The 130,774-nt window shown below is 40.2% G+C and overlaps 7 protein-coding genes across 19 annotated transcripts in view; 6 read left to right on the plus strand and 1 right to left on the minus strand.

Moving 5' to 3' along the window:
* slc35b4 (solute carrier family 35 member B4) overlaps window positions 1-9,984 on the plus strand; it is a 31,524-nt gene extending 21,540 nt beyond the window's left edge. Inside the window, exon 12 of the transcript XR_004102096.2 lies at window positions 9,969-9,984. The gene's annotated coding sequence lies outside the window, so the exon portion shown is untranslated. The remainder of the gene's footprint in view (window positions 1-9,968) is intronic.
* A 5,767-nt stretch (window positions 9,985-15,751) lies between these two features.
* On the plus strand, window positions 15,752-25,873 carry LOC116038471 (neuroepithelial cell-transforming gene 1 protein-like). The gene is made up of 12 exons (XM_031282915.2): window positions 15,752-16,067; window positions 18,185-18,251; window positions 18,499-18,558; window positions 19,190-19,297; window positions 19,400-19,570; window positions 19,676-19,738; window positions 21,181-21,277; window positions 21,371-21,447; window positions 21,543-21,800; window positions 21,946-22,116; window positions 22,219-22,405; window positions 24,624-25,873. Exons 1-12 carry the CDS (start codon window positions 15,928-15,930, stop codon window positions 24,953-24,955), a joined length of 1,731 nt encoding a protein of 576 aa, XP_031138775.1. The 5' UTR covers window positions 15,752-15,927; the 3' UTR covers window positions 24,956-25,873.
* An 11,788-nt stretch (window positions 25,874-37,661) lies between these two features.
* LOC116038472 (ankyrin repeat and SOCS box protein 13-like) lies at window positions 37,662-43,690 on the minus strand. Its single transcript, XM_031282916.2, has 6 exons — window positions 43,422-43,690; window positions 42,573-42,772; window positions 42,334-42,484; window positions 40,134-40,268; window positions 38,885-39,076; window positions 37,662-38,784 (listed from the first exon to the last, which is right to left on the minus strand). Exons 1-6 carry the CDS (start codon window positions 43,462-43,464, stop codon window positions 38,636-38,638), a joined length of 870 nt encoding a protein of 289 aa, XP_031138776.1. The 5' UTR covers window positions 43,465-43,690; the 3' UTR covers window positions 37,662-38,635.
* Window positions 43,691-49,319: 5,629 nt separating this feature from the next.
* Window positions 49,320-74,631, plus strand: tasor2 (transcription activation suppressor family member 2). 3 transcript variants are annotated; one of them, XM_031282524.2, is made up of 22 exons: window positions 49,320-49,956; window positions 50,249-50,397; window positions 50,485-50,580; window positions 50,675-50,747; window positions 53,143-53,234; window positions 53,332-53,469; window positions 55,218-55,351; window positions 55,457-55,473; window positions 55,562-55,658; window positions 55,770-55,864; window positions 55,983-56,089; window positions 56,562-56,634; window positions 56,765-56,836; window positions 56,969-59,113; window positions 59,526-60,279; window positions 60,490-60,952; window positions 63,436-68,247; window positions 72,052-72,174; window positions 72,261-72,414; window positions 72,517-72,622; window positions 72,901-73,082; window positions 73,952-74,631. In XM_031282524.2, the coding sequence occupies exons 1-22, from the start codon at window positions 49,920-49,922 to the stop codon at window positions 74,047-74,049; spliced, it is 10,017 nt and encodes a 3,338-aa protein (XP_031138384.1). In that variant the 5' UTR covers window positions 49,320-49,919; the 3' UTR covers window positions 74,050-74,631. The 3 variants fall into 3 exon arrangements, with proteins under 3 accessions (XP_031138384.1, XP_031138387.1, XP_031138385.1); XM_031282527.2 differs by having other exon boundaries at window positions 59,964-60,279; XM_031282525.2 differs by having other exon boundaries at window positions 49,320-49,953.
* A 3,083-nt stretch (window positions 74,632-77,714) lies between these two features.
* On the plus strand, window positions 77,715-85,925 carry taf3 (TAF3 RNA polymerase II, TATA box binding protein (TBP)-associated facto). Its single transcript, XM_031282930.2, has 7 exons — window positions 77,715-78,101; window positions 78,583-78,825; window positions 79,446-81,268; window positions 81,346-81,428; window positions 82,661-82,931; window positions 83,196-83,302; window positions 85,009-85,925. The coding sequence occupies exons 1-7, from the start codon at window positions 77,936-77,938 to the stop codon at window positions 85,121-85,123; spliced, it is 2,808 nt and encodes a 935-aa protein (XP_031138790.1). The 5' UTR covers window positions 77,715-77,935; the 3' UTR covers window positions 85,124-85,925.
* Window positions 85,926-89,927: 4,002 nt separating this feature from the next.
* LOC116038279 (CUGBP Elav-like family member 2) lies at window positions 89,928-121,481 on the plus strand. Of its 10 annotated transcripts, XM_031282520.2 has the most exons (15): window positions 92,465-92,782; window positions 93,123-93,127; window positions 103,188-103,385; window positions 106,446-106,528; window positions 108,812-108,860; window positions 109,359-109,493; window positions 110,348-110,427; window positions 111,580-111,741; window positions 114,344-114,407; window positions 115,617-115,754; window positions 116,446-116,571; window positions 117,243-117,419; window positions 117,537-117,683; window positions 119,206-119,386; window positions 120,427-121,481. In XM_031282520.2, the coding sequence occupies exons 1-14, from the start codon at window positions 92,712-92,714 to the stop codon at window positions 119,331-119,333; spliced, it is 1,563 nt and encodes a 520-aa protein (XP_031138380.1). In that variant the 5' UTR covers window positions 92,465-92,711; the 3' UTR covers window positions 119,334-119,386; window positions 120,427-121,481. The 10 variants fall into 10 exon arrangements, with proteins under 10 accessions (XP_031138376.1, XP_031138375.1, XP_031138373.1 ...); XM_031282516.2 differs by lacking the exons at window positions 92,465-92,782; window positions 93,123-93,127 and adding an exon at window positions 89,928-90,177 and having other exon boundaries at window positions 103,189-103,385; XM_031282515.2 differs by lacking the exons at window positions 92,465-92,782; window positions 93,123-93,127 and adding an exon at window positions 89,968-90,182 and having other exon boundaries at window positions 115,620-115,754.
* Window positions 121,482-126,718: 5,237 nt separating this feature from the next.
* dhtkd1 (dehydrogenase E1 and transketolase domain containing 1) overlaps window positions 126,719-130,774 on the plus strand; it is a 20,455-nt gene continuing 16,399 nt past the window's right edge. For both annotated transcript variants that reach the window (XM_036003018.1, XM_031282591.2), the window contains exons 1-5: window positions 126,719-126,985; window positions 127,293-127,445; window positions 128,495-128,706; window positions 128,838-129,032; window positions 129,231-129,500. In XM_036003018.1, the coding sequence (XP_035858911.1) occupies window positions 126,817-126,985; window positions 127,293-127,445; window positions 128,495-128,706; window positions 128,838-129,032; window positions 129,231-129,500 (999 nt within the window). In that variant the 5' untranslated portion in view covers window positions 126,719-126,816. The remainder of the gene's footprint in view (window positions 126,986-127,292; window positions 127,446-128,494; window positions 128,707-128,837; window positions 129,033-129,230; window positions 129,501-130,774) is intronic.

Below are 130,774 nucleotides of genomic sequence, written 5' to 3' on the forward strand. Positions count from 1 at the left end.
CATGTAGCAGGTACAGAGCGCTGTAGAATGAAGATGAAGATGCTGGATGACTGACAGCAGGATCAAAGAGGAGGGGTGTTTGGGGGTGTGACTCAGTCCTCATAGCCACTTCCTTTGGCATCTTCAGGATGGACAGATGAAAGGAGGAGAAGGAGTGACTCATCATGTGGTGGGCTTGCTCACCATATAGGAACGGATACTGGGAAAGGAAGCACGTGTGTCTGGGGGATGGGGGGCTGGGCTAATATGCATGTGTATGAGTGTTTGGTGTTTGACAGAGGCACAATTATTCCATTTCCCGTAACACCAGAGGAATGCAGGGTGAGATTCCTGCTCTGTGAGTCGTGCCCTCTCACCTGCCATCACCATACGGATACTATTTCATCCTTCCCTTTCCCCCCTCGACCGGGGAATTCCCCAGTGTGTTTGCTTTTACTCATGGAGGAAGTTACAGAGTTTTTATAAGCTGTGTTGTTCTGGTAATAATTGAATACAAGTTGCAGCTTAGTTTAACAAAAATATGTTCCTGTTTTCTCTATACACAATTTATTGAGCTCATTTAAATGAGGTCAGAAGTCTAATCTAGTCATCATAAATGAGGGGAAACAAGGAAAAATGCTACTAATTTTACAGCATTTTAGAGCTGGTTACTTACAAGCATGGAGGAAATAAATCTGGAGCATTATGTGGATGCAGCGTGTCAATGGAGTAAATTGCTTGCTTGCGTTGGTGAGAGAGAGGATGCTTTGTCATGCTGGGTGTGTAATGTTTGTGTGTGTCTTTGAGAGAGAAAGCTTAAGAAGCTACTGCACCTTTTATTTCCTGTATGGTTAATTATCTTATCATGTTTCTAAGGCTTACAAAACAATAAGATAGTCACTGTTTACATCATTATACCTTACTGAAAATATTAATACAGGGCAGTTTATCTACGTGCGTGTGTGTGTGTGTGTGTGTGTGTGTGTGTGTGTGTGTGTGTGTGTGTGTGTGTGTGTGTGTGTGTGTGTGTGTGTGTGTGTGTGTGTGTGAGCCCATGGTGACTCACAGTTACAATAATGACTCTGGCAGAGCAGTTGGATGAACAGCTCACGCTGACTGTAAAAGAGAGAGAGGAGAGGGGGCTGTGCTCTCCCTGGCATCTCCATATCTTAACTCTTCTGCCACTCAGTGTGTTCATACACACACATAGAAACACACACATTCATGCAGCCTGAAGACAACCCTGAGGATTACAGCACCAAGTTCAGTATAATACACTTTAGACCGAGCAGCCAGTGTAAAAACGCCTCCAGGGAGGAAATAAGGCTTTGTGTGGTAGGTGACGGATCTTTTGCAACAGGTTAGTGTTTGTGTTTCTCGCTGTGCTTATGTATGTGCTCATTCATTTGGGTTATTCTGTGTTATAAAGACAAAGATGATGTTGTTACTTACACTCCTACTGTTTCATAACTTGCATAATTTTATGGGGTGTTACGGAAAATGATGTAGCAGTTTCACTTTCAGTCTATTTCAGTCTACAGTCACCTGTAGCCATGTTACATGACTGATTTCTATCATGATTTGAAAAACTTGTTGGGCTTTAAAGGTATTTTTCTTGAGTAGCATTTATTAGAAAAAAAAAGATGAACATGTTTGTGTTGATGGTGGGAGGAAATGAATCAGTGATCTTTAAAGAAGATCCAGCATTGAGGTTTCTTCTAGATTACTATCTAGTATTAGATGTAGCCCTGCTGTCTCTTCTCAGAGAAACATTTTCTCTCTGTAATCTGCACTCAGAAAAATGTGATGCCATTTAGTAAATCTGTGAGATTGATTTTCAAGGCTTGACATCCTTCCTTTATACTAAATTATCTTGGGTATATGTGTGTCCGTACGGCACTTTCTGTCTATATTTTTGCTTTCTTGCTCTCATATCTTAATGTTGAATATGTGAGTGCCAGGTGACCACACCTGGATCCCGTCCTACTGGTGCAAGTGTTTGTGTATATATATACAGAGTATATGGCTTCAGTACAGTCATTTAAATCCTGCGTTTGATGAAGTCTTCCTTTGTCTGCACAATCACTGATCTCAGGTAAGAAAATAAAGGTCCAAATTAATTAACGGCAGTCTGGCAGGTCTCTAAAATCTCCTTGTTGCTCATCCGCCAACATCAAATATGTAAATAATTTATTACCATATTTTGACAAAAGTAATTCAGTTTCTGCTTCTCTTACGCACTCGTCTTCATACATAACCATCACCGTGCCGAGACAGATACATGATTTCATGATCAGGAGACTGGTGCCGCTGCCTCTTCAAAAAGAAAAGCCCAGAAAATATTTCCTATGACTCATACGTCACAAGGTTGATTGGTTTGCGTAAAGGAAGCAAAGTTGTTGTGTTGGCACATGACTCACATCTCAGTTTAAGTGATGACATCATAGCCTGTACATGGACAACAAGGTGGATTGACTAATCTTCTGTTTAGTGTTGTATAGTTAAAGACAGTTGGGGATGGGTTTCCTCCATGTGGCCAAATGTCCAGAGCCTAACAGCGTCCTGTAGATTCACACGTCTCTTAAAGCGATAGTTAGAGATTTTAAGAAAATTGCTTATTCGTTTTCTTATCGAGAGTTTGATGAGAAAATTGATACCACTGTTCATAAAATATGAAGCAGCAGCCAGTTAGCTTAGCTTAGCATAGACCGAAAAGCACCTCTTAGGTTCACTAAAACCACAACTTGTCGTTTTTATGTTTTACTACAATACTTTATAACTATTTTTTTTCTATAGATTAAATAAACACGATATAATGTGTTAATTTGAGAGCTTCAGACGGAGCCAGGCTAGCTGTTTCCAGTCTTTATGCTAAGCTAAGCTGCTGGCTGCAGCTTCATATTTAACGGATATAAGAGCGATATCAAACTTTCGGCAAAAAAGTGAATAAGGGTATTTCCCAAAATGTTAGCTAATGTGTCTGCGACATTTCACATAAGTATTGATAGTAGATCATCTCAGAATGATCCACCAGACTTGTGTTTCCCTCACGTGCTGAACTTTAAACTGTTCTAATGCATCAGGAACCTAAATGTCAATTCTGCTTTGCTTAGGTCAACAAGCATCCATGTTCAAGTCATGATGAATAGGGAACCTTTCTACTAGATTCACTCCTTCCTCCCCTCCCCTTCCTCATCTCGTTGCCTCACGAGCACATGATTACACATATTCATGAGGTTATACCTTCCGCCATGAAGGATAATTGCTCTGCTTGCCCTAGGCGTGAACTCACTTAAGCATGCTGAGGAGCATTCAGTCCAATAAGATCATGAAGCTGCAACGAGAGACACACCACCTTCAGGAAGAGCTCAAGGGAACGATACATTACAAACATCATATCTTCCACCTCCAAAAGCCTCCACTGACAACTGCTCCTCATATCCAACTGACTCACTCTGAATTATTGGACACTTGTGGACTCCAGACACAAATATTGGGAAGATACATTGATAACTCTGGATGCCTCCTGGGGTCTCTCTCATTTAGCTGTGGCTCAGTCATCGTCCCAGTTTGTTGATGCAGAGCATTTACCATCAAACCCAGAGGAGGGTAGAATTTCATTTCCTTTCACTTAACTCATCCAGGGTTGTTTTAGTTTAACGTGGCTAATACAGTATTGTACTGCAACAAATCTCTTTGAATCAAACCATGGTTCATCCTGTATCTTCTTGTCTCTGCATGTTGTTTTTATATTTATTTAGATTTGGCCCATGGACATAGTAGGAAGGAAGGGGAAGAGGAGGTGTGATGAACCCCTTCAGCTCCTGTTCAAATGAAGCCATCTGGGAACAAACATGAGTCATAGCATTATTTTTAGACCTGTTAGACTCGATACCTTTATGTTGCAAATTTAATGTCAACAATATTTCTATAGCTCAGACCTGATTATTCAACCATAAAGTATGTTTTTATCCACTTCTCGCTTTCTGCTGCTGTTTCTTTGCAATGCCTGTTGTTTTCTGTCACATTTCTATTTTTTTTCATATTAAGGCAGTAATGTATATATGCCAGAAATGTCACACCTTTTACGTCCTTTTGTATTTAACCTTATATGCTAACCTGACTGAATGGACGATTTGTCCTTGTAAGATGATGATATATGCCCTGACATGAGAGGGGAAGCATTTAGGTGTCCACCCTGCTTCTGCATCAATTCATACTCAGTTTGCCCTTTTCTCCAGCACCTTCTACTATCAGAGGACAAGCTTGAGTGTTTGGAAAACATGCTTGTTCACCTTTTTTCCAAGAGTTAACAGGGAAGATCGATACCACTTTTATTTCTGTCTGTTAAACATGAAGCTACAGCCAAAAGCAGCTTAGCTTAGCATAAAGACCGGATACAAGGACAGCTAGATTGTCTTCCAGCACCTCTAAAGCTAAATGACATGGCCCTTAATGTATGTAATGAAATGCATAGAAAAATACATTTGAAGTGATATTTTACCAAGACATCCGTATATCAATATATCAAAGACACATACGATGATGAAGTCATACAACTGCTGAATTAGGATACTGGCACCTTTTTTGGTCCAATTCAAGCACTGGAACACATCCCCCCATAAAACCACAATGTCAATTTCACACTTTGAATTTTGTATGAATTAAACTATGTGTTCATCAGTGAGCTTTGGTGCAGTGAAGGTGCTACCTCAGACAGAGCCAGACTAGCTGTTTCCAGTCTTAATGCTAAGCTAAGCTAACCAGCTGATGGCTGGCTGTGTTATATTTAACATACAATCATGAGAGTGGTATCAATCTTCTCATATTATTCAAAGCATGGTATTTTTTCCAAAATATCAAACTACTCCTTAATAACACCCTTATTAATGTTAAAATATCATCTCAGAAGTAGTGTCAGTCTGAAACTTGTTAGGGCGTTTTTACTGTAATGTATGTGTGTGTGTGTGTGTGTGTGTGTGTGTGTGTGTGTGTGTGTGTGTGTGTGTGTGTGTGTGTTAAGTTTAGTCACTTTAGGTGGAGTAACAGGAGACGTGCAGGGGTTTCCTCCAAGCTTGTCTCTACAAAAACATCCCTTTGAACTTCATGAGGTCCACTTGGTCACTGTTTTGGCTCTGTTTTTTTAATTTGGCTCTGGGTTTCAATGTAACCACACCCTCTGCTGTTCGTTTGTAGAATCAATGGGCCATCGTGCAGCGAGAGGCAGCCTCCCTCAACAACAGCTACATTTGATCTACACTGCATCCAACTAGCAGCACAAGGCTTACCAGTCCATACAGTATAACACAATATCAAAGGATGTCTTTTTCTGTATCCACCTTGTCTTCTATTGAATGTTTAAGCACAATGCACTGTCTATAAAATCAGAAGACTGCACTCAGAAACTGATTTCATTTGGTGACGTAGATGTTTGTACCCAGTCTCTAGCACCATATGAAATCAGTGTTCTGGGTGGTGGTATATCAGCATGTGAGCACAATTTCTCTCCACACACGTGTTTTATGGAACAATCAACATGTACACAGAAATAATACCCTATTTCTTTAGGACTGGTAAGACCAAGGTTGTGTTCATTTGTGAACTTCTAAATGAGAGGGGGGGACCTAGCTACCTATGAAGAGTTTATCCATCACAGAGGATTGGACATTTCTTGAACTCAACATTCCAGAATACTTAAAAGTATATGCTGACTCTCATTAAAGCGTAATTGTCATATGAACGTTTTGTTGGGATGATTCAAATTGGGGCTTGGTGGAAAGGTTCTCGAGGAACGTTCTTGTAACAATGCTCATATCAGAAGTGTTATTACTTCTATTGAGAGTCAGGGTCCTATTTCCTTTTATCATTGAAAAGTAATGTTTCCTGACATTAGCAGGAATGTTTGGATTGAATTCAATAGATTGTTTTGTCCCCAATAAGGTTAAAGAAACTCAATATTAAAATTGATGAAATTATTTCTTTAATTCAGCTTTTACAGCTTCATGTTGTAAAACGGAACTATTTAACTCCCAGTATGAAGTATGGACACGACAAGAGGAGGGGAACAGAGAGATATGACTATGAATAGCTTTGTGATCTGTAAAGTAGCCAAATTTGTGCTGTTGCATTCTCTGTAAGTTTTTTGGAAACCAGCCAATAATCAATTCTGGATTGAAAGGATCTTGTATTATTAGACAAAGTGTATACTCTATCATTGGGGTACAATTCTCTCCAAATATCCATCAAATCAAATCTTTGCATTAAAAGTTTTAAACAAGCGCTTACACTGTTATTTTGCCTTGCTGGCCATCTGTCAATTGCATTATCAAGAGCAATGTTAAAGTCACCTCCAATTAAAAGGAAGGCATCAGGGTACTTGCCTAACCATAATATTATTGTAGATAGTGTCAAGCAAGTTCAAGATTCAAGAGGTTTATTGTCATATGAACAGTAAAGACAACTACACCATGCAATGAAAAGCTTGCTTTGCTAGTCTTCCTTACACAACAAATAAAAAAGTAAAAAAAAAAAAAACAAACAATAAAAACAAATAATAAAAAAGTAATAAATAGTTTGAAAAAGAGATTAAAAAAAAAATGGAGATAAGAAAATGGATAAAGTGCACTGTGCCTAGACAGCTCTGTATGTCGTGTGAGTCCAGGAGTTTAGGAAGGGAAGAAAGAGTGTGTGGGGAGTGTGTGGGTCCTCCTGATGACCCTGGTGATGTACATGTCCTGTAGTGATGGGAAGGCTGCTCCACAGATGAGTTGGGCAGTTTTTATAACACGTTGGAGAGCCTTCCTGTCCCGAGCAGTGCCATCTCCATACCACACTGTGATGGAGCTGCTGATGACACTCTCCACTGTACATCTGTAGAAGTTGCTGAGGATTTTGGTTGACATGCCAAATTTCCTCAGCCTCCTTAGGAAGTACAGTCTCTGCTGGGCTTTCTTAAGGAGCTGGTGGCAGTTGTGAGATCCTCGCTGATGTTTGTTCCAAGGAATTTAAAGGTTTTCACTCTCTCTACCTCTGTACCGATGTATAGTGGTGTGTGCTGCACCTTCCTCCATCTCCTTGGATCGATCATCATTTCCTTGGTCTTTCTGTAGTATATCCATATTAGTGATAATTAAAACAACCTTATTGAATTTAATTACTTGACATATATAGTGACCTTGTACATCAATATGTGAATATTACCTGTAAAGTTGTTTTTCAATGTGCCCACATCTGCTGAATGTACCGACCCATGTGAGAGCCAAATATCATTTCCCCTCTGTGACCTCCAAAAATTAACCTCATTAGCTGTAAGAAAAAGACTAAATCTGTTATATAATGCTTTGCAAACAAGAATAAGGCTTTGCGCTTCCTATTTTTCCTTAAACCCCTGGCATTAAGAGAGAGGCGTTTGTATTGCTCTTTTGAAGTATTGACCAAAACCAAAGAAATCTAACACATCAAATGAAAGACTAAAGGCTTTATATGTCTATGAATGAATGAATCAAACTGATGATAGGTATTGTGAGATATTGTTTATGATGAATATTCCCATTAAAATTGTACCTAAAGATTCCTACACATTCCTAGTGTTCCGTGTGCTAACCAGATGTCGTCTCCCCAAGACCTCCAAAAATTACAGTCATTGGCTGTTGAGTGACATTCTTGAAAAAAATTAAATCTGTCTTATTTTTCTTTGCAAACAAAAACAAAGCCTTGCACTTTACAGTATTTTAATACTGTTGGCATTAATAGACATTAAAGACAAAGACATAGAACAATATCAGGTATAACCTGAAAACTGGAATAATACAGATTCTCTCTAAACACTTAGTCAGAAAGTTGTTGTAAACTCTGCAATAGAAAAAAAACCCTAACAAAAGACCACAGGCATGTAAATTCTGTATAAATACTTTGAGAAATCTACCCCAAAAATAAAGCTATGTCCTTTGAGGAAAACTTTTAAAGACATTTCTTCTCCAAGTAGGCTACACAACGGCCGTTGACCTGATTTTTAAAGTATAGCTACAAGAGCCATAAGTAACTTTGATTAGTTACCAAGCATACATATTTTTACACAAAAAGGAAATACATTTAATTCTGTCTTTTTAACTTGTGCTTTTTATCTGTACCCTTCCTTTTTCTGTTCTACCCATCTTTTCTGAAGGCTTAAACAGAAAATGATATTCAGCATTGAGAGCATTAAGTCTAAACTTGAAAACAAAAAGGCCTAAAGCCATCTACAGATGACCCATATGCATGTCATCCAATCAGTGGAGAGTTGCTATACAGTACATGAATAAACTGAGATATGAGATGTTTTTATAATGCCATAAAGTATGTCACATTTGTTTAAATTACTGTACTCTCCTGCTTCCTTCACTAACTGGTTACAGCTGCTCTCCTGCTTCTTGTTAAATCTTTTTTTCCCTCTCTGTGTCTCCCATTGACTCATACACTGTAAGAAATGATTCTGTGGTCATGTAGATTTGAATTAATGTATTAGGTAAAATATATTCAATATGATTGTGTTTTTGATTTTGAGGCAAATATATAATTAAATTTCAAATAAAAATGTTTGGAATAAAATCCAACCATTGTAGTTAAATAAAACATAAGCATTATATTTATCTAATCCCAAATAGAGAGAATATTGAGTTAATTCAAATCAATGTAATCAGTCTAATTTTAATTGAAAAGCACTTCCTGTCAACCTAGCTAGCTAGCAGCTATAATGTTACCCAGCATGCCGTTCGGCTGTGTAAATTTGTAGGCTAAATGTAAAATTATTAGTGTTGGAAATTGTTAAAGTCACAAATAGTTGCGTGCTATGGTGTTTTATCCTATTAAAGAGAGTTAGTTGTGGGTTATTAATTGTCGTAAATTTACAACCATGAGTGAGAAGGCTACGAAGTTAACACGGCTCCCTTCTGAAGTCACTCGTAGATCAATTCGGCGGTAGCGTTCTCTGCGGCATTGCGCCGGTATTACGGTATATGAAAAATTCATATCATATGGGAAATTAATACCCCTATACCGTTATGCTGCCCAGCACTACTACAATAAGTTCAAAGCACAAAAGTGAATTGTTAATAAAATTCTTATTTGAGTATTGTTAAGTTCTGTACTTTCTGGGCCATAGAGTAGTTATTCCTAAAAAAGAATATTTAGATTTTGCATTGATTAAATTCAAATCGATGTGCAGATTAATGTAGATGATTATTACTCAATTATATATCATTGATATGTAGAATTAAATTAATTTTTGTCAGTACTATTTACACATTAGGGAGTTTATCTTTTTCAAATCAACTCAATATTTTTGTTTAGGTTATAATTAATTCTGTACTGTCTTCTATTCGAATATACTCATATTAAATGGATAACTATTAAGGGTCTCATTTAATTCATATTTACTCAATACCAAACCATGTGAAATTTAATTAATAATATTGTTTGTAATCTGTTGCCTCATTTTTATTGAGTAGATATGGTGTATCTTTTCTTACAGTGTACTTTTATCACGAGTCCACTTTCATTGATAAATTCTGAACACTTTAGCATTGTGGTTGTAACAACAACAACAATGTAACATTTCCTGAACATTGGCCAAATAACCAGCAATTGAGAGATGATGGTGAATGCAAAAGTGTAGTGTAACAGTGGCAATAATACACAACATCTAGCTAAAGTTTGCTTACATACTGGTCATACCAGTCAAAGTTGGCTAAGCTACAGTGCGTTGATTACCTTTGAATTCAACTTTTCATTCAAGGAAGAACAAGGTTTTTCAAAAACTACATAGTCCACTGGCATGCTTTTCATCCCATTACAAAACAAATTAGTGATACAAAAAAAATGACATTACATGTTTATAAACAACTGAAATTAACTTTTTGTGGTAATAAAATTGTAAAATTACATTTAGGTGTTGTGTTCGTAATAAATCTCACAGAAATTGTCACAGATAAAATAACTCAATCACAATAAAGTTTTTCAGTGCAGCTACAAGTACATTTACATGTGTCCATGGTTACTTATCTGTACTCGGTCAAGATAACTGCTTTATTTCTTTATGAGCACTCAAAGTTTGCTAGCTTCAGGGAAATCAATTAAATGGCTAGATTTAATCCATCAGCCTAATTTGACCAGTTGTTGAAAGTATATTACATAAGAAATGTTTCAAAGCGTCTTTAATGGAGCAAATTAATGACTTGTAAAAACGCATCCAAGTTGAGTTCCTTCTCGACCTTGGACAGTCCTGTTTTTGAGCTTTTGATCACACAATCGGAGTTTGTCCAGTTGTCGTTGAATCGCCCATGTTCGCTTACAAGGTAAGATTAATTGTATACAACTAAAAGCTCCATAACAGCTACTGAATGGCCCCAGTGGAAAGATTGTTTCATGAAATACTGCTTTAAATTTCAAGGATGAACTTTCAGTCTCAACTTCAACAAGATGTGCTCAAATAAAATAAAATGTACATTTCCAGGACAACTGGGCGAACATCTGCTGAGGATGATTGTCAGATAAAAATATATGCATGTTTTTATGGGATTGTTTTAACCTCACTATACACGCACACTGCTACAGACGGTTTCTGTATACAGTATGTCTTCTCGTCCATAATAAACCATTTCAAAATGCCCTCTCCACAGTGGTGTAGTCTAATGCAGAGATCTTCAACAGGGGCTCTAGGACCCCTAGGGGGTCCTCAGAGTCAACGCAGGGGGGCTTCCAAATTATTGTTAATATTTGAAAGTTTAAAAAAAAATGTAAAATGTCTTTAATTAGTAATTATTTATATGATAAGATTTATATATTTGCATCCCTGTCTCTGAACAAACACACCTATTCAAATGAGAAATTTTACAAACTGGCATTTTGTTTTCTTAGTAATGTCATTCAAGTTTTCAGCCCCCAAGCTCAGGTCGCACACACTGACAGTCATGGCTAACCCACTAGGGCAAACATAAGATGTGGGTTCATATTAACCCCCTCTCTACCACTAATGGACCCCAGCAAGCCCAGTGTATGTACCATGTCACCTTTAGGGGTCCATCTACTACACAAAGTACTACACATGGCAGCTGAATTATCAGAATCACAATCTGAATCACAATCTAATTAATTGGCTAAGTGTGTCAATACATACAAGGAATGAGTAGCTCTAAATACACAAAGCAGTGAACAAACATGATGCAGAATAAGATATAACAAAGACAACAAAGCTAAACAATGGTAAGTAACATAACAATGTAGCTGCTATTCAAATGCAAGTATGAACATAGCTATATATACAGGTCAAATTGTTGTGTCTGTGTGTAGATGGTCATGGTCTGGTTGTTACTGTGCTGTAGGCCTCCAAGTAATGCAAGAGTGCTGGTAGAGTAGAGCCTACTGGAATAAATACTGTATGAGGATTGCAATAAACAGATGTAGTATGTGCATTAATTAATGGGTACGGTGTTCATTTTAGGACATCCTCAGATCTCAGACTCAGGTGTCAGACTCAAACGAAACGGCCTCAGCGTCACAAAAACCTCTCTCATCCTCAGACCAAACGGCATCAGCCTCAGACCAAACGGCATCAGAAAAACCTCTGTCAGCCTCAGACCAAACGGTGTCAGCCTCAGACCAAACGGTGTCAGCCTCAGACCAAACGGTGTCAGGCTCAGACCAAACGGCATCAGCCTCAGACCAAACGGTGTCAGGCTCAGACCAAACGGCATCAGCCTCAGACCAAACGGTGTCAGGCTCAGACCAAACGGCATCAGCCTCAGACAAAACGGCGTCAGAAAAACCTCTCTCAGCCTCAGACAAAAAGTTGTCGAATTAGCTGTTAGCTATACTAACGTTAGCTTGCCTGTGGAGGCTAACGGCAGACCGCTACAATCAGCTAGCGGTTAGCCGAATGAGCCGTTAGCTTGGCTGTCGACCGGAAGCGTGGAACAGATCGTGCAGTGTCGTAAATCCTCGTATAACAGCGCATGCACGAACATTTTGCGCATGTGCAGAACGGATCGTGCAGGCAGAACCATGGGCAGAACGGATCGTGTACCGACAACATCCATGCTTTCGACCATGCTTTGTAGTGAGTGCAAGTACATCTCGCTGCAGTCTGCTGTCTCAGTCATTTTTTTTTTTTTTTTTTTGTTGCTTACGTCATTCCCCATACGCTCTAACGGACCAAGACCGTTCTCTTAATACATCCATGACCAAGACAGCCTGGTAGAATTTTTTTACTATGAAGAAAATTATTTGGATAAATGACATGTTTTTTATTTTGAATCTTTTAATTTTATTTGAAAATTTTATATCTATAAATGTAAATGATCTGAAAGAAAACCGAATAGGCTAGTCACCAATTTAAAAATGACATGAAATTATATTTTAAAACCTTAAAAAAGGACTGACAAATAAGAAAGCCATCCGGACTCTGAACATTTACAATGCCTTACAACCTCTTTAATGTAAATTTAATGTGCCCCTTTTTCGTGTATGTATGTATGCATTTAATGTTTTCAATGTGTTTATGGATCTGTACTTGAATAATAAAGTTTTCAAAAAAAAAAAAAAAAGACAGCCTGGTAGCGAAGCTGATATAGCCTCTTGATTCACATTAGATAGAAACTGATGATGTAGGCTAAACAAACGATATTTCATGCAACAGTGAAGTTTTCATGTAGTTACTACTGATTTCTGATTTTGAAATGATATCCAAATTTGAAAAATAGGTCATTTTAAACCTTGTTAATATTGATGACAATGTGGTCAAACGGAAAACGAGCCATATTTCATTTAATTTAGCCCTCAAAAGTAGAATGGTGTGTTGTTTCGTTATGGACTTTCATATTAACAGCAAGAATTCAGTCACAACCAAATGTACAAAGGGGCGATTTTGCTTTAACAATTAACAGGTGAACCAGAAGCATACAGGTGAAACTCGAAAAATTAGAATATTGTGCAAAAGTTCATTTATTTCAGTAATTCAACTTAAAAGGTAAAACTAATTATATAGACTTATTACATGCAAAGCGAGATATTTCAAGCCTGTATTTGTTATCATTTTGATGACTATGGCTTACAGTTTATGAAAACCCTCAGAAAATTTGAATATTGTGAAAAGGTTCAATATTTTAGGCTCAAAGTGTCCCACTCTAATCAGCTAATTAATCCAAAACATCTGCAAAGGGTTCCTGAGCCTTTAAATGGTCTCTCAGTCTGGTTCAGTAGAATTCACAATCATGCCAGATGCTCATCGGATATTACCTGCACAGTAACACACCTAATCTAAGTATTTCAAAAGGTCGAACACACATACAGATGTCTAGATACAGTAAAATCGCTACGTGATTACCGTTATATCCGAGTTGCATTTTAACGGGGCAGTGCAAGTTGCTGCTGTGGTTTAGCTGAAGCTAACGCAGCCTGAGCTTTCACGTTACAATATAAAAGGTGTTGACCGTTGACTTAACTAGCACGCAAACAGTTCTTTTACATGTCTACGAGCATGTTAGCAAACTACACCAAAAGACAAATACTGAGGAATATTGATAGAAAGCAGGGGAAACTAGTAGGATACTTCCATACTTTTTAGCATTGGCTAATTAGCAACCTGCCTTCCATCAAATGTAGCTTCCGAGCTAGCTAGCAGCTAGCCCCAGAAGCTCATGAAAACAAGGCTTTCACCGGAGCAGTCTTACGTTATTTCCGAACCACTCTTTTCGTTTCAAAGTCGGAAATCAAATGAACGAAAAAGTACACGGACCCAATTACAGTTCACTGTTGTTGCATGAAATGTCGTTTGTGTTTAGCTTACATCAGTTTCTGTCATCTAATGTGAAACAAGAGGATATGAGGTTTGCTACCGTCTTGGTCCGTTCGAGCTATAGACTGTATGGTTCGAGCGTATGGGGAGACGACGTAGGTAAAAAAAAAAAAAAAAAAAAAGACTGATGTGGGCGGGGCTTGATGTCAAGCCCCGCTTCCCGCAGACTGCAGCGAGATGCTCCTCAGTGAGTGTGCGTCCTTCTGCTCCGGTGAGTTTGCAAGTCATCATTTATTTTTCTTGTTGTTGTCCCATTATATATGTGTTTGATTGGATTTCGAACACCTAAATACAATTTTAAGTTAGCAATTCGCTCTGCATTCATTTGTGGCTGTAAAGTTTCGTGCATAACATTAATGACTAATACATAGCACACAGAGTAAGCCAGAACCCAGCCGTTTGGTCTGAGGCTGATGCCGTTTGGTCTGAGGATGATGCCGTTTGGTCTGAGGATGATGCCGTTTGGTCTGAGGATGAGGCCGTTTGGTCTGAGGATGAGGCCGTTTGGTCTGAGGCTGACAGAGGTTTTTCTGACGCCGTTTTGTCTGAGGCTGATGCCGTTTGGTCTGAGGATGAGGCCGTTTGGTCTGAGCCTGACACCGTTTGGTCTGAGGCTGACACCGTTTGGTCTGAGCCTGACACCGTTTGGTCTGAGGCTGACACCGTTTGGTCTGAGGCTGACAGAGGTTTTTCTGATGCCGTTTTGTCTGAGGCTGACGCCGTTTGGTCTGAGGCTGACACCGTTTTGTCTGAGGCTGACGCCGTTTGGTCTGAGGCTGACGCCGTTTTGTCTGAGGCTGACGCCGTTTGGTCTGAGGCTGACGCCGTTTGGTCTGAGGATGAGAGAGGTTTTTGTGACGCTGAGGCCGTTTCGTTTGAGTCTGACACCTGAGTCTGAGATCTGAGGATGTCCTAAAATGAACACCGTAAATGGGATATATGTAATGATGATGATTATGAAACCACCCAGTGCTGCTCCTCAATCAGTACAAGTAAATGCTTATAAACTCCTTTAGTAGGTTACCATCTTCATTCTAGAAACTACAACTAATATGACGGTTATATTTAACTAACTCATTTTTAAATTAAGTTCTCTTTGCATATTAGGGCTCCAACAAACCACAATTGTTTCCTGCAATTATTTTCATTATCAGTTAATCCGGCTATTTTTTTTTTTTTTTTTTTTTTAAATAAATCGATCAACAAGTTGGTCTGTAAAATGTCAAGAAATAGTAAATAATGCCCATCACAAGTTCAAGGTGATGTCCTTCAAATTGCTTGTTTTCTCAAAAACCCAATATATTTGATTTGCAATTATATAAAACATTTATGGAACTGAAACCAGAGGAATGTTTGGCATTTTGCTCAATAAATGACTTTATTGATTATAATTTTTCTGTTGATCAACAAATTAATCAATTAGTTATTTCAGCACTACTGCATACTCTCTGTCTTGAGAAAATTTACACTTGTTTTGGAAGTTATTAAAACAGAAATTTTACTTTTACATGGCCAATATCACTTCCATTTTTGTTTGTTTGCGAAATTATTTGTGGCAAGAAAATAAAGAAAAGAAGAAAATATGACCTAGAGATTAAATTGGCTTCATTAATATCAAAAAAAAAATAATTTATATGATAAAACCACAAGTGTTTGTCAATTAGGTACAAGTAGGAAAAATGTATATATTTCTCCCCAGTTTACACACTGAATTGATAGTATATGTTTTATGCAATACACTGTAGTTTATTATTATTATTATTATTAGTAGTAGTAGTAGTAGTAGTATTAGGCTATTATTATTTATAAATTATAAATTTACGGTTGGCTTGTTTTCCATTATCCCCCGCTGGTAAGAAACATAATTAATGCTACATTCAATGTCCTTCTTCGTCTCCCTTGCCCCTCCCACCTCATGGCTCTGAGCTCTCTTCTGATTGGTCCATTTCCAAAGATCCGCCATATTCAAACTTCCGCCGTGGTGTGTGTTCTGTTGTCATCAATCGTTTGCTTTCTTTGCTACATCGGGCCAGTTTTCATACGCCTGGAATTTGTCTTTTATTCGCTTAGCCATATCTACGTCCCGGTATAACTGATCTCAAAACGAAGCCTCCTGCAAAATGGAAGAAAATGAAGAAGTTGGTGGAAGGACGGTGGTAAAGAAAAAGCAGAAACTTCGTAGGATGTCATCGAGGACGTCCAGTGTCATCAGCGCTGCAGAGCCTTCTCCACAAACACTCCGGAGAAAAGACTCAAAGAAGTAAGTATATCACGTCACATACATTTGATATCATAATATGTAATTGTTTATTTGGAAGCTTTGTTTGTAATGTTATACGACTTAAGCACATTCCGAGCTAACGTTATCGGGTTAGCCGACTGTGACGGGCTGTTGTTGTAGCCTAACTGGCAAAGGTTGCTTTCAAGTACACCTCGGATGCCATATTTTCGGAGATTGTCACTACTATTTGCCATGCTTTAAGCTGCGTGTGGTGTAACTAAAAAATACAGAAACTAAATGTATGTTATTATAACATAATACACGTCTGTTTTAGCTGTCTGACTTCTTAGAATCAAACAGAAAATCCACATCATAACCACCATAACCACTGGCTCAATTTATTAGTCAAAACATGTAATAACTAAGTTAACGTTAACGTTACATGTAAAACTAAGAATTAATATATGATCAATTGTGGCTGCAACAAATTATAATTTATTAACCTCGATTATTGATTAATCGATGGATTAATAAAGTCGATTTTGAGTAATTATTTACTAAAATTTTAATATTTAAAAATGCCCATCACAACTTGTGAAAGCCCAAAAAAGATGTCTTCATGTTTGACAAACAGTCTAAAACCTAAAGATATTCCATTTACAATGATGTGAAATAGAAAAAATAAACAAACAATTTAAAAGATAAAACCAGCATTGTAAATGTGGCACTATTACATAATAAATTACTAATAGATGAATTGACTAATCTCTAGAATCAGTGGTAGTTAGTTAGACGCACTGATAAGTTACATCAGCATACTAATAATATCGGCGGATATCATTATCAGTTTGATGCTGCGGGCCAACGCTGAAGTTGGTATTTTCATGATTTCTCTGTCTGTATTGAATGCATGTTATGGTTGACACACAGTGCGATTAGAAAGGCATGTCTGCATAGTTAAACCTAGGCATGGGCCGGTATGAGATTCTGACGGTATGATAACCTTCAGCAAAAATATCACGGTTTCACGGTATTACGGTATTGCAATTACAGCTATAAATGTATTATTTTTGAAATGTCTGGGTAAAAAACTACTTTTCTTTTCATTGAACACATTGTATTTTATTTTGAAACACACTGCACACTGGCAGGGAGAGGGATTTCTAAACTGCACTTTCTGTCCTAGACTCATAAAAAACAGCTCATACCTGAGGAATAGTATGACAGAATATTTTAGTGGTTTTGAAACCGTGACTTTTTCAAACTGCGGTATACCTTGAAACCGGTAACCGGCCCATGCCTAGTTAAACTTGTTAACTGCACCTGTGTTTGTTCTTCCAGACTGCAGATAGGGTTGAGAAACTACTCAATATTTGTGTTGGCTTCAAATATATTGCTACATTCCCAAAATGTAGTAACTTATAATTGCAAAGTGCCAAAAATAATAATAGAATATTTTAATCTACATGATTAGTAGATTGTAATTATTATTCTGTCTACAAGTTGACATGCTTTTTGCCCCCTACAAATCACATCTCAAGGACTTGGCTTGCAGATAAATGCAACTTTACCAGTTATTTTGTATTACTTTCTTTGATCTTTCACTCCCCACTTTATACTTCTGTTAATTCCAAAATCACTTGAATGATTACAAGGAGTAGGTTGTGTAGCTGTTTGTTCAGCTGACCTTGGCCTTGACAGCACCCTAAGGGTGTCATTCACTACGAAGAAGACATTGTGACTTTCTGTAGCTGTCTTGTTTTGTCACCATAACTGACTTTTATTCTGTCGCAGCAGAGAGCAGTCCAGCTCCTCCTTATATGGTTTTAAATATTAACAACGTTTGACATATTTGAAACATAACAGTGACTGGAGCAAAAATAGCACGTTATAGGCATCCATCATATTAACAGAGATGAAATGCAGCCCTATGAAAAGACTCATTCTCTTCAGTCGTGTTTGTGTGCCTCGACTTACTGTTTGTGGTGTGTTTCAGCCGCCAGTGTCTGCACGTATAATCAGAGTCTGTACATCTTTATCAATAGTAGACAAAGAAACGTCCTCAGCAGAGTAGTAGACAGTCACTCTGCAATAATGTAGATATAAACTTGTTGTCATTGTGCTTGACCGTTGCTAATTTGTCTAATTTCCTGTAGACCGCCACTGCAGAGAGGCAGCTCCTTCACTTTTCTCACTCCTGGGACTCCGTGGGACTTCAGTCTAGTGAGTTAATGTTGAAAACACAACACCATGATGTTAGATTGCAGTGGTCATGTCCTCGCACCTATGATCTGTTGAAGCCATACGTGACTGTTTATTCATATCTTCTACATGTATCAGTAATACGTGGAAGTATTTCAGGCTGCAGTCCTTTTACATGTAGTATCTTAGAGATGTTTCTGCAAATCTGTTGTTTGAATTTTCGTTGGACTTGTCAAAGTAACAAGTTTGTATTCTTATGTTGCCACAGAAGAGAAAGCGCAAAGAGAAGGAGGATGACACAGTCAGTCTGTCCAGCTTCGATCTCAAGGTGAGAGTCAGGGCAGCTTCCCGTCTGTTCGTTGGGTGCAAGTCTAGTGTTGCACCCTTGAACGTGTCTTCACAACAAACTTTAATCCTTCTGCATGATTCACGTACTCGCCACGACGGCTCTTGTGTGTGTTATGAGCTCAGGATAATCCCCCTATTAGACTGGTATGAGTGTCTGAGGAAATTATAATGATGACAGAAAATCTGAACCACATTGTTCCTCAGCATAATCACAGTCTCTTGACTCTGTGAAAGTGGTTTAATACACTTCCTATACAACCTCAACAACTTACATTTTAGTACCAGTACTTTAATATTTGAGAGTGGAGTAAAACAAGTGCTTTTAGAGTGGTTTCAGTATCAGTATAAATAGCACCAAACAAAAGCATTTCTTTATAATATATCAAAAAATTTATTCTAAGTAATAAAGGGAAAAAGTAGAAGTGACAGAAATAGGACATCAGCATTTTTTAATCAGGTGTTAAACAAAATGAGTTGGTAAAGGTTTTATTCACAATGTGTAATTGAGAGCCTTGTATGAAACAATAGCCTGTTGTTTAAGGTATTGTTACACCACTACAGTCTACACCTCAATACAGTCGAGTTAAACAGTTTATTTTCTGGATTCCCAGGAACCCAGTAACAAGCGTGTCCGACCTCTGGCCAAAGTTTCATCTCTAGTCAATTTGATATCTCCTTCAAAGAATGGAGCAGTGCGGCGCTTTGGCCAGACCATCCAGGTAAATGCCATACTCTTGTGACACTCTACACATTTACTGTGTATAACTTTAAATGAGTAGAGAGCTTTTGTTTGACTGTAAAAAAGTATATATTTTCCCCAGTCAATGTCATTACGTGGTGGTGACAGCAAGTCACCAGGGATGTCCCTCAAAGCTGGCAGCAAGACAGCAGGTCCCACTCCCACTAAACGCAGAAACAGCACGCTGTGGTCGGAGACACTGGACGTCCATCAGAAGAGCACGTTCTCCACCAAAGAGATCAAGAGACAAGAGGTTTTTGTAGTTTAGTCTTTTTAAAGCACAGCCCAGTCATCTTAAAAGTACAGAGAGCAGAACAAGTAACCTCTCCTGCTGTGATTTCTGTTGTTTCTTCTTCAGGCAATTCATGAGCTTTACAGGGGAGAGCAGGATCTCATAGAAGATCTTCAACTTGCACGAAAGGTCAGAAAATCTTTATTTAAAATAGGGATGCACCGAATCCAGATTTTTGGGCTTCTGCCGAATACCGAATCCTACTCCCATCCTCAGTCCATTAACACAGTAAACACATTAATGAAGTAAACAACGTTGCACAACTCGTATTCTTTCAGTTGTTTCATACGCAAATGTTTTAACAGTGGCGATGTTGTGTATCGTCAAAGCCCGTCTACGGAAAGCCGTTCCACTCCCTATTAAGCCCCATTGTACCTACTTTGGTTGCAGTTCCACCAGAGTTCCACTGGGGGTGATCACGGTCCAGTGCAAAATGAATGGGACTCTATGGAGCTAGACGGCTAAATTTGTCTCTTTCGCCTGATTGTCGTTGAGAAATCTCAGATTTGATTGTAGTTTTTGCAAGTTCAACATGGATTATAGGTCAAAAGTTGAATGAACGAGTACTTATGCCCTTTCGATTTGTTACAGGTTGAGTCGTTGTTGCCATAACACGCTAGCATTCTGCTAATGAATGCTGATTGGTCAGTGAAGGACTGATTACGATCGGAGATCCCGCTTGACGGTATCCGAAGCAGAACCAGAATGTCAGAGTGAATATTTCGGCGTGGTCTTTAAAACATTAGTAAACCTCTTTCTAGCACGTGTGTTGACAGGGAGAGTCTAACCTGTCAGCTGTGTTGTCGATGCCTCGAGAGAAAAAAGGAAGCGACTCAGAGCTTACCGTGAAGCAGAATCTCTGGCCGTATATGTGTATGACGTCATTGACATTTTAAAAGGCTTTTTAGAACAAAAAAGCCACTTTAAAAAAATCTAACACCCAGCAGTGTGTATTTTCTTAGCCTCCCCTTTCAAATGCAACATTCAAATTACTAGACAAAAAATTATATCCTGAGAAAAGTGGATTTTGAGGGGTATAGCTCCATAGAGTCCCATTCATTCTGCACTGGCCTGTGAACGCCCCCTATATGGAACTCTGGTGGAACTGCAACCAGTTCAGAAGCCGGAAGTAACAAGAGAGTGGAACTTCTTCCCATATTAGAAATTCTTTGGTATCGTTTAGGGTCCTTGCCACCACGAGACTAATCAGCATTGCAAATTGAACATGTAGCTCGACTTGAATCGCCTTCTTTTGACTGAAAGTACTGCCAAACAACACTTTTTCTGCTCCCGAGTTCCATTTTCACTTTCTCACAGCCTACTGCATTGGGTCCACCTACGTAAACACCTTCTCGTAATCAACAGCGGTGTCATTACGACGACCAGCGTAGCGCAAGCGTAAGGTTCGGTTCGGTGGAACAAAAATTCTACGGTTCGGCAGAAAGCGAACCCTGTCAAAAAGTCGGTGCATCCCTGATTTAAAATTCTACAAAGTAAAAAAATCTAAACATTTATGCTCCCTTTTCTGTAAACTTTTTTTGTGCTCACACTGCTGCTTTTCTCACATTTAGGCATACCATGATCCAATGCTAAAACTCTCCATCATGACAGAGGAGGAACTAGCTCACATATTTGGGGACCTGGATGCATACATCCCCTTACATGAGGGTAAATTACCACTAACCATTCTTGGGCTTTAACTGCTTTAATTGATGCCTTACTGACGTCTGACCTGTGTGTGCATTTTTATTTTATTTGCAGACTTACTGATGAAACTGATGGAGGGAACTGGCCCTGATGGAACAGTAGCTCAGATTGGACAGATAGTTATAGACTGGGTATGTGTTGATTTTTACCCTACACCCATTATCTTCAGATAATATGATCAATTTCGACATGTAAAAAGATTGTAACTGTTAGTGTATCTTCTCAGCTGCCTGGTCTTAACGCTTACAAAGGCTACTGCAGCAACCAGCTTGCAGCCAAAGCCCTGCTGGACCAGAAAAAGCTGGACAGGCGGGTCCAGGACTTCCTTCAGCGTTGCCTAGAGTCGCCCTTCAGCAGAAAGCTGGACCTCTGGAGCTTCCTCGACATCCCACGGTCACGCCTGGTGAAGTACCCGCTGCTGCTGCGAGAGATCCTCAGACACACTCCTCCTGATCACCCAGATGTTACCAGTCTGGAGAGAGCTGTATGTTATCCACATGACAGTGTTGATCCTTATATTTAGCTGTTGAATCTGATGAATAACATATTATGCTAATATTTTCACTGATTATTTAAGCTTGTGTGTTTTGCTAAATAGCCAACCGATTGGTCTTTCTTTAACTATCCAGATCACTATAATCCAGGAGATTCTGTCTGATATCAACGTGAGAAAAGGGGAGTCTGAATGCCAGTATTATATAGACAAACTGGAGTATTTGGATGATAAGCAGCGGGACCCTCTCATAGATAACTGTAAGACTCTACTTTGTCACGGCGAGCTGCGGAACAAGAGTGGCTCGGTGAGAATTAGGATTACTCTCCTTATTTTTTACCATCCACATACGTGTAGTTTGTCTTGTATTCACATATGTTTCATTCTCTATTAATGTGTTTCTTCACAGAGGCTGCATGTGTTCCTCTTCTCTGAGCTTCTGGTTCTGACCCGACCGGTGACCCGGAACGACAGGAGCTGCTTCCAGGTGTATCGACAGCCCATCCCAGTTCTGGACTTGGCTCTAGAGGACCTGCAGGATGGAGAGATCCGCATGGGGGGGTCCTTCAGAGGGGCTTTCACCAATGGAGAGAAAGGTGGGTTGAGTTCAACTCCACCTGCTGGCAGAGCTCGGCTGAGGCATTTTGTGTCAATCATTATTGACAGGGATTTTTAAGTGTTTGGTTATTTCATTTATCCAGCAAAAATGCTCATTTCAGATGTGAAGATTTGCAGCTTTTCTCTCATTAATATCATAAAGAATTTGATATTTTGGACTGTTGGTCAGACAAACCAATTTGAAGACATCACCTTAGGCTCTGGGAAAATGTTCTGACTTTTTAAAGACTAAAGGATGAATAGATAATTCACAGATGAATCTATAATATAAACAGTCATCAGGTGCTGCCTCAATGTGGAAGTAGGGTATCATTATCACTTTGTGTCCTACACACTCTTTGGATTTTCTGTGTTTTTCAAAGTAGCGCTTGATACCTCGTTACTCTCTGAACATGACCTGAGCCGTGAGTGGATTTAATCAATAATTTGTGCTCTGTATTTTGTGTCTGCTGTTTTTAACTTTTTAAAACAGTATAATATAAACTCTCCACTCTCAGCATGGCAACCACGCAAACACTTTTTTATTTATTTCTATTTATTATTTATAGTTTATAACATATAGCTTAATTTTTAGCTTTGCACACCTTTATTCAAGTCACAGTATCCCTATTTATTTGTCACATGCACATCACAGGACTTTCAGTAAAATGTAAAGTGACAAGCATCACAAGACAAAATTAGGGATAGACCGATTATCAGCCCTGGCCGATTGTCAGGCCGTTTTTTGGCAGTTTGCAAATTATTTGTATCAGCGTTTTATTTGCCTGATAACTGATGAAGTTAATTCATTAAAAAAGTGTGTTACTTTGGCTCTGCTACAGCTCTGTGTCTGTCTCTTCGTTTCAGTTTCACTCACCACTGAGTCTGACTTAAAGATTCTGGCGCAAAACGAACCTAGGGGTTATTAACAGATGTGTACCCACTCGATTTTTAAGTGTACAGACAGTTTATTAAAAAGATAGATTATAAAGACAGTCGCAGCTACTGTCTTTCTAAACTATCTTTTTTAATAAACTGCCTGTACACTTACAATGTTCTCAATGCTTCGGTTAACATTTAGGGACCCTCATTATGCTACCGTTGAAGTGTGGTGATATTTTGAGCCTTTTTAGTTGTATAAATAGCGATTTGTTTTTACTTTCCCTGTGCCCCGAATACTAGCGTTGTAAGCTAATCAGCGGTCCGTGCTAGCTTGTGTCCTTTAATGTCCCGCCCACAACACTGACTATCTTTTACTGTGTATTATGTTGAAAGTTTGTAATTTATTAAATAATTGCTCAAAGCACACAAAGTTTTTAGTTGGAGTTCTTAACATTCTAAAATCCTAATTTTGACTTAAAGATTTTCATTTTCACTGTAAATGCATATTGGTTCCAAATATCAGTTACCGGTTTTATTTAATACTAATAAACCTTATCGGTATCGATCAATCCCTAGACAAAATGCACATTGTAAAAGGGCTGTTTTTTGCTCATAAAGATGAGGCATGAACAAAAGGTATAAACAATGGGCCAAGGAAGATGGGCTACACTATGTTAACTTAAATTTACTGTTAAACCGCCATTAACTAATCTTTATGGCTACTTGTGGGCAGCAGAACCGAGCTGTCAACACAAAACTGACATATGGCAAACTAGTTAGCAAACAGTTGCTTATTTACACATCTAGCAGATACAGAGCAACATTATCATTCATTTAGAGTCGTGTTTCTGACCACCTGTCGAATGTTAGTCAAATATTTAATCTCTTTTAGCTTTGTTTTAGTCTCTGCTCCTGAATAAAATATCTGACTTTAGTAGCTAAATGTTCCACTTTGTTTCTCTAGCTAGTCGCTAACTCTGTTTGTGTGTCAGTCATTTGGTGCTTTATCAGAGTTTTTTTGTCGGGGGACAAAAACGCTTCATAAAATGATAAATCTCTGTTGGTTCATCACTACACATCATCACTACACACTACTCCTTTCACATTATACATACATTCATTTTATCCAGACACAAAGTATATGTACAGTAATTTGGGTGGAGTAGAGGAGTTAGAGTAGTGAGCGGGTTCTCTAGCTGCAGGATCAGAGTTTGTAGTTTTGAAGACATGAGGAAAGAAGGAGTAGAAGTACCATTACACTACCATGTTTGTATCCCAGACTTTGCTGCCTGCTGTCCAGTTAACTGTATTTCTTTCCTTTCTGTGTCGCTCTAGCTAAGAATGTTTTCCGTGTGAGCTCTCTGGATCCTTCCCATGGCCAGTCCCACACCCTGCATGTCAACGATGTCTACCACAAGCAGCAGTGGCTCAACTGTCTACGCACTGCAATGGCCCAACAACAGGGGGCTCCACCCAGAGTTCAGCAGGGAGAAGCTGTCAGAGCCAAGCGTCGCTCCTCCACTGTCTCAGCCACCATCTCAGATGAGGAGACAAACGAGAACTGTCCGCCTGTCTATGGCCCTAAACTCAGGCCTCAGACACTCTCCAAAACCAGACTGGACCAGAAGTCACAAGGCTCACTAAAGAGGAAGGAGTCTGGAGTGTAGACTTTTAACCCAGCACACGGGTTTCTCTGTCGAATAATTTTCATGCAACCACTCTTTTTATGCTTTTGCTTTGTCTTTGTAGCTGCACTGAAGGTCTTTCCAATCATTTCCGTCCAAATGTATTGTCAAATTTTAATCTTTAAAAAGTGTAATTAGTTTACAAAAAAAAGTGATATGTGTCAGTGACCGAATGTATGTTTACACCAGCTAAATGTGTGTGGAATTAGGGTTTTATGTGTCTACCTATGTGTAAACAACTTTTATTACATAAACATAAAACATAAAATTTGCTTCAACGTTCATTCCGGTGTCAACACTTGTAAACTTTCTTTGTTTTCTTGCTGCAATCAAAATGTCAGTGTATCTATATTATAGGCAGCATGTGTGTAATTGTCAGTTATCTGTGCCAAGATAAGGGATCAAGAAACTGAGAAACTGTGATGACCTCAGCTGTGTGCAGGAAGCCGTTGAGACGAGTCTAAAAATGTTTGAGATTAGATGTAAAATAATGAGCATAACATGAGTAAGAACACTGACCATGAATATGATAACATGTTTCCTGGGGAGGGATCTAATGAGTTTAGATGTATTCAGTGAAATGTTGTTAAACAAAAAAAGATAAAACATGTAGTTTGTTAGGAGTCCTAAGTATGATTGACTGTTAGAATATATGTTACAACATCCTCTCGGTTGTACTTGGTCACTTCCTTTTTACTGTTGACAGAGCTGTTCAACAGTGTGTTGCAACATTTGTCTGGCAAACAGAAGCTGAGGGACACTGAAGTGTGTTCCTTTCCACTTAGTGTGTTGAAATCCTACATATTGTATTGTAGTTTTGTTACTTTTCAGTTCAGAATTAAACCATTGTAAAGGCCATTTGATATGTCTTGAAATATTAAAAACCCAATGTAAAAAGAAGCACCATTTTTCTACCTTCTCACTGTATAGTTTTTATTATCAAATGCTGACTGCTTGATGAAACCTATATACAGTTAGGTTTGGAAATATTTGGACAGTGGCACAATTTTCCTAATTTTGACCCTGTGCGCTAACACAATGGATTTGAAAATAAATCATTGAGATGGAATTGTAGTGCAGACTTTCAGCTTTATTTTGAGGTTATTTACATCAAAATTGGAGGAAGGGTTTAGGAATTACATACCTTTTCATACATAGTCCCCTTATTTCAAGGGACCTAAAGTAATTGGACAAATTAATATAATCATAAATAAAATGTTCATTCTTAATGTTTTGTTGAGAATCCTTTGCAGGCGATGACTGCCTGAAGTCTGGAACCCATAGACGTCACCAAATGTTGGGTTTCCTCATTTGTGATGCTTTGCCAGGTCTTGACTGCAACTGTCTTCAGCTGTTGTTTGTTTGCAGGTTTTCTGCCTTAAGTTTTGTCTTAAGCAAGTGGAATGCATGCTCGATCAAATTGAGATCAGGTGATTGACTCGGCCATTGTAGAATATTCCACTTCTTTGCCTTGAAAAACTCCTGGGTTGCTTTTGCAGTATGTTTTGGGTCATTGTCCATCTGTACTGTGAAGCGCCGTCCAATCAACTTTGTTGAATTTGGCTGAATATGAACAGACAGAATGTTCCTATTCAGAATTCATGAGGCTGCTTCCATCTTCTGTCATTTCATCAATAAACACTAGTGACCCAGTGCCACTGGAAGCCATGCACGCCCGTGCCATTACACTGCCTCCACCATGTTTTATAGATGACGTGGTGTGCTTCGGATCAAGAGCCGTCCCAAGCCTTCTCCATACTCTTCTCTATGTATGAAAATGTTTGCAATTCCTAAACCCTTCCTCCAATTTTGATGTAAATACCCTCAAATTAAAGCTGAAAGTCTGCACTGCAATTTCATAACGATGATTTAATATCAAATCCATTGTGTTTTGCCAAAATTATGAAAATTGTGTCACTGTCCAAATATTTCCGAACCTAACTGTATGATCTGCCCTCAAATCAAGCTTGCTTTTGACTTTGAATACTTAAGAAGGGGCTACGAAATGATTTGCATTGAGTTTACGCATTTGCAAAGCTAGATTTACATGTAAGTAAACTGAATATCTGGCTGTTCCATTTACTACTCCCTTTCATCCCGATGCATGATGGTCCTGCCACAACCCCAGCTGCACGTCAAATCATACCCATGTGACTGTAGGGGCCTCTCTCACAGTGTCAGCTGCTAAACCTGTAGTATTTATAGCTCGTGGTGAGCCATCAACACTTAACATCTTCCTCAAAATGTATTTTTCTTTTTCTTTAAGTAAGACACTGTTGGATGTGCAGTTTACTGCTGCCAATGCAGTATTTCTGGTAGGGTTATAAAGGCAACCATTCATGTAAAAGCACCTGGCATTTGTTTATCCATTAATTCATCAATGCCCTCAGTTATTTTTGTTAAGCAGTATCTCAGTGGTTCCCCAAGAAAATAAATCTCCTGCTGTCCTTGATGCTTTTGTCGTACAAACCTAGAGGTGATTGATATTACTAGCTGGTTCAGGTTGTATCAAATGACAACAAGCTTAGTGAAGTGAAAATTATTTAGGATTTTCAACACCTTCAAAGAATGTGGCTGTCTTTCTTTTCACCAATCTTTATCAGCTACACATTTAACTTGTGAACTGTATAAGAAAACGGTTACCTCTCAAACCTAATTTAAGTAATCTTTTTTGGGCTTCTTTCCAGCATTTCCTACCACACTTATAAATACCTCTTTGTTTCTAGGCTTGTTTACTGACCTACTTACTACTATCTGGTTAATCTTATCTTTAGAGTTAGTTTGCACAAGTCCTGCCACAGTTTCTGCTGTTGGAAAATATGCTGTATGTCCTGTTCTTCCGGTCAGCTACGGGAGGTATGAAGAGTATTTTATGATTATTTGGTTTAATTGGAATTAATAATTTAAGTGCTTTATTTATAAAACCATTACATTAAGTTACTAAATCCATTCCCCAAAGGGGTGAAGTTATTGTGTTTGTAGGAACAGGTTGTTGTAATGTGTCTGGTTAAAGTGGCTATTTGTAACTTTCAGTTTGTGCTGATTCTAGCGGCCGCTTTGGACAAAAGCTCTAGTGTTTTTACCACTCCTGCTGTCGTGAAGGTCTTTTCTTTGCGGTGCTTTATTGCCCACTGTAGATTACTGAGTTAGCGTTACGGGGGTGTCATATAGTCACGATGAATATTTTTCTCAGACAGAAAATCATTAATTTACAAAAAGAAAGATAGATACAGATACTGCTAGCTTGTTTGTTTGTTTGACTCTGGGCTGCTGCACGTCAGCGGCGGTTCTAGGCGGCTGCACGTCAGCGGCGGTTCTGGGCGGCTGCACGTCAGCGAAGGTTCTGGGCGGCTGCACGTCAGCGAAGGTTCTGGGCGGCTGCACGTCAGCGAAGGTTCTGGGCGGCTGCACGTCAGCGAAGGTTCTGGGCGGCTGCACGTCAGCGAAGGTTCTGGGCGGCTGCACGTCAGCGAAGGTTCTGGCAGACTGCACATCAGCGAAGGTTCTGGGCGGCTGCACATAAGTGGCGATTCTGGTCGGCTGCACGTCAGCGGCGATTCTGGTCGGCTGCACGTCAGCGGCGGCTCTGGGCAGCTGCACATCAGCAGCGGTTCTGGAAAGCTGCTCGTCAGCGGAGGTTCTGGAAGGCTGCACGTCAGTGGAGGTTCCGGAAGGCTGCACGTCAGCGGAGATTCTGGAAGGCTGCACGTCAGCTGGAACTCAGGAAAACTGCACGTCAACAGAGGTTCAGAGTGGCTGCTAGCAGGCCGAGGATCAGGGAGGCCGCTAGCCAGCCGAGGTTCTGGAGGGCTGCTAACCAGCCAGGGATCTGTGAGGCTGCTAGCCAGCCGGGAATCAGGGATGCTGCTAGCCAGCCGGGGATCTAAGAGGCTGCTAGCCAGCCGGGGTTCAGAGAAGCTGCTAGCCAGCTGAAGCTCAGGGCGGCTGCTAGCCAGCCGGGATTCTGGAAGGCTGCTAGCCAGCTTGGGGAAGCTAGAAAGCTCGGGGACGCTAGAAAACTCGGGGAAACTAGAGAGCTCGGGGAAACTAGAGAGCTCGGGGAAACTAGAGAGCTCTGGGAAACTAGAGAGGCTGCTAGCTAGCCTGAATTCAGGGGGGCTGCTAGCTAGCCGGGACTCAGAGAGGTTGCTAGCTAGCCTGGATTCAGGGGGGATGCTAGCTAGCCGGGATTCTGGAAAGGGGCTGCTAGCCAGCCCAGGATCAGGAGAGCTGCACGTCGGCCCAGGGTCAGGAGAGCTGCACGTCGGCCCAGGGTCAGGAGAGCTGCACGTCGGCCCAGGGTCAGGAGAGCTGCACGTCGGCCCAGGGTCAGGAGAGCTGCACGTCGGCCCAGGGTCAGGAGAGCTGCACGCCAGCCCGGGAACAGAAGGGTTGCACGTCAGCTCGGGGACAGAAGGGTTGCACGTCAGCTCGGGAACACTGGTAACACAGGTCAGCTCAGGCACGACCAGAGGTTGATGCAGGGCATAGCGCTGGGAGCCATGTTTTCCCTTCCTCCGTCTTCGACCTCCACGAGTCCCAGGAAAACTGGTCCGCTCCAGAGCACTGGTCAGCTCTGGAACACTGGCAGACCATGTTGCAGGCTGGGTGCCAACTGGCAGCAGGGGTAGCTGACTGCTAGCAGGCTTGGAAGAAGATGGCCTGCTAGCATGTTGGTGTGATGGCTCACAGCTAGGAGTCTCCAAGAAGTCCTGAATCCACTCCGGCAGGGAGCTCCTGAGCCAGGGTCGAGTGGAAACTTGACAGCGAGCAGAACTCAGAACTGCCTCCTTAGCCTCCAAACCTTGAGCACATCTCTACTCCCCAACAGCGCAGATAAGCCCACATGTAAGGTCAAAAAGTTGGTCCTCAACTGACTCAGCTGGGTCCATTGTGGTCAGATCATTCTGTTACGTTTGCATAGATTAGGTGGACCCAAAATGCAGAGAGCAGGCAGGTAGGCAGGCAGCAGGTAGAGCTCGAGGATTTATTTCAACAAAAATATATACAACAAAAGGAGAACAAAAATGCAGCAGGCAAAACAAAAACTCGCGGACGAGAAGCCTGGAGTGAACCCGGTTGGAAAACTGACATGCTTGACAAAGTCCAGGAGCGAAGACACACAAACTGACCGGAACGAACACAACAAACAAACACAATGATCTGACACTGGACAGAGGAAAGACAAAGACTAAATACACAGGGTAACGAGGAAACACAAGACAGGTGACACAAGGCTGGGAAACAGGTGAAACACATTAGGGCAATCACAAGGGCGGGAAAACAGAGAGTAAAACTAGACAAGACAAGACAGAGAACAGACTATCAAAATAAAACAGGAAACAGAAAATAAAACAAGACGACAGAAAACCAGGCTACAAAAAATGACAGACACAACACCAAAACCATAACAGTAATTCAATGTAGGCTAATGACGCACAACCACATTGCGTATTGTAAAGTTATTTTATGAATGAAATAGGTATATTACTTACCTGCCAATCAGGGACATTTTTGAATTATTTACATTCCCGTAATTGCCTCCATCTGTTATAAGCCCGACTGAGATTGACTTGGATTTCGCCCATTGTCTTTCACTTTCCCTTTTAGTTTTTAGTTGTTCTTTGTTTATTTTCCTTCTTTTCTGTGATGGCAATGGCCCTGCCCCAGGATAAGACATAATTACAGCAGATAACTTCTAAAATAAAATTAAAATACAATTAGGCCTGTATAAAGAAATCTCCTGAGTCCTGCTACCTTTTACCTGGCTGGATACTCACTGTAATAAGTGACTGCAGGTCACCATAGTCGCGGTTGTGACGTCTTGGGTGCGCGCCTGTAATGCGCAGAAAAAACGAGAAAACAAATGAGTCTCGTTTGCTGTTAGAGGTCATTTATGATCATCAAACGGAACATTACATAGTTTCAGAAACATGTAAAAGTTACATATAGTAACTTTAAACAGGAAGTAGCACCCAGCAAAACTTTTAGTGGCACGCTAGCAGCTGTGGTTAATTAACATGATGGGTCCAAGTCTACCCATGTACCCCTCCCAGTTATTTTTGATGTATTCATATATTTATTGAGTTATGTAAATCTTGAATTCTGTCAAACTTTATTTCGAAAAATAATAGGGTTTGTAATAATAGGGTTGTCTTTGTTTTGTTTTTGTTTTTTTTAAATAGATTTTATTAATTTTTATCGAAATAGAACATACCCAACATACAAGTGCTCTCTGTGTTCACAAAAATATCAAAACAGGAAGGAAGATAAACCACCATCCAAACCAAAATGACTGCAGGTAGCTCACGACTGTCCTTACCCCAAAAAGTTAAAGAAAATATATATATATATATATATATATATACACACACACACACACACATACATACATACATACACATAAATTAAAAAACAAAATAAAAATAAAGAAAGAGTCTTACCGCCACCCCCAACTGTCACAACAGTCACCCTATACACATACTGTGCCTTCTCTCATCCATGTATAGTGGAATTAAAATATAAATTATACAAGTACACAAGACAATAACAGGGTGGATGACGTTAATAAAAATAAACAAGTAGATAATAAAGAAAAAAACAGATAAACAATTAAATTGAATTGAAAGTACCTAAATAAATCAAATAAAACCATCAGTACAACAAAAGTATATATTCAAGTAGGTAGTCAGATAAGATCAAAGCGAAAGCAGAGAAGGGGAGATCCAGAGGCTGGCAATAGCAGATATAATAACATAAATCATCCAGCGAAAGTGTTCCAGTCTAAAGCATATCTCCCCTTATTTACAGTATCCCGGAGGGGTGGGGGCAAGTACCTCAGAAAGGCTGACCATGTTCCCTCAAATAAATTATCATCCCCTTTCATTCGTGCAGTAAGTCTTTCTAAGGGTAACTTTATACGTTTCTTGGTACCACTGTGTGACAGTTGGAGGTTTGTCACTTATCCACTGTTTTAAAATACATCTCCTAGCCAGAAACAAAAGTTTGTCACAAAGTTTAAATTCCGTTCTGCTCAAAGATAGTGTTTTTGAAGGCAACCTTAATATGAATAGGCCAGAATCCTTTGTAACTTTAAGTGAGAAGATTTTACTCACTTCCAGGGCTACATTACTCCAAAACCTTGCAATCAAACGACACTCCCAGAAACAGTGAATGTATGTCCCAACAGACAGTTTACACTTGATGCAAAGGGGAGAGTTCCGGTTATCCATCTGGTTAAGAATGAATGGTGTTATGTGGGATCTATGGAGTATCTTATATTGGGTTTCTCTCATTCGGTTGCAAATAAATGTGGTTTTGGCGGAGACTATTGCTTCATGCCAGTCATCTTCGATAAATTGCCCACCAAGATCGCGTTCCCACTTCTGTATCACCTTCCTTATATCTGATGGGTCTAAGGAGTAGAGCAGCGAATAGGAATGAGAGAGAAAATGTCTTGTGTCTTTTCGATTCAGTATAAATAAATCTATATCACCGAGAGAGGGAGTGCCTGTGTGGAGATTTTTTGACAGAACAAAAGCTACGGAGTTGAAGATACCCGTAAAAGTGTTCAGATGCAATGTTGTATTTTTGTTGAAGTTGTTGAAAGGACATCAGTGTATTACCCTGGTATACATCCGAAATAAGCCTGATGCCTTTCTTATGCCAACTATCAAACATACTATTATTAATTCCTGGGGTGAACTCATCATTCCCAGTCACAGGCATTAGTGCAAGGGATGAAGCGTTTTCCCCAGAATGCTTTGAAATGTCTCGCCAGACTCTGATAGTGTTGTAAATAATAGGGTTACGCTTAATGTCTGGCGACCTCTTTTTTCCGTAATTTGTGAGTTTGCTCAAAAGGGAGTAGGGAGAGTAGAACCATTCATCAATACCTGCTTCAGATTTTAAATGAGACTGGAGCCAGTCCCAGACTATTCGGGTGTGGCAGGCCCAGTTATAATATCTCAGATTGGGTAGGGCTAAGCCTCCTCGTTCCAGTGGCAGTTGTAAAGTCTTAATTCTGATTCTGCGTCTTTTATTGTGCCAAATAAATCGTGAAAAGGCCCTTTCTAGATCCAAAATAACCGTCTTTGGTAACCATAATGGTAACATCTGCATAGGGTAAAGCAACCTGGGGAGTATGCTCATCTTTATGAGACTGATTCTGCCCATCCAGGAGAGGGGAAGGTCATGCCATCTCTCAAGTTCATTCTTAACTGTTCTGATTGTAGGCACAAAATTAAGTCTCCTCAGGTCCTTAACATTAGGTGACACTTTAATACCAAGATAAACAAAGCCTGAAGTGGCCCATCTGAACGGGAAATTCGTATCTGAGCATGTGCTATCGTAATTCCCCAGGGGCATGGCCTCAGATTTTGTATAATTTACTTCATAGCCAGATATGGAACCAAATGAGTTGATAATTGACATAGTAGCCGGGACCGATACCTCGGGCTTGGAAAGAAAAAGTAAAACGTCATCAGCATATAATGCTATCTTGTGAGTGGTCTTGCCTAAAGTAACGCCATGTATTTCCTTACTATTCCTAATGCATTCAGGTTGTCTTTGTTTAACTGTATGTTTTTGTGACATCTATAAATTTTTAAGAACAAGCTTTTATCACCACTGTTTGATACGTTTGTAGAAATCTTTAATTCCGGCAAACTTCCACCATCCTTGCGTAATGCACTTATAATTCTGATACTGAAACCTGAAAAATCAGCAACAAAATGTGATTCCTATCGACCAATTTCATTGATTAATTCTGATGCTAAAATAATTGCTAAAATATTGGCATGAAGGCTTGAAAGATACCTGCCTTCTCTTTCTGATCCAGACCAAAATGGATTTGTTAGGGGATGTCAAGCTTTCCACTGTGTCCGCAGGGTTCTCAATATTATTTATGCGAAGGCAGAACATCCTGATACAGCAGTGCTCTCGTTGGACGCAGAGAAAGCGTTTGATCGAGTTGAGCATCGATATCTCCACGAAGTACTTGCACGTTTTGGCTTTGGTAATTATTTTTCTAATTGGATTAAAGTTTTGTATAATAACTCGGTCGCATCAGTATTAACTAACGATATTATATCCAAACCTTTCGAGCTTTTGAGAGGCACACATCCCCTTTCACCTCTTCTGTTTGTGATGGCAATTGAGCCCTTGGCTATTGCCATTAGAAGTAATCAGAATATTACCGGCATTAAAATAAATGAGATTGACAACAAAATAGGCTTATTCGCGGATGACATTGTGATTTTTTTATCCCACTTAGAACAGTCACTACATCACTTGTTTAATACCATTATTTCTTTTAGGAAGCTTTCCGGTTACAAAATGAATGAAAACAAATCTGCTATTCTTTTCCTTAAGCATTCTGAAAGAGTAAATCCCCCAGTTCAAACACCATTCAAAATAGTTAGAGAGAGCTTCATTTATCTTGGTATTAGAATTACCCCTAAAATTGACGATTTAGTAGAGGCAAATTATAATCCAGTAATAAAGTCGGTTTCTGAATCTATTAATAGATGGTCCATGTTATCAATTTCCATGATAGGGCGTATCAATATACTTAAAATGAATGTTCTTCTGAAATTTCTTTACCTCTTTCATTCCATTCCTCTTGGTCCTCCAATTCACTTTTTTTCAAAGATGAAAAGCATGTTCTGTAATTTCATTTGGAACACAGATGGGCTAGACTTCGCTTATCTTTGCTTTATTTCCCCGATGATAGAGGAGGCTTGAAACTCCCAAACCTCCAATGGCATTATTGGGCTGCCCAACTTACTACTGCCTCTTGTTGGTTCTTACAAGAAACGCCACGTTCCTGGATGAGTTTGGAAAGAAACATGACATCCCCTTTACCACTCGATTCATATTTATATTCAGCTAAATTAAAAGGATTAAAGACATTAACACATAATCCCTTTGTTAAAAACTCGATTATGGTATGGTATGAGGTTCATAAACATACTGGTGAGATACCTGTGTTATCTCAATTTACACCAATCTGGGGTAACAGCGCTTTTACACCTGGCAAACAAGATATGGGCTTCAAAATTTGGGCAAACAAAGGCCTAAGTAAAATTGCAGATTTATTTAACAATAACATTCTTATGTCATTTGAAGATTTGAGGCAAAAGTATGACATCCAAAAACATTTTTTAAATACCTGCAGATAAGAAGCTATATATTTATGATACATAAATCTTTATCTCTACCTACTCTTAGCTGTATAGAAGAAATAGCAACAAATCAACACCCTAAGAGGGGATTGACGTCAAGTTTTTATGCAATAATCATGGATGGATCAAAGGTTTCCTCAGAGAGTAAGAGATTGGCATGGTGTGAGGATTTAAACTCTGCAATCTCAACTGAGGAATGGCAGAAGATTTGCTTAAAATCTCAAACACAAACAATAAATACCCATTTTAAATTACTTCAGTATAAGTGGATAATGAGAACATATGTAACACCAACTCAGCTAAATAAATTCAGTCCCAATAATCCCGACACGTGCTACAAATGTGGTAGAAAGGGCACATTATATCACTGCCTATGGGACTGCCCACAAATCCAGACTTTTTGGAGAGAAGTGATGGATATGATTTTACATGTCACAGGTATAAAGCTATTATTAGACGCCAAACTGTGTATCTTTGGCATTTTTTCTGTAAATCATAATCTCAGCAAGGCAAATAAATATATGATTACTTTCTGCATCTTACAAGCTAAATATACCATAGCCAAATCTTGGAAATCCACTATCAAACCAAGTGTTAATGTCTGGCTTGCAGGACTGTCAGACTGTCAACAAATGAGTATTGCTATGTATTTAGTATACGTCTGTTTGTCTTTGCTTAGTTTTATTTGAAGTGCTTCTCTCTTTGGGATAACTTCGGGATAAAACAGGTTAACATTTGGACCACCGGTGATTCTTAAGGATGACTTATGTTGACTTACTGTGCCAAATATCGCATGTTACAGCCCTGTCATGTTTATGTTTATTTTATTGAAGATTAGCCTTACTGTGACAGTTCTGATTTGCACCTGTATTATTTGTTGTAGTGTGATTATTTTCTGAAAATTAATAAACACACTTGTTGAGAACTGTATGTTTTTGTGTATCTTCCCTATTTTAAGTACTTTAAGTTTGTGGAAACTATAGACTAAATCCACTTGACCAAGCTAATTAAATCTAAATTCAGTTTTAAAGCCTTTTTCTGAACTGTCAGGAATAATTGTGGTGGAAAAACTACGTCCTTTATATGATAGCAGTTTGATATATTTTCTTATTCCCAAAGTAAGGTGTTGTAAAGGCACTGATATTGATACACAATTCTTGTCCTATGTCTATTTTTTATATTTAAAGATATTGAGTTTAAACATACTTGAATGAGCCAGTAAAATACCCACCTTAAGTTTTTAATTGTAGACTGTAAACTTGCGAAAACCTTAAAATACCATATATCTTTAAGATCGCATATTACTTGTTAAAACACTGTGATACCTGTCAGGCTCTGTAGCAGCTGTGCAGGTTCAGACATGTTTTTTGTGCAAGTCATACTGAATGAATGCAGTTATCTATGTGTGGGTGCATCTCATTTTCATTTCAGGGTGTGGAAAATTTTGTGCAGACTGTTCTCATCTAATCTTCAGTAGGTTCCTCTTTAACCAACTTCCCTGATATTTAGACTGGGTGTCGGTCTTGTGATTACCTTGACAAGGTCAATTCAATTCAGTTTTATTTATATTGTCAAATCATAACAGAAGTTATCTCAGGTCAACTTACAGATAGAGTAGGTTAGATCACACTCTATAATTTACAGGCCCAACAATTCCCCCAAGAGCATGCATTTGGTGTGACAGTGGCTTTATTTTTGTAAAGATAATTTTTTTGAGCATTTTAGGCTCAGGACAGCTGAAGACTGGAAAGGGGGAGAGAGAAGGGGAATGACATGCAGAAAAGGGCCATAGGTTGGAATCGAACCCGCAATCGCTGCAGCAAGGACTGAGCTTCTGTACATGGGGCACACGCTCAACCAGGTGAGCTACCCAGGCATCTCCAGCAGCTTTCTTTTTACAGGCAAAATCCTCAAACAGAACCTGGCTCTAGGTGGGTGGCTATCTGTCTTGATTAGTTAGAGAGAGAGAGAGAGAGAGAGAGTGGACATCAGCGCCACGGTCACACAGATTTACAAACCATCTTCCCACTATTTAAACTGTATTTTGAGTGACTGATTACTTGGCAATGTAACCTCACGTTTAAATTATTAATGTAATTGTAGTAGTATAATAGGTGGTAGTCTTGCTTTTCCAGACCTTCCTCCACTGCGGTGCTGCGGAGAAGGGTCTGGCTAGTCCACACAGCATTCTGGGATGGGAGAAAAACATGCTCTGGTTTATTGGCATTTCTTTTAAGGGGAATTTCCGTTGGCAACGGAGCAATCCCGGAAGTGGACTGTAATGCATCTTTGGTTTTCATGCAAATTGGTCTGAAAAGTCTGGGCTGAATTACCACATAATGTAGTTTTGACAAGCTCAGACCTTTTGAAGCAATATTTTCCTGAAAGTAACATTATTACAAATAAAACAATAACCACTTTTGATTTTGATGCTTGTAGTTCAGTTACAACAGAAGACACAACACTGAAGAATTCTTTTAAAAATAGTACGTCTATTAGGTCTATTTATTTACACAAATGTAATAGAGGTAGAACCATCTGTATTATTTACAAATTTACAATAAAAATAAATAATTACATACAAATACATACAGTGATAAAATCCTAGTAATCAAACTACTTCATGTTTTCTCTGGGTTTGATTAAATATTACAGGATTGATGATGAAATCTATCAATCCTAATCTAATGTTTTATTCACGTTACGTTTATTCATGGCATAGCTGCAGTGTTTCCCACATAATTACTTAGATTCTATTTGTGGTGGTAGTTTACTGTCAGCAAGCAAGCAAGCGAACATTAGCCGCTAAAACCACAATATCACAATATACTTCACGTCAGTGTCTCCCCTGGCTAACTTAGCATTAGATTAGTCAACTACCCATACAGCTAATGTTACATGGCTACTTTATTCATGGGTAAGCCTAGCACTGTTAACCACGGTAAAAACAATCATACTAAAAATAACTTTATGAGCGTGTTCAACGTTGCTGTAACCTTATAACGTTACGGTTTAGCCACCAAGCATTAGCATGAGCAACTTGTCAATGTAGCACGCTGTAGTAAGCTGGATCGATATTGAAATATATCAATAAATTAAGTCTTTATTGTATTACTGTGTTGCAAAACGGCATGTAGTCAATATAAAAAAAATGCTGCATTACTGTTACTGAGTACAATCCTTTGACATTGTATGATTTACGATTACTCTCGAACATATCATCTGGTGTTTCCCGTGTTTTGACAGAAGTTAGAGCAATTAGAGGGGTCAAAGGTTATTTATCACCATTGACAGGCGACCAAAAGACATGGTCCATGTCATTGATTAAAATTACAGATTCCTCTAGGTTTGAACATTGTTATAAACATTTTGGATAATTTAAGTACGCAACTTAAAATATACATATATAACATAGTCGTTTTTAGACATTTTAATGCAGAAATATTACATAGTATACTGTTAAGTTTCCCATTGGTGATTAAATTTCGACAACTGGAGGTGGCATGTAAGAAAGAAAACTTATGATGCGATTGGGCAAGCCCAGTTTGAAAACAACTTCAGACGCTCTTGTGCCGAGCGCCCCTCTCACAGCCACTCTGCTGATCTGCTGTAGACTGAGGGGGGTATCTACGAAAGAGAAAATAACAGAGTTAACATTGTATCTGTACTCTTAGATTATTTATATACTGGCAGTGACAGGATGCACACTTTAAATAAACAAACTTACTCTCATAGAACTCAAGGCAGAGATAAGGGGGAGATCCTGGACTGGTGTAGTGGATGGGTTTTTTGTTCAGGTTATCTCTGGCGTACACGTTCCCCCCAAACTCCACGAGTAGATCAATCAGGTCAGTGCTCTTTGATTTGGCTGCATGATGAAGGGCCGTCTCATGTATCTTGGCAGCATTCACATTTGCCCCTTTGGGAAAGAAAGGCATGTAATACTGTATGAGAGAGAGAAGTACTTCTCTTGTCTGTGCCATTTGTGTTTATACACTCATTATATAAATGCCATACTGTAATAATCACATTATAAAGTTTTTTATATATATTAGGGCTGTCAAAATAACGCTAATAGCGTTAATTTCGATTAATTAATCTGAGACACGTTAAAAAAATAACGCAGATTAATCGATTCCATATTGACGTTTGACCCGGAGCCGTTCTAGCCACCATTCGACTGTAAAATGAAGGAGGAAGACGAGAATATTCTGCCTGGATCATTAACTGGAACATTTACTTGTAAAAATCTTCTTCCTGCCAAACCTGGCTACCGAAATCTGGTGCCACTGATATGTCTGCACTTCTCTCTGGTGCTCTGAAGACGATACAGGCAACACAAACACCGCTGTACGTGATGCTAGTTAACACTATACTCGACAGCAACTAACGTTAGCCTACCGCTAGCTAGTTAACACTATACTCAACAGCAGCTAACGTTAGCCTACCGCTAGCTAGTAGCTGGATTGGTGTGTGGATGGATGGAGATAGATAGATAGATAGATAGATAGATAGATAGATAGATAGATAGATAGATAGATAGATAGATAGATAGATAGATAGATATACACAAGGATACTTTAAAATAGATATAATTACCAATTCTTTAAATTAAATTAATTATAAACCTCTTCTTAAAGTGACATCAATAGTTTCACATGGTGACACCTGATATTGTTATTGTAATACGTTGGTTACTTTAATCTTTATCTTAAAACTTTATCTTTTCTCAGATTAGTTACATAAAATATTCTATTTTATGATCGTTCAAAAACAATCTTGAATTGCAATCCTAATGACTAAACAAACCTCTAAAAAAAAGGTGTTGCTGCCTTGAAATAAATAATATACAAAAGCACAGATAGTCACAACCAAAATATCACATTTAAATGGCGTATAATCTAAATCCAGTTCTGACCCCAAAATACTGTGAAACTTAATTTTACCTAGCTCTGGTGTGCAGGGGACAAACTCACCTGCAATGAGGAGAACTTTTGCGCAGTCAAAATGTTGCCTTGCACAGGCTACGTGAAGCGGTGTCCCATAATGGCAGTCATGGGCCTCCATGAAAGCTCCTTGATTAATCATAAGCTGAACACAATCGGAATTCCCTATTGTGAGAGACAGAAAATGTATATCCGTTTAGAACCAAATGAAATGCTGCAGCATAGTGGCTTTCCAAGCACGGCTGGGATAATAGGCAGGCAGTCACATAAAAGTAAATTTTAGAAGTTAACAGTACTCCAGCCCAAATGAGTGTACAACAATCATTTCGTGCAGGCTTTAAAGGTTGCTGTAAATTTTATGTAGTTCCATCCTTTACACAGTGAGGAAACTGTTGTTCAGCATGAATAGATTTTGGCTTGAGTTTCAGTTAAAGGCTTTCTCCTTACTTGTCACTTTTAGTTTTTAAATCAATAATGCAATCATCAGAGTGTGTTCCAGTGCCTTAGCATAGGCAGTACACTTTTGTCCAATAGTCTTACTGGTAATTCTGTGATTGGGTGTCTGTTTTATTGCTACATCTTGAAAGGATTTTAATTAGAATCAAGAGTCAAGACCTCTGGTACTGCATTCTGCTTCCCCTGTTCTGCTTTCCCTTCCTGTCTCATCTTCCACTCCATGCCTCTGGGAGAAATTTCGTATTAAAAGGAGACTTTTTCAAATGTTTTCCACTTTGTTACTACATAAATTAAACAAGCCATGAGCAAAATGTGCTCCCAGCACTATTTTGAAAGAATACTGAGGAGCTTAAAACAGCCATATTATGCTCATTTTCAGGTTCATAATTGTATTTTAAGGTTGTACCAGAATAGGTTTACATGGTTTAATTTTCAAAAAACACCATATTTTTGTTGTACTGCACCGCTCTCTCTCACTGCTGCAGATCCTCTTTTCAGCTGGTCTCTGTTTTAGCTACAGAGTGAGACCTCTTTTCTTCTTCTTCTTCTGTACTATCTGCACATGCCCAGTAGCTCAGATGTAGATCATGTCAGCTAGCTATCTCCATAGACAGTAAAAGAAAGGCTGTTTCTACAACTTGGGTCAGTTACAAGGCAGGATTAGCTGGGAGGCTTCTAAATGAGGGCGCACATGTAAGTAGTTCTTTTGTAGATTATGGTGAACTTGTGTGTGTTGTAGCAGTGCTTTGCTACTGAGAACGAGGTAGCATGCTAGCGTTAGCATGCTAGCATTAGCATGCTAACGCTACGAGCTAATGGTTGCGGTTAGCCTGCTCGTTTCGGCTTGTGACATCACAAGCCGTGCCGATTTTGAACAGCTCACCCAGAGACTGAAGGCAGGACACATTCAGAAACCGTATCTCACTCTAAACAGCATGGATGGATTTTTTTCAAAGTTTGTATGTGTGTGGAAACATCAGAGACACCACATAACAGCCCAAATCCCAGAAAAAGTGATTTTTTTCATAATATGGGCACTTTAAGGCTCTTTTACACTAGACGCCAAAATTACGTAATATCCTGCCGGCGTGCCTGATTTATGGCGCCCGAGCAGAGGTCGCGCACGGCTCTTTTTTTTTTTTTTTCAGTGGCGCGCGACAAAGCGGAAACCAGAGGCCTGAACGGGTTCGCCGACAATCGGATGCCAGGACTCTAACAGTGACTGCAAGTCTCTCTTGTAAACTTACTGGGTTAAGATGAGTTCTTTTATGGCGAATGAAAGGCTTGATCCGACAAAGTAGGTCATCGAATCAAATCGAAGCATTGACGGCAATGCTGCTGCCAGTTCTGCCGTTGTTTAGCTTTTTCTTCTTCTTCTAGTCCATAGAAAGAGCAACGTCTGTAGCCTTTGCTCATTAGCGCCACCTGTTTAGGAGAAGACTGCAACTAGTGTTGCGAGCACCAGCGCGGGTATAAATAGTCACGGCGATCCCATGACGTCACATTTGCAAGCGCCAGCTGGGCTGCGTCTAGTGTATAAGAGCCGTCAGTGTAGTTAAGGCCTGCCTGGATGATTCATTTATTCATTTTTACCAGAAAGATAACTTGTTCCCCCACTTTTCACATGCATTGACACGTTACCAACGTTCGTATGTAATCAGGTCTGGCATTGCAAGACTGATGTAACAAAGACAAACCTAATGGACAGATACATGACTCAACATACATACTGTACATTCTTGTGCGATGTAACAAGTGTATTAACAAGACGCACCTCCCATGCAAGCCTCGTGAAGTGGGGAGAAGGTAAACAGCCGAGGATTAACTGTTGCTCCGTACTCCAGCAGCAGCTTGACACATTCAAGGCTACCGGCTGCACAGGCATCACACAGCGGAGTGCTACCATCTATGTTACGAGCATCAACCTGGAGGGGACACAGCCATAATAAAGTCAAAAATAAAGTCAATCATGCACTGATGAAAAAGCCATCAACATCACTAACACCATCTAACCTGTGCACCAGCATCCAGCAGCAGTCTGACGCATTGGGTCTGTCCCTGTATACACGCCTCATGCAGGGGGGTTATAGAGTCGACTGCCACGATGTTAACTGCTGCACCTCCCTCAATCAGCTGCTGTAGCTGAAGGGCCCTGCCCTGTGCAGCGGCCTCATGCACTGCTGATCGGCCCGTCCAGAATCCAAGACCATGAGCTGCAAATAGAGAAGCCAAACAATACTGAGTCTTTCTATTCATAAGGTTTACATTGCCTGGGTGTCTTGAGTGAGGTAGACTCATGATCAACAAAATTGAAGTTTATTTTGTCATTCCAACCCTTCAAACGGCAGCTGAAATATTATTTTTTCATTTAGCCTCAAGCACAAAGTAGAGAAAAATATCCGCAGTGAGCTTTCCTTACAATTCCTGATAAAACACGAGACAAAAATTATATATTTTGGTCTTCATCCTGTAATAAAAGTAATACATTATTAGTAATACAAATCTACATTAACTGGATAGAAAGGGGCACAAAATAATGTACACCATGATCCAAATCATCACAATAGAACTAGTGAATTGGATTGTATTACATTGGTGTGTGTTAGGCCCATTAACCTGCACATTCATACAGTCGATGTTGTATTAACGTTATATATAGCTAGCTAGCTAAGTATCTAACTGTTGCTGTTAACAACCACTTTAAAGCATGATAGCTAACGTTTACCTAGCTATACGCCTGAAAGCTAGCCACGATGAAAGCTAATGAAAGCTAACGTTAGTCATTGCAGCTACCAGCTCCATCCGGTCATTTTTGTCTTGGGTTAGCTAGCTACTCCTGGTCACCAATTGTAAGCTACTTACCGATTTCTCCATACAAGGACGGTCTGTTCCGAGTGATCTCCATTTCATGTTACTGTTTTCTTCTCCGTAAACCACGTAGATTCAGTCAAACATGTAATTAATTTGAAACAAAAGAATAAAGACTGAAAGGGCTGCATTATTGTAAAACTCGCTGGGCCGTCCGGTGCAGAAAGAGAGCAGCACAGCAGCGCTTCAGTCAAAATAAACGGTTGCTCAGAATTCTGGGATATGTAGGCGACTGACCTACAAATGCTGTGTTCCTCTACGGGAATTGACGTCACACTCGAGTTGATCGCGTTCCAGTTACAATTCGGTTAAACGGGGGTAGGGGGACTCTAACAGAGTTACTGCAGGGGGGCACCAAATTATTGTTTTGAAAGTTTTTTCAAATAAGATAAGGGGTCCTTTGCTTAAAAAACGTTGAAGACCCGTGCTCTACCCAGTAGCCATTGTTAGTTATACCAATTGATAACAATGCATTATGTGGTAGCCTATTTTGCACATGCAAACACCATAGAAAGATGTCCACAGATAAAAGATGGACAGTGTACGACTGATTTAATGAGATCAGAAGTGTTACAAACAGTATTGTTGATGCTTGGAGCAGCCATGTTGGATTGTGATGTCTGGGTCAGTGAGGAGAAATCCGATTTTGGGGGGTGTCCCCCATGGATGTGGTATTTTGGGTGTTCTAATGGATGTGGATGTTCCAGTTGACATTTCCGACCGGAAACTCGAAAATTCCGACTTCCTACAATCAAGTTAAACAATTGATTGAAAATAGACACTAATTAAAGCTCCAAGCAGTGTAGGACGGGCTCTCGCTCCTCTGCGCACGTCGGGGTTACTGGCGCAGCACTCAGACACTGCAAATCGTCACCAATGAAAAGGGAACTCCCTGCTGAGTTCAATGATACCTCATACAAGACTCTACGTCATACAGTTCATTAGCTGTGAAAGGGGGCGTGGCCAAAGCATGGGGGTCGGGGCAAACCTTTACCAATAAAAAAGGAAGTCTCTGCTGAGTTCATTGATATCTCACATAAGACTCTACCTTAAACGGGTCACCAGTTATGAAAGGGGGCGTGGCTTAAGCATAGGGGGCGGGCCAAACCATCACCAATGAATAAGGAACTCTCTGCTGAGTTCAATGATACCTCACACAAGGGTCTACATCAAACGGGTCATAAGTTATAAAAAAAAATGGGGCGTGGTTACAGCTACAGCAAACCATCACCAATCAAAAAGAAACGCTCTGCTGAGTTCAATGATACCTCACACAAGACTCTACCTTAAACAGTTCAAAAGCCATAATAGGAGGCGTGGTTAAAGTATAGTGGGCGGCTCAGTATCACATGTAGACCACACATTATAAGTTTCATGTAAATCGGATGGTGTTTGTCATATAAGGCGGATTTCGGGCAGATATGACAATGTACACTCAAGATACAACTTCTTCATTCATCGATAAATGCTCAAAATGGCCGCCACGCCACACCCACACCGTTTGACGAAAAGTTTTTCTTTTAATAACTTTTCATCTTTAAGGTGTTGAGATGGTAAAGACCAAATTTGAAGTCCATCGGATGAAATCTCTAGGAGGAGTTTGTTAAAGTATAGCACCTTGACTTTTAGGCCTACTTCCTGTTGCCACTAGGGGGCGCTATGACTTTCAGCCAATATCGGCCTGTAGATGTCGTCAGGGTTGGACTCTTATGAATCCTGAAAAGTTTTGAGCCAATTGGACAATGTACACTCAAGTTACACCCACTTCCTGTTTCGATGGCGAAATGTACAAAATGGCCGCCCCATCACGGCCATGCCCTATGACGAAAAGTTTTTTAATAACTTCATCTTTAACGTCTTAAGATGGTACGGACCAAATTTGAAGTCGATCAGATGAAATCTCTGGGAGGAGTTCGTTAAAGTACGACATGGAAATGGCCAAAATCACACTCATTTTGAACTTTCAATTCAAAATTACATTCCTGTTGGGTTTAGGGTATGGCTCCAATGAGCTTTTTTGTACGTCTTGACATGCTATATATATGTACCAAGTTTCATTAGTCTACGTTAAACGTACTACAGGGGCTCAATTTTTTTTACTTTGTAGGGGGCGCTTGCAAGCCATTTTTGTGCGCCTATTCCCGAAACCCTTAAAATACGTAAACTTTCACCAGCCTTGATGCGACCGCCAATTTTTGGTGAGTTTTTGAGTATGTTAAGCCCCTCAAAAAGGCAATTCATTTGCCGTAATAATAATAATTCCTTCAGTTTCAATAGGGTCTTCGCCGCTGTCAGCGCTCGGGCCCTAATAAACACTAAAAACCAAATAATTTAGACATAGGCCTGTGGGTTCCCAGTGCATGGACATACATACATACATATGGCGCTTTTCCATTACATGGTACCTGCTCGACTCGCCTCGACTCTACTCGCCTTTTTTGGTTTTCCATTACGAAAAAAAGTACCTGGTACCTGCTAACAGGTACTTTTTTTAGTACCTCCTCAGTCGAGGTTCCAAGCGAGCTGAGGCGAGCCGAAAAGGTGACGTGAAAGCGACAGACGGGGGTGTCCTGAACAAACCCGCTATTTTTAAACAGTTTAGCCAGCTGTTTTTTTTTTGCTGCCTCCAGCTTCTTTAGAAACTAAATGTGTCTTCTGGCAACAACTCACCTTCCACGTTCTGTGTATGTGTCGCGTTAGGTCACAGTAGTTTACTACGGCGCCGCTTGTTTACAGTTCTGCGGAGGCTCCAGCAGAGCTTTCGCTGTATCCTACGTATACACACACACACATGCTTGCTCGACGCACACACCAGCTGACAAATGTATACATCAGGCCACATATTACATAGGCTACGGTGAAAGCTCTGCGTGGAGCCTCCACAGAACTGTAAAATAAGCTCAAGTGGCCTGATGTTATACTTGTGCGCTGGTGTGTGCGTCGAGCCGGCAAGACGACCAGCCACGCTGAGGCGGTACTAAAATCTGCAATGGAAAACGGACGCACAGCGTGTCGAGTCGAGGTGAGTAGAGTCGAGGCGAGTCGAGCAGGTACCATGTAATGGAAAAACGCCAATACATACCGGTGTTGTGCCAAAAAGTGATCATCTGCCAAAAATCATACACAAACACGTTAGATGAATGCCAAGGCTCTTGGGCTCTCCGGCACACCGAATCTCTAGACGAGCCGCAACCAAGCCACACCTGATTGAACCACGCTTATCGTTGCTGTGTGGCAGAAAATGTAGCCTATGTATTACTGTACTGATTACTGTACTGAGTATAATTCTGTGACGTATGATTTTTACACTTATTCTCAAACTTATCATCTGGTGTACAACATTTTGCATGTTTAGACAGAAGTTAGAGGAACTAGAAGGGTCAATATGACGCCATTGACAAGTGACCAAAGGACACGGTCCGTGTCATTGACTAAAATTACAGAATTCTTTGGGTTTGATCATTGTTAGAAACATTTGGGATAATGTAAGTACACAACTAAAACATAGGTAGTCGTTTGTAGACATTTTAATGCAGAAATAGCCTACTTATATCTTTAAGCCATTCAAATAAAGCTTTTAATTAAATCAATGTGAAACAAAACTGTATAGACAATGACATTTCCAAATGCAAAAGAAATGTTTTTTGACAAAACACTGGCCAGCATGTGGAAGTTCGCCTGGTCCTTCCTTGATGTAGTGTCTATTGCAGGCATCAACTTTGTAGAGGCTGATATTGTGATTATAGTATTGTCTTTCTGCGGCATTTATAATTTCCTGTTATTGTACATCTTGTAATTCTAGCTGCCCAGCAACATGATAATGCTGCCAACTTTTGTTGTGTTACATATCTGGCAACCAATAAAGAATATATTTTAAAGGTTGAGTGCATTCCAGTCAGATATTGTTGTAGTTGTCTGGAGCAGTGGTTCTCTTTTTTCAATAATGTACCCCCTTCGAAATATTTTTTCATCATGTACCCCCTGACCAGCACAAAACATTTTCACTAAAAAAAGGCTAGCTTTATACAGAACAGTAACTTTGCGTCGAGGCGACGCAGACCACAGGGACTGTGATTGGTCAACTCGTCCTGTGTGTTGATAGTCGGTGTTTAAAGCAGCCTACTGTGGGGAGTAGCAACATGCTAGTTTACTGACACAAGCTTTGCAAATAAACTCAGACATATTTTGGTTACAATGACGGGGTTATCCGTTTGTAAAGTGTCTATATGTCAGTAACGTTTTGAAATTAGCACTTCGCCAGCAAGCAGTACTTTGTGGGCAGTTGTGCTAAAGTTTGCTTGCTAACATAACATAAACTGGCTGGCAGACACCTCGCAAATAACCTCAGACTTATCACCCCCTAGCGTTATTGCGGTGGAATGCACCGCGATGCAAAGCAACCCCGACGCAGAACTCCCAAAGGGTCACGACACCGTAGGAGCGACTACGACTACTAGCCACTGTGTGTTTCGTGTAAATTTGACAGGCTGTCTCTAAAATTGTCATGCACAAACAACCGAAACAACTTTACTTGTATTTAGCCTACTCATTTTTCATTGTTGCATATTTCATTGTGGTTGCTTACTAAAACAAAGTATAATAGAGCGTCAACGTCCGAAAGCCTGTCATTCTCCTAACGCCCTGGTGTTGTTAAATCAGAAATGGAAGAAAAAATTATTGTAGCCGTCTATGGGCGGTGAAATTCACCAAGCTTTGTGCACCTCCGTATGAACCCAGACACGATGGCTTTCCGTTTTCAGATGTATCTGGAACTTCCACAAAAGGTACAAAGCAGCAATAATGGTTATATTGGCCATGGTTGGTGGCGGAAAGAAATGGCGGGATAGGATCTACATGGAGCCCCTCTTCCTCTCCAGTGCAAGTAACGTGAATAAACACAAAGTATCCTCATGTGAGTAAAAATGCTTTGCTTTTGGACAATGACATATTAAAGGTGCTGTAAGTAGGATTGCGAAGATCCAGGACTTAGCCAAAAAATTTGAACATCAACAACTTCTCAGTCCCTCCCTCTTTTCCGCTAAAGCCTAAAACTGTCTCCTAAGCCACTCCCCCCACAAGGGAGAATGAATGTGTGTGCATGAGCAGTGATTGACACGCAGTTAGACACCCCCCTGGCCCTGATTGGTGCATCTGAACAGGGAACAGTGGATTTTTGCAAATCGCACTACAGGCTGTAGGTGGTGACAGAGGAGCCGGAATTTTTTTTTTTTTAATTACCTGCTTCATGTAGTTCTACTGGAACATAGGGTCAGTTTCAGCAAATATGACAGAAAGTTAGTTGTATAAGTCTTACCTACTGCACCTTTAAGGGGAATGGAAAATTGGGAAAATATTGCGGGGAAATGCAAAAGTAGTTCTGGGAAAAAAATGACCCACCATGACCCTTGGGTGGTGAGAGCCACAAGACACAACCATACACCACAGGGAACACAGAACTAAAACCAAAGTAGAAGTGGCTAAAAGCTGCATAGATGGGTTGGGGGCTATCTGATTCTCAGCTGGTTCCATTTCATTTTACACACTGATGGTGAACATCAAAAATATTAATGGATTTAATTTAATGAAGCTTTAAAGACCATTGACCTCGATCCAGGTTGGGTAACTGGTCTTCAATCCAAATTCTGTCAGAAGAAGTACTGGTTTCTTCTTAACACAAACTCATACTTCAGCTTAAATTACCAGCTCAAATGAAACTTGGAGCTTAAGTTTGGTGCTGCCAATGTGGGTGTTGGCAAAAATGTCTAAAAGTTAAGTAAACATTTGAAGGTGCGAAAAGTTACGTTGCAACGACTCTGTTAGTAGGGTTAGCAGCACTGATCCCAACTCTCCCCACAATCTCTATTAAACTAAACTAAACTAAACACTAACGTTACATAGATAAGAATCCACATTATAACCTTAATCTGTAGCTGTATCACGTTAAGGGTAGAAACAGGTTTTTCAATGGCATTTCGTTAACAGTTAACGTTAGCAATCATTAATTTTTTACGGGTAAGAGAAAAACAAACACACAGGAAAAGTGAATCGCAGGCGCAGTCGGACTAGCTTCAACGTTCTGCCTCACCCTCACCACCACAGTTTGGTGTAGACTTTCAAGATGGATGCTTTCAACTCGATAGGTTTCTCTTTCTTTTTCGAAACGGACTACATATGTAGACCAGCCTGGCATGAATACTAAGGAGCTTTGATTGTGAAACGGATTTAATACTCGTAAAACGATAAAAGTGGATTTTTTTTGTTTCTACGTGTTCGGACGGCCGTTAATTTTGCAACTTCCTGGTTGTCGCATTATTAATATCGCTGTTGAAACTGCGGCGAAAGCGCAAGTTAACGCTACTGTTGAATGTTTGCTGGATACAGGATACATAGGACTAACGTTATACAATTCTGCTGTTATGTAAAAAAAACCCAGAGACAACAGTTTTCAACGAAGGGCACAGGGACAACGAGAGATTTCATAAGTGTTCAGCAATGGAAAGTGGAAATGGTGGTGCCTCGAGGAAAGATGGTGAGCTTTTTTCTACTCATGTAACTTTCACTTTAGGATTGACAAGAAACGTGGATCGGATATTTACTTCCCCCCTAACTATATTTGAGATGTAACGTTGACGTTAGAGGTACTGCTGCTATATGATTATACGAAAAAGGACGCGTAGATAAGGTGCCATGTCTCATATTACAAGAAGTCCTAGGCTTGTGAAATATCCGGAAACTTTTTTTCTTGTAGAAAAGCGAAAACGCAATTTGCTGTAATTTCGCAGTATCGCTTTTATATTGTTTGTATTTTTGTCCACTTCCAGGTGTTTTAGTACCTGTCTCAGAAAGTTCTGGCGTCTTTCAAAACAATATTTTGGCTCCACTTAAAAGTGCGTACTTGTATGAGGAGTCAAAGCAGTCTTTCAGGTATACATCCGCTGTCTTGGTAAATAATCCAGCACTGGAAGAAAAGGTCAGTCCAAATTTTAAATCTGTTCACATTTAATAAATAGCTGCTCAGGTTTGGTTGTCATGAACATACTTTCTTCTTTTATATCAGTATTGTGCTTTCCGAGCAAAGAGAAAAGAAGAAGGATATTCAGAGGAGGATCTGAAAGAATCCTATGGGTTTTTGCTGTTTGATGATGTCAACAAGGTAAAACGCTTGAAACACCAGCACACCTGAGAAAAAAACATGCTCCAACAAATCTTAAGATCTTGCTGATATCGATATTTGTCATTGTTTAAAGGCAAATGCACTTGGAGAAACTGGTGTGCTCACTGGAAACAGCACATGCACAACTCTTGGAGATCCCTCTAAAGGTAACTTGTGGTGATTTATTTCCCCCTCTCATACTGCCATATGTCAAACGGTAGCGAAATCACAGTGACGTTCAGCAGCTCAGCCACGACCGAACAAGAGGTCATATTATACACTGAACTCCGAGTTCAGATTTGTACACAGCAATTTTTGTAACATAACATAGATACACTTCTGGTTACTTGGTAAAAAATGCAAAGAATAACATTAATACTGTCTCATTCATTTTAAGTATTTTACCTCAGTTATTACCTTGATGGCTATATCCAGAAGACTGTCTATGTATGCATCTGGCTTGTCCAAAGTATCTGTAGTGTGCAGGAGATCAAGCTAAGGAATGGTCCATGTTAACCATGCTCCCCTACTTTTGAAAGTGAAAGCAAGTTGAATAGCTGTATAAATGTATACAAGTGAAAGTGGAAGGTTTTCTGTTCTGAAACAGAAACTATAAGTTGGTGCACAGCAGTTCAGGATATGAGTTGTGTCAAAGGCAGAAAGACAATGAATTTAGTAGCATTTAGCATGTAATTCAATTTAAGTTTATTTATAGTGTTAAATCATAACAGAAGTTTACAGATAGAGTCGGTCTAGACCACACTATAATTTACAACAACACCAACAATTCCCCCAGAGAGCAAGCATTTGGTGTGACAGAGTTGAGGAAAAAAAAACTTCCTTTTAACAGGAAGAAACCGACAGAACCTGACTCTTGGTGGGTGGCCATCTGACGCCGCCATTTATTGTCTTGTTTCACTGTCATTTCATTCATTTAAACATGGATCTCATTTAACTGTAACATGTATTCCTGTAATATGTTTTTCTATATTACTTCACATTTGAAATGTTTCCTCTAACATATTTTGTCTGTTATCCCTCCACCCACAAGGCTTTGATAAGTGAGGAATTTATTAGGTATAAACATTGGTCAAAATCCTTGTTTTTCTGTAGACGGTGGTATGAAACCACACCGGAGTGGTATTGCAACAGATTTCTTCAAATGCACATTTATTCTTAATATTATGACTTGCTTTTTTAATGGCTGAAATAGATATTTGGAAAGGTTATAGAGTTAGTACTTTTTCTAATATGTCTCTTCATTTTGTCAGCACATTGCTACAGGGGGAGTGTCAAAGACACACCAAACCTACCAAACAGGTTACCAAACAGGCTCTTTGTTTATTATCCTACATTCAGATATGCAACCTGAGAGAATTCACCTGAATGTCGCTCTTTGTGTCAAGTGTCTTATCTATCCCCATTCATATTTCAATGCATTGTAATTATTTAATTATACTTTTTATATTGTAATAACATGAGGTCTAATGCCCTATTGATAATAGACTGGCTCTTACCTCACTTAAGAGAATACACTATGTATTTGTAAGACATGAATAGGCCTATACATGTGACCTTTAGCGAGGAAGCGGAAACATCCACGCCTTATTCTTCAGTCTGCTGATGTCATTCTCCTGTCAATCCATTTTTAAAATTCTCACCGAGATACATTAGAAGTAGTGAAGGTAACTATTAAAATCCTAGTATCTGGTGGCCATTAAGGCCCTGATGTACTGACCGTCGGTCCAAGTTGGGCCGACGGCCGGTGTGTTGCCACGCTTCGGCCTTCGTCTACCTTTTTTTGGTTGGACATGTTGAATTGGCGTCTGCGTCGGCGCAAGGAATCCATCTGATTGGTTATTTAGCTTAAATTAATTAGTAAACGAGAAGAAAAAGACAGTAGTGAAGAAAGCAAACAAACGACTGTGAAAGCGCACAGAAGGCTCGTCTCATTTTTTTCATCTTCATCTCATCTGATCAATCCAATACACAGAGCTGTCAAAACTGACAAAAAATGATTCGGGCAAACACTTCTTAGTTGTAGGTATTATAGCAACGTTTTTATCCGCTTTCCCTTTTTGAATGATGAATAGATTACCGCCGCCTGCTGGTATGGAGAGTTATTTCCTCTCATGCAGAAGTGAGAAGTTTGTTGATTTGCCCTGTGGAAACTAAGAATTAAGTGCTTGATTTATGAGTGAAAGCCCAGATCTAGGTAAAAGATATTTCCTAAAGTATCTTTAGTGTTTACCCCATAAAGAAAATTATGAATTATGGCTTATTAAAAACTGGATAGAGAACATAATGTAACATTGTTTAGAGTTCATGTTCAGCTGCAGTGGGTGTAGTGAGGTCATTCAGATGGTTGTTAAACGTGTTACACATTCATCTTTCAAGGTGCAGCCTCGCTGCTGTAGAAGTGCCAGGTGTTGTGAAAGACACTTTAAAGTTATAAGTTAATTATTGTATTGGTTTATTATGTCCTCAAATCTTGATAAGTGACCCTCCCTGTATTTATTTTTAACTAGACACATTAAGTGAATGTTTTCTTTGTTTGCTTAGGTGTTTATATACCAATGTACTCTGACTGTTTGGATCTCAATCGCTGGTATCATGGGAAATCTGGATACATTGCCATCATCAGGCTGACGAAGGTATTGAAAGAAAGAAGTTGTGAAATATTTGTTAGGTATGTGGTCATTGTGTTTCTGTTCATAGAAAAACATCTTTGTCCTTTCTTGTTACCAACAGGGTAGAGTTAAAAAGGTTTTAGAGAACTACACCCAGAACTTAACTGCGCCCACTGTGGGGTTTGACTGTCATGTGTCAGAACAGTTGCCTTCAGTATCTGCCAAAACCAGCTCCTTTCTTGCTTTCGAGAGAACCCAGGTAAGAAGAGGATGTGACTGGTGATGAAAATCTTACAGCACAGCTTTTCCCATTCTCCATCCTATATAGAAGTGGTTCTCAAATATTTAACAATAATTTACCTCCTTTGAATTTTCTTTTCATTCAAGTACCACCTGACCAGCACAAAACATTTTCGGTAGAAAAAATAACCTTGCTATATAAAGAGGCACAATACAGTGCTAGCTGTCAGTGTCTAAACAACAATATTGCAACTGAAAAACACTTAAATGCTACATTTCCAATGTTAAGAATCACTAAATCTATTCACTAATTTTATAGTATCATTATTTTAGGAATTATGCATGACTGATATATTTTTTTAAATATCTTACGTACCCCCTGCAGTACTCAAAAGTACCCCTAGGGGTACGTGTGCCCCCATTTGAGAAACACTGCTATATATTGCTACAAATGCATGTGAATTAAACTGTTCCAACACACTATAGACCCTTTGCACGTGATGTCATGCTCCACTCGCACGAATTATGAACGCCATGACGGACGGCGGAAGAGCTATGCTGTAGACGGACGGCAAGCTAAACGTGTACGTTTTCGTTCGTGTTTGTGTTCTCACATTCACAATCTGCAGTGTAATCTTCACCAACACAATCATGTGTATGTATTGCCTTTCTATTTGAAATGAGTTAAATAAAATTATCCTCAACCAGCTAATTAGCTGCCGTGCTAACCAGCTGTTCCTGCTAACAGGTCCAACCCGATGATGACCCACATAACTAACATCGGTTATTCACTGACCTTGCTACATATCCAAAAAAGAAAGCCGTTCCCTTGATCATTTAACTTAACACACATACAAAAAATATCGGTTAAATTAAAGATGACATGGCATCAAGCCATAAATACAGTTTATTTAGTGTTATGTATTTCAAACTGATTGAAACTATGAAACTTTCTGCTCGTCTACTACACTGTTAAGCTTGTTATTGCCGGTGATTTGCTGTCCATCATGGCGTCGTCACGTGGTCATGGTCACGTGTTTGCAAAGGGTCTATACTGATTTCATTTAATTGTTACACACATCCAGATGTTGTGCCCCAGTAACATCTAGCTTCTGTTTTTGGTGGGAAAGGTTACAATCAGCCTTCATTCCCAGGACGAATAACTGCAGTTGTCACAGGTCTCGATTGGTTCCAGTGCCGATCGACAGTGATAGAAACATGACGCTTGGGTGGACACGCTAATTTTCGCCGTTTTTCCAGTACGATGCACGTTGCCTGTGGTGGTAGATGATGTTATGTCATCTTAGCCACAAATCCATTTCCGCCTAGCAGCGCTTGGACATCGCTTCATATTAGTTGGCACCGAGTTTGAAAGAGAGACTGAATAAGTAACAGATAAAGAGAAGCAACCGCCGTAACATCGTCACAAGCTTCCATTTTGCTTTCTACTGTTTACTAACCCTGTTTTCCGGCGCGTTCGTGATGTTGAACGTGACACACCAGAAAAAAAAACGAAAGGTTTACTCGCCTACTGGCAATAGGGAAGGACTCTATTGCCTATTTTTAGCATGTTTACCCATGCTTAAAACCCTGCAAATACATGCTAATTTTAGTGGAACAGGGGTATATGTGTCTTTCTAATCTTTCTGTGTGTACTTCCTTATAAGCACAATATTGTTGAGTACGTTAATGCAAGAGTGCATGTTAAGAAGGAAACATGGGCATAGACACCAGGCAGCTCAAGTGCGTCTTGCTTTGTCCTTGCAGTATTACATGTATGAGCTGCTAGATGATGGAAGTAATGTGACGACTCAGTCTCCCAGCGCTGCCCGTCCTATTGCCATTGTATCATTTTCATACACGGATACCAAAGCATCGATTGTAGCATCACAGGAGAAAAGGTTCTGTATCACTACAGCAACACATGTACTTTACCAAATACTATTTCATACAAATTAATAATAGTAATGTCAAATTGATCATTGTTTTCATATTTCTCTTTTCAGTGAGGTGAAAAATCTCAGTAAGTAAATATTGTTGCCAAAAAGATCCATTTACTGAAAATTGACTATTATGAATTTCCTAATTGAATTTTCCACCACCACCACCAGTTTGTCATTACTTTCCATGGAGGGGTCAGCTTCAAATAGGCACCCTGTTCTATGACGTTGGGCTGAGGTCTACAGTGGCCTTAATCCCTGCAGAACTGTAAGTTAAAATAGCAAATAGAAAATACACACCTTTTTTTAATTCTTAAATGTCTTTGGTAATTTAGATTATAACCTATTTTCTGTACTTTGTCTTATTTTTCCATTGTAGACCACCAGTGGTGAAAATTGGCAGAGCCATTTCCATGTCAGATCTGAGACAGCTATTGCCAAGGGCTGTCTTTGAAACCTGCTTCTCTGGTGAAGGTGTGTTGTTATCTCTGAAATATAAGGGAAAAAAACAGCCTTATTAACCAAGAGTTAGAAGTAGTATCTCAACAAAATACATATCATTGATGAATTTGGCTTTTTTGATGTCTTTCAGTCTTTCTAGATGGCTTATACTTTAGTCTGTATGAGTTGGTTTCTTCTGAGGCAGAAGACACCAACTCACTCCCTCTACTTCTGCGTGAGATCAAGGAGAAAGATCTTGTGAGTTTCTGTTTATTGTCAACCTTTCAGAGATTGTGGGGCTTAGGTTAGTCATTCTATAAAATGTAAAAAGTAATCACAAATACCCTTCACAATTTATCAGAGCCCATAGTGGTGGTTTATTCAGTTTGGCTAACAGTCAGAAACCTATAGTATTCTATTTTAACTGATATGAAATGCAGGAAACCAAGCAAAACCTTACATTTTTACAGTTGTAACCAGCAAATGATTTGTCATTCTTTGATTTAAAAAAAAAAAAAAAAAAAAAAATTAATTATTAATAAATTATTAATAAACAAACAATTATTTATTGTTGAAATTGTCAATCATTTTCTGTCAATTGACTAATCAATTGTTTCAGCACTGGAAATTCCCAGTCAATCCAATCAGTTTCTATGATATTTGTGTTAGACTTTCCTTGCTGTCCAACATCCAAAAACTTTATCTAACAAACTTGCTCATTTATGCACAGGCTCTCACTATTCAGCTGAATGATGGTGGTTTTCTTATTCTGTTGCACTCCTCGCATTTCCTCACATATGATGGTAAGATATAAAGATGATGACCGAGTACTATGTTGTCGGTCTCACGACAAAACCTGCTGAATTCTATCTTTGTTTACAACCATGATTTAAGTTCATATCAGCCACATACAGTATCTTTGTGTTTTTTCAGATACTGGTTCCAGTGCAACTGATGTCCTGCAAGGCATGTTTGTGTTTCCAGTCTCGCAGGTTATACAGACAGGTGATTACAGCATGTGTTTAACAGTGGATATTTTCATTTAATATGTTGATATATTTATATATTATATTACTACAATATATTATTATACTACAAAAGCAGAGATTAAAAGTACTTTTTCTTGATTTTTCACAGACACCAAATCTGGAGCGAAAAAGCCTGCCATTTCATCTGAAATACTGCAGGTTCTACAGGTGCTTAATTATGCAGAAGGCGAAGTTGAGAAAACACCCATTGACCCAAGTGAAGAACTGTGTGAAGTCTTGGCACAGCATATGCAGCGTTACGCAGCCCTGATAAATCCTGGGTTGGCATTAAGTCCTGCTAGGGAACTCAGCATCTTTCCAGATCAGTATGATGTGCCGGATGCCCACAAGCACCTCTACTCATGCCCAGAGTTGACTAACAGGGCATGGCAGAGCTTCAGGTCATACTTGAGCAAACCAGTCTCTTTTCAACTGCCATTGTCCAAAGCTTCAGAAATCCTGGCACCTAGACAAGAGGAGCGAATAGAAGACCTGGATGATGATGTTTACATCTGTCTGTCATCTCCCGAGGAGGCACCAGCCAATCCTGTTAGCATGGAGTCAGAGGACCAGTTGACAGGCCAGAGATCTCCTGTAAACATTGAAACGCCTGTTGACAGTTGTATAACAAGTGCTGCAGCACAAGTTGACGTAACAGCTGTGCCTCAGAATGTTGTACCAGATGGTTTGCATGCTGGGGATGCTACTAAATACACTGGCAAATCTGATCTGACTGTGCTGATCAAAACTGATGACATGGGGGCAAAAAATGTCCCTCCCTCTACATCAGATGACCTTCCTGCAGAGCTGATTGTCAGCATCACTTCGGCAGAGCGAACTGTCACTGATGAGAGTTTAGGTATGATCAGTACTGTGTCTGCAACAATGCATAATGACATTCAACTTTCTGGTTTTTCAGCCAAATTACAAATGACAGGAGTGAACTCTCTGAATGATGAGACTGTTACAACCAAAAAGGTTTTGGATTGCCCTGAGTTCACCAATCTCACAAAAACACAAAAGAGGAAACTACGTAGGGGACGTTACAAAGGTCGGAAAAGGGTATCTAAAGCGTGCGTTGAGACTCCAAGTTTACAAATACCAGTGGAGGATGACAACTTGATGAGTCAGACAGAAGACCAGGCCAAGGAATCGTCAGGCCACCCACAATTGAGTAATCCTTCTTGTATTGAGCAGAGGAAAGTACAGAGGCGAAAGTGCAAATTTAGAAAACCATCATCATCTGTTGATTTAGCAGTTGCAGAGGAGAACAAAGTAGACCCTGGACAGCAGAGCGTTGAAAGCACATTTTTAATGGAACTTGAAGCTTTTCCTCTGAGAAAGAAAACGGAGCGCTGGGACTTAAAGCCGGTCATCAGCGAATGTGGAAGAATCTTGGTTCCTCATGGCTCTCTAGATATTGCTGATCAGATTAAGTCTTTAAAGGATAAGATTCAATCTACAAAAGATGAACAAACGTTGGTTGATGCCTCTGTAAATGACACAGTCGAAATGGAGCAGGAGTCTAGCACTGCTCCAAAGACAGCAGTGGAAGAAACAGAGGCCACAACATCCAAGGATGGAGGAAACCATTTTCAAATTGTTGTTAGTGATGTTAATCCTGAACACAATATTTTGAGACCTTCAGATGATGGCAATGGCTTATTGACGTTGAATCAAGAGAGTACTGAACAGTCTTCAAAGACTGATGGCACAGCAACTTCTCCCTCAGAAGCAGTTAAAGAAAATCATACTAATACTCTCTCCCCAGAAAAGATTGCCACAAAAGGTGACTTACTGTTGAGTAAATTGAAATCAGTTCTTCTAAGAGGAAAGAGAAAAATGGATTTCCTTGTGTCAAAGGAGATGACTGCAGATACTGCTCAATACACCGAGCCCCATCTCAAGAAGGGCAAAGTTGACTCAGACACTGGGATGCTGAAGAGTAATTATACAATTACAAGTGTCCAGGACACCGATGTGCGTGTCAAGGAAGTTTCAAAGATGCTGTCAGTTGACCCTCTTTTTGCATATGCCCTAGGCCTGACCCCTAAAGAGACACCAGATAAGATACAGAAAACTGAGGGTCAGGATACTCAACAAAGGAAAGACTCATCAGAGACACAAGAACAAACCATTTTAGACAAACAACCTCAAATCATACACAGGCCTCCATCAATCTTTCCAAGAAGGGGAAGGATTAAAATGCTCAAAAAGCATCAAGGCGTCTCTGCAGATAATGTGAAAAAGAAATGTGAGTTCTATTTCAAAATTCTGAAATATGGAAATGGTATTTTGTGCATGATAGTTAACATATCTTCAGTATTGTGCATGATATTGAAACTGACTGACCATTTTCTTGGATCTGTCACCTTTGCAACTGTCCTCAGCCTGCTATCGCTGCGCTTAGCTAAGTCTTGGCTAGTTCTTAGTTTGCTTTTGCTCTTCTCTTGCCTGTGCTGCATTTTTGCCTGTCCTATGCATCTGCACCCAAACATGTTGTCATTGGCTTAATAAACCAATCCCTTTGTTTGAAACAATGGCATATTTTACAAGTTGGTGACAGGTCCCTTATAGTAAAACTTAGGTATATTTCAAATGCTTTCAATGTGCTACTTTTTATTTTCATGCTGTTTCTCTTTTTCTCCTCTGTTTTGTCTTCACAGGGTGGTTGCATTTTCAAACCCCAGCTTGTTATGCCAGTGAAAAACTCAATTACAAAGAGTGTACTAGGGATAATTCTGTCAGGAAGACTGTTAAGGAAAAAATGAACAGTGCTTGCTCATCTACAGATGCTTTGAACTTACTTGCTGACTTGGCACTCAGTGCCAGTAATGACCAGGTTCCACCACAACCAGACCCAGCACTTGAGAGAAAACCTGAGACAAGTTTGAAGAAGTGTGACCTTACAAAAGATGTTACCACTGCTGAACAAGAGTCAGTTCTTCATGCTCTGCTTAGACAGCCTGCTGCTAGATCCATGCAGCCTATTGAGTCTCCTTCACCAAGCCATCTTATGGGAGGTAGTGAATTGGTTGGTTTGGTATCTAAAGAACATGCTTACTCATTGCCCCCATCTTCCTCTCTACTGTTGGGTTTGCCAGGTACACCCTTCCAGGTATCACCTTTAAGTGGTTCTACCAGACTGCTGCACCATCACCAGACAATGTATGGCGATGGAATTAAAACACTACACCCATCTGTCAGCCAGACAGACAGAAGTGAAAAGAACCACAGGACTCCAGAATATTTGAAAAAACACATGGTGTGCAGAAGAAAGTTCAGACACTCCCGCACCTTTGTTGACAAGGATGGATCTATCCAAGTCACAAAGCAATGGAAAGAAAACTATGACTTTAATCTAGACAGCAAGTTCACAAACGACTCAAAGGATAGAACTATCGTCCGAGCCTTGCATGGGTATGTACATATGTGTTACTTTTTTATACAAAGAATCTTAACGTAAAAGTAAAAAAAGTATCTTTTCACATAATTTCAGTGCTATACTTGTTTGTATCTAGTTGAGAAATCTGGGCAATATGTGGTAATGTTGACTTTTAGGTCAGATGACATAATAACCAATTATTCAATTGAAAGAGCTAATTTTTGTACATTTCACATCTTTGATAGCCCATGGGATTTCTCCATGCAAGACACCAGTGAAGAAGTGCGGCTCATCGTCCACATGTGGATTGGTCTGTTCTACAGCCGGTCCACAGCCAGGTTCTTTCATGTTGACTCATACCCATGTTCAGAAGAGAGTGATTCTTTGGAAATGCCTAGTGGAATGGTATCAACACTGGCTCAATCTGAGCTCAAGGCTTATTCATTTGCTCCTTTCCTGAGTGTAACAGACACTTCAGACCCTTCGATTTCAAAAGCTTTGGACCTCAGCAAAAAACATGACTCTGTGTTGGACCAAGGATCTGTGGTTTTGGACTTGTCACTGAAAAACATAAATGCAGAGATTGTCACTTCAGAGCCACAAGTCAACAGAAAAGAAACTTCTGTGTCCGGTGATCTGAAAGAAGCTAGTGAAACATTGAACACGCTCAAGTCATCCATGGGATTACAGGAGGCAAGCAAAATTCAGGTTTGGTTCTAATGTTACCGTTACATTGAATACATGCATTTAATGTATTTGTAATGATTTCCAGATGGCCTTTAGAATATAGAACAATTAAAGGATCAGATTTGTGCGCTTCTTAAGTAGTAATAGACATACTTCATCTGCATAATCAAGGGATTATCAATAAAGACTTATTGTATTAGGGTGAGTTGAGTGGGACAATAGACTGTTTTCTGGTAGAGTGCTATGGCATCTTAATTGGGATCACAAGATCTCTCTCTCAAAATCCCCTCAGATCTTTTATACATAGCTCCAAACAGTTGTCTCTGCATTCTGCAATGGAGACTTTGGACAGGGCTCTCTCGTCTCCATCCTCCCCTAGGATGCTAAAAAAATCGTAGGTTCTGACGGACATTTAGAGTTAAATTCACTACCCCTGTTTATTCTGTCAATCTACAGGTTCTACCACCATCTGATATAAAGACTTTGAAATGCTATTTGGCACATATACCTGTTATTACACCTGGTATTTAAATCCGTCCTGAGTAATCTGATCACAGGTATACAGTTTTAAAGGTCCTATGACATGCTGCTTTTTGGATGCTTTTATATAGGCCTTAGCGGTCCCCTAATACTGTATCTGAAGTCTCTTTCCCGAAATTCAGCCTTGGTGCAGAATTACAGCCACTAGAGCCAGTCCCACAATGAGCTTTCTTTAGGATGTGCCATTTCTGTGTCTGTAGCTTTAAATGCTATTGAGGAGGAGAGAGAGGGGGCAAAATGGAAGGTGGGGGTGTGGCATTGACCAACTGCCATGCTTCGCTTGTTTGCAAGCCATGATGTCTCTCTCTTTCTCATGGGCGGGCCAAATTCTCTGGGCGGGCAAAGCAGAGAAAGGGGAGGTAACCTTTCCCCTTATGATGTCATAAGGGGAAGATTCCAGATCGGCCCATCTGAGCTTTCATTTTCTCAAAGGCAGAGCAGGACAGGGCTCGGTTTATACCTGTCGCCATTTCTAGCCATTGGGGGACCATAGGCAGGCTAGGGGAACTCATATTAATGTTAAAAAACCTCATAAAGTGAAATGTTTATGCCATGGGACCTTTTAAGTACATATGGGAATTCACCCACGACGCATTGAGGTCCATATGACCACATTCTTTTAGTGTGTACAGAAATGTTTCCTGGGCCACATTAAGGACCGTGTACTCAACTATGAGTAGTACTACCTACTCATTTTAAAGTATTTCTCAAGGCACAGAAACCACAGAGTAAATTGTGCGTTTTGGATGTTATTATCATACTGTCTGTGATGTGTCGGTGTTTTTCTTCCGGTGCTGTCTGCTCTTAAATATCCCCAGATTTCTGGAGCTCTGTGCCCTGCGGTTGTCTGTAAAAGGCTGCCGGTATACAATAACCTAGCCAGAAATAGGCAGCATCCTGGATAACTCCAGACAGGGAGAGTCCAGCTTCTAACCAGGAGCACAGAAATGAGGCCAACTACGTATAGTTGGTGCCATTCTGCCTCCTGTACAAGCCTCAGCTCCTCATCCAAAGCTGACTATCCACATACTGATTGGTAGTTTCAGTGGCTAGTGTTCAGCTAGACAAGGGCTGCCCAACTAACCATGTACCAGGCCCATTATTCCTTTTTTTTGTGGGTGGTGATCCCAGAACAGAAAAGGCCATGCCTCCTGTGTTTGAGCTCAGACTCGCAAAGCTGTATAGCTTATATGTGATCCTGTGTAGACTACCCTCCAAGTCTTGGCTTCAAGAGGGAGCCCCATATTTCAGATAAGTTGGCTATGTCCTGTTATGACCTTCTCATAAGGGTGTTCACATCACTCCTTTTCTGGCCATGGACCAATTTGCAATGGGAGACCCTACCAATAACTATTGTCCCAGACAACCCAACTCCCATGCAGTCTAATGTAAGTCCATCCCAGCTTCCTGACAATGCCTCCTATGCTCCTAATGGTTTGCACTATATAAGCCATATACCAGAAGAAGTATTGATGTTTGTGTACTTATTTTCAAGAGCCCTGTGCAGTGTCAATCATGTACATACTTGTGCTGCACTCTGATAATGTGCACATTCCACAGATGGACTGCACATACCATGCTTTTGTTGTACTGCATGATGGCTACAGAGATTTAATCAAATGAAAGAGAATGGCATCATACATCTTATTTATTGTATTAGGACTGATGGGCATAAAGTAGACAGAAAAGCAGGCAAATGTAATGCCAAAATGGGTACTTTGTTTATGACTGATGCGCCTGCATGTCAGCCAGCAACTATTTGACCTTATTTTACTTCTGTTAATGACAGCTAGCTTTGTTATTGTGATTTACAGTAGTCATTGTTTGAATTGCTGGTGCATTAATAGCATAGTGACCTCGAAAAATCATGGCAAAACATTGAAAAACTCACAGAGAGAAACAGTAGTTACGGTTTTCACACAAAATATATATGTAATTATTCTTATTCTGTTTTCTTTTTCCAGTGTAACAAAAAAAAAGTACACTACACAGAGATTGTCAATGAGATAAATGATGCCGGAAGCACCTATGAAAGTAAGAGGAAAATAGCTGGGAGCCTGGAGAACACCGGAGTACCATCTTGTAAAGATGACCGAACATTCATTCTTCTTCAAGACAAGATGAAAAGTGTATCTGTTCAGCCAGAAAATAATCCAACTGCTTCAGGAATTGGCCATGTGTTACATGGATGCAACAATGAGAAGACAGATATGAAAGATGGCATTGGAATCAAGAGAAAAAAAGCTGGGAGCCTGGAGCACACCGATGTACTATCCTGTAAAGGTGACGAAACATTCATTGTTGTACAAAAAGAGATGGAAAGTGTATCTGTGCCGCCAGAAAATAATCCGACTGCATCAGGAATTGGCCATGTGTTACATGGATGCAACAATGAGAAGACCGATATGAAAGATGGCCTTGAAAATAAGATGAAAAAAGCTGGGAGCCTGGAGCACACTGATGTACCATCCTGTAAAGGTGACAAAACATTCATTGTTGTACAAAAAGAGATGGAAAGTGTATCTTTGCCGCCAGAAAATAATCCGACTGCATCAGGAATTGGCCATGTGTTACATGGATGCAACAATGAGAAGACAGATATGAAAGATGGCATTGAAAATAAGATGAAAAAAGCTGGGAGCCTGAAGCACACTGATGTACCATCTTGTAAAGGTGACGAAACATTCATTGTTGTACAAAAAGAGATGGAAAGCGTATCTGTTCAGCCAGAAAATAATCTGACTGCTTCAGGAATTGGCCATGTGTTACATGGATGCAACAATGAGGAGACGGATGTGAAACATAGCATTGAAAATAAGAGGAAAAAAGCTGGGAGCCTGGAGCACACTGATGGACCATCTTGTAAAGGTGACGAAACATTCATTGTTGTACAAAAAGAGATGGAAAGTGTATCTGTGCCGCCAGAAAATAATCCGACTGCATCAGGAATTGGCCATGTGTTACATGGATGCAACAATGAGAAGACCGATATGAAAGATGGCCTTGAAAATAAGATGAAAAAAGCTGGGAGCCTGGAGCACACTGATGGACCATCTTGTAAAGGTGACGAAACATTCATTGTTGTACAAAAAGAGATGGAAAGCGTATCTGTTCAGCCAGAAAATAATCTGACTGCATCAGGAATTGGCCATGTGTTACATGGATGCAACAATGAGAAGACAGATATGAAAGTTTGCATTGGAAACAAGAGAAAAAAAGCTGGGAGCCTGGCGCACACTGATGTACCATCTTGTAAAGATGATGAAACATTGATTGTTGTACAAAAAGAGATGGAAAGTGTATCTGTTCGACCAGAAAATCAGATTACATCAGGAATTGGCCATGTGTTACATGGATGCAACAATGAGAAGACAGATATGAAAGATGCCATTAAAAAATCAGAAGCTACAGCAATGAATTTAGTGCAAAAACATGGAAAAGATTCATCAAAATCTGTGACAGTTGTAGAGGTAGACTCCAACAAAGAAGCAGGCAATGTGGTTCTTACAGTTAAGCATGATGCAATTGAATCCAAAGATGGGGAAAACCTGGAAGTGAAAGAAAGTCTATACCAACAAGGAAATGTAGAACCTAGTCCAAAAGTGATTCTTACAGATGATGATTCAACAAACAAAGAGTCAGGTATAGTCTGCAATGGATATATTTTGGAAAATGAGAAGCAGTTACCTGGGGAGGAACCTATATCAGTCTCACTAGGCAAGGCTGAAAATGTTAAAGATGTGGATTGTTGTACAGTCTACAAAGGTAAAGTGATCGAAGATGAAGATCCCTTTGGAAAAGAAAATGGATTTGATGAGAAAGACAGTTGTGTTTCACCTGTGGAAGCTAATAGTGAATTGAGTGATCAACCACTACCTATAAATTGTGATGGCCCAGATTCAGTAAAGAAGGATTGCATTACAGAGTGTAATCAGAAACCGCCATTTGATGAGCAACCACCTAAAGACAACAACGAAGAAGATGCCTGCCATGATTTGCAGTTAAGAAAGCTGTGTGCAAATGGCAGTGTGTTGACAGATGAACTTGCCATTTCAGAAAAATCTCCTCATGCTTCATCAGAAATGGAGCCTATTTCTAACGAACCGAAAAATGATACTTGTTTGGCAGATAAGGCACATCAGAAGGCAGCATTACCAATGTCTGATGAGAACAACTGTTCGTTAGATGTTTCTAACGCAAATGGGTCTATTCCCCAGACAAATGACAGTGTTGAAACAGAATGCCAAAACAACGTAATGGCAAACTTCAATTTAATTAGTATTGATCATGAAGATGGGGATACCCATTCAATTGAGGGAGATCAAAAAGTTGTAAACACAACTGAAAAAGAACTATTTTATCATCAGGCTCATTCACCTCAGTTTGAAGCTGAAGCTGCATTGACTAAAGAAACAGACCTCAAACAGATCGAAAAAACAAATGAGGGATTGGAAAAGATCAGCATTGTGGGTTTAATTCCATTTATTGGACTAGACACCTCCAGAGAGGATACAGTACAACAACACGACACACACTCACAAGGCAAGGTTGAAGAAGTTGACGAGGAGGAAATACCATTTATTAGTAAAACTACCTACCCTGAAACTGTCCAACCCACAGGGTTATGCAGTACATCTCAAATGTACAGTAAAAAGCCAGAACTGTCAAAAATAACTGGCAAAATAGCACTTTCACTTCTTGATGTAAGTGAAACCAACCAGCCAGTGGTCTCGGGAAGTGAGTCTGATAACCGGTGTCCTACCCCAACAATGGACGAGAAACCATTTGAGTATTTAACTTGCTCTGGACCTAGTAATACTAGTGCTTCTGCTTTTAGTGGTAGTGAAACCTCCAAAAACATGACTCAGAAATGTCTTAGTACAGGCTCAACATCCAGAAAGGATGAGGTGCCTCACAAGTCTACATTTAACAGTGATGCCACCCCTCATCATGATCTTGAACTAAGAACTCATAGAGTTCTTCAAAGTATAGACAAGTTCCTCCACCAAACAAGCCACACTAAAACATCCAGCCAGATTGAAACAGCTGAGAAACATTCTCTTGATCAAACTCCTAACCCCGAAAACAAGTTCATCCCCACTTGCTTCACCACAAGCCACATTTCATCTGACTTTAAGGACAAGAAAATGCAATGCAATACAACACCAGCAGTAGTGTCAGCCTCTACCTCACCAGAACTGCACACAGAATCAACAAGTAACTTTCTCATATCACCTTTCAAAAGTAAATTAGAGGAAGTACTCGGTGTAAAGTTGCAGCTAAAGAAAACTAACTCACCAGTGCAACAACAGCATTTTGAAAGAATAGATAAATTACAGGAAACCTCTGTAGGGCAAGATTGTCATCCCTACATATCTGTTCCCTGTACTGAGAGTTTGCAAGCCATTAAACCAAATATTGACCAAGGTAGACATAAAACAACCTCACAGAGCAATTTAAGTCATGACTTACGTTCATACAGTCAGCGTCCTGTCATGGCAGTGAAACCATCCAAGACTGATGAATGTCAAGCAGATTGCATCTCTAAAGACAGACAAATTGAAAATGCTGTAATGTCCCATTTTTCTGTCAATAAACCGACAGAAACCCCCGTAGTCACATACACCATACCTACTACCATGTTCTTGGAGAAAAAGACAGAAAGTCTCAAGGAAAACTCTGAAGAACTAAATGATGATAAGCAAGATGCCAGTGAGCTTTCTTCAAAGAGCAGTTGGTTATCCAATGTAAGTGACAGTAAATCTAACTCAGATAAAGCTAAATGTGTGCTTCAAGATCCTTTAAAGCCGCACCAAGGAAGGGACATTTCAAAATTAAACAATATTCCTTTATCATCTTTCCCCGCGCAGTCTTTAGAATCTGCAAAAAAAATCTCTAAACTTGTTGATGGAAACCAAGGTTTCATTAAATATAGTTTAGTTGAGAAAGTTGGGCAAACAACCAAAGAGAGTATTGAGATTGATCAAAAAGACTGCTCAGATGCATCAACTTCACATGTGGTTTACAAAGATGGTGGCATAATAGATGACAGTCTCTTCCTGGGACCTCAAAGCTCACTCATGTGTACGGTCTATAACACCAGCAGGAAGAGATCCTATTCTTTCCTGGAGCAGGTTTCTCAGAGGTGCCTACAAGATGACCCCACTGAGGCGTCAATGGAGCAGGAGTGCCTTATCTTCTCAGAACAAATGAAACAGCTTTTGAAAAGGAGTAAGAGGGGACCCATCTGCCAACAGGGCACACATGATGAACTGAATTTGTCTTGTACCAGTCCTGTGACTGTGCACTTTTGCAGTCTAGAAGAGCAGGAGGATTCAGTGGATCACTTGAATGCACATTTTGATGCACCGTCACTTGTTGGACAAAAAATTAAGGTAAACATGTCTGACAGGAAAAAGACTACAGAGGACGACAAGACTCATCCTCCAAATGTATCTCGGGCAACAGGGAACCCCATGGAACATGCTGGAGTTTCTGCTGTGACTTCGGAGTGTGTCACGCTGTACGAGGCAATGATGAATGATGTTTGTGCTGTCAAAAAGGTCCCATCTAGACCACACAAACACTTCAGAATTCATAGAAGTTACCCAAAGTCTGAACCAAGTAACCATTTTGACTTTTGTGATCAAATGAAGCGAGAGATGGATGAGAGTTTCCGCAGTAATCTGAATTCAGTTGTGAAGAAATCCTGTAAAACAAAGTACAGATTCTACGTACTATTGACGTCAGATGATGCCTTCTTTGAGGAAACCAAGGTAAGACTAATGCAATATTTAAATATATACTATTTCTTTCAAAGATATACTATTTAAAGCTTGCATTCCTTAACTAACTAAAGTGATAAGCCACCCAAAATGCATTGTATGACAATGTCACACTTATCCCCTGTACAGAAGATGCCAGTACAAATTTGTCGTCTCCTCAATTGAGATCAGAGGTTGTGGTCAGCTTGTACTTTAAGTTAGTGTCACGGCATAACCACAACCCTGGGAAAACTTTATACTATCGTTACGTCTAGGGGCTTTCAGGGTTTTGGCTGAAACTACAGAGCTAAACACTTGGTTTGCCAAGCCACAGGTAAAATGGATGAGCCTACCTCTCGTCCTTGGCTCCGCTGCTCCGCTCCATCAGCTGACCAGCTCTCTCTCTCAGTGGTCCAACGTTGATCAGCCTTGATGCTCCGTTGACGGTTCATTTGTAGACATTTAAGATGCGGACAATAACATTAACACACTTGATGTCATGACATTCAGAAACACGTCTTTTATCCTCCGACTGTCCCTCTCAATCTGTCCTCCACTTGATCAGTATGTTCCCACAGTTAAAATATAGCTAAATTAGTGCCGTCAAACGATTAATATTTAATCGCCTTAAAATCATAGTCAACTCGCAATTAATCGCACATTTTTATCTATTCTAAAGGTCCCTAGATTTCTTTTTGTCCAGTTATTTTTTCTCATTTTAATGCTCTTATCAACATGGAAAAGTGAATAGGCTTGCTTTATGCTTTTGTCACCTGGCTTTGATGAGGGGGCGGAGAATTCTCATCAGCTGTGTGCTTGGCCATCAAGTGGTATTTCAGACTGGACGTGCTGCGATGATAGCTCAGTTCACAACGACAAAACACACAGATCACTTTGGTCTTGTCAATGGAACCATTTGGCAACATTCAGAATCTTATTGGCATTCATTTCGGCATCTCGCGCTCGCCATCCACTCAAAATGTAACGTTAGCCTACTACTCTTTGGCCGGCTCGCAAGCACAAACAAGTGTGCGCGGCTGCCTGTTGTTTTGTTTCCGGTCTAGCTAGATCCGGTGTGGTGTTGTAGTTTTTCTAACGTTACTAGTTGTTGCAACAGCATGTGAAAAAAACCTACAAAGTTTGCTAGGCCAAAAAGAACGTTAATCTCACGATAAAAAAAATTACGCCGTTAAAATGGGTTTGCGTTAACACCGTTAATAACGCGTTTAACTGACAGCACTAAGCTAAATATACTGCTTCTTACTCAGTCCTCAAACACTTATCTCATAACTATGCTGTACTACACTTACACATTTACTGTCACATATTTAGTAAAGATAAAGACAAATGAACAAACATTTAAATAACGTGGTAATTTGAGCTTGAGTGATTAGTCAGACCAGCAAGGAAACAACATGTGGCGTCTCAGCCACATTCTTTCACTGTGGCCTGCCACGCCTGATCTTTCAGCGTCTTTTCCTTTATTCCTGGGCAATATGGCCAAAATATTCTATCTCGCTATAGGTAATTTCATATCTCAATAATGTTATTTATCACAATATAGCATGTTTTCTGGTAATTCAATAAATATTTAGTTTATATGAAATAACCCCATTTTGTATACTCGTATAACTAACCTCTTTAGACCTGATAACTGCGGCGTGAGCTTCTAACTTCTAATTGAAGCTTTGTGTGACCTTGTAACTGAACTACTTTAGTTTCCTCAATTAAAAAACAAAAACAGTAAAAAAAATAAAAATAAATTAATGGCCAAGTCTTGACACTGCTCAGCCTAAGATATGGTCAGATTTTTTTTCAGGAATATGAGCATGTATACGTTTTCTGGCAGTTGAGACCTTTGGGCACTAACTATTGGCGTTTTTCCATTAAATGGTACCTGCTTGACTCGCCTCGACTCACCTTTTTTGGTTTTCCATTACGAAAAAAAGTCCCCGGTACCTGCTAACGGGTACTTTTTTTAGTATCACCTCTGTCGAGGTTCCAAGCGAGCTGAGGCGATACCAAAAAATGACGTGAAAACCTGCAGACTACTGATTGGTCAGAGAGAATTGTCACTAATCACTGCGTCATCATTGCTAGCGACAGACGGGGGTGTCCTGAACAAACCCGTCATTTTTAAATAGTTTAGCCAGTGGCGTTTTTTTTTTGCTGCCTCCAGCATCTTTTGAAACAATTTTTTTCTTCTGGCTGTGGCAACAGCCACATGCCGAGAGTCAAAAACAACACACCTTCGACGTTCTGTGTGTGTGTGTGTCGCGTTAGGTCACAACAGTTTCCTGCGGCGGCGCTATGACGACCAGCCACGCTCGCCTCACGCATGAGGCGGTACTTAATCTGTAATGGAAAAAGGAGGACGTGGCACCGCGGCTGAGCCGAGTAGAGTCGAGCAGGTACCATGTAATGGAAAAACGCCATATGTCTCCTGTAGTTAAAAAATGGTTGAATGGTTGAATAACCATCAAACACTCTTTGTGGAGACAGATGCTCTTTTCTTCTCCTCTGCATTTCATTAATTGCAGCAGCAAACAAGTAGCTACTCTGATATCGATTTATGACCATTTTAAGATGAGGGGAGAACATTTCTCTTTGTTTAATATCATTATAAGTAAAGCTAGGCTTTACTTTCAGTTTCCCTAATTATTTTAGAGAGAGAGAGAGAGAGGAGACTGAACTGCAGGCTGCAGACGTGTGTCTCGGCCGAGCAAGAGGGAGAGCGGCGGTACCCTCTGAAATCTGTCATAACTGCTTTGAATCCAAACTGATCACAACCTCTGAACTTTATAATGGACTGTCTACAAACATTTTACTGCTTTTTCAAGCCTATGGGGGTGAGTGTTTCATCACCACCAGATATATATTGTGTGGAGTATCATTGAAAGAATATTCCCGAGGTTTTTAAAAGGGGTTATGATCCAGACACGTGTGCATAAGCCAAGACTGAAGCATGTCCAGCATTTCATGTCCTCACACATGCGCAGTAGCCTACAGTAGTGGGGAGTTTCTGCATCCCTAGAACTAGAAGGCTCATTGATTGCGATTCACCGGCTACCGATGTCATGTACCAAAAAGTGATCATCTGCCTGGCTGATTGCTGTCTACTCTACATACAAATACAATTGTACACCGACACATTAGATGAACACCAGGCCTCTTGGGTTCTCCAGCATATTGTTTCGTTGCCGGCGGTTTCGTACATTTCTCCGTCCGTGCTGCACGCTGTTTAAGGCTGAGCTTTGTTCCCTCCTTGTCTCGCCTGGGGCCGGGTGGCTGTAGCGGCTTCTCCAGCAGGCTGAGCAGGGCTGCCATCGCTACCTGGATGTGTGACGGCTAAACGAAAAAAGGGGACGCGCCGAATCTCTAGATGAGCCACAGCCAAGCAGGGGTTAGCTGAGTCTGGCGAACATACAAGTGGCCTTAAACCTTCTGATACCACTAGGTGCAAACTCTAAAACGGTCCATGTGGCAACGCATATATCACAAACTATTCCTATTGTTACATGACTTAACCGCGCTTATAGTTAGATAAAGTTGTGGAAAATAAATACTCAGAACCAAGCAATCAGCCGTTTCTGAACAGGCATGCGCTCCAAACGGGCACTGCACTAGTATCAAAGAAATGCTGAATTCAAGGATGTCATACAACCCTTTCATAACTTTGTACATATTTGCAGTCAAAAAATATATGTAAGCAAGTCAAGACAGGTGATTCATTTGAATGCTAAAGCAGTGTAAGACTTGCTAATGGAAAAATAATGGCTTTATAAATGTGGGTAATTTCTCTGTGATTTTCAAAAGGCACAGTTGGAGGCAGAAGGCCACACTGCTGTACAGCCATCCGAGTTCTTCCTTGGTGAGGATAGTTCTTCATCTCTACTCATCATCCTCAGGAATGAAGACATTGCAGAGCACATTTGTGAGGTAATTGATCAGCTGATAAAAAAGATTCTGAGAGGACTTTTGCAATAGGTAATCATGAATTAATTACCGTTTTCTGCTATCTTAAGATCCCGCATTTGCTCGAGCTGAAGAAGTCCCCAGGTGCGCAGTTTGCTGGAATTGACGAACCAGATGATGTCGTGAATCTCACCCATCAGGAGCTCTTCACAAGGGGTGGCTTTGTAATGTTCGACAGAGCTGCACTGGAGTCCCTCAGTTTTTGTATGTGCACCTTTAACTAAATATTAGCTTTTTTGTTGTTTGAGATCTTGTCCTGTGAGCAGCCAGTTTAATGTATGATATCAACTTTGTATGAATTTTAAGGCAAAATGAAAAAAATGTCAGAAATCTTGCAAGAGCGAAGCAGAACTGGGAAGTGGAAATGGATGTTGCACTACAGAGATAGCCGTCGGCTGAAAGAAAATGCGAGGTAGGGGTCAACTTTGGAAAAATATTTCTCACCTCCTACTTTTACAGGTGTTCTAATGTCTTGTCATATCTAAAGTTTATTTTTGCTAACTGACCTCCTGGCATCAACCACAATGTGTTCCATATATCCTCTTTTATATTTAAATTTAGATCTCTTTCACAGATTTTAAATTACCGTAAAGAGTGTTTGCCATCATTTTATGCTAATTGTGCACTTATATGAAAGCCTTTCTGTTAAAGTGTTGCTTGTCTGAACACGATCTCTCCTCTCATATTCAGGTTGAGTGCAGAGGCAAAAGAGAAGAAGCACTTCCTAAACTGGTGCCAAGAAGCTGGAATATTGGAGGTCTTGCCTTATCATGAGTGTGACCTCATGTCCAGAGAGCAGCCTGACTATCTTAAGTGTTTGGTCCGTTTGCAGGTCCAGAATATATCAGCCCGTTACCCTGTTTTTATAACCGGTGAGACACTAATGAACAACTACATTAACTGTACCTTAACATTTAATGAGTCTCATGATATTGTGGTTTTATTTTGAAGGTGTCGTTTGTAAGATGTTATAAACCTCTCTAATATATAATTAAAAGCAATTGCTCTCAATGCTTTAGTGCCTCAAATCGACCATGTTAATTGGACATTAAAAAGGGCCGCAAAAGTTACATAGTACTCGCTGAGTTTCTGCATTGCGTCTGGGTTAGTCTTGCATTGCCAGACCTTCCTCCACAGCGCTGCGAAGGAGGGTCTGGCTAGTCCACACAGCATTCTGGGATTGGAGAGAAACGTGTTCTGGTTTATTGGCATGTCTTTAAACCAGTAACAATTGTCATGTGTGGCACTAAGCGCCACACAGGGCTCCGGTGCTGCTGCAAAATAGCCTCGGGAAGGAGCTTGTTTTGGTGGAACGTGTACGTTCAAAAGTTGTTTCAGTTGTGCAACAGAAAACTGAGATCTGAGGAACAGTTAACCATAGTCCTCATAAATTGACTGGAGTTTAAAATTCCAACACAAAGAAAGCGTTAGGTAACGGAAATCCGGCCAAAAAGAAGGACATACGGCGGAACTTCCCAGCGGCAACAGGGCAATCCCTGAAGTGGAACGTCGTGGAAATAGAATACGTCTGGGTTAACCTGTAAAGGTTTTATAAGCAGAAGAAGCTTTTTTAATTCCTCACATACAGTACAATGTAGTAAAATTCAATCATTGCATTTAACCCATCCTAAGTATTATGAGCAGTGGACAGCCACATAACTGGGGAGCAACTTGGGGTTCTGTGTCTAGTTATTGTACATTGCAAAAAGGAATGACATGTTTTTCTTCTGTATTCTAACAGATACAACAACAGACAGCGCATTTGGAAAGAATGGAATTTTAACAATGACTTTCGACTCTTTCCTGACGTATTCTCCAAGCAAACCAATTAAAGCCTGACTTGGAAAAAGTCAGATGGACACACTTAAGTTGTGCTAAATCAAGAACAAAACAATGGAAAATTCACTGGATGTAAGGAGAACCCAGTAATTTACCATTTTATGGTGATTTAAAACATACTACATTTAATATTTTTTCTTGTGTTAGTAAAGCTCTTTTACATCAAGCAATAATTATTCATTTATGGTTTGACATGTTTTTTGTTTCATTTTTCGACTAAGTTATCATTAAGTTAATGGATTGACAATGCCAATATACAGACTGTATATACTTCATTTTGTATTATATTTTTTATTGTAAATTGTTTTTAGTGTATATTGTTTTATTTACAATCCTGAGTTTATACATTTGCAGCACAATCATTAGTGTTTGTTTTTAGATAAAAATCGACAAAATTGCAACAAAATTTAATAAGGATGTTTTCTGTTTTATATATTGAAGTATACTATTGCACACTGCTAAGGTTACGTACAATGATTCTTAAGTCTTGGATGTTAAATAGTTTTAACATAATTACTAAGCACTTAATATGTCATGACGTGTACAAAGCAATTTGACTAAGAATAAAGAGGTTTCATTAATTGTTTTGCTTTAAAAAGTCATTCGTAGGGGCTGAAGAACCTACACTCGCACTACATTGTTGACGGTTTTCCACTGTATGGTTTGGCTCGACTCGGCTCACGTTTTGGTACCCCTAATTGTAATAATACTATTTATTACTCTTAACTATTTATAGTTAGAGTACAAAGTGCTTCACATACAGGATAAAAATACACGTAAATACAATATAGCCTTCATACAGACGTACATACATAAACGTACATACTGTTTGGTACTATCCTCAACTTTTGCTCACGGAAAACTAAAAAAGAGCGAGTTGAGTTAAAGGTGCACTAAGCCATGTCGCGTTTTTTAGGCTACAACATTTTTTGTCACATACAGCAAACATTTCCTCACTATCTGCTAGCTGCCTGTCCCCTCAACACACTGTAAAAAAACATGGTCTCTGTAGACAGCCCAGGCTCCACAAACGGCAACATAAACAAACTGCGCCAAACTGCACCACGAAACATAACAGTGTTCCAGCGTTCCAGCCAATAACCGACAAGAAGGATTTGGGGGTGGGGGGTTAGTGCGCAGAAGCACGGAATGAGGAGGAGGGCGGGGCGAGCTAGCCTCCGTTTGTTTGAAAATACTTTGAACGTCAACAAGAAGTCCCGTCACCCAACAACGCTTAGAGCAGTGGTTCCCAACCTGGGGTCCGGGGACCCCTAAGGGGGGCGGCAAAGATCACAGGGGGGGCGCAAGTCTTTATCTGGTTTGAGGTTGAGGTAAAAAAAAAATATTTGCACATGTTAAATAAATTATGATAAAACACTAGAATATATAATGTATACAAAAGTCTGTATAAAAACTATATATTTTTGTTCTTGCTTAAACTTCTAGGCAGGCTACTTAGAAGGTCAAACCTACGGGACCTCTTAACCTATTTTATGAACAAAACATGGCGGAGAAACGTAAAAGTGCTGATAACTCCTCTGTATCAAAAAAGAAAGTAAGGGAAAGTTACCTCAACTTTGGTTTCGGAGGGGGGGCTCAGCTTTTCTTAGACATAAGTAGGGGGGGCGCCAAGGAAAAAAGGTTGGGAACCACTGGCTGAGAGCACCTTTAAGTAGAGCCGTACCATGCAGTGGAAATGTGCCATGTGTTCCCACTCTGACCATCCTTAGAGGAATAAGGCCCACAGCGGTTTACAATGGAACGATGAAATGTCCTCCATCTTGCTGTACAGGGAATAGACTTAAATGAGCAAATTATCTATTTACTCTACTGTGGGGAAAAATTATTTGTTTGTAGGTAAAGTGACGCATAAAACATAAAAATGGGAAATTATAACAACTTTAACCAGGAGAGGGCCTCACTGAGAATAAAAAAGCGTCCTGGACAAGACAGCAGCAGCACGTAGTACAGAGGTTGCAAAACATTAAAGGTCAGACTTTATAGAATTACATAAAATTTAATTAGTAGATATGATCATAAGGATAATGTAAAACTGATAAAATAACAGTACACATACCATTACGGAATATAAAAAAATATGCATTGGCTTCAAATAAATAATAAAATAAAAAACACTGATGATCATTATTTATCCTAAAACTGCAACCAAATAAAATTGTTTTTAAAAAACTGATACACAAAATAAAAATTGATATTATTTAAGATGTGATTGAAACCAAATGAGAAAGAGTTCCTTTATTTGGTATTAATAAGTATAGGTCATATTTCCCCTCTCCAATTAAAACGTCAGGTTAGGAAGGTGAATAGGAGCAGTTCTGCAAATTTGTTTGAAAAAGGTACATGAGTTATCTTGTAAATAAAATGAAATAAAAACGAGCATGCTTGAAAACGCTATAAGTTAGGACCTGGAATGAATGGAAATAAGGGAACAGATGCTGTGCAACCAAGGCTTTAAACCCCAACAAAACATTTCTGAGGAACGTTTTAGACCTACAGAAAATATTAGATGAGTCAAAAGACTTTCAGAAATATTTTACATAGTTTACTTATTGAATTCCTACTTTTGTCCACCTTTACACAACTTCTACAAGCAGTGGTGTAGTCTAATGTTGTAGTGGGTATACTGTACTGTAAATGTATATGTATGGCCCAAAATGGGACTTTGGGGGTGTCCTCCCCCAGGGAAATTTTGATCGTCAAAGACTTAATTTCCTGCATTTTGATAAGCCTTTTATGCACCAATTCACAGCTGAAATACCTTTATTTAGCCTATGCAAAGAAAAAAAAACACATGACAATTCAAAATATGTCAAAAATATGATGGAAAGTATGTTGTTGTATGTCATTGCGCATTTTTAAGTGGGTATATGGAAATCCTGGAGCTTTAGTGAGTATACTGCGTATACCTGCGTATCACGTAGACTACACCACGGTCTACAAGCAACCCTAGTTGAGACTTTTGAGATATACTTGTTGCAGTGGGATTTTGCCACTGTAGCTAAAGTTGGCTGGATTTTAATCCAGATCAAACCGCCCACTGTAGACAGTTTAACTATTAATCTAATCACAGTTTAGTCATCTGCGACGGCGACCATTAGACACTATAAATCAGATCAAATCAAATTTAAGCAGCCCAATAATTTACCAAATCCAAATCACTGCCTGCTTTATATTTGAAAACACAACAGGAAATTAAACGGGACCTGTGACGAACGGGACCCACTCTCTTGCCGTTTTTAATCAAAGATGTCATTAAAAATATAGCTAGGTCGTACGTTAAAATTACAAAACATCCTTGAATAGCTAGCTAGAAGCTGAACTAAACTGTTGCCGTCGCATCAATATTGGTCTATCTATGCATTAAAGTAAGTATTATCTCCAACTTCAGTGTGACACAGCGGATATGTGAAGCGAAAACCGAAACTAATTGTCGGTGTGTTTTGTACGTTAAGAACACTCGTTCAGGGCCAGTCCTCTACAGCCATGACTACAGTGAACACTTTATCGGTCCAACAGATTAACTACCGCAGTTTCTGCTACACATTAGCTAGCTACATTTGAATTAACGTTACTACTTTGTAGGGAGTGCCTGCGCATCTTCAGACGTTGATGAACCGCTCGAACACAGCAGAGCCGTGTATGCAGACGCTGATTTGTGCGCATGTGCGACGAGGATGTGTCTATCGATGGAATCAAGATGGCGACTCTGGCGAAAGCGCCAATATATTTACTGAAGTAGATGTCCCAAATTAACCGCGGTAGCGGGTTTTCTCAAGCCCCTAAGGGGTTCCGTGAAACATGAAGACTGGGAGTATGTTTTGGAAGAGGAACTGACCGGGATTAATACCGTAACAAAGTCAGCGAGATGTGCGAGAGCTATGCCCGCTCGCTGCTGCGTGTTTCGGTGGCGCAGATCTGCCAGGCTCTGGGCTGGGATGCGGTTCAGCTCACTGCGTGCGATCAGCTGTCCGATGTGCTGCATCGATATATCCAGCAGTTGGCCAGGGTCTGCCATCGGTACTCTGAGCTCTGTAAGTGCTTCGTTTGTTACCCTGATTACTTTTCAACCCATAAACCTGAAGTAGTCGATCACGTTGTTGTTGACTAGGTATGTAGCTGGCGCCCCCTAGCAAAGGTTGATGTGTCAAAAAGTATAGTAGCTACATAGCTAAGTAACGTTAGCTTCCATGTTGTTGTGGCTATGATCGTGATGCCTTCCAGCTGTGGTCACCACATTCTGTTAGTCGATGTCACATTAGTTACCGAAGTACTCGTGTCTGTAAAAAAGAGATTTACTCTAGCAATCTAGGACCTGTTGAGCATTACTTTTTGCTTCAGGTTAAATGTCAACATCAGTCAGGGCACCTCCTTGTATGTGCCTCACAATCTCTAGTATGTAGTCAAACTTCTGTCCCAGGCTATTATCAACCTTAACAGGGTAGTTTAGTGAACAAGAGACATGTAGAGTGTCTGTGCTGAGATTGAATGGCTTGTTGTGATGCTGCATATCAGATGGAAGAACAGATCCAGTCCTGGATGATGTCAGCCAGGCTTTCAGACTGCTGGGGGTGAGTCTGAGTGAACTGGAGGATTACGTCCACAACCTAGAGCCTGTGCCCTTCGCCCAACAAACGCCGCTCTTTCCTGTCAGCAAAAACAACGTCCTGCAGTTTCCCCAGCCTGGAGCCCGAGATGCAGAGGAAAGGAAGGATTACATTCCAGATTACATGCCACCCCTGGTCTCCTTACAAGAAGGTCAGTACATATAATGACTACATGCACATCTCGGAGTGTGTGTGGATTATTGTTTTCCACAGGTTGAATTTAGGGCATATTTTTTGTAGACAACAGGTCTTCAATTAATCCACAGTTTATAGATAATACATGATCTGCACCTCATGTTCCAGTTTTGGGTACATCTAGCTAAAACGGCAATTTATCCTATGTTCATAATGGTTGTAATGATCACTTTTTATTGTTTTGTTTTTTTTCTAATATTTTATCCACTCCATTTCAAGTAATGAGGGGAGACTTAATACTAAAAACACCTCTCAACATGACAATACAATTCCGTAGCACCACAAACTACATCCTTTAAAATGATCATAAAGTTGAATTATCCCTCCTATACAGTTTCAACAAAAGCTGAACATTATTATATTAGACTACTGTTTAGCAAGGTTTACCTAATAAACTGGCAAATTAGTTTTTAAAACCATATCTTTGGGTCAGGGCCAATCAGCTTGGATAGGCCACCATAATAACCTGTATGTGTTAAAACAGGTGTGGCTATGAGAATCCTTGGACATTAATTGAAAACATTGCTCAACAGTTTTTTCATTCATTCAATTGTTTTTTGTCCCTTTCCTCTCTAGAAGAGGAGGAGGAAGAAGTCCTTGCTGACATGGGCACCTCAGCCGAAGCTATGCAGGTGGCACTGGAAGAGGATGAGGAGGAAATGGACGAAGATGAGACGGTCAACGATGAGAACCACCCACTGAAAAGGCACCTGGACAGTCCTGATGCCGCTATGGGCATGATGCCTACTTCCAAGAGACCACGCATGTACCCTGGCCTCAGCCCAGAATGGGGGGTTGAGCCCAGGGAGCCCCTTACCTCTCTCAACCCTCAACGTGTTCCTCCAGGTATGCTGCCCTCTCATGATAGCCTTGACCCCCTGTCACCTGAAACACCTTCTGGAGCCCTGCCTTCCTTCAGACCTCAGCCGGTAGTACCAAAACACTCTGATCAAAAGGGCCTCACCACTCCAGGAAGAAAGCCTAAGGTCTCATCCCCTGGCAGACAACGGACTAAGTCCCCAAAAGGGGTTATTCCTGTTCCGGTGGGTGGTAGTCCCATCCATTCTCCAAAACCGTCTAAGGAAAAGAAGAAATCCCCAGGGAGGATGAAGAGTCCTAAAAGCCCCAAGAGCCCAAAGGTGGGTTCAGCCAAAGCATCCCAACCGCAGAGCAAGACAGATCTTGTGCATAAGCTACCGCTGTCTGCGCTGAGTGAGAGGATGGGCAAAGAGAACATCCATATGCGTCAAAATATAGAGGACAGGGAGTTAGCTGAGGGCCCTTTCAAGAAACTAGAGCCTGATAATGCAGCCATCGATGACTCCATTGATGCTGTGATTGCCAGAGCTTGTGCTGAGCGGGAGCCTGATCCTTTTGCTTTCTCTTCGGGTTCTGATTCAGATAGCAATGGATTCTCCAGCCCCAGGAGGCTGACCATAATGGAGCCATCTACACCTAAACTCTTGATTGGAGGAAGCATCTCTGTAAAAGACACGTCAACACCACTTCACCTACAGGCACACGCAAGCCTAGGAAATTGGACTATGGATGATTCCATCAATGAGGTGATTCGAAAGGTCAACCAGGGGGGTCCGTCCGCTCCCCCACCGAACCAAGGAGACTGTGTCTCATCAGGATCGGCCTCCCCACCTACTCCTGAACCTTTACTCAAGGTGTTTGAGGAGAAGAACAAGATTGTGTCATCATTAGATGTCAAGAAAAAGCTGAAGAAGGAGCTCAAAACTAAAATGAAGAAGAAGGAGAAAGACAAGCCGAAAGACAAAGACCGAGAAAAGGATAAGGGCAAGCTGAAAGAGAAGAACAAGGATAAGAACAGGGATAAAAACAAGGACTTTTCCAAGGATAGCAAGATGCCCTGGAAGGAGTTTGGAGTGAAGGATGATGAGCACTTCCTTCAGCGAGACTTTACTCTGCCTGAGGGCTCCATCAAGATAAAAACCAGAGATGGAGATGGCCCTAAGAAGGAGAAGGAGAAACACAAAGACAAAAAGAAGGATAAAGAAAAAAGTAAAAAGGACAAAGATAAGCGGGACAAGGGTAAAGACAGGAGCAAGGACGACAGGCAGAAACAATCTGCGTTAGCCCCCTTTGCTCTGGGTGAAATCCCACCACTGTTCAGCCCCTCTGCCTGCCTGCGCATCCCCTCCATGCTTCCTCCTTTGGCCCCGATCCTCCAGGATAAGGACATAAAGAGCAAGGAGAAGGACAAGAAGAAAGACAAGAAGGAGAAAAAGAAAAAGAAGGACAAGGAGAAGGATAAGGAGCGAGAGAAGGCCAAAGAAAAGGAGAGGGAGAAAGAAGAGAAGAGGAAAGAAAAGGAGAGGGAAAAGGAAAAACGAGAAAAGGAGAAAGAAAAAGAGAGAATTCGATTGGAGAAGGTAACTTTTTTTGTTTGGTATGTCATGATGTGTCTGTGTTACAGTGTCACTGATATTTACCCATCCTGTTTCCTTAGGTGAAAGTAGAAACTCCAGCAGCTCTACCATCTCCAGTCATCCCCAGACTGACGCTCAGGGTGGGGGCAGGCCAGGACAAAATGTAAGCACTGAACCAATGTTTCTAGTGATAGGGTCATATTTCTTTGATTGCCCCTTTTGCAGGTTTGTGCGAGCTTCTCTTATACTTGCTTGTTGCTTACATGTTTGTTTCTGCAGTGGTATTATCATGACACATATTACTAGGACTGGGTATCAAACTTCTTTAGCATTATATTTTTGTATTGCTATCATTATTATATCAGTATTGAAAACTGTAGTCTACATAAAGCTTCCATCAAATGCCTGTTCAGATCCAAAGTCTTATTTACTTTTTTGATAAGATAGTAGGGGTGGGGGGAAAATCGACACAGCATATTTTCTGTGGCAATACTGTATCGATACACAGACGCCAAGCGTCGATCTATTATCATATGTGTCGGTCAGTTTGTCTGCTTGACAATCCCATTTTGCAGCAATACAATTTAAGTGTGATGAACAAACAGAGAAATATATCTTTTTAGATAAAACAGATGTTGACAAAGTTTCCTTTTGGGAACATAATTTGATATTGGGAAAAATTTGAAGTTGGAAAAAAAGGTAATAAATTGCAATATATTTAATGCAGAATATTGCAATATGTTTTAAAATCGCAACATTATCGTATGGTGACATAAGTATCGTGATGATATCGTATTGTGAGGCCTCTGGTGATTCCCACCCCTATAAGATAGCTCCTGAGTTAGTTAAGCTCTTTGAAATTGAAAAAGGTTTGGCTTCTTTTGTTACATGAAAAAGGGGTTTTTGTAGGAAAAGGCATGTTTATATTACTCAGTATTTGAAAAAAAGTAATGTTTTGCTTCGTATATCAAAACTCAGGGAATTTATTGCTATTATATTAAAAAAAAAAATGGGTAGAGTCCCACTGAGATCCAGATTTTATTTTTAAGGTAGACCTGAGTACATGTAAAAAAAAAAAAAAAAAAACTAAATAAACTCTATACTGAAGAACAATAATATGCATTAGAAAAGAAAAAAGAGGTATACAAAGCAGAACTTGAAATCAATTAATAAATATAAAAAAATAAGTCAAATTAGACATCACCCAGTTAAAACAAGTGCATATTAAAACACTAAGATTTAAAAGCGTGTTCCAATGGTGCTATTTCTTATATTTCATCCACTTAGTGTTAAAAATGATTCTGACACTTATATTCGTTGCATTATATAGCTTGCATAGAGATAGTAAAGCCTCCTATTTGTGTTAACTTGTATTTATCTCTTGACTGTCACTAGTGTTATCAGCAAGGTGGTTCCAAATTCAGAGCCCAAGACGCCAGCACCCAAGACCCCCGCGGCCAAGTCTGGACCTGGGAATCGTCCTCGGACACCCCCACCAACCCCAGTACTCTGCCCAGTCGTACCCACTCTGCCCCCAGCTCCCTCTCCACTTCCACCAGCGCCGGCCCCTTCATCGTTGCTCTCCCCTGCCCCTATGCTCTCTCCCGCCGCATCCTTCAAAACACCGGTCCGCAGCGTAGTAACTGAGACTGTCAGTACATATGTGGTGAGTGCTCCTACTTTTGTTTATTGATAACTAGTTCATATGATAACGGTGTCTATAAAGTGCATGCAGTGTGTTTCATCTTTAAGAGGTCTTCCTGAGTCAAGATGAACAGTAAATGAATTATACCTAAGACAAAGCAAACTATATGGTCACTCATGTTATCTTTTGCCATGTTTTTTCACTAATGTGCATTGTTTATGTAATAGCTATTTTGTTATTGAGCGATGTGTTGCTAATGCTTTCTGTTATATGTATTTACCTTAGATCCGAGATGAATGGGGTAACCAGATCTGGATTTGTCCTGGATGCAACAAAGCTGATGATGGCAGTCCCATGATAGGATGTGATGACTGTGATGATTGGTATCATTGGTAAGAGACTTATTTCCTTACATTTCCTTTTTTTTTTGGCCTAATTTTTCAAGATTCAAGAAGTTGTAAGATTATAATTTTGCGTAGTTGACAATTAGGTTTAAATTGTTACAATCAATTACAGCTTTAATTCACAATCACATCAATAATTTGATTACTAAAAATCCTCGATGCAAAATGATTTGCCTCAAAGCTTTGTTTAAACAACGTTACAAACGTTGTATCGCTCAGTGTTTCCGCACGGATGACTATTACTGTCGCACACCAGTCTGACGCTGCTGGCAACACATGCCATGAAACTGATGGCGCACTTTACAAAATTAAGAAAGAGAGCGTAAATAGTGAGGGGCTAAGAGAAGAGACAGGCTGGAGAAAACGACAGAAAGTGTGCAAAGTTTGGAATCAGTTCAAATGTAATTAAAACGAAAACTCTGTACAGTGTGTCTACTGCAAAATCGAACTAGCTTACCACAATAATGGCAGGACGTCAGTGCTTCAGCATCTCGACAGAAAACATTGAGTCTAACTTAATCATCCGTTCCACGAAGCGGACCCGACAAAAGTAAATCAGTCGTATGGAAGATGAAACTGCATCAAACACAACAACTACCAAAAACAAAGACAAGAAAATACGTAGTGGTGACCACAATTTGATCTAAAGAGCCGACTTGTTGACCATCCCTTCGGAAAAACAGCTGATTTGCGCACCATTTTCTCTCACTCTCTCTCTTCACGGAGAAACAGCTGTTCAACAATCTACTAGCATAAGTGTAACAGAGCTGTGTGACATTGTAATCAAATATATAAATGAAAATAGGTTATGTATAACTTATATATACTTATAAGCCTATATACAGATCAGTCTCAGGTTGAAACTTGTAGTTCTGAAAGTTAAGTTGCACAACCTAAGGAAATATTTGTATGTTAAATGTATATGCCTTAGTTTGAAGTTGTTATTGCATTTCAGAAAATGTTTTCTTTAAAAACAATGTAATATGGCACTTAAATGCACTTAATGTTTAGTTTTTTGATAGATGATATTGTAAGCAATGTAGGCAATAACAATGTTGCTTTCTCCGAAAATTAAATCAAACTATTGCATATTATTGCTCTTCAATAAAACAAAAGTATTTCTTATCCGATTACTCGATTAATCAATGGAATAATCGGTAGAATACTCGATAATCGATAGCTGCAGCCCTAATGGTTTCCAAGTAATGCATGGAGCATCCCCATATTTTTTGGAATATCTGTAGTTGTAGCGTATGTCAGCTTTTCCGTGGCCAGGCCACTTGTCAGTCTCTTTAGACATTGATTAACAGTTGGTGCTTCAGTTTTCTTCCCCATTTAAAGGAGCAGTGTGTAGGATTTAGTGGCATCTAGTGGCGAGGTTACAGATTGCAACCAACTGAATACCTCTTCCCTCACCTCTCCCTTTCCAAGCATGTAGTAGAACCTACGGTGGTAGCGTCAAAAGGTGAAAGGCCTTCTCTAGAGCCGGTGTTTGGTTTGTCCGTTCTGGCCTACTGTAGAAACATGGCGGGCCCTGTGGAAGAGAACCCGCTCCCTATGTAGATATTAAGGGCTCATTCTAAGCTAACGAAAACACAATTCTTAGTTTCAGGTGATTACCCACTAATTTTGCCAATAGATCCTACTTAATCTTTTTCACTGACCTGAACCCTCTTCTTCTCTTGTCTGCACAGGCCTTGTGTTGGGATCCTTACAGCCCCTCCTGAGGATCAGCAGTGGTTCTGTGTTAAATGTTCTAGCAAGAAGAAGGACAAAAAACACAAGAAAAGGAAACACAAACTGCATTGAGACTATGCAAAAAAGCACATATTTTGGACTTTTTTGGACTTGAAGCCATCACTGAACACTCGTGGCACTGCTGTAAAATAAAAAAGAAAGTTTAAAAATTGTGGCTGATACTAACATCTGATGATTTTTTTAATGATGTCAGCCATGATGCATTGTGAGTTGGTAAGAAAAAAGGCTTAAACCAGCACATATCCAGCCTTAGTTCTCATGTGGTTTTCCCTTTTCACCTGTAAATTGTTTACTTGTTGATTTGGATGTCCGGTCTTTGGAGATCATGACAATTATGTTTGTATAAGGAGACCATGACAGTTTGTCCAAGATGAGAGCTCAACAAAGCAGAGAACCAGAGAACAACTAACATCCATTGTCTTTATTTCTGTTCTGTGGCCATTTCTTTTGTTGCAACACAAAATGAATGACCGCCAAGTCAAACCTTAACCCCAGTTTTCTGCAGTATCATTGAAATGTCATGTATATAATGATGATGGCATCAGGTGTGTATAAATGTGTCAATACCAACTTCCAAGCCAAGTACATTTTGTTCTTAGGTATTCTGACTTGTTAAATCCATTTTCAGATATTTTAACTCAAATGATTTTCTGTAATTTCTGTACATTTTTTAAATTTAAAGTTTGTATTTTTATTTTTTCTTCATATGGCTTTGTCCTGGAGTTAATACTGTAGCTGTGCTTGTTATGTAATTCATTTCGCTGATATTTCAATATTAAAGATGAACAGTCTGTGTACTCACAGACTTTAAGATGTAAATCTCATTACCATCAAAATTCTACCCTACATTTAACCACTTCTGTGCATCCTTATTTTGTTTTTTTTTAACCTGGACAGACATATCTAAATGTTTCCAGTAGCTGATTTGTTGTGTTTGCTTGAAAAATAGAATAGATTGGAAACATTTTAACAAACCAATGTTGAATTTTGATCCTGCTAATTTCAGACAGTGTGCAGTTGGTTACAAATCAAATCCAAGATCCTCTCTTGCAGCAGTCTGTGCAATGCATTAGCCTAGATTTGGGACTATTCTGCTGAGTTGTCATCCTGCACTTCACCTACGTGAGATATGTGGTGGAGCGCTTGGCAGTCGCTTTGCACAGGGTTGCATTTCCAAAAGATCAATTGTGGAATGTGCGCTTTTCTCGTCTTCAGAAGTGTGTCTGACAATGTGTCCTGTGCCATTTGCAGCAGAGTTGTTTTTGCTTTTCCCCTCAATGACCACATGGTGTCATTCTTTATGCACAGACACTGTAGCATACTGCTCATGACATGTACAGACACCATGGCATGCTTACAAAAAAACAGCTCACAAACCCCGTTATGAATGTAAGAAATGTGACAGGTAGCTTAATTGATGCATGTGGAATCCAAGTATGCAAGTAAAACCAGCTCCAGAAATGTCATCAGTCATGGAAGGACCTATAGACTGGAAATAGGATTTATAGCCCCCCCAGAAGATTTAGATTGCTATGGAAGATAATGTGAGATTGTAAATTGTGTGTCCCCAGTCATCAGTGGAATATAATTTTGTGTGGGCAGGTTTTGCATGTTTGATCTAACCTTTTCCATTCTTTGAAGTCAAGTGTTGTTTTGCAACTGTTATATCTATAGCAGAAGGTTTTATTACCAGTCAAGTACTTCACATTCTGAACTCTGAAAGGTCTACATATGTATCGGATTCTCTGTGCTTTTATTCGTTTCTGGGAACAATCAGTGCTGGCTGGACCTCAGAAATCTACTTGGTTGATATTATAGCATATCAGAAATGTATTTTGGTGCAAAACCATTCAATAATTTATAAGCCGTAGCAGTACTTTAAAATCAATTATTTGACGGAGTGGTGCATTGTACTGATTGAGCTGTCAGAGAGCTCGTAGGAAAACCTGAGAAAAAGCTCATTAAAGTGATTCAACCTTCTAAGGGTAAAAGCATTCTCTAACTCTGCTATATTTTGGGGTGATAATAAGGCTGATTTTTGTTTTGATTGCCGTCTGAATCATGACGACATCAGGATGCCTTTCAGTCTTTCTATTTTTTATTATTTCAGTTGTATCCTCATTTAATTGAGGGGAATGCACACCCAATTACTGACTTATTTGGTGAGTGCACTCACAGACAACAGTTACAGTTTAGTAATAAATAGGACTGAACCTCAGGCCATCAGATACCTTGATTATATGTGGATCCTTCATATTATCTAGAGCCAGAAAGCACACCTGACTCATTACCTTTTTAAACTTGTGAATTATTCCTTTTACTTATTCACCTCTCCCTCTTTGAGTGTGTTGCTGCCCCAGATGAAAATCTACCAAGTGTCTTCCGATAACACTAAATCAAAGAGGAAGTGGAAAAAATGATGTGTGACTAAAGTAAAGGGGAAGTTAAATGAATTATCCCCATGCAAAACAAACTGACATTTCAATGTGGTGTTGCTTTTTAGCATACGAGATGCATTCACTCCTGCAAGCTCACATGAACAGTCATTTAACAGAGTTAGAGGGGGAAACACAGTATATTAATAAATACATGTCTATTAAAGCACTTCAGTGATGAATTATTTGCAAATAAGTCATGTTGTAGATAGAAGGTCATAGATAGCGGTATCCTCTTATACTAAAATGCTACCTCCACTCGTGGTTGCAGGCCTCTCTAGCCGTCTCTCTCCCTCTTCAATCACACATGCTGGTGTCAGGTCTCGTACAGTCGAAGCTTGCTGCTAGCATCTGTTGGATCTTAAATTTTACTGCCCAGTGCTGGTAAAGATAGAGCTCTGCCACGGCTGACATAAAAAGGATTAAGTCTTTATTTCTTATTAGGTAAACATGCTTTCACCTTGTCTAGATGCATCTACACTGCCTCATAAACAGGATATCATTTTGATGTAATACGAAATATGAATTTTAGTTGTTCAATGTTAAAACTCATGTGCGTAGTACTGTACATTAGGACACACTACAGAACACAATGTGCATCGAGCTGTAACAGTTTCAGTTTTAATCCACAAAAACACAGACGGTATTTGTTTGTGCAATCAGTCCCAAGAGAGCCCACAAGTGGTAAAAAGGGAAAGCTGATGGTTGCTTTCACTCATCATGAGAACACCTGCAGTGCAGTAAACATGCTACTATTTGACTTATGACAGGCATGAGTGCATATGTTTCATGCACTAAAAACCCTTTCTCTTCACTGTGGATATGAACAGGATGTGGTAGTTTTCTCACAGCAGTGCATGTTTGCTGCGTGTATAGTTACAGCTCTCACAAGATACAAATGCATTTTAAACAGCATTCATGTGCCATTTTGTGTTGTATTATTTTACTTCTGCAACCTCTTTTGAATTAGGTTAGAGTGTGGTTTTGTGCTCTACATGTTGCAAGATCAGAGCTTTGTGAGTACAGGATGTGCTCTCTACATGGTGCCTGTGGCACTGACAGTCATACTAAGCAGCAACACATCATAAAGAGCGGGATTTCAACATCAGTGTTTAAAATATTTATGTCAGCAGAAAAGAGCAGGGCTGAAATGAAGAGTGTTTTGTGCAATGATCAGAGGAAGTGGAGCCCCATCACGATGGTCTTCTCAGTTATGATACAGGCACAAAATGACATGACCCTGTTTCAGATGACTTTCCTACTTAATGTCACGTTACTCTAACAGGACACAACACCTATGGGAGAATGAGACCTAGATTTGATTTCTCCTGGGTTTTGTGCAAAGAATATTGTGACAAATGGCTTTAAAATTTTTAATCAGATGGCATAGTGACAGCAAAACCTGCTTTAAGTGTGCTAGTTCTGAATATGTGTACTGCAATGTTAAGCAGCTTCAAAAACTGCTTTGCCTTCATCATACCAGCTATAAGCTCAGAACATAGGCAAATGAGCTCTGTCAAATGCAAATTAACATGCAAGGAGTTTTCTGATAACACTCCGTTGTTCCGCCTCTTCAATGTGCCATCACTTGATGGTTAGGGTCTAGTAATTTAATTGTAATGTGAAGAACCCTTTCCTATCCTGGGTCGTTTAGCAGAATTACATACAGGTACATGCCATTATGCTCTGGAACACTGTCGCAGGCAGTATTTGCAGGTATTTCAGCGTAGATCGCCTGCAGTCTGAAATGGTGAACAATTGGGTTCGTACAGTCTTTCCTTATTTATTTAACAAGTATTCATGCTGACTATAAAGTATGCTTATATTCTAGCAGGCTATCTTTATCCTTATCCACTCCACAATAATAATGACATGAGGTTGTCAGCTCTCTACCTGTCACCCACTGGTTAATCATCAGCCAGCTCACAGAGGGACAGTGACATGTAGATCCCCACAGGAGCTGAATAGAGAATGGTTATAATATGTACCTGTATATACAGGTGCTCAGTGATGAGCAGAATGTTTAATATTAAAAAACTTATAATGGGCACAGTTCTAGGGTACCAAGCTTAACAAACCCATTTCCAGTAGTATGTTTTGCTTTGGCCTTTATTTGGAGCAGCTCACTGATTCATACATGCCAACATGCACAGAAGCAGGCCACAAAACCAGGAATTGTGGATAAGATCTTGTGGCAACTTTGTCAATGTTACCTCTAATTTTTCCCCATCTGACAGTGGGAATAAATCACCCATGTCCAATTTGCTGGAGTTCTCCTAATATGGGTGTCAATTAGTGCAAGAGTGCTACTGTGGCCACAGCTTTACAGCCTGTAAACTGGGCTGCCGCAGGCAGCACAATGCATTAGTGCACGATGAGCTGTCAGAGAGGATTATTTCAGCCACGCCAGTCAGCGAAGGGGGTGGGAGCCACTCTGCTGCACTAAACCGAGGAGAAAGAGTGGGCGGGAGACAGAGAAAGGGAGAGAAATACATAGAGGAAAGAGGGAAAGAGAAGAAAGTGTCCATTACACCGGGTGGATTTTTCCAGAGCACCGATGTTGGAACACTCTTCTGAGCTGGCCCTGGTGCAGAGTTTGTATGCCAACAGCATGCGCTGTCCCCCCTCTGCGGCCGGGATCTCTGTCAGGAATGAGGACCTGCCTGTGAGGTACGTTGGGGTTGGCCCCTCATTCAAATCTGGGCTAGCTTTTGTGGAGCACCCTGTATTTGGTCTGCTTCTTTGTCTGGGCTGAATATTGTCACAAGATGTATTGTTTCCAGTTGAGGCGTTCTCCCATGCTGTGACTGTGGGCAGGGTCCCTCTGGTGTCACAATATGTTTGTTTTTTTGGATCCCAGAAACTATGTATATGAATTTAATGAATTTGTATATTCCTGTCAATCCCATCTTCCCTAGACAAAACGTATTTGATCAGGAGGTAGTGGATACGTTTTAAACTGTATCAGAATAGAAAAATCAATACCTTATAGCATTCTCATGTCATTTAATTACCCTCCTCCTCTTTTCAAAGTTCCACAAGGGCTCAGATACTTGCATGAACTATAAATAAATAAAGCGAGATGAATATGTCATCAAAGCAGGTGTTTGTCTCTGAAGTAAAAAGGACAAACCTATGCGATTATTATATCTCTCCTGAAGCCAACCCAGGCCTTACTGTACCCCCTCAGTAAAAAACCAGCAAACTATATCAATTATCTTTAAAAGAACAAGGAACAAGTACATCCATCTTGGAATTTGCATTCATTTAGAGGAACTGGTCCCTGATGATAAGGCAACGTTATCATGCGTGCTTAGTACATCTTGACCCAGTAGATTTCCTTTAGAAAGCATGATAAGATGAAGTTCTCTCTCTCCATTTTAAGCCCTTTAGTTGGTCGCCATTCTGCAAATGCTTCCACAAAAGGCAAAGCGGAGAAAATGTGTCCAATTTGGGTTTGAAGCTTGCCTATTTTTACACCATGCAGTTTGTCAAGAAGGGGTGCAAATTTAAATGCGGGATGATGATAAGGATGATGGGTGAATGAGTGGGACTTTAGCTCCACTGCATGAGAGAAAAACATTTGATGTAAACAACAAAAGCATGGTACATGTGGAGGATTATGATAGGATTACAGTAGTAATAATGTGAGATTAAGAATAGAAGGCTAGTATTAGAAAGTGCTAGCAACTAGGCATCTGCCTCTGGATTTCACTCCAACAAACATCTCTAAGAAAAGACAAGGAGACGCATAAACTTGTGCAATTGCATTATTAACTGTACAGAAAGCAGTACTGTATATAATTTACATACCCACGAGAGTAACATGAGCTGCTCTTTACAAGAATCCTGCTCCTCTTATAACAAATCTATTCAATAAGATCCCCTGAGATCTAATTGAGTCAAAGGAAATATGTGGATGCTGCAGATGGAATGACATTATTGTATTTTTCCTCCATTTTAATGAAACCTGATTCTCCAGAGAGGTTTAGAATCTTTTTATAGCAGCCCCTCAAGCTTAATGCATGTTGCAAAGTGGGCTCTTCTGCATGTATATGGTAAAATAGGTCGCATATCACATTATGCATACAAACCTCTTTTAGGCACTGTTTAATAGAGCATACTCTGCACTGGTGCCAAGTTGCCTTGAAATTGCTATGGATACAAGGATTAAATCGGATTTCATAAATGGGATGTTTCTTAACACTCGCTATGAATAATATTTTTGGATTGTGCAGCTGCTGGAGCAATAAAGAATTATTTGATAATTAAGCTAGCCCCCCTGCCTCTCTGCTTTGGCAAATGGCCCCCCTACTTTTCCCCCCAAGTGGAGAGGCCTCGCCCTACAAGTCCAACACAACAAAAGAAGATAAGCTTCCCCTCCCCCAGGGAAACAACAGCCCAGCACAAAGAGGAACATGACCTATGACCCTGGGGAAAAGCACGACAGCAAGAAAAACTGCATTTTAACCATCTCACTTTGACTGATAAAAAGATTTATGGACCTACAGGCAATAAACAAGCTGTACATAGTCTTACTTATTTGTGTAATCCAAAAAAAAGCAGGTGCCTGTATTGGACTGAGATAATATGGAATCAGGAGCAGCATCATTAACCTTAATAATAATGGGTTCTATATTTAAATTGCTCTCTAATCATAAGATCCCTGACTCACTCACAGACTAACAAATACAGCTGGACTGGGTCTGATTCTTATAATGTGCCATTTTTCTGAAAAGGCTGCAGAATATCAGTCATTAAAAGAATATAAATAGTGATGCCACACCAGATAAAACATCATAAACTACAAATAGGTCACTAAACTCTCTATAGAAGACCACGTGCCAGTCCCTATGGGGACATTATTATTATAATAATTTTACATCGGGGTAGAGGCGCCGAGAAGCAGCAGTAGGCAGCATGGTTTCAGACTTTTGTTGAAAAGGCCACGCCTCTGGTTTGCTGCAGCTCGGTGTGCAGTGTGACAGCGGCTTGTCTGAATTTATTTCAATCGGGGACGAGAGAGAAATTGGGAGGAAGGAATAAGGCGGATATCGGTGCCCGCTCTCTTATGCAGTTTTGAAGAAGACGCCCCCTCCCTGCACCTGTTCTGCTTCGTCTTGTTGCCGTCTCGTCGCAGGAGTTGAGCCTCTTGCGAGTGAGCGGACGTCGCTTCTCATTGTTAGATAGACGTTGTTTTCAGTATGACTTCGGCGTACAACCTGGATTTCCACCCTCTGGCCGAAAGTCGGTTAATGGCTTCGAGCGACACCGTGTAAGTAATCCAACTAACGATCTACGTTGCATTTCCGTCTCTCTGTGTTAGCAGCGCAAACATTTGTGAGTGTTTTTTAGATAGAAACAACACAGCTCAGGGCGAGTTGGAGTTAGCTACCGTTAGCTTAACTGGGATGCTAACGTTGCTAATCATACGAGCAGTGGCGCTACCTTTACCTGGAGTTAAAGTAGTTTGTCTAACTTGGATAATAAGGGAAGTATCCTCAACAGGAGTCGGTAAAGTAAATTCAACACGAGGCCTAACTACCACTGAGCACACATGGTTTGGGCTAACGCCATATTACTCGAAGTGACTGGAACAAAACGCAGTTTGCTAGCAACGGAATCGGATACTAGGCGCCCTACAATAGTCAAGTGACATGTGCTTCCGGAGATCACTCGTTTCGGTATCAGTCTAGGAAAACAGCATCGATTAGCTTTTAATAACAACCCGGCTTGTCTGTGTTACTTTACTTGTACACACACGGCACCACCGTCTTGTTTAGTTAGTTGCAAATGGACGTGTTTAACTTACGTTGACGTATGCTCGATCGAAACGGTAACTGTTACGTGTTAAAGGGAAGTGAGTTTAGTTACCGTGTTAAGTTGACGTAAAGTTTGCTAATAATGTGTTGCCGACCTGGTATGTTTGTTTTTAGTTTCATTGACTAAAGCTCAACAGTAGAATAAGCTTGTTTGTAGGCAGCACACGGGCTATTAGCTCGGCTTGCCTGGCGCACTCCCAGTTCATCTGTGCTAGCTATCATCGTTAGCTGCACCTCATAGGCTGTGGTGCTTCCGTCCATGTTGAATGTAGAGTGCTTACTTAACGGCAGAAAACACGTGCTTTGCTACATTATTGAGCCATTAATGGACATCTTGTGACAGGGTACGTACACAAAAGTATGAATGCTCTTTTCCACCGATGTGATCAAAACATGATCATGTAAGTCAATCGAATGAGTTAGCTAGTATTTATAAAAAATAAAAATAAAAATAAAAAAAAAACTTGGCATATAAAGTTTCTCATTAGCTTGAGATACTAAGTAATTGTTTTGAGAAACTAACTGTCCTTTAGACATAACGCCAGCTAACCCTGCTTGACAAAGAACATTTCCAAAACTACAGCCTGCTTTTACAAGACTGTTTGTTTAAAATTTAAATGGTTACATTTTCAGGAGTGCTGTCTTATATTTGACAGTAAAATAGGCCTGGTCCTTTTTTATTTCAACGATCTTACACTTAAGGAAATGTCGCGATCAAACAGTTATTTTTGTAACAGTATTTCTCCAAACAAATTTTTAAAGTTTGTCTTTATCAGTGTGGTTGACATGAATGGCAGCAAGGTCAGTTCTTGATGTGTATTTTCCATCCTTTACCCTTAATTTTGTTCTACTGTGTGGCAGAAAAATAAATTAAATACCAACCTAGTTCCAACTTAACAAATGTAAGGATTTGCTGCTTGAGGAAAGTAATGGGTGCCTGTATATAATGAATGGTTTGATTTTCTTTTGTGTGTGTATATTTCACACTTTTTCACAGGATATTCTGTGAAGAATTTCTCATCTGTTGGACTTGAGATGGTGAGGTAGTGATTAGACTTTCTTCCAGCTGTATTTGATTGATTTATCCCCCTGATTGTTGACAGTTAGTGACTTAAGTGTGATCCTTTGGCAGCCAACACATCCATGGTGCTGGATCAGTAAGATAAGTGTCACAGTGATCCCTTTTGTTGTGGTTGGGAGCTGTTGATCTGTGCAAAGTGTAGGATCTTGGCACATGGTCTGAGGGCTGCCTGGGCCAGCGGTTCTGCTCACTATGAGGGTGGTGGGGGTGCCATGCAGCTAGATGTTGAAGGCTAAAGGCCCCGACACACCAAGCCGTCGGCCAGGAACTAGTGGCGACGAAGGCCGACTGCCTCATGTCGCCTTTGTCTTGACCGAAAATTAGCACTGGAACACACAGCAGAGACTACAGCCGACGGCCAAGTACCATGGACATTCGCATTGCATGCGTGCAAGGAAATAGCTATGCTTGCACGCTAATTGTTTAGTGGTACAGACGGTGCAGAGAGAGGTAGGTCTATTACGGTCTTTATATTCAATTTCACTGTAACGTTAAAGGGTAATCGTTTATTAACGCTAGTTTATTTTGTAATGTGTAGGTATGTAGAGATCTTTTGAAAGACATGTTTATGTTGAAATAAATATACATACACAAGTAGTTATGTATCATAGGCCAACGTTTGCCATCTTATGGTCATAATGTGCAAAAATAGATATTTCAATCGCTTGAACCTTTTTTTTTTTGGACAGCTCTGTGTATTGGATTGATCAGATAAGATAAAAATGTGAAGAGCCTTCTGTGTGCCCTCTCACAGTCCGTTGTTAGCTTTCCTCGCTACCGTTTTCAAGCAAAACAGCCAATCAGATGGATTGTCTGTTCAGCACATCAGACTTTTTTCCTGGAGGGAAAAGGCAGAGGTGGTGATGGTGCGGGACATACCGCACAAACTAGGGCGACAGTCGCTCACCATCGGCCTAACTTGGTCGACAGTCGCCTTGGTGGGTCAGGGCCTTAAGAGTAGGAAGGCTCTGATCTGGCCTGTCACCTGTTTCTCTGCTCCTGTTGCTACCTTGGTGCTGCAATAATTACACGACTGGCTGTCCTGGAGCTACATACACAGCCTTGGAATGCTCATAAATACGTCTATGTAGTGCGGTGTGATCGAAGGTTGAACAAATTCCTCTGCAAGCTTAGCAAACAGATATTGTGGGTAAGGGTTACATAAGACCAGATGCACCCATCATGTCCATGTATTTGTCAGTACTGTGCGGCGGTTTAGTTATTAACAAAGTCTACACATGTTAAATCAGCGAAATAAGCTATGGCATGTCTGAGCTTATGATTCTAAAATTGGATATCAGTTAGTATAATATTTTCAAGATTATTCACTGTTCAGGTCATCATGCTCGTGACCTACAAGTCAGTGTCTGCAGTACACATGAAGTTGAATAGAAAAGTGCTTCCTGAGTGGACAAGTCAAGAGTAGCACTAATGGATTGAAGAGATGTGACAACAAGAGAACCTCTCTTTTAGATTGGTGGCTTTCTGGAGCAAAAAGCTTCCTGTCAGAAATCAGTAATCGTTTTTCTCGATTACATTGTTTTTGTGATCGTTGGAAGCCGAAATCAAAATTTGATTAATTGCACAGACCTAATGGAGTTTTGTATTGAAGATGTTTTGTTGCCTATTAGGGTATGGTTAGGGTAATGGATGACTGATAGGTAGGGGTGGTACGGTTCACAAAATCCACGGTTAGGTTCGTATCACGGTTTTCGGTTATGTACGGTTCTTGTTATTTTTTCTTTTAATCTTTAACACTCCAGAAATATACTTCAGCATATGATTTATAGCTAAAATTAGCATATTGAATGCATGTTGCACAATACATGCACACAGTGGCAGTTAGATCTATTGTTTTATTTCCGCTGTCATCATAGGTAACATGAAATCCAAAATGTTCCCACACACCAGACTATATACACGACGCTAGCGCATCCTCCAACTCCGGGCAGCCTTCCTTATCTCTCCCACTTACCATTTCTGCATGTGACGTGACCTGCAGCACTCCACACTCCACCTGAGGAGTCGGCTTGGCGCCTCTCAAAATCTGACAAATCTTTTAAACTGACCTGTGTCGATCAAAAAAACACAGATTCAGCAACTGTAAGGCCTATTTCTCGCTTAAAATGTTTTCAGAAACACTTTTCGGTGAACTATTTTCGTAAAATATGAGATCGTATTCAGAATGAGACGGCATTAGAGTCTGTTTTGAAATTCGGGAGCAGCAAGAACCACGTGACGCGTTCGTCCAATCAGCTGCCATGTGTTGCGTTCGTCACGCTCATCCCCCTTGTCGTTTATATACTGTCTATGGTCGTTTCCAGTAAGTGTTTTTAATAGGTGTTGATAGTGGGCACTACGGCAGTAAGTGGTTGGTGCACATTAACAGTGTACTGACGAACCGTGCAACGCACACACACTCCGAACCAAGCGGTTCAGATGTTTTTTCATGAACCGTACCACCCCTACTGATAGGGGTGTCACGATTCTCCAAATCCACAATGCGATTTGACTTTCGATTTTTAAGGTCGCTATTTGATTTAATTTTTGATAAAAAAAATGCAGTGACGGAAATGCCACAATAAGAGCCACTAGATGGTAGAAGGGTACTTTACAACAGTTTCTCAAAATGAACAAGTTTAATTGAATGCACCATTAGTTTGACGAGGTGAACATGAACAAAGTCCCGTCTGAGCCCACACGCCCTACCTTTGTTTGTTTGCCACACCAGTGACTTAAGGGAAACGGGAGGATTTTCCATTTCTGTTTCTCCGTTATCTCTGAATCTGGCAGTTACTCGGTGTCTTTAGCTGCATGCTACCAGCCAGTAAGCTATGCTGTGTCTCTTGTTTCTTTCTTTGGACATTCGCAAGTAGGCAGGGGTGGAGAGAAAAGAAAACGGTGGGAATTGCTGATCCTGCTTTAGATTTCAATAGTCGAAATTGAAAGCTCATTTCGATAGATTTTCGATTTGAAATCGTGACACCGCTAATGATTAAGTCAGGGCAGTAAGCACACTGTCAAAGTAATCAAGTGTAATTGCTGCTTTTAGTGAGAAGTTTGTCTATTAAGTTGAGATGCATTAGTAAGGCTGTTGCCTGCTCCGGTGAGCTCCACCTGAAGATTTGAATTCAATATTTAGTTGGATGTGTGACTGCTCGTTCACACGAGCTTTGCTTTAGTAACGTCATTCGTAACCGCCAGTGATGCTTAATGTGATTATGGAGTTAATGGGGCGGGCCTTGTCGTCAGATGCTGGCCGTCTGTTAACATGCAGGCCATTCAGAGGCTGACTGAACACGTCTGTCTTCATCAGGGGAAATGCAACAATGAAATCAGGCCATATTGAGCTGAATTGGAGTTAATGCCAGGAGGAAAATATCTTACTAACTTCTCATCAGAACCACAATGTGCTGATTAGGGTCGACCACTTGGTATGGAAATCAAATAACACAGGCCTCATATTTCTGCTTTCTGGCCTCAAGCGACATCCATCCTTGGTTTTCATTTGTTCTTTCAAACCTGGGCCACGAGTCTTGAGTGATTCTTCCTCATGGATCCTACTGCAAATGTTATGTAAATCCTGCTGCTGTTTTCTGTGACCATTTAAGTTACAACTCCAAGCCTGTCATGAGGTTATTTTTATGCCAAACGTGTTAAACCTTTTATTCAACCTGTCAAAGGATGTTCTGCCTCTTTTTGTAGTAATAGAAAATAGATGGAACTAGAAGAAAGAGCCTTCATGTACTGCTTGACAGCTGTCAAAGATATTACCATGGCATTAGAGGCTTCTGTGTCTCGTTGAATCAGCTTATGAGGCCACTGGTTTCCTGAAAGAAGCAACTCCTTTTTTTTTTTTTTAGGGTATTACTTGCAAACAGCTGTTTCAGTCAACTGAATTTCCTCTTTTCTCAGAAGCATTACGTGTGTCCATGTGATCTTTGACTCTTTTTTTTGTCCCCAATAAGCATGACAGCCGTGTGCTGCTGGTTGCCAAAACAGCCCAAGGCAAAGAAGTTTTATTATATTACTCAAAACAGGAAGAGACTCAGCATTATGTATAACGTTGCCCTAACAAGACTTGTTCGCTCAATATTTTTAATTAAAGCAACATTGTGATAGGTTAATTGAGTAGCAAATAACATTCATGAATGGCTAGTAATTATTAAAATACAATTATAGCAAGCAAGGGTTTTTAATCTGACTACAAATATTACTTTCCATCAGCGGTACAAAAGAAAATCATGTGACATGTGTTGCTGCTGTGACCCCTGATGGTTTAGGGTTGAGTAATGTCCAAACACCCAATGCTGAGCTTTCAAAATCTTGTACATTACTAGGCAAATTGGCTGGCTTTCTATTATGGGCATAGCAAAGGTGTCGCTGGCATACTTGCGCGGTCAGAGCTCACCAACAGGACAGACACATGGTCCAGATAAATCACCTGTTTTTATGGGTGGTGCAGCAGTAAGCATGCAACTGTCATGGCTTTGGCTCTGAAGGACTCGTCAGCTGCTGCAGGGTGTCTTGAAGCTCGATGAGCTGCCACATCGCAGGGCTGTTTGTGGAAGCTCAGCAAAAGACTTCATCGCTCCTGTCTCGGAGCACTCTGTCGGGTGGTGTAGGGAGCAGAACTGGGCAGTGTTGACATAGTTATATTTTTTGAGTTAGTACCCTTATCAATGATGTGCCAACATTTCTTGTTTGTGCCTTTTTTTTTTTTTTTAATAAAATATTTAATCTGAAGCAGGGGTGAATGATAAGATCAGTGAGGAGGAAAAGTTGCTAATGTGGATACGATGGCTCTTTTATGGGCAGACGTGTCACTAGAAACTGAATTTGAATTAGTTATATTTGAATTGGCTATCTTGAATAATTTAATTGAAAATCTGAATGGAATAATTTGAAATTGAATGTATTAGTTTGGAACTAAATTAAAATGTTAAACTGAAATGTACTATTAATGAAATTGATTTCAGTTGCTCAAAAACTGTATTTGATCCTCACTGAAAATTCGACACTCTACTTCCACAGCGGTGCACGGCTGCTATATGTATATAGCTGAAAATACCTAGTGGTATTAAGTCATACAGATAGCATTGGTTACATTTTGTCAGTTTTTGAGATACAATGTCCATCTTGAGATCTCAGGTGTCACCCCAATACAAGAGAGGTGAATGAAATTTCAATTGTGCTTAAATATTTGAAAAAATACATTTAAAAAAAACAAAGTACTAACAGCATTGGTCCTGATTACTCTGACATCACTGAACTAGGGCTGTCAAAATAACGCGTTCATTTCGATTAATTCATCTGAGAAAAAATAACGCGTTTAAAAAAATAACGCAGATTAATCCATTCCATATTGACGTTTGACCCGGAGCCGTTCTAGCCACCATTCGACTGTGAAATGAAGGAGGGAGACGAGAATGTGCTGCCTGGATCATTAACTGGAACATTTACTTCCTAAAATCTTCTTCCTGCCAACTCTGGCTACCGAAATCTGGTGCCACTGATATGTCTGCAGTTCTCTCTGGTGCTCTGAAGACGATACAGGCAACACAAACACCGCTGCACGTGACGCTAGTTAACACTATACTGACAGCAGCTAACGTTAGCCTACCGCTAGCTAGTTAACACTATACTCGACAGCAGCTAACGTTAGCCTACCGCTAGCTAGTAGCTGGATTAAACACGGTTACAATGCTGACAGCTAACGCTGAACGGTGTAAAGTTTGACTGTGTTTTATTGTAGAGGACTGTTACTCAACAGCGGGATGTAACAATCTGCAGCTGCCGAGCTGCTGTCGGAAAAACAACACAGACGGTGCGTTCAATGAAACTGGTAAACTACAGCTTGAAGTTATTGTAAATGTCCTCGGTGGTTGTTTTTGTCGTTCAACAGCAATTTACTAGTGAAATAAGTTATTGTTATACATTGTTATTAAATCATTTAATTTTGACCATATGGCCTTAGCAATAAACAAGCCGTTCTTTAATGTCACCAACTGTTGTTTAGTACCCTTTGTTTTCTTTTTTTTTCTTTTTTACTTTCTTAAAAAGTATCGGTTCAGGCACCGTTAATTATGTATGCGATTCATTTCGATTAATTAATCACAGTCTGTAATTAGATTAATTTTTTTAATCGATTGACAGCCCTACACTGAACCCATTGTCTACCGTTTTCATTGAAAACTAATTTCTACTGAAGTATTAACTCTGCTGTATTGACATGACATTATGCAGCTTAACACTCTAGTTCCACTGATACTACTTAATGTCAGCAGGTGTCACTTAAAACTGACATGCTACTGGCAGATACTGATCCGTGCAGCTGTTACCTTCTGGTAGCTTAGCTAGCATGTCTAGCCATAGTTAATTACTAGCCCTTTTAAAGGAATGTTTCAACATTTGGGGAATGATTATTTGGTTTCTTATCGAGTTAGGCAAGCTGTTTCCCCCTATTTCTAGTCTTTGTGCTAAGGTAACTGGCCACTTGCTTCATATTTTACCTACAGATATGAGAGTGGTGTAAATCTTGTCTTCTAACACTCAAGAAAGAGAGGCATATTTCCCAAAATGTATAACTATTCATTAACGACAGCAATGTGAAATGCTCTTCCATAATGTTTGGCATATATATATATATATATATATATATATATATATAATATATATATATAAAATCTGCAGTTACATTTCTCTTTAACAGTCTCTTAAGCTGAAAAGACAGTGTGCAGCTGCAGGGAGCTTGTGCGTTCAATGAATGTTTAGGAGACACTGTCAAAGGGAGTTGATTTTAAGCCTTCATGTTTTTGAATGCTGTGACACAAATACAGTTTTTCAAGTGAGGTTTGCGGTTTTGTCAGTGAGATTTCATCAAAGGGCCCTCAGCAAAATGGCGTCCGCATGCTAGTGGCTAAACTGGATAAATGGTGTCACCCACCAGTGCTGTGGCCTTAGCAGACGTAGCCTTCGATGTGTTCCAAAGCATCTCTCTGACTTGGCCCATTGTGCTGTAGAGGAACGGTGAATAGTGTTCTCCAGCATGGGCGAACAATATGTGATTGTTCCCCTGCTGTGGTGAAGAAGCTGTAGGTTACTCTCTGTACCATCGCCAAAGCGCCTGAGAAGGAGATGTACCGCAAAATCCCTGTCTGCAAACAGTGATTTTTGTAGGTTTAGAGCTCTGCAGTGCTGTTTTCCTTTTAGCTGCCGGAGCTGGTGGGAGGGGGGCACTCACCTCTTTTTGGTGGAGAGAGGCTTTTGTTTCACTGGAGCTTTTTTATTATTATTATTTTTTTTTTACTGTTTATATCTCATCATTCAAATGTATTGACAACCTCCAGGGGAAAAAAAAACCATTCAAACTGAGGTGTGGAGTTGGATTTCAGAAGAACAAGAACTGAAGTGTGATTTGTTAGCATGTCATTTAGGTCCCTCAAGGAGTTTGGTGTTTCTGCGGAACGACTGGGCTCAATTTGTAAGAGATGGATGGCTCGTGTCCAAAGGTCTGTGTAAGATATTGTTTTTAGTGTATTTTTTTTGTCAGTCCCTCCTTTTACAATTTTAAGAATTTTGGTACTGTGTGTGTATCAGACATCGTTTGTACCATAGTCTACACATATTGTGTTGTAGTCCTCTGTGGCACTAGATTGTGTATTGGGAATGATGCTTTATGCTTAGCATGATTTCTCTGCCTTGACATCCATGGATGGCTGTAGCCCCTGCCTCATTCCTGGTTTCCAGGACCTCTGCACCTGTCAGGGAATATTTGTGAGTGAGTGAGACAAAGGTGCTGTAGTCTTAGGTACACTGGTGGGTATTGATTCTCTGTCCCTAAGGCTTGCCTCAAAGGAAAATGGCTCGATTTAGTATTTCACTCATCTCTATCATTGCTCTACTAACCCCCTAACACCCAGATTGTTACTCGATACGTTGTTGACTATGCAATCAGAGTTATTGCACCATCCATTATTGTAAACAATATATTGTTTCAGCATCTACTTCATTGAAATGCTCTATAAACTATTTGACTCCTTGGTAGTACTAGTATTTGAAATATATAAAAATGAATCGAAGCACATACAAATTAGTTACGAAAATCCATAGACACAAACTCTGTCCCATCTAATAAATCACAATTTTGCCTCAATTCAGTATGTTTGGGTTATTGGTTTCATATACACAGTCTGCTTGCACAGTGATGATGACTAATGACAATCCTCCTCCGAGCAGGCTGATTAGCAAACAAGCCAACAAGAGTCTCATAACTTTCAAATAATTGATTATCAGCAATTTTTTTTTTTTTTTAGGATTTAGGTTAAGGAAAATGCAAAGCTTGATTTATTAAAATTGTCGTTCGCTCACCTGAAATTACTTAAATCTGGGTTGGAAATTAATATTTTTGTCCACCTGCCACGGTGACTCAATAGATTACCAATGTTTTTTTGGCTGGCGAGTGAAGCAAATCTAGCAGCCACTTGCATAATTAACCAGCATTTGGCTGATGGCTGGTGCTAATTTTCAACCGACAACTCTTACCATCCACTGCCCAAAGAATCACAATTGGTTTAAGATGGCTATGAAACTGCCTTCTTGATTTAGCTGTTTTTAGGAGACAAATGCATTGTAAATCTTTCTGACAATAATTTAGAACGTTACTAAGTATTTGACAGTGTGTGGCAGCAACAATACAGTTTGTTAAAATGGATTTGTGATTAACAAAATATTTTGGACCCTAGTATACTAATAACAGATTTCTTTTGTTTCTCTTAGCAACGGCAACGGCAGCAAGATGAACGGGTCGCTTGAGCAATTGGACCAGCCTGACCTAGACTCCATCAAGATGTTTGTGGGACAGATCCCGCGGTCCTGGTCAGAAACAGAACTTAAAGAGCTTTTTGAGCCCTTTGGACCTGTGCACCAGATCAACATCCTACGTGATCGCACCCAGAATCCCCCTCAGAGCAAAGGTACGGTCAGAGCACTAAATTATTTTATAAAATTAATTTCATTTTAATTAATTAGTTGGATTAACCGATTAACAGGAATTGCACTGTTTACAATTGATAATCCGTTATTTTGTTCAGTTTCTTGGATCATTCCATTTCATATTACAGGAAGAGAAGATTTTAAGTTTTTTTGGGTCTTGGTATGTAAGCAGTCTTAAGACATTTTGGGGTCTTGTAACTTGTCATAGAATGTTGATGATCTTTATATTTTATAGAGTAAATGATCTGTTTCATTTAAAATATACATTGTTTATTTTATTTGTTAGAATCGTAATAAATTGGCAGATCTAAATACTGGTTTGTTACCGTCAAAAAACTTAGACCTGTATATGGCCACCGTTGTCCTCTACCTGTATTTGCCTTGCTTTTAGTGGTCAAGCACTATACACAAAACCCTGTTATTGCCACGTCATCCACCATTACATTTCAGCACAATCCCCTTAGGCAGCGCACAGCATTGCTTGTCTGCACACGCCATGCAGCTGGGTTTGTGCTTACAGATGAGATGATTCAATAGTCTTTTGTTTAAGGGTTAAAAACTAACACACTTTTTTTCATAACCCTGCATTATAGGAATATTCTTTTCAATTTACTTTTGCTGTGCTGGCTTAAAAGCAGCATTGTATGAAGGAAGTGTTTCACAACTGCAATGTTTCATTAAGACATCTATTGATGCTCTTACCTTTTTTAGAAATGGAGCTTGAGTTTGAACGATTCAGTTTAGGTTCCAATTAGAAGAGATGGTAAAGTGGATACCTGCTGTATGCAGAGTGCCATTGGAAGTGCTCAGTCTCCTGTAACTAACTGCAGGTGACTAAAGTAAGCGACTGTTTCCCTGCTGTAACTGTCCTGGGTTTACAACATTACCCAAATTTCAATTCCCTTGATGGCTGGATGACTCACTATGGGTAAATGCACTAATCCACTCTGGGGTTTTAATGTGGTGGGACCCTGTTTGATGCTGGACTCCGCGTCTAAATGGAGCCTGTTTTGGGCTACCAGTGGTTTCACGGCCCTGACGCACCAAGTCGTCCGGAGCCGTTTGGCCGTCATTAAAGGACTCTGGCCAACCGTTGGCCATACTACTTGAGCTGTTCCAGAATCATTGGCATTATTTATAATATAAGCCTCTGTTCCACTGATTGAGTCTGTATAATCGTAGTGGTGGCCGTCTGAGAGCGAGTGTTGCTTGACTGGCTGTTCAACCAAGTGAATCAGTGATTTTACCCATTTAGCGCAGTCAGTCCTCCACCCTTTCTTCTTTTACAAGTGAAAGGCATGCTGACAACAACGCTGCTACTTGGAGACATCTTGCCTTTCTGGCGCTTATACGCCCTCTGTCTTTTTTCCAGCATTCAAATGTCAGTCTACAGCAGCAAATTATAACATGACAACTGTGTTGTCTGTGTAAATAAATCAGATGTCTTTTTAAGTGATTAGCAGTATAATTTTCTGAATCTTCATGGAATGTGCAAAAAGGAACCTCTGGATTTAGATCTCAGGGTTCCTCACTTAACTGTAATTATTTGGCCAAAAATAGCATTTAGTATGTCAAGGCCCTATGGCAACACACCCTGTGACCAGGACAGCATTTGATTCACATGATCTTTTTTTACAAAGAAACACACATCTAATGTGACCAAATAATCCTGAGTGTGTTCAAAGGTATAATAGAAAATCTCCAGGGTGGTGTGTGTGTGTGTGTGTGTGTGTGTGTGTGTGTGTGTGTGTGTGTGTGTGTGTGTGTGGACATACAGCCAACACTGTGCAGTTCATTGGGAGGCTGAAGACTTCAAAGCCCCCTTTTTTTAGCAGAGCCCTCCCCAGTTCTATGTGGAGTGTCAGCTGTGATGGCCTATTGACATGTTAATGCAATGTTAATGTATTCTAATAGATAATCGGGCCTGATCACAGAGTTCTTTGGCTCACTCAGCCTGTGTGAAGTGAATATGTTGCAGCAGCACCCCCACGCCCATCAATTTCACTGCCGTCCTCCTTTCCCAGTAGTCCTACTCCTACTGGGAGAAGTAGTGGCAGATAATACACCCTTCACCCCCTTCTTATGTCTTAATCTAGCTTTTGTTTGTGGAAATTGCTGTAATCCCACTTCCATTTTGGTTGTTTACTGTGCCACAGATCTTCAGAGGAGCCATCAGATTTGCGTGTTTTTAGGTCACGTCTACCGCAGGCCATGAAAAAATCATCTGATAACTATCACGCCTCTCTGGATGGTTTATTTAGCTCCGGTAAATCGGAGGCAGGGCTAAGCAGCAAAGAAAGGGAGAGCTCAGCTGGTTGTGAGAGAAGAGAGCAGCTCAATGCATATTGGAGTTCAACAGCCCTCCCTGCGGCCTGGGAGCTCCAGTAACAGCATAATACACACTATGTAGGTCAGAGACGCTGCAGTGCTCCACTTCCCCAACCCAGTGAAACTGACAGGCTGGAACGCCACTGGCGGTCTGCTGGGACGGAAGGATGAGAGGCTTTTTTTTTTTTCTCCTCCCTAGCTCTTATTTTCTTCATCCCCCTCCCCCACCTCCTCTCTCCTCCCATGATTCCTCATCCGTGCTTTCACTTCTGCTCTCTCTTGTCGCTTTGTGCTGTTTTCATGCTTCCTGTATATATATAAATTCTTATGTAATGCGACACCACTCTCTGATGTGTTTATGTGTTGGCACTGTGCCCTGGCATGCCCGGGCTGTGTTGACCTGCGGACTGTGCATCAATTCCTCCTGACAGTGACCTGTGGTCACTTTGGCCATGTCACACAGCAGCCTTCACCTATCTCATTACTCAAGCTCCTACATGAGCTGTGTGCACCATCTATCTGTTGGCGCTAAGAATATCCTGTCACATGTTTTTCTAACATGTGATATGCGGAGAACATACACTCATCCGTTTAGCTTCTTTCCTGCTCTGCAGCAGTCGTGGCATTGCATTTACGGTCTGTATGCGCTGTGTTTTTAATGCTGTTTTTGTCTCCTCCCCCCACCCATTGTTTGTCCCTGTTTCTCTCTGCAGGATGCTGTTTTGTAACTTTTTATACAAGAAAAGCTGCACTGGAGGCCCAGAATGCATTGCACAACATAAAGACTTTAAGTGGGGTGAGTAAGCACAGTATGGGCTGCTTTTAGCTGCTGAGCCCCTCAACATCCCTGGTGCAGGCTGTGAGCTGTGTGCTGGCCGATAATGAGCTCTCGGCTCACTGAACGCCTGCCTGGCCTGAAAAATATCTTGGTTCCCACTATGCACTAACATCACACGGAGGACTGCCCTGATTCTTAACACACTGAATTGATAAGACTGCTGACCCTACACACACACATATACATGCAGGTATCAGGTAAAGTGTGCTTGACCAGGCAGCAGGTTATTCACTGAAGCACAGGACCCGATCGCCACAAAGTGGAACAAATTATCAATGCTTGTCTTCATGAATCATTGATGCACATCTACATTTTTATTTTTTCAAAGTTGGCGGTATAAAAGGAGGCGAGTTGAAGTATTTTTAACAGTGAAGCCTGATGAGAGGGAGTATGGTCTCTTAATTCCTTACCTAATTTATCTAGAGATAAAGCCCGGTCAACTGGAATAAGTGCAATTGCTTGTTAAGGCCCAGACACACCGACCAGACGGCCGACCCTCGGCAGAAAAGGCAGTTGGACTGATCAGCCACCGAGTTGGTCAAAAAAGTACCTTGGAACACACCAAAGCGTCAAGACGTAATACATCTCCATAACAGCAGGCGGCGCTAATCTGTATTGTCGCCCAAAAAGGAATACCAGTAGCTGATTGGATGAACGCGTCACCTGGGTCTGGTTTCTCTGGAAATTCAAAGACAGACTGTCATGGCGGCTTGTTCAGAATACGATCTCATATTTTACTAAAATAATTCACCGAAACGTGTTTCTGAAAACATTTTAAGCGAGAAATAGGCCATGCTCTAGTCACGCTCATTCCGCTCCCCGTTTCCAGGTTAGCACTCTACCAATCAGATGGGTCATTTGAATCCGACTGCCGGCAGTGCCCGGCCCGCCGATTATACATGTCAAATTGGCCAAAATGAAGGCCGACAGCCCCTCGGACGGACGATGGCACAGAACACACCGAACAGACTCGAGTCACTAACCTCGCCAAGCTGTCCGACGGCCGATTATTGGCTCGGTGTGTAGTAGGCTTTAAACCGCCTCAAATCTTCCCTGTCTATACACTGTTCTAAAATACTCCCTTCCAATCAATTAAATCAATAACAAACACCTCCAGCCGTCAATTAAATCAATAACTAACAACTCCAGCCGTCGATTAAATCAATAGCACAGTCTATTGAAAATAGAGCCACTGTCAGTGAGGTTACAGGTAAATATTGAAATTGGGTTGATAAATGAGTGTAGCAGGCTGAGTATACTGGCCCAGCTCTCTTTACTGGATGACTATCAATCAGCCAGACATTTCAAATAAAGTGTGGTCTAACAGCTCAGCTCCTGAATCCCAGTACCCGATCATACAGTTACTGGCATTGACTGCAGGTGACTGAGTTTGGTTGGCTTAACAGTGGAAAAGCTTGATTCTGTTCCTGTTTTCTCTCCTTTCTGTGTCTCGCTCTCCTTGGTCAGTGACGTTAGCCAATATCCATACTGAGCAGGCCATCTGTCTGCTTGTTTTATTTAGTGCTTGTCAAAAACAAACCAACCACTTTTCATAAGCACAGCCTGCTGAAGCATCTCATGGCTAGATTTATTTATTCTTTTTCATGTCACGTGGAAGGTAAAATGTGCTAAAAATGTATTCACTTGAAGTTCTGTGAGTCGCCTTGGACAAATGTGTTTATTAGATGAAATTAAATGACACATCCTAAAGCACTTTCTCGCATAATGAACACAGCTTCAGAAAAAGTGCCATGTTCAGAGATGTTAGGCTGTCTCAAATGAGATTTCACACAGCTCAGATTTGCCACACCTTGTTCTAATTGTATGTGCTATAATATTTAATCAAAAACATAGACTTACTGTACATTTGAAAGCCATACAGAACTGGCTTGCTTGTCAACTATATCTGTAAAATTGTTCTAAAGAAGATGAGGGATGTTGACAGGAAGAATCAATAAGTTCCATCAGAAGTCTGCACTACAGCTAGAAGTGAAATTTGATACTGGAGAATTCGATCCCTGCCATCAACTCAGACACTTCCTCCTGAATCTGGCAGTGGTAAGGAATGATGGTGTTTTGAGTGAGAGAACAAAACAAGAGGCAGAGAGGAATGCTTGAAGATGGATATGTGTGTGAAGACATGAGACTCTTGTGATGAGAGATAACAAGGCCAATCACCTGCATAGTTTATAATGGTGACAGGTGCGGTGTTAACCATTTCTTTACCTTTTTTTCCCCCAGATGCATCATCCCATTCAGATGAAACCCGCTGACAGTGAGAAAACAAGTGGTAAGTGAAATAGGAAGAGAGAGTACAGAGATGATGTCTGTTGAGGAAAAATCTTTTTAGATTTAGCCAAGATGAATGTAGTATACGATTTTAAAAAGACTAGGGCTGGATTATGACTCTGTTTAATGCCAGATAAAGGCCGGAGAGGAACTTAGTTCAGGGAATGTGCAGCAATACGCAATTTCTATATAGTGTCGGGGGTTAGGAGGATTAAGGGCTTTAAAAAGCACCAAGGGGAGAAGAGTGGAGCAGGTACAGAGGATCTGGAGGAGAGCACCATGGATGATAGTTATCCGTTTCGAGAAGTAGACACTGAGGAAAACAAAGCTGCAAGTTGCAGAGATTTGTACAAGAGGCTGGCACCTTGAATGTGGCAGCATGACAAGAAGAGAGCTTGAAAAAGAGAAGTGCAAAATTTAACGCCTGATGTAACTGCCGCTTTCATAGCTCCATAATTGTTTTGTCTGAATAGCTTTCCTCTTTTTCATCCTTCTGCAGCGGTAGAAGACCGAAAACTCTTCATCGGAATGGTTTCAAAGAAATACGGCGAGAACGAGATCAGAATGATGTTCGCATCTTTCGGACAGATGGAAGAGTGCCGAATTCTCCGGGGACCAGATGGTCAGAGCAGAGGTAGGTGTGCTTTCAGCGTAGGCACAGTGTTCTTCGCGTCACAGCCGCCACCTTCAGCGTAGCGGAGAACATATTCTCATCAAGTATTTATACAGGCCCCTCCCTACTTATTCATTTCAACCCCCCCACCCCCCAAAATCAAGTGCTATTCACCTCCAGTGGCACCCATTCCATCCCCATAGTCTATCCTCCCGTCAGTGTTAAACTCCACGTCTCGCAGCGAAGGGCCACTGCACTCGCTGTCCGGCACAATGGCCCGTCGCCTTGGCAACCGCTGGCTGCTGGTGTTCGTGGGCTCAGCTGGCAGGCGGCTCAGCTCCTCCTTTACCGCCTCCTTCATCACACTCTATAAAGGCTGGAATTAGCTTGTTGTTGCATCTCATGTTGGTGTATACGATAAGACCTCACAGCAGAGACAGTTGGCCATGAATTTCTTTTTTTAAGTCAATTTATACAATGTAACCTCAATTTGAAATGGAACCTAAACACCCTTTAATGTTTGCATTTTTCACATTTTTAGCAAATCAAAGCCTTTCGGTGTGTATTTGTGTGCGTTTTATGTTTGTAATCACGTGGACTGTTTCACCATGACACCACATAGTCAAGCCTCTTTGGGTGGCAATTTAATCAGTCAATCACTGTGCTCATGTGATATGTGTTACTGTTCTCCTTGTTGTGTTCTTTCTTCGTGTGCTAACCAGTGAGGGTGGTTCTGTGTGCTTGGGAGTTGCCATTCTCTGTACTGTAATGTGTTTTTTGGGGTTCATAACGAGTTGTCCAAACCTTTTGTCTTGTTTTGTTTCTTTTTGTCCCTCCCTCCCTCCCCCCCTCTCCTATTGTTCCCCCCCCTACAGGCTGTGCGTTTGTCACATTTGCTACCAGGGCAATGGCACAGAATGCAATCAAAACCATGCATCACTCTCAGACTATGGAGGTACTGTACCCCTTAGCACCTATTTCTCATTTCCCCCCTTCCCCCCTCATACATTCTGCTGCCACCTTGTGTTGGAAAGATGAAGAACCTGTCCAAACAGATGGCATCCATTCATCACAGAGCATGAGTCATTTCCAAAACCACTCTTGCTTATTACAAAATTACATTGTCATCTGCAAAATAATTTAATAAAACATTGCCACATAGCTGCTGTATCCGGAGCTAACTGGACACAATGAGAATTGCTGTCTTCTCTAATTTTGGCCTGAACTAAATGCATTTCATTAATTGATTCTGATAATATTCTAGAGCCTAGCCATCACAGTCTGCCATAATCAATCTATATTTTGGACCACAGGAAAAAGAGCTCACACCATCAATAGTTAACAAGAATTAACCCAGGCTGGAGTAGCTACTCTGTTAGATTTCTTTAAAAACTTGGTCCATGTCATGTAGCCAATGGTATCTTTGTGGAAGTGGAGCAGCAGTAATTTGACAGCTAGCAGGTCAGAGGCTCCCCAGGGAAGCAGCAGACCAAGTCTAATTAGGAGCCCAACCAAACATAACACTCCTTCTACCAGATTAAACGCAGGCCTCAGTGGTGCTGCCACCTATTGCCCCGCATATCATAACCTCCCCAATTCTCAGCTGCCATGGGAGTTGCTGCTGGTGTAGAAGCCATTTTCCCTGTCCAGCCTGGTCCCTGTCTGGCTCTCAACTCTCAAAATATGTTTGCATCGCATGCCTCGTGTTCATGCGTCTGTCTGAACAATATGGGACTGTCTGTTTGCGTGATTGTGTGTATTGTTATGCATTCTTCTTGTTACTGTCTGCTGACATATCTTTGTTTGAATGTCTGTTTTCTAAGTTTTGTCTCCATTTGTTGTCTGCTTGTCTGTGAACTCAATTCAGCTCCTTGAGAGTGTTTAAAAAGATTCACTGTCTGCAGCATTGTCCTGTGCCCCTTTTTGGAATGTGGCCTGGCTCAGCTATGCATGGCAGATGTGTTAGCTTTGATATGAATGCAACATGCATAGAAAACCCTTTTGAAAAATTCCGTGCAATCACTGTGTCCTTGCATTGATGAATAAACTGGATTCTTCTGTGCGCTTCTGAAGCGGTCTAACGTCTCTGACCTCTTCACTGCTTCAGGGCTGTTCCTCACCTTTGGTGGTGAAGTTTGCCGACACACAGAGAGATAAGGAGCAGCGGCGCCTGCAGCAGCAGCTAGTGCAGCAGATTCAGCAGCTCAACAGCGCCTCCACCTGGGGAAACCTGGCCGGCCTGGGGACCCTCACACCGCAGTACCTGGCAGTAAGTGTTGCCCAAACACACACCACTGCAGAGCTATACAGTTACTCATGTATACATGTTTCAGTTTCAAAATGTATTAATAATTTAGCCATATAAGGCAATACGTGGAATCGGATAGCAGAGAGGTGTTTTTGTGGTGGTGTGGTTGTCATTAGGGGTGGAAACGGATCACAAAACTCACAGATCGGATCACGGTTTTGAGTCACGGATCGGATACATTTTTGGATCAGCATAAAAATGGGGGGAAAATATGTTTTTAAAATGCTTTCTATTTATAACTTAATGTCGCTAGTGGTAACTTTCAGTTTGTGTTGATTCTAGCGGCCGCTTTGGACAAAGGCGGTAGTGTTTTTACCACACCTGCTGTCGTAAGGATCTTTTCTTTATGGAGCTGTATTACTAAGTTAGCTTTACCGGGAGGTCATATAGTTGCGATGAATGTTTTGCGTCGACAGAAAATCATTAATTTACATATTAATAATTTAATGTAGGCTACTGGCGTACAACCACATCTCGCATTGTAAATTTTTTTTTTTATGAATGAAATGGACATGTTGCATACCCGAGGGCCAATTCAGGGTTGGTTTTGAATCATTTACAATCCCGTAATTGTCTCCATCTGTTAAAAGCCCGACCGTCGTCGGTCTTTCCCTTCTGGCTTTTAGTTGTTCTTTGTTTAATTTCCTTTTTTTCTGTGATGTCCCTGCCCCAGTATCAGCCATAACTACAACAGGTGACTTCTAAAATTAAAATACAATTACGCCTATATAAAGAAATCTCCTGCTACCTTTTACGTGGCTGCACAGGCTTTTCTGGTGTTACAAAGAAATCTGTGACCCGTCAGAATGTGTGCTCTGTAGCACCGTCTAGCTGGCGTAAATCATTTTGTGACTCTGCAGGAAAAATCGTACCCGGGCAAAGGCATTAATAAAAACTATATAAAAATAGCGTTAGTCTTGTATGCTGTTACAGGTCATTTATGATCATTAGATGAAAAATGACACCGTTTCAGAAACATTAAAATGGTACATATAGTAACTTTAAAGACCTGTAAAGAATTGTTATTACATTTTAAATAAATCATTTAAATTTAACCAGCAATAAACAAGCCATGTGTTGGGTTGGGGGGGGGGGCAAATGATACCCAACCGATACCCAACCCTAATGCCTGATGTCATGTTTGCTTTTGATGCTACAACATCCTTTTATTTCCCTTAAATCAAATTGTACGTGATATTTGGATAGATGGAAAGAGCAGCTCAGTCAGTTCAATCTGTTTTTGCCTGTCACTACTTAATGTGCATGCAATAGCCTCTATCTCTAATTTTCCGGCCAGAAACTGCTCAGCTGCTCATGTTATGTCCATGTTTAAGTCACATGTTCATTGGCTCCTAGTCAGAGTAAGCACATGCAGGTCACGTGCCATGTGTCCTTCAGCCAGAACACAAACTGAGTGAAACAAGATATTTCTACTCTGAGCCAAAGAGAATCAGTTTAACGTGTAAACCTTTCATTTATTTACATTCTCAACCATCACACTGTTTATGTACTAGCCCCAAAATAAGCTAATCTTTTTGATAACCTTTTAATATTTAACATTTTTTGCTTATGAGGGAGTCTATATTGTAAACAAAATGGCCACTGCATTTCCATCCTGTCACTGTTTAACAAACAGATAAACAAAACAGGATCACCTAACAATATAATTCAATACAAAATATGCCTGGGAAAATCCTGCCTTTTTTTCAGTTTTTGTTGAGACTGCGTGGTCTGTTCAAACATGAACCTTAACACCTCACAATATAACAACTAGGGGTGTAACGGACCACGGTCTGTACGGATCAACACTTACAATTCGGAATGCATGTAAACCGCGGATTAATTGCAAAGTTTAACCATAATTGTGTGTAGGGATGTAACAATATACTCAACTCACGATTTGATGCGATTCACGATTTTAAGTTCATGATACGATTTTCTCACAATTTATTTTTATTTATTGTTTTCAGAATGAAATGACTGAAAAATATTCCTTTTATTTATATAAACTGCAAAAGAGCAGATGTGTCCTCCTGATCAAAAGTGCAACTATATTAGTATTTTGTCTTAAATAACAAAAAAATAAATAAAATATTAAATTAAATTAAGGCTTGTTTATTGCTATGGCCATATAGTTAAATTTAAATGATGATTTGAAATGTAATACCAATAACAACTTTTTTCACCAGTCGTTTGCTGTTAAACAACAAAAAGAAGAAACACTAGATGGCTGAAAGGGTATTTTACAACAACAATGAACGCGACACAAGCTTACGGAGCTTGGAGTGCTGAAGTGCAAATGTTGTTATTATTCTGGCGTTTGTGGCCGTTACCAAACCGCTCCAGGTGCATTACCACCTCTTCCTGGACTGGAGCAGACAGACCCTGATTTGCATTATCCAATCTTTGTGTCACATTCACTGTATAATGGCAACACTTGAAATGTTTGTTGTTCTGAAATTCATCAAAACAAGCAAGTGATTATACTGTTGATGAATTAAGACCTAATAGTGTGCCCCATTTGATTTTTTTAATTCAGTCTTTGTTTCTTTGTCCTCAACAGTTGCTCCAGCAGGCCACATCTACCAGTAACCAAGGCAGTTTCAATAATATGCAGAGGCTAGGAGGTGAGTTCACCCTCTCAGATGTCACGACCACTGTTCTTAAGTCATCCTCAATAAATGAACAAGCCAACACTTCTCATGTCAACAACCTTGCGACTCTGTCTGACGCACACATGTTTTTAACTACTGTAAAATTCAGATCAGTGGCACATTCATAATCAGTGCTGTTATTCTAGGCCTGTGCAGGCTGCTTAAAGACAAACATAAACAGCAGATAACCATAAATTGATGAAATTAAACAAGATTAGGTAAAAACCTAGTATATGGCTGCACCATGTATGGTTAACGTGCTAAATTGTGGCCAAATTATTACAGGGATAATCAGCTGTAGTGTCTATAATGGGAATATAGATATTACATGGTCATCTGTTGTGGTCCCAGTTTTGTTTGTTTACTGAAGTATCTTATTCCATGACATGGTAAAGAAATGTCTAAGACAAATAATTGAGGACTGCTTTTCACTGCCAAAGTGTTATTGTGTAATTAATGTTACTTTGTTAAGCAGACCAGACCTAGGTTGCACCCCATGACAATTGAACCACAGCCTCAAATGTTGGTCTTGAGGAACTGCAGCATTTATTCATGCACTACACTGAACATTTACTACCACCTGACAACTTTACGGTGTATTTCTTCTCTGCTGTCTCTGTATTGCGGAAGTTAATCAGCTGATTGATGGGTGATAGCAGAGTTAAAAGCCTGTGTCGCGCCAGTACATTTTGAAAGAGTAATGGCCAATCGGGAAACGCCAACACTGACATCATCACGCTCACTCCGACCAATGGTGGAACTTCATCATAGAAGGAAAGAATTTCGAGGTTATGAGCCTGGCCGAAAAGGCATACACCATAATAGGCCGGTTTTGTATGTTGAAATATTATTTCAGGTCAAATACTAAAACCAGTACTGCATTTTCCCATTGGTATTAAGTACTCTATCTAATACATCCTTGAAACCAGTGTGAAAACAGCAAGAAGTATTACAAGAAAGCCACGTTTTGTCCAGGCAGTGTAAAATAGAGGAGGCTGAGAGAAAAAGTTTTTAATTGACGGTCCCAAAATCACATCCCATCTTAAACCGTAAAAAAAATATATTCTCTATGCTTGAATTCTAGAGAAGTTTGTTCCCTCCTAAGACTTTTTTCGAAAGGTGCGTGTCTGCGAGAACTTTAGCGTAGCTTTGGAAGTCACCTCTGTTTCTTCGTTCTCGCAGCAGGCATGAACCCCCTTCAGCTGCAGAATTTGGCCACATTAGCTGCTGCTGCAGCTGCAGCCCAGAGCTCTGGCAGCCCGAACTCCACCAGCACCATGTCTGCAAACAGTGCAGCCCTGGGAGCCCTGGCCAGTCCAGGTAATAACTAAAACTAAAACCAACATGAGCCGTAGTATGTGCATGTACTGTGTATACAGTAATAAGCACCCAGTGTGAGTCGAACCCTGTTCATGGTTATTTTTAGTTTAGAGTACTTGTTTATGGATGTGTTTTGCTTGCTGAGTTTTTGACCTTGTTTGCTAAATTTACTGTTATCTTAGTTTCTCTTCAGACATAACCGTTAAATCTTAAGTGTAAATAAAAATCCCTCACCCACTGAGATGAACATACATGTTCACAGTTAGCCCTCATGCTGCTGTGATCGTATCAACCAACTGCTCTGCAAACCTCCCTCCGCTATTTGCCTAACGGCCCCCAGCCATTCCGCAATTATTTTATGGGAGTTAATCAGCCATATATAAAATTTTATGAGAGCCCCAATTTCCCTTTTAATCTGTGTAAATATACATTGGCTCCATCTGTCTGAGTTTTGCATATTGCTGCTGCGGTAACGACCTCTCCGCTTTAAGAGACAGATTTTTAACTGCCCTCTCACTGCAGTGTCATCCTCTCATAATCGTAACAATTTGTGGCAAAGATGCCAGACGTACAGTATAGAGTGATATGAGGTGTGTTGAACATGTGCTAGTCATCCCTGTGGTAACTTTTTTATTTTTTATTACATATACAGTGTATATATAATTATTTATTTTTTTGTGTCTTGTAACAGTCGGTTCAACAGCAGCGTCCAGCGCGGGTGCTGCCATGAACACCTTGGCATCTCTGGGCACACTGCAGGGTCTCACTGGCACCTCTATGGGCCTCAACCTCAACGCTCTTACCAACAGCATCAGTGGTAAGAATGTCCGTTTTTAACAGTTGCACACTAATGTCAATGCTGCATTAAGAAATGGTTACCACTGTGGAGCAGCAACACTTAAAAACCTTACTGTTTTGGTTTGCTGGACTGAAAAGCAAATGTTGTTCTGTTCTTGCTGCTGCATGTTAAAGATAGACCTGCTTTATTTGGTACACCTGTAAAACTTAATGCAAATCAATAGAACAGTCATAAATTCTACCTTTTACGATGATGATAATGATCAGTTCTGAGAGGTATTTATTCAACTATGTTTTATTATTGAGGTTGTAATTTGCAGTGGTATTTGACTGGACTTCATGATATTGAGGTGTTCTGCCCATCCCATTTACAAACATGAGGGAGAAAGAATATTAGTAACGCATTTTAATATAATGCAGTCCAGAACAACACCACTAACTACGACCTCCAGTAATAAACACATGAATGGAATTAACACTTAGGTAGTATATGTGGCAGAGCTGTTGTTCTGGACTGCATTAGCTTGTATAGGTGTACCTAATGAAGTGGCCAGGGAGTGTAACTTGAGAAGCAAAAGGCTGTTTGTTTTTCTGCCCCCTGGTGGCCAAAAACATGTAATTCCTCAGTTTTCTGTAAGCTACAAAATGTGTTATGAGTGTACAACCCATTTGTTTGTTTCTGTTTTCCAGGTATGGGGGCCATGAATGGAGGCCTGGGAGCTTCCATGGCCAACGGGTCAGCAGCCAGCTCCATGGACGCTCTGACCCAGGCCTACTCAGGGATGCAGCAGTACACCGCCTCCGCCCTGCCCTCCCTCTATGGCCAGTCTCTCCTGCAGCAAAGCATTGCTGGCGGCCAGAAAGAAGGTGAGCATTATCACTTTTGTTAAATAACATTAACTTGAGGATTAACTAATTGTGTCTGTGGGTGCATCTTAATACGTTTCTAACTTGAGTATTGTCCGTTTTTCTTATCAAATGGAGTAGGGCCAGAGGGTGCCAACCTTTTCATCTACCACCTGCCCCAGGAGTTTGGGGACCAGGATCTTCTGCAGATGTTTATGCCTTTTGGAAATGTGGTTTCTGCCAAAGTCTTCATTGACAAGCAGACCAATCTGAGCAAGTGCTTTGGTAAGTGTGTTGGCACCACTGGGCCCTGAAGCCCTCTTTGTTGTATAATTGATGTACGTGCTACGTTGTGTGGTGGATATTAGTGTTCTTAAAGGAACACGACGACTTATTGGGATTTTATTCACCATATCCCCCAGAGTTAGATAAGTCCATACATACCCTTCTCATCTCCGTGCGTGTTGTAACTCTGTCAGAGGCACCCACCGCTAGCCTCGCTTAGCACAGATCCTGGAGGTAACCGGCTCCAACTAGCCTACTGCTCCCAATAAGTGACAAAATAATGCCAACATGTTCCAATTTACATGTTGTGATTTGTATAGTCAGTGTGAACAAACTGGGAACTATATTCTCAGAAAGGCAACGCACTGCTACTCTCTGCTCCTCACCACAGGGCTTCTCAGGTGCTGCAAGCAAATCACTCCGCCCAAGTAGCAGAAGTAGCAGTGCTTCGCCTTTCTGAGAATATAGTTCCCTGTTTGTATACCGTTAGAAGATGGCTGTGTCTCATGTGACCTTGTTATTTGTACACGCTGTGACTATACAAATCACAACATGTAAATAGGAACATGTTGGCGTTATTTTGTCACTTATTGGGAGCAGTAGGCTAGATGGAGCCCGTTACCTCCAGGATCTGTGCTAAGCGAGGCTAGCGGTGGGTGCCTCTGACAGTTACAACACGCACGGAGATGAGAAGGGTATGTATGGACTTATCTAACTCTGGGGGATACGGTGAATAAGCTAAAGTCCCAATAAGTTGGCGTGTTCCTTTTTAAGTTATGACTTCAGTACGGTTCAAAACTGTGACATGAGTCCTTTCCCCTTATTTATCATGCTCATTTTAAGGCATTGATCCTTTCCAACAGTATTCTATGATAAATCTTTTCATTGCAGCTTTAATGCTTTTCAATTATATGCCATCATTTAATACTGTTGTAGTATTTTGTATAAACATTTAAGCTGTAACCATTAAAATGTGTTATTACTTGATAGATGACATAACCAGTTTTTTCAAAAGTAGCCATCAATTTATTTTATGTATTTGTTTGATTTACTATTGAGCAAGTAGTGAGATCTTGTCTTGAGTTTAGCACCATGTAACCCAAATTATGCAACTCAAAGTTATCATGAAATATTGTGTTTTAAGAGTTAGTTTACTCATATTTAGGAACAATAAATACTCTTTTTTTGAGTTAATAAATGATATGTTCAGTTACTTAATTATAGGGTCATTTGTTTCTGGCCCCAGTCTTAAGTAATAATTGCAATGGCTTTTCTTTTTTCCAGAGAAAATTCAATAATTCTCTCCTTTAAAAACACACACACACACACACACACACACACACACACACACACACACACACACACACACACACACACACACACACACACAAAATCTGTGATGTTGTACACCATGCCCTTGAAGTACCAGGCATCGTTGTGTTTAAATGTGAAGGGGGTGTGTTGAAGTTCAAACAGGATGTTTAATTTATGTAACATGTGCCCTCCACCTTTTTGTTATCAGGGTTTGTCAGCTATGACAATCCTGTGTCTGCGCAAGCTGCCATCCAGGCCATGAATGGTTTCCAGATCGGAATGAAGAGGCTGAAGGTTCAGCTGAAGCGCTCCAAGAACGACAGCAAACCCTACTGATCCTAGCCCTGGGGCCTTCCCCCCTCCCCAGCTCTAATGCTAGCACTGCTAGGGTAAGTTCACCCTCCAGCCATGGTCACCACAGCAGAGACTCAGTGGGGCAGGGGGGAAGGAACCCACCACAGGAGGGAGACTCACTCTACTCCTATTTAAAAAAAAAATAAATAAATAAATAAATAAATTTAAAAAAAAAAAATGGTTACAATGATCTTTCCACATTTTACTGTATTTCATTCCTGCGGTTTTATCATGTAATTTGAGTCGGATTAAATATTTTAATGTATATGATTATTTATGACTATCACTGGAGTCAGTGTTCGCTGGAGGTATTTTGTGTCACTGTAATTAGTTGAGACCATCAGGTGTGTTTCCATGCCATTTCATTGCCTTCAGGTCAAGCTAGACAGGTTGACTAAGGATCAGTTATTGTGTTGAAGGGCTGAAGCAAGGCCACGTAGGCCCAGAGCTTCAACCTGTCTTTGGCTTTTTACATTTAGTCTGTCTCATTTGTTTGTCGTTCTTAATGTGAAAATCTTTTGCACTCTAAATTCTTAGATCATTGCTTCCCCCCCCCTCCTTCTTTCCCTCTTCTGTCTCCCACTCTTTTTCTCTCATATCTGAGCCATGTTAAGCTAGGCTACCTCTCTTTTCTCTATTAACAACCTCTTCCAGTCATTCCATCCATCCTCCAAGTCTCCCGCAAGGGAGGCTGGCTCTAGATGGATCTCTTTGGGTGCCAAGTATACAGCATGTTGGAGTCTCTGCCATATGTCCTGGTGGTGTCACTTCCTTAATTCTGTGTATTGTTTTTGTGTGTCAGGGGAGGAGGGGGGGTGTTTACTGCACTGTCCTTAATGTATGTGGTGATTGGCATTGTTTTTGTTGGTTTTTGTGCCTCATGGCTAAACGATTCTTGTGCTGTGCCCCTAACTTTCTCTTCTCTCCTCTTTGTCCCCTCTCTCTGTCTCTCTCTGTCTCTCTCTGTCTCTCTCTGTCTCTCTCTGTCTCTCTCTCTCTCTCTCTGTCTCTCTCTCTCTCTCTCTCTCTCTCTCTCTCTCTCTCTCCCTTTTGTGTTTTTGTTCCTTTTTTTTAGAACAAATCTCCATGCCTGTTTGCTCATCATTAGCCTAGCATGTCTTCATGATGTTGAAAGCCAAGCCAAACTCCTGGCCTCATCATCCCACCATTGTCTGTGATGTCTCTCTAAGCTCGCCTGACCAATACCTGGCCACCCACTGACCCTTGACCTTAGCTCAACCTGATTTTTCTGCATGTATATTCATTTTGTTTTGTTTTTTTCTGTATTGAAATGTGACAAGTGGGAGAGAGGTCAAGCAAATCAATGTGAAAAATTGCCTGCGTGCATTCATTTAAGAGAACTTTTTTCGAATGTTTTTCCTTTTTTTGCGACTGTTTTAAAAACCAACCTGTGGGATTTCGTATTTTTAATTTAGCTTTGTTTTTTTGTGTTTCTTTTTACCTCTCTCAGTAAAATTCACTTGAAAGTTGAATACAGGGATTGGCACACAGCTGTGCTATTTGGTGCCATTAGCAATATGTTGGCTTCTTTTAAAAAAAAAAAAAAAAAAGAAATGCTACAGGCCACTTTTCAAACACTTTTGAAAGTCTGACCAGTAAAACCCCTCTCAGTGCTCTGTAATGATCTCTACATTTTGCGGGCAGTGTGAAGGTTTACACCAAGGCTATTTAAAAATATATTTTCTTTTCATTTACAAAAATCCAGTGTATTTACCTTTTTTTGAACTATTGATGGCACAATAAAAGGTACATTTGCTCTGCTTAGAGAAATGACTACCTACATGAGTCAACTTTTTTAGAACTGATTCACAAATAGACAATCTGTGGTTTAAATGCACACTTAGATTACCTATATTTTATACCATTGAATCTATAGAAGTTTAACTAACAGAACCCAGGCAAAACTTTGGGTTTTTTGTAGATTATGTTGTAATGTCATCTGTGTGTGGGAGGGGGGGGGGAGTGGGGGGTCCTTCAGTGTATTACATTTTTAAAGAGGACTAAAATCAGTTTGATCAGTGTGACCGTTTGAGGATAATTTCTAGTAAATTAAAACTAAGTCAAAAAAATCCTCTGCATTAATTGTAATTTCAACATCTGGGAAAAAGTTAAAAAAATTCCATAAGGGTCACAGTATGTAGACTTAATTTTCTTTTCAGCGTTGAAGAAAAATTTAGTGTTCAACTTCCACGGTACGTCTTGTTGACTTTCTGTGAGTTTGTCATTAATAATTTAATTAATGGATGTTTCACCTTGGTTTAGTTTGGATGCCTCATGTTGAAAGATGATTACAATGTCTGTTAATCATACAGATGCCAGACAATGTATTTTTGTTTGAATTTGATGTTAAAGTGCCCATGTGTCAAACTCAGTGTTTTTGAATTCACGTTTTTTTTCCTGTAATATTACCTAGTTTTCTTTACACACACACACACACATACACACACACACACACACACACACACACACACACACACACACACACACACACACACACACACACACACACACACACACACACACACACACACATCCATCCATCACCACACCGTGATACGCATAACACTTTCTATGGTTGCAAATGTGGGAGCCCCTGAAGAAGAGATCACTTGGACACAACACACGGCCTGTGGGTCTCTGCACATTTTGTAGACACACGCGCACTCTTGCTTTTTTTTTTTATTTTAGTTTTTTGCTGATTGTTCTTTTAAGTGACTTCCAGTATCATGTTTCAGTCGTACACGATGCATAGCACATTAATACTACTAAATCCATCACAAATAGTGTTGGTTTACAAATACATTCCATTTTTTCAACACAAAGTTTACATTTAGTTTTTGCCGGGGTGGTATTTTGTCTGTTGTACTACACGTTGAGACAACCCTGGTAAAATAACAACCACTTCACTCCCAAAGAAGGGTTCCCTAAAACTGCGTACCTGGTGGCGCTAAAAAGTTGTCAACTCAGGGGCTTTTTTTGTGTGTGAAACTAGACACTCACACAGGATTACGACACAAAAATGCACAATTATTCACCATTTGACCTTTTCAGTTTGGATTTTTTTTCTTTTCTCGAAATACATAAATATTCCAAAAAAAAAAAATATATATAAAGAGGTACCAAATTTGAAACTGAAAGTGCTCGAGGAAAGTGTTGTGGTTTTGTAAGGAAACATTAAGCACAATTGTGGGAGCTAATCACTTTTGCAGAATGTTGTGTGTGTGTGTGATTATAATCCCCAAATTTTCAAGGTACCACTGATTTCACTTTTTAATATGGGCATGTGCTTTTTACAGTGTGTTTTTTCTATCCAAATGCAATACAATATTCAAAGTGCCATATATACGTCTAGAAACTGCCTACACATCCTTATCAGGCCTTGGTTTAGAGATTGCTGCAGTTCGCCTTTTTTGTCTATTTATGCCAGTGTAATCGAAAGCTCTTGTCACCTGCTCATGTCCCCCCTTCTACCCCCCCCCCACCACCTTGTGTATTGAGTTATTGGTAAATGTGTGTTGTGATGTACTCAATTTGAACAGTTGGTTAAAAAAATTGTAGATAAACAATAAACTTCCCTATACATTTGAAGTTCAAACCTCTTTCTTAGTGAGTGTGAACACGTGTACTGTAACACTTTGCGATACAAACGATGGGTGACCAGATGTGTCAGGGAATTTGTTTCAAAATCAAAGTAAACAAGCTAAAACTCAAGTTAACAAAAATGCCTCGAGTGCCACGTTAAGATCTTGAAATGATAAAAATGTGTCAAACACTGAAATGATTGCAGATCTGCGGTTGGTATGTAGTGTATGGTAAAGTGTTACTGTGAATGAATAAAAAAAGCACAATGTACGGTCCACAGCGGTCCTAACAGGAACTTGACTCACTTCAGGGGCTTCCATCACAAATCCCGTTCAAGCTCTAACAATCACTTTTTTTGTTCTGTTTTCATATTCTGAAGTGCTATTTTTTTTGACAAGTGTGGTAGCTTTGCATCTCTATAGATATTGTCTTGATCCAAAAGAAAAGAGGAAAAAAACAAAAAATCTTTTCCTGTGTTATTTTCTTGTATGATAATCGGTAGGACTTTGTTCATGTTCCACCAATAATTTAATAGATGTTTTATCTTGTCTTGATGAAAGCCAAAGTGGGTGCATCTTGATGTGATCTGTAATATGCATACAGTAGTTTTTTTTTTTTTTTTTTCTTCTGTTCAGTCAATATAAATTTTTTTGAAACTGGGTGGGATTTGAAAAAGAAAAAAGACATGCACAGGCTTTCCAATTTCTACAACTGGTTGTTCATATGTATTTTGTACCAGTGAAGCTTTTTATATTGGAAATTAAAGAAAAAAAATTATATTGGAAAAAAATTGTCTGGCCTCTCAATGTGGCCTCGCCTTGACCAGGTCTGGAGTTTGGCCTCTTGGTGGTGTCAAGCAATTTTTTTTTTTTGGTTTTTTGTCTCTAAAAGATGCCTGATTTTGATTTTACTCGAATCTCTTCGTGTTTCTCTATTCGTTAATCAGTTTCCTTTTCGGGGGGAGGGGGGGGGGTCCTCTAAATCGTGGTAAGTTTCATGTTAGTATTTGTGCTGTCCACATAGTTTAATGGTCATCAGGATTTCAACAACTTTTGTGGATAATTGTCTTAGTTGAAGAGTTAACTGTTTAGTTTGAGCCTTGCTTTATACCTGTGTAGAGTTTTCAGATTTTTCCCATAGCGGGGTGTGTAGCCGAAAGACTGTGTTCTTTTTTGGTCAATGTTTGTTCATGTGTGGTGTGTTTCTTTGCCTCTGTCTCCAAATTAAACCATTTCCCCTAATATGGACTGTGTGTCTTTGTGTGTTGTGCTTGTCCAGTGTTGTAAAGACATTTTACAAACCACCCCTCCCTCCCCCAGTGTGTCATGTCTCGCTAACTTGTTTCTCTTCGTTGTGCTTCTCTTTGCTTATTTTTGAGCAGTAACCGATGAAGGAAAGCAGGTTTATCTAAATCTTAATGTGAACCTCCAGGAGTCTGATGGGCTGTGGGGGGGGGGGTCATAGGTAATTACTTTAGGTTTCATTTATAAAACGCCATTCTACAGCTAGTTTGGGTTTATTATACATCTGTGAAGCTGCACCCTGTATTTACACAAATAAATGAACATTTCCTGTCAAAGTTGAATTTGCAGTTAATACCTTGAGTTTAGACTCCATAGTAGTTACATGATTAGTTGATCAACAGAACATTAATGCTTTTAGAAAATGATAGTCTGTCATCAGAAATTAATTGGCCATCATTTTGATAATCGATCAATGATTATTACACTAGTTTCAGCTTCTCAAATGTAAGGACTTGAAGATATTCTCTTTCTTCCCTGACATGAAAGAAAATAACTTTTGGTCTTGGATGTTTTTTGGGGAGAAAATGAGTCCTTTGAAGATGTTAACTTTGGCTCTACAAAATTGTGAAGAGAATTTCTTGAACATTTTCTGAAATCTTTATAGACCAAATTATTAATCAATAATGGAAATTATCATTCAGTGCAACCCTGAAAGCAAATGTTTCTAACATTTGTTGGTTCCAGCTTCTCAAATGTGAGGATTTTCTTCTTCCTTATGTGTTATACAATTTTACGTTGGATATAAACTAAGCACAAAAAGTAAGGAAATTTGTGTTTGGTAGATTATTTCTCTGTGGTAACAATGCTTTTTGGCAATTAATCTTATACCGTTGGAAAGCCTGTTTAGTTCCCTTTCAAATGGTGCCCCATTTGTAAGGAACATGCATTTGGGGGATGAGCAGCAGCGCTGAGTATGTGGGTTGCGCCCATGAAAAATTTGCCAAATCTTCTCTGCCAATGCCAAACAGCTTATTCTGTCATTGACTCGTTTGGTGTTTGGTGGATTGGATGATTGAAGTTTGAAGAAACAAGACATATTGGCAATTTAACAATTTATTCATTTCACAAACAGGAGCCTCAGTAGCGTGTGGAAGAACCAGAAACAGTCTTTCCAACGGTATAAGATTTATTGCTAAAAAAGCATTGTTACCACAGAGAAATGGGGGGGGGGGGTCCGGAGGCATACCCCGCTCTGAGAATTTTTGGCTGTGAAAGCCCAAATTTGGTGCCTCTGGCACATTCTAATGCCACTATTCCATCATATACTAATCTGAACTACTGAACTAAACTAATTGCATATTTTAATTTGCCTACCGGATTGTAAATGTGGTGAATTATTGTAAAATAGAATGAGGCTTCTAATGTGTTTTAGCCCACACAGTCTGTAAATAGCTATTTATATTTCAAGCCACACATATTACTGACTGATCAGAACTTTTATTTATTGTATTTAAGAATCATTAGTCCTTATTTATTGTGTGTTATTTATTTATTGACTCTTAAAATGTAAGGTTTATCAAGACATGCCACAATGATGGTTAATGTATGCCTATTGTTACATAAACACACTCATATATCAGGCTACTGCAGGGAGTTCTATGACATGTTTTATTTTAAAAACATGATTGTGGGCATCTGACATTAGTTTGCATAATTAGTCAATGGCAAAAAGCGTTCTAGGAGTGTTTTAAACTGTAAGTTACAGTAAGGCTACATTTTCCTCATGAGATGAGATAGTTCTGTTACTTTAACAACAATCCCTGTTTCGGTGTGTGTTTGCAGTGCGTCTTAGAGATGGCTCTGCGTAAAAAGATGCAAATAAAGATGTAGCGCTTTCAGAGCAACTTGACTATTGTGTAGTATAGTAATATCAGTTTAACGTGTTATAATAAAGATATTTCTATTGGACAAAGGGAGCCTCACCTGTCACCTATATTTCACCCTCTAACCAAGACACAACATGTCCTGCTGCATTGCATCATGGTCTAATAACAGTGGTGTGGGTGGAGAAACATCAGGAGGCATCTCCGCTTGTTTTATTATACAGTTTCCTCTGTTGTTGAACTGTATGCTATTAGACTAAGGAGAATTTGAGATCAATTAATAACTAGAAAAAGCAACATATAGAAAAATAGAAAATTGTCAATTTCTTACCAAAACCACGTAAAATCCTGCTTTTCAACGTTCAAATGTGGAGTCTGGAATTTACAATAAACACATGAACGCAGCACTGATCTCGTTCCTAGACACTGGCGCTACGTCACGGGGCTACTTGAAGTACTTCGGAATTTTAACACGAGGAGCCGTTGCTCCAAAATGTATTATCATGTATTACAAATACAAAAGTGGTGTTTGTTTTTATAAATCTGAGACAAAAGTAATGAAAAATTAAAAGTGAAAGGTTTACTTATGAAACGTGTAACGTTACATGAACCTCAGCCAATAGGCTTCCGATGCGTCGTCTCCTCCCATAACGCCTCTCTCTCGGCAGTATGGCCGCCGTCCTGTAGTCGTTGGTGTGTGTGGATATAAAGATTATAGTTTTACACTTTCAAACAATGTCGGCCGTACTTTTCCTTAAAAAGTCGTTGAGCAAACTGCCACCGAGTGTCGCTCGGCAGGTGGTCGGCTGTTGTTATCACACCGAGAAAGGTGTTTACGGATACCGACCCAAACTGACCGAGAGCAACCACAAGTTAGGCGACCGCATCGCAGCACTGAATCAAGGTCAGTATGGGGTTAATTTACTGTGTGCACAATTTAACATCACCCAAAAAGAAGAGGAGGAGCTGAAGTAACGCTACTGACTAAGATACGTGCATTGATTCTATTTTATAGCGTTATTTTATTCCAGTATTATTTGTGTAAAATATTATTCCATTGGCACTTGTCTCAGTGTTGATGTATAGAGGATGCTTGTTGCAATTAACGTTAGCCGAAGTTGACATTACACCCAGTGGCTGACTATGAAGTGTGTTTCGGAACAGCATTAGCTAACCCTAACCCATGCTGACAGCGGCCTGTTGTCTTGCAGATCATGGTCTTGCCCGTCTGGTGGAGGCATACAGAGCACATGGACACAAGGCTGCTAAAATTAACCCCTTACTACCCCAACAGCCTGTTGCTCACAGCGTCCCGGAGATAAACATGCTGACTGGCACCATCACAGGACCACTCAACACCTCAGGTAACTGTTACATGACAGCTGTGGAGGGAGACCTACAGAAAGCATGCAGAAGTTGGGATAATGACAATCTCTCGTCCTTGTTACCTTGTTTTATTACTTGTATATTGTATATGCAGGGTAAACGTCACTGATAGTGATTCATTGATTGTGGTAGAAGTTTAGATCATTTAATCTAGTTAAGGTAGCAATACAACAATGTAAAAATATTCCCATACAAGTACAATGTATGTATTCAAAATCATACTGATGTGTAGTAAAAGTATGAAAGTATCAGCAAAATAAAGTTTCAAAAGCTGTGCTTTATTATTTGTTTAATATTACTGATGCAATCATGTATAAGTAGCTGGTCAAGGTGGAGCTAATTTTAACTATTTTATAGAAAGTTTGGCAGTTATTACAATATATCATATTTGATCATTTGTATGTAAATACACCTGTCCAATACATGTAGAGGAGTAAAAAGTACAATATTCCCTTAAGTGTAGTGGAGTAGAACTGTAAAGTAGCGTTATATTAAAGCATTCAAGTAATGTACAAGTATGTCAAAATTATACTTAATTACAGTACTTGAGTAAATTTACTTAGTTATATTCCACCACAGTTAATTGTAATGTAGGCCTGTTGCCAAGTGAAAATGTAACTCTGAAAGAACAAATTTACAAAAACCTGGTAAACATTTTTAAAACAGTTTATTCTTCTATCTTTTCTAATGTGAAATTATCTGAGTATTTGGCAAAGTGCTATACAAAGTACTGTGATTTTATTCAGTTGTACATTTTATTGTTTTATAAACCTAAGGATGGAAATGGTTGGAGGATGGTGTTACCTTTCAGCTGAGGTTAAAATAAAATGTTTAAAAGTCAGCTAGTTAATTGCATTCACCAGTTACACCATGTAGAGAATAGTCTTTGATTAGATAAGATTAGAATAAAGACTGTGGTGCTCTCAGTCCTAAGGAGTAAAACATGAAAATCAACAAACATGAAAAACAGCGCTCCCCTCTGTTCACTTGTCGGTGTTATCACGGCTCATTCAATGTGCTTCTGCAGGTCTACGGCACATTGGCAAAGCGGAGGCTTCAGTGGAAGAGGTTCAGGCCTACCTGGAAGAAGCCTACTGTGGCCACCTGTCAGTGGAGACCAGCCAGCTCAGCAGCCTCGACGAGAGGGAGTGGTTTGCTGACCGCTTTGAGGAACTCAGGAAAAATAATTTCTCTACAGAGGAGAGGAGGCAGCTGGCCAAGATCATGCTGGAATCTCAGGTAGGTCCAAGGAGAAAGAGGAGGGCGCAAAATATGTACTGTATTATTTGACAGATCTTATCACGTTTTTTTGGTAATGTCGTGTATTTTTAATAAATCTGTTTCTTTACTTTTTCTTTCACCACCTGTAGGAATTTGACCACTTTTTGGCCACCAAGTTTGCTACTGTGAAACGTTATGGAGGTGAAGGAGCAGAGAGCATGATGGCCTTCTTCTACGAGCTTTTCCACCAGTTGGCCCACAGCGGAGTCACTGACATTGTCATCGGCATGCCCCACAGAGGCCGACTTAACCTCCTGACAGGCCTGCTGAAGTTCCCACCAGAGGTTAATTAGCCTTAGACAGCCACATTTAATGAGACGTGTACTTTAACTAAATTATCTGTGACCTGACAAGATTAGATTGTTTATGTTGCATGACTGTAGTCAGCAGCAGAAGTAAACAGAAAGTCACAGTCAGCTGACAAATTAACAAGGGTAAGATAACATCAACCCACACTGTTCTTCCATCATTTTTCCCTCCAGCTCATGTTCCGTAAAATGCGTGGCCTCAGCGAGTTCCCCGACACCTCGCCTGCCATCGGTGATGTTCTCTCCCACCTCACCTCCTCGGTGGAGCTGGATTTTGGAGCTGGACACCCTCTTCATGTGACCATGCTGCCCAACCCATCTCACCTCGAGGCGATCAACCCCGTGGCTCTTGGCAAAACCAGAGCCAGGCAGCAGCTCAGGCAGGAAGGAGACTATTCACCTGAAGACAACGCCCAGCCGGGGGACCAAGTCGTCTGTCTGCAGGTACACAAAAACTAATACACACATGCAGTCAATAGGTTTAACTTTACAAGAAGAGGAAGAACAACTTAATACCTTGCTTTTATTTAATAGTAATGCAGGAGAGACAGGATTATGACATGTAATACAGGTCCCCAACCAGAATCCAATGGGGGAGGATGTGGTTAAATTATACATTCCCCTATAATCTGAAATGAATTGATAAATCAAAACAAATTGTAATGAAATGTGGTGGGCTATTGTATTCATTTTGGGTTTTGGAGTTTCATAAAACATATATTTGTTGTTATTGTGATTACATCTTTATCACTCATTACTAGAGGGCAAAGCAAATGTATCCAGTTACACTATGTCAGTGATCAGCCCATGTTAAGGAAAAACTCAGGAGCTGCTTAACTTCTGGATACATGAAGGTTCAAGAGAATTAACGTCTTACACATAAGCATTTATTGATGTTGATCGAGGAGAGATTAAGGTAGACAGTACAGTTTAAATACAATGTGTTATTGGCAATGTCGTCCTCAACTCTGAGGTTCTGTGCCTTTTGGCTGATGCATATATCCCTAGCACAAGCTGTCAAGTTTGTGTTATACCAAGAAATTGATGGCGCCAAAACAAAAGATGGTCAACTTTAGCCTAGTTCTGGGATGTATGCCAAACTGTGGCAGGCCCATTTACCCTGTTTCCACCGACCTCCAAAAGGAGACCTTGGAACAAAACATTCCCTTATCATACAGCTGTCTAGACTCTGAGGCTGTAGAGACTCAAACATATTCATACATGAAGAGGTGTAGTTATTAAAGACTGGTGTCGTCCCCTGACCTGTGACCTATGAATAACCTAATGTGTCAAAGCTTTGCCTTTGTCTCATCTTACCATAACATGGTGTATCTGGAAATTCCACCACAGCCCATGCATGCATATAGGCTATATAAATATATATCACTGCATATAAAATATTCTTATTCTTCTTTTAGTACCACTATCTGCAGTAATTAGCCGCCCAAAAGGAGCCATTATTTTTTTCTTTGTTTCTCCAGTCTTTAAATCACCTCCATTTTACTGTCCATCGAAACATTTGACTATTATTTATTTTTTTATTTTTAAATATTACTTTTTGGGCATTTTTAGGCCTTTATTGACAGGACAGCTGAAGAAATGAAAGGGGAGAGAGAGGGGGGAATGACATGCAGCAAAGGGCCGCAGGCTGGAGTCGAACCCCGGGCCCGCTGCGTTGAGGAGCACCGCTCTACCAACTGAGCTATCTGGGTGCCCAC

Source organism: Sander lucioperca, chromosome 7 (assembly GCF_008315115.2).
Source record: "Sander lucioperca isolate FBNREF2018 chromosome 7, SLUC_FBN_1.2, whole genome shotgun sequence".
NCBI lineage: Eukaryota > Metazoa > Chordata > Actinopteri > Perciformes > Percidae > Sander > Sander lucioperca.

Bases quoted from the DNA above. Each gene is read 5' to 3' on its own strand.
- LOC116038471 (XM_031282915.2), top strand. From the start codon at position 15,928: ATGGAAGAAAATGAAGAAGTTGGTGGAAGGACGGTGGTAAAGAAAAAG. The intron at 18,559-19,189 runs GTGAGAGTCAGG...CTGGATTCCCAG, and splicing joins TGTCCAGCTTCGATCTCAAG to GAACCCAGTAACAAGCGTGT. The intron at 21,801-21,945 runs GTATGTTATCCA...TTAACTATCCAG, and splicing joins TTACCAGTCTGGAGAGAGCT to ATCACTATAATCCAGGAGAT.
- LOC116038472 (XM_031282916.2), bottom strand. From the start codon at position 43,464: ATGGAGATCACTCGGAACAGACCGTCCTTGTATGGAGAAATCG. The intron at 42,773-43,421 runs GTAAGTAGCTTA...CTCTATTTGCAG, and splicing joins GTCCTTGTATGGAGAAATCG to CTCATGGTCTTGGATTCTGG. The intron at 38,785-38,884 runs GTAAGTTTGTTT...TCTCTTTCGTAG, and splicing joins CTGCCTTGAGTTCTATGAGA to ATACCCCCCTCAGTCTACAG.
- tasor2 (XM_031282524.2), top strand. From the start codon at position 49,920: ATGGAAAGTGGAAATGGTGGTGCCTCGAGGAAAGATG. The intron at 53,235-53,331 runs GTATTGAAAGAA...TGTTACCAACAG, and splicing joins CCATCATCAGGCTGACGAAG to GGTAGAGTTAAAAAGGTTTT. The intron at 60,953-63,435 runs GTTTGGTTCTAA...TTCTTTTTCCAG, and splicing joins AGGAGGCAAGCAAAATTCAG to TGTAACAAAAAAAAAGTACA.
- taf3 (XM_031282930.2), top strand. From the start codon at position 77,936: ATGTGCGAGAGCTATGCCCGCTCGCTGCTGCGTGTTTCGGTGGCGCAG. The intron at 78,102-78,582 runs GTAAGTGCTTCG...GCTGCATATCAG, and splicing joins CCATCGGTACTCTGAGCTCT to ATGGAAGAACAGATCCAGTC. The intron at 78,826-79,445 runs GTCAGTACATAT...TTTCCTCTCTAG, and splicing joins CCTGGTCTCCTTACAAGAAG to AAGAGGAGGAGGAAGAAGTC.
- LOC116038279 (XM_031282513.2), top strand. From the start codon at position 90,065: ATGTTGGAACACTCTTCTGAGCTGGCCCTGGTGCAGAGTTTGTATGCC. The intron at 103,386-106,445 runs GTACGGTCAGAG...TTCTCTCTGCAG, and splicing joins GAATCCCCCTCAGAGCAAAG to GATGCTGTTTTGTAACTTTT. The intron at 117,420-117,536 runs GTGAGCATTATC...TATCAAATGGAG, and splicing joins TGCTGGCGGCCAGAAAGAAG to TAGGGCCAGAGGGTGCCAAC.